The 121,782-nt window shown below is 40.2% G+C and overlaps 1 protein-coding gene across 2 annotated transcripts; it reads right to left on the minus strand.

Annotated features, from left to right (window-relative positions):
* Positions 1 to 16,519: 16,519 nt before the first annotated feature.
* CCDC170 (coiled-coil domain containing 170) lies at positions 16,520 to 108,484 on the minus strand. 2 transcript variants are annotated; one of them, XM_046668797.1, is made up of 11 exons: positions 108,046 to 108,484; positions 80,243 to 80,386; positions 78,794 to 79,050; positions 75,058 to 75,202; positions 71,784 to 71,969; positions 50,878 to 51,195; positions 42,952 to 43,152; positions 38,070 to 38,243; positions 35,447 to 35,689; positions 20,518 to 20,754; positions 16,520 to 18,819 (listed from the first exon to the last, which is right to left on the minus strand). In XM_046668797.1, exons 1-11 carry the CDS (start codon positions 108,421 to 108,423, stop codon positions 18,619 to 18,621), a joined length of 2,484 nt encoding a protein of 827 aa, XP_046524753.1. In that variant the 5' UTR covers positions 108,424 to 108,484; the 3' UTR covers positions 16,520 to 18,618. The 2 variants fall into 2 exon arrangements, with proteins under 2 accessions (XP_046524753.1, XP_046524754.1); XM_046668798.1 differs by lacking the exons at positions 35,447 to 35,689; positions 38,070 to 38,243.
* Between the last annotated feature and the right edge of the window lie 13,298 nt (positions 108,485 to 121,782).

Raw genomic sequence — 121,782 nt, forward strand, 5'->3', positions numbered from 1 at the left:
CAAAGACAAATAATGGCCAATGAGCACCTGAAAATACACTCAACATCATAAGTCATTAGAGATATGCCAATCAAAACCACAAAGAGATAGCACTTCACACCCACTAAGGTGACTATAATCAAAAAGATAGAAAAAGGTGTTGGAGAGGATGTAGAGAAATTGGAACCTTCATTCATTGCTGGTAGGAATTTATAATAGTGCAGCTGCTTTGGAAAACAGTTTGGCAGCTTCTCAAAAAGTTAAGCATCGAGTTACCATAGGACCCAGCAATTCTACAGCTAAGTGTATTAACAAGAGAAATGAAAACTTACATCCACACAAAAACTTGTACACAATGTTTATAGCAGCATTACTCATAACAAACAAAAAGTTAAAATAACCCGTACATTCACCAATGAATAAATGGGTTAAAAATGTGGTATATCCATATATTGGAATATTATTCAGTCATAAAAAGGAAGGAAGGACTGACACATCCTACAACTGATGAACCTTGAAAACATGATGCTGCATGAAAGAAGCCAGTTACGAAAGGCCACATATTATATGATTCCATTTACATGAAATGTTCAAAACAGGCAAATATATAAAGACAAAAAGTAGATTAGTGGGAGTTTCTTTTAGGGGAGACTAAAATATTCTAAAATTAGATTGTGGTGATGGTTGCACAGATTGTGAATATACTAAAAAAACATTGAACTGTACACTTTAAATGGTTGAATTGTATATTATATGAGTTATATTTCAATAAAGCTGTTTTCTAAAATAACTAGTTAAATAGAGAATGTTAGAAGCATTGGAATGTGTTGAAAAGGATACTAATAAACTGTGAACAGGAAGAGAAAAATCAATGGGATACCACTAAGCGATATTCAGAGGAAAATTCAGAGCCTTAGATACGTTCATTAGAAAACCAAAAAGACCAAAAATAAATAAGATATGCTTTCAGCTCAAGAAAGTAAAGAACAACAAAATAAACCCTCCCCCAAAAAAGGGGAAGAGAGGAATGAATAAACAGAAATGCGGAAATCTATAAATTTGAAAATAAAACTAAATGGTAAATTTAAAAATTGTTGACCAATAATACTTAAAGCTTTCTTTGAAAAGAACAGTAAAATAAGCATAATGATATTAGAAGGTGCTCTCCACATGACTTGCTTTTTCCTGTCCTCTCACTGCAACACTCTCCCCAAAGTATTGTGCTCGTGTGAAGCACCCCTCCTCCAACTCTACGAAGTTAGCCTCAGAGTAGACACTCCATCTGCTTTCACCAGCACCTCTGATGCTCAGTGGCTGAGAAAGTGCAGAGCCCAAAGGTGAGGGCAAACATGGTCAGTGGGATGGTGGGGACCACTGATGATTCCCTCACCATCGAGACACCTCTGCTGAGGTTCTGAGGGTGAGCGACAGATATCACAGCGATCTCTGGCGTTGACATCGTCATGAACCATCATCTGCTGAACCTCACAAAAGAATCTTATAAAAAGTCCATCAACGATTACGTGAAATTAATCAAAGGCAGACTCAAGGAAATGAAACCAGACAGAATAAAACCTTTACAAGCAGAGTTGTGAGCAAAGCAGGCACATAGCACATGGGGTTAATAACACTTACACCAACAATAGGTAGCACTTACCTGTACCAAGCACAGTTCCAAGTTCTTTACACACTTTAACTCATTGAATTGTGACACTATTGCAGGCAAATACTATTATTGACCCCATTTTACAAATAAGAACCTGGGGCAGAACTGTTATGTGCTAATAAATGGTGGAGCCAGGATTCGAATACAAGCCTTCTGGCTCCAGAATCTATGCTCTTAGCCACTACAAATAACCCCAGTAACTTAAAAACAGCAACAAACTTGAATCCAGATGGCAGCAGGATACCTTGACTCAACAAATAATTTCATTTATGAATAGTTCTAAAAAAGAAAAATATTTTGAAATTTGGCTAACTACTTTAGACCGATGAAATGTCGTTGTAACTGGCTGTTGCTTTTCCTCATCCACAGAATATCAAGATTTAGACAAATAACTTGATATCACCTTGAGTTCTATACGGTTGTTTTCACTTATATTTATTTTTACAGAGGCTTAAAAAAAATTTCATGCAGGTCATCCAAAATAAAACATCAATTTTTAAAAAATGGAATAAAAAGTTTATAAATATAGAGATTTTGAAAACTAAGGGAAGACTAGGTAAAAACTGGCAGGAAGACTGAAATCTACATAATACAGTTGAATTTCTAAAAATAATATGAACCGTCAATATTGGTACAAGAATAAATCAACAAATATACCAGTGAGCATGTAATAAATCAGAAAGTTACTCAAAGTCCATCTCCTAAGAAAGGCACTGGGTCTGAATAGTTTTACAGGCAAATTCTATAAAACTCTCAAGTAACAGGTGCTATAAACATAAACAAGCACCTCCGAGACCAGGGGGCAGGAAACGACAGCATATGTTGGCCCACCACTTTCCTTTGTAAATAAAGTTTTATTGGAACGCAGCCACACCCAGTCCTTTGCATACAGTCTGAGGCTGCTGTACTGCAACAAAGGCAGAATTCATGGCTGCTTTACTGGGACAAAGCCCTAAGACACTTACTATGTGACCCTTTATGGAAAAATTTCCTAGAGGAAAGAAATCCAGGTGGTCAATAAACCTCAGTGGTGGCCATGAAAACGCGCCCCCCACCCCCAGATCACCTGCTGTGGGAAGCATAATTGACAGACGTCCTGGCTGATGTATTCACACTGAGGCCGCTATTCCCATGGGCTGCTTCAAGCTGGTGACTCAGCAGGACACAGCTGCTGGGTACAGGACACCTCTGACAGCTTACTGGCTCGAGGGCTGTACATGGGCCTGAAGAAAGTGTTCTTAGAACTGTTAGACCTGCATGGCGGTCTGACAGCTTCCACCACATCCTTTGCTCTCTCCCCTTTCTCTTCACAAGCATTGTCCCTGATAAACCTCTTGCACAACTAATCTAGTCTTGGTTTCTGCTTCTCAGAGGACCTAAACTAACGTAACATGTAAAAATTGCTACCTATGACTACTCTTGCATCACAAAAATGCAAAATAAAACAACCACCCATCATTTGTCACTCAATCAGATTAGCAAAATTCTAATTTGATGCTATCGATTGCTGGGGACGTTGGAGAAACTGATTTTCTCATAATCTTCTGAAAGTAAATTGGTTCAGCCATGTAAGAAAGCAATTTGAGGAGTGCACACTTTAACCCAGAAATTCTGCATCTCCGTGAGAAATGTTTGAAATATGTACAATGAACCGTATGTAAGGTATTTCACTGCAATGTTGTTTATAATTATGAAAAATTTGGACTATCCAACAGTATGATTAAATAAGTTATGAAAGGTCTATGTTATTAAATACCATGCAGGATACCATGGGAGGGGAGATAGATGTGTATGTTCTGAAAGATTGCAAGGACATCCCATTAAGTGACAAAAGCAAGATGTTGAGTAATGCATACTATACAATACCATTTATGTTTAAAATACACCCAAAAACCTATACATCTGTGTCTCTCTATACACACACACACACTTACATATATGTATAAATTGGTATCGGTGATTATGTTTAGGTAGAGGAATGGAATTAGGAGTGGTGTAGGAAATTTTAGCTTTACCTGATTTTTTGTTAATATTCACAAGGAGAATCTATTCATATATTATTTTCAGGGAAAATATTTTTTTTTAATTCAAGTGATAGCAGTTCTTCTCTTCTTTCTCCCTATGGGCTGCTCAGCAGTATCTGGGGCCGCATAAACACCACACACAATGGCATATGTTACATAGGTAGGATCTAGAAAATCCTCGGAAGATCAAGGTTACAGAAAAATCACCTTATCTGAGCATTTGTTTCTACTAATTCAACAGATAAGCACTGCATGTTTATCAGTGAAGAATCCAGAAAACAACTACTTCCAGTAAACTTTCTAATAGATAAAAGAAGACATTCAGGATAGACAGACAGACAGATAGATAGATAGACAGACAGACAGATAGGTGGATAGATAGATAGATAGATAGATAGATAGATAGATAGATGATAGATAAACAAGAAGAAATACAAGCACATATATTCAATAATTATCTAGATGTATCAAAACATAAATTACCCTATTGTTTGTAATCTGCCGTCGGTATGACCCAGACTAAGCATCAGAAAGAAAAACTTGCTGTGTTTTCGGGGGCAGGTTTTACAAAGGGAAATGACAGGCCCTGAGGAGCTCTGAGAAACAAGCTGTCATTCTTTGGATGAGGTAAATACTTCTGTCCTTGGGACTCATAGTTAGATAAAGCATTTTGTGAAGACCAAGCCTGGAACCGAGGAACCTCGCCCAGGCCACACGCTGGTTCTTTTCCCACTTACTTCCATGGGACTCATCTAGGAAAGATGAAATAATTTATTTGTCAGCCCATCACTATCCATCTGTTCCTAATATCTCTCCAGTGAAATCTTTGAATACTGCACAAGCAGCACATCCATTCCTAATAGCAGTTAGGGCACGTGTTTTGGCTTCCTCTACAAAACCATCAATAACTCTGAGCTAAGTTCTTGTCGCCCTTAGCCATCTCTTCCATATTAGACCATGGAGCAAATTGCGGAGCAGGATTTAGCAATCACGTAAGCAACAACATTTCTTAGTGTTTGAGGTTTTATGGTTGTTGACAGCAAACTGAGCGATGACTGGCTGTTATGAATCAATTTGCATCCCAGGTGTTGGGAAGTTAGGGTTCTGTAGGAGCTTTGCGTATGGTCACTGCAGGCTGGCCATCTAGAAGTGAAGTTTGCCCACAGTCTTGTCCCTTTACCCACCCCTGTCCCATCTACAGTCAGAATATGCCTGTACCACAGGGATTCTTGAGTTCAAGTGTCCTTGGCCTAAGGTCAACCACAGTATAGAGAAAGAATACCAGCAGAAAGATATGTTAGCCCCACGCCCCCTGTACCAAGGCAAAGCTCGCTCCTGCCTCCTAGCACCAAAGTCTTAGTCTAACTGCCTGGAGATTCCAGGGGTTTGCCTGTCTCTACCAATGAGACTTGGCATTCCTCCCTCGGCTTGTGCAAACACAATTTTATTCTTGTTTGTGCATCGTTAGTTCATTTAACATAATGATGACTAACATCTGTGGAGCCCCTGCCATCTGCCTAGCACTTTCTACCCGTGTTCACGTTTAATCCTCACCCCCACCCCACGAGACAGGCATTACTTTTGGTCCCATTTTACTGCTAAGGATGAGAAAGATACTTTGCCCAAGATCACACAGCTTGAAAGTGGCAAATCAGAAGTCTGAGCTGCATCTCTCTGGTTTCAAAGCCCAAGCTCTTGAACACTGTGTAACAGAGTCCCCAAATATGACAGTGCCACAAGCTGGTCATCAAGTGGCATTCAAGATTGTTTCTGACAGATCCAATTTCACAGAAACTTTAGAATAGTTTTAAGTTAGTATACATTCATTCATACATTTATTCATTCGAGAAACATTTACTGAAGGCCTACACACCTCATCTGAGATGCAGCAAAGATTCAAGTATCAGGAAGATATTGTGTCTCAGGAGTTCACAGTCTAGCAGAGGAGGCAGACACACAAATAAGCACAATACAGCGAGATGGAAGAAAAATAATGGAAATACACTAAGTTCCCCTCTTCTCTACAGATTTTCCCTATTTCTCAGCCTTTATTTGCCTATTCTTTGATAATTTTCATAATTACATTTTTGCAGCTCCCCAAGAATGTTTATTATATTCTCTCCTTCACATAAAATTATCAGATTTGTTAAAGAACCAACAACTTAGCAATGATAAATTTGATCATGATAGCTGATATATTTATATTTGTTCTTAAGATTTTTTATTTTATGTTTACACAATGCTAAGATTAATTTAAATCTCTCAAACATTATTACCTTAAAAGAAACTGTTATGGGAGAAAATATTTGCAAAAGACATATCTGATAAAGGGCTGTTATCCAAAATATATAAAGAACTCTTAAAAGTCAACAATAAGAAAACGAACAAACCAATTAAAAAATGGGCAAAGATCTGAACAGCGATCTCACCAAAGAAGACGTAAGGATGGCAAATAAGCAAATGAAAAGATGCTCGACATCATATGTCATTAGGGAATTGTAAATTAAATCACCAATGAAATACCCCTACACACGTATTAGAATAGCCAAAATCTGGAACATTGACAATACCAAATGCTGACAAGAATTTGGTGCAACAAGAGCTCTCATACGTTGCTGATGGGAATGCAAAATGGTACAGCCCATTTGGAAGACAGTTTGGCACTTTCTTACAAAACTAAATAGACTCTTACCATATGATCCAGCAATCATGCTCCATGGTATTTATCCAAAGGAGTAGAAAACTTATGTCCACACAGAAACTTACACATCAATGTTTACAGCACCATTATTCATAATTGACAAAACTTGGAAACAACCAAGATGTCCTTCAGTAGGTGAATGGATTAATAAACTGTGGGGCTTCCAGACAATGGAATATTATTCAGAGCTAGAAAGAAACGAGCTATCAAGCCATCAAAAGACATGGAGGAATCTAAAATGCATATTACTAAGTGAAAGAAGGCAATCTGAAAAGGCTACATATTGTCTAATTCCAACTATATGACATTCTGGAAAAGACAAAACTATGGAGACAGTAAAAAAAAATTAGTGGTTTTCAAGGGTTAGGGAAGAGATGGGAATATATGCGCAGAGCACAAAGGACTTTTAGGGCAGTAAAACTACTCTGTATGGTACCATAGTGATGGATATATGTCATCATACATTTGTCAAGACTCACAGAATGTATAATACCAAGAGTGACTCCTATTGTAAACTATGGACTTTGGGTGATAATGGTGAGTCAGTGTAGGTTTACCCACCGTAACAAATGTACCACTCTGGTGGGGGATGTTGATAATGGGGGAGGCTGTGCTTGGGGGTGGGGGAGTACATAGGAAATCTCTGTATCTTTCACTCAGTTTTGCCATGAACCTAAAACTGCTCTAAAAAATAAAGTCTACCTTTAAAACACCTGTTCACCAAATTGATGTTGTTTTATTTATTCTATCTTAGTCATGGATTAAATGTATTTTTTCCCTGAAGATTTATAAACCTCTTCAACGCCAAAACCACTCAATTCATTTCATCTAAATGCAATGAATAAAAAGCAGTTCAGGAAAGGGAAGCTGAGTCATTAAGATTTGGTAGCATTTGGTACATGTACCTAAGTCGTCTCGTGTAGCAAGGGTAAGTCGCATGTCGCATCTATTCAGCAGCCACAGTGCAAACAGGCTCGTGTCCCTCCAAATACAATGATGTTCGATATAATCTAGTCCACTTCTTAGAGCTCTCCTAAAATAACCCATGTCCTTACTCTGCTCTTCCTACTAACCACATGTTTTAGAAAAACACCATTAGGGTGCAACTGGCACTGACATTTTCCAAATAAAACATTTGTTTCTGAAAATATAAATTGTCTTATTTTTCTGTTGTAAACACTGGTTTTGTTGGCAAATGGACATGCAAGTTGCAATTATTGTGGTGAGGCAGTTGGAGTGCCTGTGGGGGGTTTTTTGTGTATTTCCAAAGGCCAGCGGCCACAGTGCTGGCTTTCCCACGAGCCAGGAGTCCCGGCAACTCCCTAGGTGCCTCTGATGGACTTCTTGGCAACAGGACAGGGGCCCATGATGCAGAAATGCTACTCTGAGCTCTTTGAAAATTCTCTTTCCCCACAGCTGTCGGTTTGCCATTGGGATTATAGCACTAGTGCTGTGTTTTTATTACTACAGTTTTAGCACAAGGTTGTGTTTCACAGTATTATGCAAACATTACAGAGGGTGTTTCAGCCATCTATCGATGCATAGCAAACCGCCCCAAAAAATCAACGGCTTAAAACAACACTACTTTATTATTTCTCATGACTCTGTGGGTTGTCTGGGCAGTCCTTCTGCTCATAACTGGAGTTTCCCCATGTTGTTGCACTCAGCTGGAAAACTGGCTCAGAGTCGGGCTCAACCAGAACACTGGCATGGCTGGGCCTCTCTCTCTGTGGTCTTAGCATCTCTCTCCAAGAAGAATGGCCGGGTCTGATCTTTCTTGCATAGCATCTGTGTTGCGAGAGGGCAAGCTCCAACGTGCACGTGCTCATCAAACCTCTGCTTACATCACACCTGCTGACGTTCCCCTGTCCACAGCAAGTCACATGGCCAAGCCCAAAGTCAACGTGGAGCGGGGAAGTCTTGTGCATCTAAACGTCCATGCCACTGGCTAATACGCATGCGCAGATACAGCTCCCGCTCTCCTTTAGGATGGGGCACGACCCACCTTCAGGTCCTGGAATGGGTTCCTCTGCAGAGGAGTCAGAATAGCACAGAGGAATGGCACTGGTTAGACCACCCAGAGGCATCATCTGACACCGATCACGTCACCTCCCTTTGGCTATTTCTTCAGCTTTAAAATGAGGCTAATAACAGTGTCTGCCTCAGAGAGTTTAGGGGAAGATTAAATTAGATAAAGCTTACAAAGAGCTCAGCTGCGGTCTCTGGTACATAAATAAACGGTAACTATGATTATTAAGTGCTTTTCAGAACTTTTTTTTTGGAAGCTGCCACTTCCTTGCAACAAGTCACATACTCTGAGAGAAGCCTGCACAGGATTTTATCACCTGTGGGGGACTGTCTCAGGACTATCAGCACAGCCTCGTAGCCTGTATGTCAGCTTACTTCTAAGATATAATCCAAGAAAAGTTTTAAATAAGCTACCTGACTTAGCCAGAAAAAGAAAAAAGCAATGTAATTCTCGAAAGTATGTGACCCATGTCCCCCAAAGTCATATATTGACTATCCTGACAGTTGATATGTCAGCCCAACCTCTAGACTGAAGGTAATAAAATCAAATTGAATGGGCGAAGAATTACACTGAAATGTGCTCTTTTTAATCTTTTACTTAATTTTATGTCTTTTTTTGCTAAAAGAGGAAAAGTTCAAAAACAAATGCTGAGTCAAATGTTTAAAGAGGCATAAACACTTTGTAGATTTTTTTCATGTGTTTTACATAACTAAAGTTCCACAGATACGACAAGCCATTAAGTTTGCAAATGGTGGTGCTAGAGGAGTATTTTACGTACTTACAAATCTATCCAGTTGCTTTAAATACTATCACAAGCAAAAGGAAGCCAGGAAAGATATGAAATTACAATGATTCCTGCAAATAATCTTCACAGTTCGCTATTGCTTGTAGATGCCAAGGTCCTATAAAGAGCAAGATGTCTTAGGAAGCTTTTAGATAAAATGGGCAGCTTCAAGACCCATTAGAACGTCTCCTAAAATGTGAAAATTTCAGTCTTCCTAATAGCCCGTTTTGAGTATTCTTTCACTTATACTTACCTTGGACAAATAATGAAAGCAACAGAGACATCCTCGTACAGTAGGAAAAGCGTGAGCTCACGCTTTCAGAACTGAGTGCAAATTCCACATTCTTCCACTGGCTAGTTTAACGACCCTGGATGAGCCCCTTTTAAAATCATTTTCACTCTTTTCCCCCTAATCTGTAAAAAGGAGAATCATGATTCCTGCTTTAACGATTGTTGTGAGAGGGGCTGGCTCCGTGGCCGAGTGCTTAAGTTCGCGCGCTTCGCTGCGGGGGCCCAGGGTTCGGATCCTGGGCACGGACATGGCACCGCTCGTCAGGCTACGTTGAGGCGGCGTCCCGCATCCCACAACTAGAAGGACCTGCAACTAAGATATACAACTATGTACAGGGGGTTTGGGAAGATAAAGCAGCAAAAAAAAAAAAAAAGAATTGTTGGGAGGATTATATGAGTTATTGTAGATGAAAATGCTCAGTGCACCATTTGGCACAGAGTAGGCATTTGTTAAATGTTTATTTGTTCTGCCTTCTCAATAGGCTTTTCTTTTTTAAAACCAATTACCTTCAAACCTACATGGCATTAGAAATAAGTCCTTATTGAAAGCCTCAATCATTGGCAAATTTAAGCCTTTATCTAAAAGCTCTACATTAAGGGATTAAATTCTTTACAAACCTTAAAAGTGAAATTAACAATCGCCTTCCAAACATGGGGCAGGTGAACTAATCGTACACTTCATTTTCAATACCTCCCATCACGCTCTGAGAATGAATCAGGAGATTTTACACCTATGTGCATAATCAGGAATTTAATTAAAGCCAACTAATATTTTTTAGGAGTATAATAGTTGACCCACAAGTGCATTTGCCATCAAGACTGCTTTGTGAGCTTAATCCATCCTCTATTAACAATTACAAGGTACCAATCACCCTTTTTGTTAATTTTCCCAGGTAAGCAGCAATCAGGTCGTTAGCACACAGAGCGATCACAACACTCTTACTCACAAATGGAGAAACTGCTGTTGCAAGGACCAGAACCCACTCTCTTGATTCTAAATCCACTATACACTATGTCATATAACCAAGTTCCTTCTGTGAGCAGCCTTAAATCCTTTTTGTTAATTAAGGGGCAGAGGAAGGGGAGAGTAAAGTATAGTGAATATTGTGGATTGGCACTCAACATCTATTTCTCCCTTCTTGTAGTGCAGTATTTTTTTCAAACTGCCAGTTGCCATCCATTAGTCAGTCATGAAATCAACTTCATGGGTCAAGACCCGCATTTCTTAATGGAATGGAATAACCCACAGTAGCATAGAATTGCACAGCAGAGAGTAGAATAGAAGCCATCGGGGGTGTTACATTGTCTTGTGAATCTTTTATTTCGGGTAGACATGAATGCGACTATGTGCATGTATGAGTCAAATGAATTTTACAATAGAGTATGTCAAAAAGTTTGAAAAATATTGTTCTAGGATTCCTTTCTGTATCTCCAACTTTAAGAAGCTAAACAGTATGTTTCCTGGAATCCCTTGAGAAAAGATCCCAGTGTGATTTGGGTTTGGCCTGTCAGATGCCCAAGCGTGAGATCTGGAAGATGGCAGTGGTCACACCTCTACTGCCACAGCTATTTCTGTTGGCAAGCATTGTGGTGGACACTTTTGATCTTCTGCAGCATCCTAAGCAGATGACTCAACATGTGGTCACGAGATCCATGTGTCCTGAGAGGCAAGGAACTAGGTGTCCATTTCCTGGCCCAGATGGCAGCAGATGCAGTGACCTTCTGGAGTTAGAGGCAGGAGAGGAAGCACCCTGAAAGTGGTGGCTTCCAGATCTTGGTAGTGTCAATGAGATTCTGGCTCCACTGGCTTTCTGACTATAGAAGTAGCAGCAGCTCTCTTGGTGGTTCACTTCTGTGACGTGCCTCTGGAAACTTCTATGGAAAGTTCAACCTCAAGTCTATTTCTTCAGCCCTCACACAATTCTGTAAGTCACTTAATACCCTATAATAAATCCCTTCTTGCTTAAGCTACTAGGAGTAGTATCTATTCTGTACTCTACTCTGTTAAAACTGACAGGAAATGGAAAAATAAATAAAATAAAGACTTTTTTTGGTACTCAACATTATACTGGAACTGAGTTATGAATCTCTATAGAGAATTCTATAAAGAAGTAGAAAACCACGTACTTTGTAGTCATAGATATTTTTGGTTTGGTTTTGTTGTTTTTGGTTTTTGTGGGTCCTATACCACAATAATACCTGTTGATTGATTGATAAAACCACATGATGCTAAATACCAAGATGGCTTGGTACCTTCATAACTGGTTGCAAGGAGAATGAATGAGTCTGTCTTAGATCAGATTTCCTGGAAAGACTCTGAGATGGGAATTTGGATGTGGGGGGTTTGTTGAATTGTACACTTAGAACAAAACCTGTGAGAAAGCGGGACTGGGCGGAGGAAGCAGTTGCACTGTGACACAGTTGCAACTGCTAACAGGTCTCAGCTGATGTTACTGGGGGAGAGGGGAGTTCTGAATCTGAGGTGACCCTTCAGAGTGGTTCTGAATTGAGAGAAGAAGGCCAGGACTTTGTACCCCCACATTAACCAGTCACTGGATGCAAGCTGCCCTTGGGAAGGGTCTGTAACCCCAGATGAGGTAACTCTCTTCAGCCAAGGGCAAGTCCTTGCAGGGGACTTAACTATGGGTTGTCAGAAGCCAACAGCTCTAGGCAGCTGGAGAATGAGTGCTTCAGTCCCAAAGCGGATACCTGGGTGGTGAACCACAGCATCTGCTCAGAACCCAGAGAAGTCTTTATCATGTCCTACAGTTTCCTGAATGCCTCGTGAAGACATTCAGCCCAGTCCCTATCAGAAAACACGAAAGGGATGTTCTCCATATATAAATAACGTTCAGCATTATAGTAACAATAAAATCTATTTTCCACTTAGCAATACATCCAGTTAAGTGTGATTTTCAAATAGAGCTTTGTGAGCCTGGAGCCAGAGAGCACGAGTGTGGGCTTTGTGCCCTATCTTTTATTTCTAGATCAACAGTGGGTACAGTCTCTCCACTTTTATTTTAGTTTATTTTGTTGGCCATTACTACTTTGAGTAGTAGCATTTTTTTATGCCATCTTCTTCCCTGCTGTCCACTAGGTCAATAATTAATCACAAGTTTTCCTGAAAGATTGAGGGAGAGGCAGCTTTGTAAAAAGGAAAATTCATGGGACCAGGACACAGGAAACCTGAGGCCTATTCTCAGTTCTGTCTTCTTTCTCTCACTCTCCCTCTTTCCCTCCCTCCCTCCATTTCCTAGGAATAACAATGCCTGCCCTATTGTACAGATCCAAAAAAGTAATGCACATGAAAACATCGTGGTAAGTAAGAATTATAATACATCTGTAAGCTTTCATTATTGGTCAACTGCCCACTTTATAGTTACTTATGCAAGTCACTATGCATTGAGAACCCATCAAATCTGCATACAGTTGAAAGCCTTGGTACACAAGGAGAGGAAGAACCAACCTACCCGGATGGTCAATCTCCATCCCATTAGCGGGTTCAATCAGACATTCAACAAATGCTCATTGAGCATCAACACGGGCCAAGCACTAGACACACAGTGAACAAGTCTGCAGGAGGCAGCACGGCTGAAAGTGAGCACTGTGGGCTTCACTTCTCCAAGGCTCGATGTTTGTTCACGAAAGGAGATAGTACCACAAGGGGCTGTTGCAAATAAGTGCTTGTAGACTTATGCACAAAACACCATGGAAACTCATAGGTGGGTTACCCAGCCCAGCCTTAGGATATCAGAGACATCTCTTTGGTGAGGATGACATCCAAACTGAATCTTTAGAATAAAGTAGGAATCAGTCAAGCAAGGGGAGAAAAGATAGACAGTCCAAAAGGTTGCAGAGCCCTGGAAGTGAGAAAGCACCGGAGAAACTGCAGACGTGGTTTTCTGTAAAGTATGGTGTTCAGAGAGAATAAAGAGAGGTGGCGAGCCCTGTGTGCCATGCTGGCAAGGCTGGCTTTTCTCCAGAGAGTAGGGAGAACCAGTGAAGGGCATAAGGCAGGGGGCGATGGGGTCACATCTGTATTTTTTTTGAATGATCACTCTGACTACAATGGAGAAGGGAGGGGACAATCCCTAGTGCCAGGAACACCAAAGTAGAGCCTGAATGAGGAGGAGGTAATAGGGTATAAATGAGTAAGAGATAATTAGGGTTAATATCCCATTAATTAATGTGGAAGAGATTTGGATAGATGAGGGAGAAGGCAGGAAGTGGAGCAGACAGGATATAACAAGATTCATTGAGCACTTGTAACATCCATGTTCTATCCATCCAGGCACCTTATCTACATCAACTCACTGAATCCTTACAAGGACTCTACAGGGAAAATAATCTTATCATTCCTATTACTCCTGAAGCACTACAAGGTTCAAAGAGGTTATCGACTAGCCCAAGTCATTCAGTAGAGCCTGTATTTGAACTCCAGCCTTTTGTGCTCAAATCCTACATGTGTCCCCTCCACACGGTATTGTCGCATACATTAGTATGAAGATCTAATCTAGATCTAATCAGCCAAAGTTCTAATCTAGAGAGATAAAGGTTGACATCACCATCATGTTGATGATAATTAAAGCCACAAGAGTAGATGGAACTGGTTAGTGGTATTTAAACAGCGATGATGTTAGCTAACATGCATTGAGTATTCTCTATGTGCCAGGATGTTTTCTAAACACTTTACATTATTTAATCCTTACAGCAGTCTTTGAAGAATATACAACTATGTACCAGGGGGCTTTGGGGAGAAAAAGGAAAAAATAAAATCTAAAAAAAAAAAAAAAAGTAACAGAGATTTGCCAACAAAAATGTAAGAGCCAGTGAGCGGGGACAGAAGCCAGGTTGCCATGGATGACAGCATGAATGGGGCGTAAGACCAGAAAGACAGCCGTATAAACCACACTTTGAAGTGGTTCAACTGTGAAGAGGGAGACAGAAATAGGCTCTAAGTAGAAGTTGTTGTGGAGTAGAGGGAGTGATTCTTTAAGATGAACATATTTAAATACTGATGGAAATAAGCCACCAATGAAAGTGAGGTTGAAAACATTTCAAGAGAGGAAAATAACTGGTGGGACTAGGTTGCTGAGGATGCGAGTAGCCAGTTAGAGGAAATAAGCTGAGACAGGAGGAGGCAGGGATGAGGATGGACACATATCAGACTGTGTTCGGATCTGATATTGAAGGTATTTCCTATAATGGCTTCTATTTTCCAGCTGAAATAGGAGATGAGATTATCTGCTGACAGTGAAGAGGGAAGAAACAGGGTAAGAGCCTTGAGGGAGAGAAGAATATTTGCAATAGTCATTTTGAAAAATGGTAGTGACTCTAACAGAGAAAACAGTGAAGGATTACCAGTTATTACAGAGGGCTCACGTGAGATCAAAGGCCATGAATTTGGCATGCCACTTAGCTGCGATTTTGTGTGATTTCCTTCAGTCTCATTCAGTGAGACAAGAAAAGCAGCAGAAATATTGGTAGTTGGGATTAACTCCAAGTTGAAGACAGAAGGGCAAGGGCACAAAGAGTTCAAGGTGTTAGGAGGAGAGTGATTGAAGAAATGAACCATAATGTCTAGGCTGGCTTTAGATGGAGTGAAGATGGGTAAGACTAGCAGGGAAAAAAATACGAGGACCAAGGAAACTCAAAGAACAGCTATTTGGGAGTAAGAGATAGAGGTCTGGGATGGTAAGAGATTATGGAGATTTTAATATAAGATTTCAGAAGTGGAGAAGGTCTAGGTGATTAGAAGTTCCGGAATTTGACCATAGATGTATGTTGTGTATCAGTCCAGCTTCTCTTCCTTTGGGGAACTTTCCTTCTGTCATTACATGTGGTCCTGGTTGAACAGATCATCCTGGAGCCTCACCCTATCCCACCCTCACTACAGGGATTGGCATGGAATGCAGGCCAATGAGTTCATCCCCTGGCTACAGTGCTTGGTTCAAGGATGGGTATATGACCAAGAGGAGAAGATCAGACTCTTCTTTGAGATTTCTTCCACAGATGCTGGAGGCAGAGAGTCTCTCTTTTCTCAGCTCATGAGTTATAAAGACCATGTAGCTGCTTGTCATCTTTCCTGGCAGCATGGAGGAACCCATCTTCAGGAGAAAGTGAGACCAACATGCAAAGACAAGCAAATCAAGATAATAATTTTGAATCCCTGGATCAAGTCATGCTGAAGCTAGCCTACCCCTGAATCTTTCAAATGAGCCTTCCAAATTCTCTCTTTGGATTAAGGTGGTCTAAATTGGATTGCTATAAACTTCAATCTAGGGTGTGAGTGGTTGGAACAAAAGGAGATAAAGGTATGAGAGCTGAGATGCCCAAGAAACTAACGATATAGTGTTGCATGGGTTTGCCTTATGGGCATTAAAGTCATCCAAGATGAAGGTAGTACTCAATGAGCATGGCGAAGACACCTAAGATCCATTTGCAAGAGTCTTGTAGGAAGAGCAGACACTATGATAGTAGGCAAGCGCAATGAGGACCAGAAGAAAGTTATGTATCAGTCAGCAGGAGCCTCAAAAACTTTTATACGAAGGCAACGGAATAACAGTATGGAGGCTGCATAGGGGAAAAAGAAGCACACAGACCCCACTTGCTGATGAGAAGCTAAGTAGGATGTGCAATAATTGGATAAAGAGGGTGGAGCCTTCCCGGTCAAAGGTTATATAACCATGAAATGTTCCCCCAGTGAAAATTAGACTGCATTTCTAAGTCCTAATTATCATTACAATGTCAATAATATAGACATTTTTTAACAGCTTTTCAGCCCACCAACCCTAGACCTTGAATCACTCACTGCTGTTCATCTGTAAGATAGACTATAAGGTAAAAGTGAAATGTAGACAGATCAGGTTTAAATTTTTTCCTAATGGAGATATTTTATGCATATATTTAAATGTTTCAGGCAATGACCAGAATGATAACCTCAGTAGCAATTACCACTCAAGTGTATTTGGTAGAAGAGTTAGTATTAAATATTTCAAAACTCTATTTAGAAAATCACATCAATCTAACACATTTTATTGGGCAACATAAAATATACATGGGTATTATGGAAGAACAAAATCTAACATAAAAATGTGAAGCTGGCCTGCCAAGTCTGGAATGAATGCTGCAGAGGGAAAGCCAATAAGCAACTGGCACTTCAACAAAGAGGGAAATGGACTTATTAAGGGATTGTCAATTTGTCCAAATGTCAAATAGTTAGTTAGCGTGCATATGGACCATATACATGGACACAATTTATTTTTCTTAGCCCATATAGTCTTCCCCATCAAAATCCCTAGGGATTATATTCAAACATTTTTAATATTTCTGTGTGTATTAAAGATTATTATATATATGCTTGTCATATATTGGAAATATTATATAAACTTATATTAGGATAAATGGAATGTAATTTTGGATAATAAAGAGAAAGTGTAGTACTAACCACTATGGACCATTTCTAATCTCTTATGTCAATCTAGAGATGTAATAACTCAAAAATGGAAAAATAATATTATGACAGTGTATGTTTTTAAAGTAATGCTGTGAAAAGCATCTTTGAATGGTGTCAAAAATAAATTTATAGAGAAAAATAAACGAAGTTCATTAAAGATTGTATTTGGACAATGAAAACAGAGAGAATGCACAGAAATAATCCCCCCACCATCGGACCCCTCTTCTATGACCTGAGCAAAGCAGAGCCACTTAGCCTCCAGAGACCCAAATAGTGAAGACACTTCCTCCTCTCTGGGTGAGTGTGGGTCCAGAGCGGAAGCCACTGCATCTGTGAAGCATATGAGGGACCCTCCAGAGACTGCAGGCCTTCCTCTGGGAAAACACGAGGCTGCCTCTGCCGCCTGGTGCAGACCTAGCTTGCGTCCTCAGGCAGCGTTGTGTGGGTGTATTTGCTCAGTTGCAAAATGCAACTTCATACTGTCCTTGCTCACGAAGGACAAAGCCAGGCAAAGCTGACCCACCCCGCAGTGGAGATCCTCAGTCATTCTTCCTCTGCATGGTCTGTTACCCAAGCTGTAAGTGACACACTCGTTCATTTTCTCTTAATGTTTGGGTGCCACCTATTTTTCCCCTCTTCTTTAATCAGACACCAACGTTTTTTTTAAGGGACTATACAGAAAAATTTCGTATGGCAGAAATCAGGTAACCAGCCAAAAGAGTAACACGTTTTTCTCAGTGAAGAATCTTGTTTCCTGAAAAATGTCTGTGAAATACAAATTTAAAAGGAAGGCAGAAAATGACAGTAATTCTTAATAAAATCCTGATCCTGGAAAAGGACCCTTGCTGTGAGAGCATTTGATATATTGGTGAATGAAAGTGTGTAAGATTTCTTTGTCTCATAGGTTTCACGTTAAAGGTCTCATTTTTGAAGTACTGAGACCAGTCTTGTTGAAACATTAAAAATTACCACCAAATGTGCTCTGGTAGGAACATTTAAAACAGGTAAGTTTCTTACAGGATCTCAGAACCATGTATGTTTTATCCAAATATTTGGTGTATTGCTTTTTAAAGAAATCATATTGGTTACCCTCATAAATCTTAGTTACTTTCAGACTTCAATTCTTGATTGTATGGATGTTTTCCTTCCTTCGTGCAGTCAATTTCCACCAGAACCACAGAGATTCAGGGGAAACCGGAGGGCTGTGGAATAGTAGAGAAAGCACAGCCTTTGATGTTGAGCCAACGTGGTATACATTCTGTCACTCACCAACTGCAATCTCAGAGAGATAACACCCTCTCTGAGCCCCAAAGAGGTTGTAACATAAAAATATTAAAGCTTATCCATGTGGATATTATGAGAATTAAATTGGGTAGTAAAGCCTCTGACTCATAAAAGATGCCCTATAAAAGTTAATTCCCTACTGCCATTTCCCACTCTAGATACACGATCTACAGGAATTCTTCTGGATCCTAAAGTGCTAGCAAATGAAATAATAGTGTTTTTAGTGCCGTACATTTACCTACGACAGGCACCTTTAGGATCTCTTTTTGCCAATGATGGAGTCTGCTCTGTCATCAAAGTATACAATATTCACACACAGATCCAATTTCCAAGGTTAGGGGAATTTGTAAAATTGAGAACTGCGTGCCATCTCTTAGCTTCACCTCCCTCAAGAGATGTAGCGTTCAATGAAGAAATTTCAAGTGGTCTTTCAAGTGCCTGTCTCGCCTGGTAGTCACATCTTTGAGGCAGGCACAGGTGACAAAGTGATGCTGATGTGAATGGATCAGTCTTTCAAGACATTTGATGATTTCATAGTCAGGAAGAGCGAGGCTGGTCAGGTTCAAGCCCAGCATCTGGGAAACCACCTCTCTGAAGTCTACCAGCTGCAAAGTCAAACAGAAACACATTAATTGAGAGAGCAAAATGTATCAACTACCGCTAGGCCAAATGCAATGCAAAAACTGTGAATTTTTGTATGAGGTGGGCAAATTACTCTCACTAGCCTTAATTCTCTCATTTATAAAATACAAAGGCTAGTGTTCTAGAGTCCTTTCAAGAATGAACCTTTGACAATTTCATGTCTACTTTTCTGATAAGCCACTTAATGTGGTATTGGCTACCAAGTCAACAATCCCAGTTCAGCAACCATGAATGAGACTCTGACCTCACTAAAGCTCCATTTTCTCATTTCCGGGGTGGGAATGACCATACACCTACCTCCCAGGAATATTCAGAAATTCAGATCAAATGAAAGGATGACCGTGTGTGTGCTCTGCAAACTAGGTAATGCTTTACAAACGTTGGTGTGGTTGTGTCTATGGGTGATAAGCACTATGCACTGGAATTTTAACTGGGCAATGAACCTCTTAAACTCAAGAAAGAATAAGTGGAAAGAAAGCAGAGGACTTCAAAGTGATGATCAAATCACACAGATTGCCACCTCACAACCCATAACATTGGACTCTCTAAGGCTACTCTCTCTCCACCACAAAAGGAAAACTTGGAGGGTAGCAGGCTGGAGATAATGGATGAAATGTGCCTCATACCCCTTCAAATTCTCATAGACTGGTTGCTGTGATTCTAAGCTAAGGCAGAAGCAGATAAATTAGGGGACCTGGGCAATCCCTCACTAGAAGTACCTTTCATTTTAGAAAAGGTATGATCCAACCTGAAGACAGTTGTTGCATCCAGAAGAATTGCCTTCCGAGTCGTCCCACCACGTGTTCCTTCACTTCCCAACCTCCTTCCTATGCTGAGTCCAGGCTGGAAACCACAATGCTCTCTTCAGCCTAGTCTCCCCGATGAGAAAGCTTCCTCAAACTCTTCTGCCCTTTCGCATATGGCCAAAGCTCTGTTTCCCTCTGAGGACACTCTTAAAGTTTGGCCTTCCTCAACTCTGCCTGACACATGAGCCAAAGCAGAGGTAGCCAAAGAGGAAAAATAACCTAGGATCAGAGCCCCCTCTATGCCTTTTTGAGCTTCAGAAAAAGAGCTGATGAAAGCCAAAAGCAATGGAGGTCAGGCTGCCCAGCACATGCTCCCTTATGTCTGACCTTCTGATGGGCTCCGCAGATAAAACCCCTCCTTGCAACCAGCCAGCACTGAGGACTGTTTGATGGTTTACATCTGGGCTTGGTTGGCCATCAGGTCTGGGTGCCACTGTTTGAGATTTGGGATTGTTTCCTGCAACTGATCTCTGCTGGAGATAAGGTTTCTCTCCAGAGGCTGAAGCCCTGGTTAACGTTAGAAGATCTGGGATGATGCAACTTAGAGGCAAACAGGGGACACAATAAAAACCTCTCCAGAACCAGAACCTGGCTCTTCACAGGCTTCCCACTGCTGTGATAAGAACATCTTTTCTTTCCTACAATTCTGGCCATGAGAATGCGAATTATTTTTCTTGGTGGAATAAATTACAATGGTTCTTTTAATACCAAAAAGACACTAGGGGACAGGCAACTATGTTGATATGAAATAGAAAGCTTTGTAAATTGTTTATGAAGAAATGTATGAATAATTATCAAGCTTTTGCATTGTCCTAACTTCCCTAAATAAGGTTTCACCATGAAATTTCTACCCACCTGCTTTTCTCTCTTTTCTGCTTCTTCCAGAGACTTTTTTAGGGTCTTCATTTCACCAGTTATCGCTTCAATCATGTTCCTGGCCCTCTCTTTATCCTCTTTAGCCTCATGCTCTGTAGTATCCAGTTCTGACTTAACAGACATTAGCTTTTTCTCAGCTTTCTCCTTCATCTTCTCCAGTTTGTCTCTCGATTTATTTAAGTCTTCAATAGCTTTGGTCTGTTCCAAAGCTTTAATCTAAGACGTCAAGAGAATACTGGTCATTTCTTTCATATTCATTTAGGAAAATTGTATAAACAAGACAAGTCAGAAGTCAATGGAATTCACTTAACTTTTTTTATGAATGAAGAATAGAATCCACTCCAGTTATACAGACTTTGCTAAGCATATATGCTGGACAATCAAGTCTTAAGACAGCTAGAGTTTATAAACAGCACACTGGAGAACCACTATTTGGAAAATACATGAAATAAAATGGTAGATAGCATGATTCCGGGGTTAAGTATTAAAATAAAGTCTGCTGGCACTCACACGCAGGCTCTAATGAGCTCCACAGGTGAAAGCAACTTGCACTTTTTGCTCCTACCAATGAGTCGTCCTTGGTACAGAAAGATTAGGAAGAGCAAAATACCTCCTCTTCTAGTGGTTTGCCACAAGGAAGCCCCACCTAAAATCCCCTTGGCAAGTCATCATCGCTGCTGTGAGGAAAATTAGCAATTTTTCAAAAGAAATTTCTTCTGACTTTACCAACGAGTATGGGAGGTGGGAGGCGGCCACAGCACTCCACTGAAAACAAGAGGGAAGGAATGGTACCTCTCTCTAAGAAGCTGTCCCAGGATCTTAAAGCCAAAACAGAGCATCTTGGATTATGAGGACCATTTTCTTTAGTAGGTTAATATTTCAAATTATGCAGATCTGCTTACAAAAGGAATTTGAGTAAAAAGGAACAAAATTCTGATGTATACTACAACATGGATGAGCCTTGAAGAGATCATAAGTGAAATAAACCAGACACAAAAAGAGAAATGTTGTATAATCCCACTCATATGAGATACCTGGAATAGGTTAATTCACGGAGATACAATATAGCATAGAAGTTGCCAGGAGCTGAGGGAATGGGGAGTTAGTATTTAATGGCACGAAGTTTCCATTTAGGACAATGAAAAGTTCTAGAAATGGATAGCGATGATGGTTGCACAACATTGCAAATGTACTTAATGCCACTGAATTGTAGACTTAAAAATGGTTTAAAAGGTAAATTTTATGTTATGTATATTTTACCACAATTAAAAAAAAGAATTTGAGGTAGTTCTGCATAATTAGACACAAAATTTGTTAAACTGACCATTAAAAATAAATGTGAATGAGCTACCACTTAATCATAAGATGGCTATAATCAAAAAGACAGACAACAACAAGTGTTGGTGAGGACGTGGAGCAATCGGAATGCTCATGTACTGCTGATGGGAATGTAAAATGGTGCAGGAGCTATGAAAAGCAGCTTGCCAGTTTTCAAAATGTTAAACATAGAGTTAACATATGAACTAGCAATTCTACTGCTAGGTGTATAAATCCAAGAGAATTGAAAACTTAAGTCCACACAAAACCTACACACGAACGTTCGTAGCAGCACTAATTATAACCACCAAAAAGTGAGAACAACCCAAATATCCATTAACTGATGAGTAGATAAATAAAATGCGGGTATAGCCATACAAAAGAATATTATTCGGCAAGAAAAAGGAGTGAAGTACGGATACATGCTACAACATGGATGAACCTTGAAAACATTATGCTCAGGGGAAGAAGTGAGTCTCAAAAAAACACTTATTGTATGATTCCATTTGTGTGAAAGATCCAGAAAAGGCCAGGGGCTGGTGAAAGTGGGAAATGGGGAGTAACTGCTAACAGGTATGGGGTTTCCTTTTCATGATGAAAATGTTCTGAAATTAGACAGTGGTGATTTTTACACAACTCTGCAAATATACTAAAAACCATTGTGTTGTACACGTTAAGAGGGTGAGTTTCACAGTATGTAAATTATATCTTGATAAAGCTATTATTGGAAAGTGCACTTACAAAGAAACCTTTAAAATGCATCAAAATAAATAACTGAAATAAACGAAGAAGTACAAATGGAAGGAACAGACAAAGAACAAAGACCAGGAGAGCTCTGAATTTCGTTCTGAGCTTCCTAACAGTTCTGACAAGACCTACAGGCATATTCTCAAAGAAAAAGCATAATTTTATGTTTCAATTTTGTTGAAAATCATTTAAAAGTTAACAAAGAAAAGTGATAAAAGATACCAAAGAATGAATTTGAGTAAAATTTGTTTGCTGTCTTCTCTTTTTTCCCATCTCTTCTTTTCTAAGAAGGGAGGATGCTTTCTTGCTGCATCTGCCCGCATCCTGCTGTTCCTAGGGCAGAGTCTCGGTTAAGGAGAGAGTGTCAGAAAGGAAGAGAGCCTGAGAGACCAAACTGGTCTCCATGATAAAGAGCTGAGAGACAAGTGAGAAGAAGCAGTCTATGTTAACTAGGCCGCAGGAGCTGCTTTTTGAAGAATCTTGGAATGAGGTGATAGCAGTGTCACACAGCAAGGAAGTAAGAGAGAAAGAGAAATGGGGAAAGATGCTTAAAAATATTCCCACTCCTGATGAATGAAAGCCACCTTTGTATTTCTCTTTTCTCTTTTTTTTTCTTTTTTTGAGTAATGATAATAAAGCTAATAATCATCATTTAGTTGCTGGACTGTTGATTATTTATTGATGAAGGATTTTGAGACTGTTGTGATTTATCTAGATTACATTTGGAAGCTACTGTCAAAGGCTAAAATCTTTACCGAGGCTCCAGCTTAGAGAGCATCTTCACTGTGACCGAGTATCAGAATTATGGCGCAAGGAGCACAAGTTGAGCTGATTTAAACTCTGAAGTTTCCTCCAATACCACTGGAAAGTCAGAGGAATGGTAGAAACTATTCTAAGATCAGAATTATGATATGAGATGGGGGAAAAGTAACTTCTTGGGATATAGATGTCTAGGTGGAAAATCAGATTTATACCACCTTGTGTGACTTCACTGAATTGAGGAAGTTGGAATCAAGTACTTGAGTCAAATACCTAAACTGGAAACTTGATTTTACCTACTATAACACATACAACTTCTTAAGAAATTAAATTTCTTCCCAGGGAGAGGAGGTCAATGGCAGACATGCTTGGACAAGTTCAAAATTTTTGAACTGGTTCCATGCAAGAGAGAGGAAATCTCTTGGGAAACTGACAGCTGCTCTGAGACCTACAATCAAGAAGGGTTAAGAACAACCCTTGTAGCTTGGGAAATATGCAGGAAACAAAGTATTAACAACAGCTGGAGAAGGGACCCTGGGTCAGCTCCTTAGTCGATGAAATGGCACCAGCAGAGCAGCACTTGAGACAAAGAAAAGACACCCACGAAGTGCCGGTCTACAGGGCTGACCATGGAGATCATTCATGGATTCCCAGTTATCACATCAAAATCAAAATCAAAAATTAGATCCTAGCATATTAGAGTATTGTCTCTATGTTGGCTCCTGAGTGTGATGACCATATTGTGGTCACACGGAAGAATTCACTTGTTCTTAAGAGATACTTGGTGAGCATTTAGGAGTGAGGTGTCATGATGTCTACAGCTTACTCTCTTTCTCTCTCTCTCATTAGGCAAAATATAACAAGCAGTATAACGTTAACAATCTACATGAACAGGAAAAGAGTGTCTGTATACTCTTCTTGCAACTGTTCTATAGATTTGAAATTTTTCAAAATAAAAAGTCGGTAAAGGGAACTTTCCCATGCATGATCAATACATGCATAATGCATCTTCTCAGTAAAAATGTTTGAATATATATGTGTATTTATTTATAAATTACATAAACAACTGCTCTAAATAGGTAGGTTGTCAAATAGTTTACAAATTGGGGACATTAGATGGATGAAATCAATATCAATTTTGAAACCAAGTTATCTCCCTTTAAAACAAAGAGATTCCCTTCACGTGCCAACTCTCCCACCACGGCAGAGAAAATCTGTGGCAAAGCGGGATGTTGCTGGGATTGGAATGTTGAATTCAAAACCTTGAGTTAACAGAGAGGAGATACATTCAGCCTTTCTGCTCAGATTGGAAAAACATGCACAGTGGGCCATCTACCAAAGGCGACAGAACACAGCTTGGAAAGCTAGGAACACATAAATCAAGTCCTAATGAGAAGAATTTATAGCCAAGAATTTCCGAAAAATATGAGACTTTATCACAATCCTGAGGGCTGCCTGAATTCTTGTTGTCAGGGAGCAAGAGCAAGTAATGAAGTTCTGAGCCAAGCCACCAGGTCAGAAGTGGCAGCCAGCAGCGGGGATGAAGGCCTCAGCCTCCTAAGTCAAACCCAACAAACAAGATTCCAGGGAGCAAGACAGGGCTAAGTCGGTTTCTTAATGTTCCTAAAGGAGCTTCTCAGATCCAGCCCAGAGTTCAGTGAGAAACCGTGTCCTTAACATTCTTCCAGTGGGACAGAGCCGGTCATAAAGAAGACTGAGGTGCCACCCAGACCCCAGCGAGGACAGAGAAGATTCCAACTGTGCTTCGTTTCCGGTCAACATCATATCTAGTGTCTGCCTGTTTGAGGGAAAGAATTGCAAAATCCGGTGAACAATTCTCTCTCATGTTACAAGGGCCAAAGGCACTTAAAGAGAAGGTGATTCAATTTAACATTTGATGTGTTGAACCTCCCAGAGGAGCTAAACTCTCCAGCTGGAGGGTTTTCAAGAGGCTGCATTGAAAATCCTATCCTGCAGGAGCCAGGCACTGCACACAGGCTCTCTAAAGGAGGTGGGGCAGCAAAGTAGGAGTGTTTCCCAGTTGCCCAAATAGAGGCTGTGCCCCGTCTAAAGAGAACCATAGAGATTTAACTAGGAGGAAACAGTAGCAGAAATCAAAGGAGGATGTTTAACTTTGCAGTCTGCGCACACCTCCACTCCCCTACCACTCCACACCCGAGAATGTTCCTTCTTGCAGGTTCTGCTTGGGGCATACATTCAAAATGGGGAGAGCTCAGAACAACTCAAGATCAATGAATCTACATAATCAGAGCTGAGTCCAAGATGGTAGGTTAGGAAAAAAATATAAAGAAAGGCTGCACTGGCTGGTCTGGAGAAAGTTCTGGAGGCAAGAAGGAGCATGGGGAGCAGCTATCTTGTGTGGAAGATTATCAAGAGAGTTAGAACGAGGCTGAGATCTTTGCTGGTGGCTGAAGAAGGTGATCCCCTTGGTGTCTCCTTGAGAGACTACAATGAAGGTAATAATGGCTTTCCACTAGTTTTTGATTGTCTGACTACTGAGTTTGGGCCACGGCTCCCTACTAAGAATGGGCCGCTTGGTACAGACTAAAAGCGGATAGCTCTCCACCAAATATTCATTCTTTCTTTCTTTCTGACTGCCCAGAATAAAGACTCACTTCTCACACTGATTTCATCTGAGTGAGGCCCAGGGACTAAGTTCTGGCCAACGGAGACATAAGAAGTGTTGTAACATTCCTAGAAAGTGGTATAAAATGTGTCCCTCCAGCTTTTTCCTGCCTGATGACTGGAATAAGGCCAGCAGCCAGCTTGCACTGAGAGGTGGCATTGAAGATGAAAGCTGTTGCTAGGATGGTGAAGCAGAAAGATGGAACAAGCCAGGATTTCCAATGACCATGGAGCTATCCTACTAAGCGTAGAATGTCTACTTCCAAGCTTCTTTTTAGTGAGAAAGGAATAGACATCTCTCCCATCTAAGCCACTGTTATTATGGGGGGCGTGTTTTGATGTATTCAGCTGAAACTAATCATAACTGATGCAGGCTATGAAGCAATGGTGTTATGTCAGTTACACAAAGCATTTTCTGGAAGCCCTGGAGTTCTGCCACATGATTTCAGTGTCTGCATTTGCATTTGTGCATAAAGCTATGCTTACGCCAATTAGTAGTACTACTTTAATTATCCTAGGTTAATGAGGAAAGAGCAAAGGTAGAGTTAATACACAAATAACATGTTCGTGCCAAGCAAAGGCCAACCTGTGTCATGGTGTATGCACAAACAATGTATCCACAGTAGTAGAATGAGTCACATGGTAGAATAATCGCTCTGCCTTTACAACACAGACTATAGGTGCGCCCAACTCAACAGAGCCTGTGTTATGAGGGATTGGTACCACATATTCTTATTAATGGTGATTTGGGTAAAATAACATAATCTAGCATATTGAATTAATATTGCTAATTTTTTTAATTCTATTTTTACACTTTATTTTGATTTCTAAATTGGTTTGGATTTTATAATGGGAAAAACATAATAAGATTAAGAAATTTCTCTGTAGTGTTAGGGTTGTACATATGAAAGCAATATTACAACAAATTATTTTGACGCAACACAGGGAGGGGAATCTATGAAAGAATATTTTTCTTTCAAAAAGGGATTTCTATAATACTTAACTTTGCCTGCCAAATTAAAATTTAATAATTCATCTGGAAAGGTCTACTTTTTTCTGGTCTAGAATTAAGGGGGAAATTTACTGCATGGGTCTTAAAGAGGCAGATTTGGACATCCTAGGAGTCAAGGTCTTCAACAAGGGTTTTGCAACAGACAGAAATGCATACAAAAACTTGCCCACAAATGTTCATAACAGTCTTATTCATAACAGCCAAAAAGTGGAAACAATCCAAATATCCATCAAATGCTAAATGGATAAACAAAATGTGATATACCCACACCATGGAATATTATTCAACCAGTAAAAAGAACTGCGACAGTTAATTTTATGTGCCAAGTTGGCTGAGTCACAGTGCCCAGATATTTGCTCAATCATTATTGTGGATATGTCCATGAGGATGTTCTGGAGGTGAGATTAACGTTTAAATTAGCGAACTCTCAGTAAGGCCGATTTCCCTTCCATAATGTGGGTGAGCTTCATGCAATCAGTTGAAGGTCTGAATACAACAACAGACTGACTTCCCCTGAGCAAGAGGAAATTATGGCAGCTGACAGCCTTTGGCCTTGAACTGCAACACTGGCTCTTCCTCAGTCTCCAGCCTGCCAGCCCATCATGCAGATTTTGGACTTGCCTGCCTCCATGATTATGTGAGCCAATTCCTTAAAATGATGTCTCTATACATGTCTGTATATAATAGATCTCTCTCTCTCTACATACATATGTACATGTATATATGTAGATAGATATGTGTACATACATGTAGAAAGAATACAGCACTGACACATGATACAATATGGATGAACCTTGAAAAAATTATACAAAGTGAAAGGAATCAGAGGCAAAAGGCCACATATTGTATGATTCCATTTATATGAAATATCCGGAATAGGCAAATCCATAGAGATAGAAAGTAGATTAGTGGCTGCCAAAGGTTGGGGAAGCAGGGGATGGGCAGTGACTGCTGATGAGCATGGGAGTTTTTGGGGGTATGGAAGGGCATGATGGAAATGTTCTAGAATTAGGGAGTGGTGATGGTTGCACAACCTTGTCTAAAAACCGCTGAATCGCACACTTTAAAAAGGTGAATTTTATGGCATGCGAATTATATCTCAACTTTTTTTAAAAAAACACATGGAAATGTAGTCCAAATTATTGTTTTATGTTGACCTTCTACAAATGGTGAAATTAATTCTTAATTTAGTAAGTGTAGTGGGTTGAATAGTGTCCCCATCTCAAAAGATTTGTCCACTCAGAGCCTCAGAATGTGACTTATTTGGAATAAGGGCCTTTGCAGATGTAATTAAGGTAAGGATCTTATGAGGAGACCATCCCTGATGAGGTGGGCCCTAAATGCCATGATGGGTATTTTTATAAGGGACGGAAAAGGAGAGATACACAGAAGGGAAGGTCACGTCAAGATGGAGGCAGAGGTTGGAATTATGCAGCTGCAAGCCAAGGATGGCCAGCAGCAGCCAGAAGCCAGAAGAAAGGCACGGAATGGTTCTCCCTCAGATCCTCCAGAAGGAATTCAGACACCTGGCTTCCAGAATTGTGAGAGAAAAAGTTTCTGTTGGATTAAGCCACCCAGTTTGCAGTAACTGGTTATGGCAGCTCTGGAAAACAAATACAGGAAGGCGGTTTTTGCCAATTCCAGAAATGTTACTTTCTGAGTAGTAAAGTTAGCGCAGTGACAAGCATAGGCAACGTACAAAGATGGACGGTTGATATCATTCATCTGTCTCGGACACCAATAACTCAATGTCTCAAAGAAAAAAATAAAAAGCTATTTTGTAGTGGATATCTCTGATAAATTCACGAAGTGGGCATTTACTGTGTTAGTAAGTTAGAGAGGTCTCTCAGCTCCACTGTAAGGCAGAGTTGGCATTCTATTGAAACAGAATGAGGGGTCTGAATAGACCCTGAGTCAGTCAAGTCCAGTCTCTCCTAAACCTTTCCTATATCTTATCTGTAAAAGCGTGTGGACCTCCTTAGGCAAAATAAACCAACAAAGTAAACACACAAGCCAACTTTATTTACTTCCCCAACTCTCTTCTTTTCATCCAAATATTTCATCCAAGTATTTCACCATCTTTGTTTCCACTTCTCCTTCATCCTTCAGCCAAATGAAATTCAGCTTATTCTCAGAGACCTCTCCCCATCACCATGATCTACTACCATAGACGCCTGAGCCACAGATGTCCCAAAGTCAAGTGCAATGAACAGTCCTTCAGTCTTTATCTTACTGCTGCACTTGATGCAGTTGATCAAGCCTCATTCTGGAGAACCCCTGCTGGCCTCAAGCCTCTGTTCCTTTTTAGTCTCTTTCCTATCAATTTCACTCTCCTGCTTGAACCTCTCCAGTGGCTCCCCAGGACCCAGAGGGTAGGTCCAATCATCTTAACATGATATGCAAAGCCCTGTGTGACCTGGCTCTTGCCCACTGCCCAGCTTCTTCTCCCACCACTCCCTGACTCCCAGAGATTACCATGCTGTTAGCAGCAGCCAATCGGAGCTTCTATTCTCCCACTCATTGCACTTAATTATCACTCTCTTCTCCAATCTATTTGCCTATATTTTGAGTATTCCACCTCCACAATTTTTGTCATATCCACATCACCTGTATTAATCATTTCTTTCTTTAACTCAATCGCCTTTTTAACGTAAATGAATTTATTTTAAGGGGAATTTTATATGATTTCAATAGAATTTGCCACAAAGGTAGACAATAAAACAAACACTGAATAATGAAAACAAAACAGTATTACTAGGTACTACTGCTTGTACTCAGTCCTGAGCTTAAGGCTTATTCTTCATTTAAAAAGTAGATTAGCAAGTGTTCCAGAGGTATAAAGACATAATAACCTCTAACTAAGATTTTTCTTCTTGATAATGAAAGAATTGAAAGCAAAATTAAAGGGAATAAGTTTTCACTTCAGGATTGAACATTATATAACGCCCTGCCAGGTACCACCTAGAACCATTTTGTATACCACCAGAGGGCCGTGCCCCACACTTGAAAACATTACTTGACACCACTGATGCCAGAATTGGAAATTCTTAAACCAGACACTGTTACTAGAACCACATGTTGCAAAATAACATCACCCAGAGAGCAAGACTTTATTATAGGAATCAGGCTTGCTTGTGAAAAAGCCACTTGTAAATAATTATAATAATCCAGGAAAATGATGCAGACCTAAGGCAGACGAAGTTGAAACCAAATGGGAACATCATATTCTGTAGACACAGGACTCCATTTCCACTGCTTTCCTATTTCTTCCTTCCCTTCCTTCCTTTCTTTCTTTCTTTTTTGCTGAGGAACGTTTGCCCTGAGTTAACATCTGTTCCAATCTTCCTCTATTTTATATGTGTTGCTGCCACAGCATGGCTGACAAGTGGTGTAGGTCCACGCCCGGGATCCAAACACATGAACCTGGGCCATTGAAGCGGAATGCATGGAACTTTAACCAATCAGCCACGGGCCAGCCCCTTGTTTCCCTGTTTCTGCTATCTGCCACAGAAAGTGGGGGCTACTCTCACCTCAATGCCATTTCTGGTTGACAACCATTCAGGGTTGGCTTGGCCCCAACATCCTACTGCTACTGTCAATATGCTTAACCTGGAAGATTCCATGCCTCAGACCCAAACCCTCAATGGGCACCCACACTGCCATTCACCAGGAGCTGTCCCACTTCTAAAACTGCTGTCATTCCCTCTCATGCAGCAGATGCTGAACAGTATTCCTGGGTGTCACAGACCGGGAGCTCCTTGCTTCATCACGACTCCCTCTGCTGTTAGACTTTGTTCTGCCATGCTCCATTTCTGCCGGCCCGTCTTATTTGGGCCTCTGAGTTGCAGTAATTCTGAAGGTTTCACCAGCCCCACATTACAACTTCCAGTGATAAAATTAGTTATAATGGCAACTAATATTTATATCATGCTTTACAGTATATTTATTCACTATAGTATTATATTTTAGCTTTACAATATCTGGAAACATGCAGAGAGCTGGCTGGAACCTACAAGTCAATGTCACAGAGTACTGACAGCCCTTCATAGGGGCCAGCCAGCCTCAATCACAGGTGGAATTTCAGCTCCTTGAAGAGAAATAACAAAAGCAAGGCAGGCTCCTAGTATCAAGAGAAACAAGAGTCTCTGAGATTACGAAGGTATGAGTACAGTACAAAGAACAAAGCAGGAACCCAGTTAAGGAGAATGGGGGCTCAATCATGGAAGTAATGCAGATTTTATAACTAGTTAACAGTAAAATGAACACCAAGGTTGAGTAAATTCCGACTTTCTAAATTAAGCTTCTTAATTTCTCTTGAGGACAAGAATAACCACATTACGTAAGAAACAGTAAATTTGTTGGTAGGGACCAAATTTCCCAGCCATGGAGTGGAGCAAATTGGGGATAAGAAGCCACGGAGCTCACATTGAATCTTCCATCACTACCACGTCTTGTTTCTGAAACACACTGGTAGTCTTATTAGGAAAACCTCATTCAGGTCCTTCTTCTGAGAAGCTAATATGCATTAAGCTTCCTTAGGGTCACTCCCACTTAGTTATTGACTACTCAATATTATTCTCTTCCCCTTGACTTTGTGGAGCTCTGCACAGTTGAATGCATGAAAATCCACAATGCCATTGACCCTTCCTTTCTATCAGAGATTTCTTTGAAAAAGTTGGACTATTCCACTGACACATTCTTACAATGAAACATGTCCTTTTCTTTGTGATTGAATTTACTTCCCCACTTTGAAACCCAAGTCCACTTTGCTTATCATTCCTATTTTATGCATTGGTACCCATCAACTATGAGAGCCATTCTCATCTATCCTCCAACATGAGAAAGTCAATGAACAGAAGAGGGTCTTCCTAGGCCCAGGGGCAGTGGAGTAGCAATAATAGTAGGTGGGCACTCCAGGCAGTGCTTCTGGAGTAATCCAAGATGTCACTACAGTCCGTTGATAGCTGGAAAACCGTATTGGAAACACAAGAAGATATCTCCCTTCCTTCTCAACCAAATTGAGCCCAAACAGAGGAATTTTAAGTGGTGTAAGAGAGGTTTTATCAAAGATTAAGTGTTTGCTTCAGATATATACCTGGTGGACTGGAGAAATACTTGATCCATAGATCTGTGGTCTGCAAAGTGGAATGCACACGCAGAAAGATTTAGAGATTGCTGCCATGGAAAACTAAGGTAACTCTCCAGTAGTGTAGCCCTAAGATTTAAACGAACACCATCTTCTTCCTCTGTCACCTTTTGGTCATCTATGGCGTAGAGTTTTCCGCATATCTATGTGTATATTTTTCTAACTCCCCATTAAATCACTGCTTACAATGTCTTCTTCTGCCTTGGAAAACGGAGACCAGGTAGTTCAGACTGTCTCACTGAATACAATTTAAGAGGGGAACAAGAAAAAAAAAAGCCTCCTTAAAAGTTCAAAGAGCTTATAAGATACCAAAAACTACTGGACCAACATCCAGGAGAGGCTTGGAACTCGAAGGTGCACAAAGTCTTTGGGACCCTTCGTTCTGTGGGAGCGTTTGCTAATCTGGAAGGGGTGGCTGAGGGGTTTAGGGCATTTTGCCAGCCTCTCAGAGATGGAGCACAGGAGTCAGAACCTGGTTCCTGCCTCTGATGGGACCCCCAATAAGTCACTCCTACTGGGGACTGGGTCCCTAAAAGGCTTTGTCTCACTAGTAAGGAAAACGGGGGAAACTCTCTCCCCCATCTAGTGTGTCACTTCACTTCATATCAACAGAGAGTCTCAAAATACCTTAAGGCTTAAATTTGGATTAAGATGGGCCAGAGCTATGAGGTTAAAATGCCCTCTGGAATCTAGAAAAAGAAAATAAATATCCTCTCTGGAGGAGGAGAACATCACCCTATAAACCTCAAATTACTTCAACAAAGATAATTATGAAATCTCCAAATACTTGGAAATTCAGAGATGTACTTCTAAATAATCTGTGTATCAAAGAAAAAAACCCCAGAGAAAATTAGAAAATATTTTAAACTAAATGACAACCAACCTACTATATAACCAAACTTTTGGGATGTAGCTCAAACAATACTTAGAGGAAAATTCACAGCCATAAATACATGTATTAGAAAAGAAGGAAGACTAAACATTAATGAGCTGATAAACATCTCAGGAAGATAAAAAACAAATAGCAAAATAAAGTAGGAAAAAAGCAAATAATAAAGAGAAGAGAAAAATTTGATGAAAGAGAAAACCTATGTTTCATTTTCAAAGCTCTGTATTACACCTTGGCTATCATGGCGAAGTTCCTCCTTTTTTTTTGCTCCATCACGTGCCCCCTTATTAGCTGCCTTACCACTGGTTTCCACGTCTTTAACTTTTTCTTCCTGGCTTCTCTGGAAGTACTTAGGGGTCCTTTATCTCTCTAACAAAACAGTGCTCCTATGGCGCCATACGCAAGGAAGTCAGGGGCTGCGTGCCTCCAGCCTGGAGATAAACAGGCCACACATCCTATGGGTCAGGAACAGCCAGAGCAAGGTCCAGGCACATCAACTTTAGGATAAGCTGTGTTGTCTTTTGGAAATAAGAAACCAGTTTCCATCACCAGCACCCCAAACTGTTGGAGCAAATGGTATTTTCTAACTAACCATATTTCCTCTGGCTTAAAATGTCTTTTCATTCCTGCACTGCTCAATCTTTCTGGGATGCTTCTCTCCCCTCCTTCTTCCTGAGATAGTGTCTAGGTGGATGAAAATCCGTGGGATGTTAGCAGAGGTGATTCTGGCCCACACACTGGCCCGAATCTTTCCTGTATCTGATATCTGACTGGTGAATTTGTGAAGGTTTGTTGATCAACGTCAAGACCCGCTCATTGGCCTTGGGTAATTCAAGGCTTGGCTGGAACTGCCACTGGATCGCAGCTTAGGTGATCTGGCCAAAGCCTCTCATTCAGGATCACTTTGTCCCTCACTTGAGGAGACCACACTACCTGCGCCTACAGTGAGCTGTCCAGCATGCATCTTGAGCTATCTTCCATATCCGCCACGAGTGCAAATGGAAGTTCAGGCTCCAGGGAACCGGGATGCAAGCTAGCTCTCTGCTCAGCACCTCCCGCAGACGCTGCCAGCCAGGGCGAGAGCAGCAGCATGCTGACTTCAGGGATTCCACCCCCACCGCACCACACCCCAGCCCCACAGGTCAGTCTCAAAGTGTGAGGGGGGTCAAGGGTACTCACCTTGATATTTTCTCCCCACCCGTGGTAGTCCATCAGATGGTTTCCCTTGCTTCCCCCTTCTTTGTGTTCAAATACATCCCCTCCCCTGAGCCATGTCTGCCCTCCCCTTCTCTAGGGAAATAACCCTCAACTTAGTGGCCTGGTCCTGATGGCAGAAGGACTTTAGAGGCAAAAGAGCTAATGACTCAGAAGGGAAAATACAGTGAGAAATATTTCCTAAAATTTCCCCCACTACGCATATTCGTGCCCACTACAGTTTCGCCCACTACACATCTCGTCCCCACTACACATATTCAAGGGGTGGCTTAATTCCAGGTTCTTTTTCCCTAGTGGTCTGTTTCCAGCTCTGGAAACATTCCAAAGGTCTGGTTCAGAGCGCTCGTCGGCAAAGAGCCAGGACATTATCATCATCCGTATTCACAGTATGCATATCTGCCAGGGACGATATGTGCATATGAAGTTACATATTATCGCCAGTGGCACACATACGTGACACTTACATATTTTGATTAAATTCTTTTAAGCTTTTAATTTTTTATTGAGGTCATATTGGCTTATAGCATTGTGTAAATTTCAGGTGTACATTATTATATTTCAGTTTCTGTATAGACTGCATCATGTTCACCACCAACAGTCTAGTTTTTATCCATCACCAGACATATGTGTCCCTTTACCCCTTTTCCTTACCCCCGATTCCCTTCCCTTCTGGTAACCACCAATCTGTTCTCCTTATCTATGTGTGTGTGTGTTTGTTTATCTTCCACACGAGTGAAATCATACAGTATTTGTCTTTTTCTGCCTGAGTTGTTTCACTTAGCATAGTACCCTCAAGGTCCATCCATGTTGTTGCAAACGGCACACTTTTGTCTTTTTCATGGCTGAGTAGTATTCCAGTGTATAAACCCAGGAAGAACATTGCCCCAGTCCGCTGTCCACTTCTCTAGTTGGTGTAATGCCCCCTCCAGAGCATGTTAAACAGTTACCTGCCTGACTCTTCAGCAACTGTGACTTCGTTTCAAATATCAAAGGGACTCTAAATTGATCTAATACGCAGATTTGTGTAATTTTTGCATTCCTCCCACAACTCAAGAAAATCGAAGGAAGGGTTCATCTTTTTTTTTCCTGGTGTGTCCATCATAAAGCTGTCACTCTTTTGCATACACTTTCATGGTAATGAGCAAAAAGCAGCAAGGAAGTAAAGCTGAGGACTTGCCTTGAGCTCACTGGTGTCAGCCAGCTTGGCTTTAAGCTGAGTGTTCAGTTCTTGACACACGCTCAGCTCTTTCTGCAGCCTCTCCACCTTCTTCTGTAACTTCCTTATGGTAACATTGGCCTCGTCCCTCTCCGCGGCCAGGGCCGTCCGCACCTGCCTCTCTTTCTCCAGCTGGGCTATTTTCTGCCGGAGCAGGTTCATGTGCAATTCTTTGCTCTCCAGTCTTTCTTTCTGAGTCTTTAGCTGGTTTGATACAAACAGGGATTTTTTTCTAATAATAATTGAACAGTCAGTAAATATAAATGAATTACTCAGATAATGCTGATCTTTATCTAGACTTCAATAAGACTAATTTGGAAAGCATCAGAAAAGGTTATTGGATTCCTTTTCCTGATTGCATTTTTCATTCCTATTTTTCCAAGAATTAATTTTGTAGCTGCAAAGTATGAGACAAAAGAGCCACCGAAAATGCACAAAGCAGCAGGCTTTCAACATCTGATTCCCTCCAACAATTTGTGCAGCGTGATAAAAATGTAAAATTACTTTTCAAACTACTGAAATGGGCTTATCAAGAGAAGAATACAATAAGACAGAGAGACAAAATCCTCTTCAACAGCCCAAGGCAACTATGCTTGCACTGGTCTTTTCTGAAGGAAGACAGGGTGCAAATTATTACTGAAAACCTAGACTGACTAATTTCAGTCCTTTAGAACCAGACTGAGAGGCACCAAGTGTGAGAGTGGATATCTTTTTAAAGTAAGCTATACCAAAGAGATTTTTAAGAAAGCTTTGTTTATATGTTTAAAATCTTAGAAATCGAAGGGACTTCAAGAAGGGTCTAGTTCACTGGTGTCTTTATTATAGGACGGCCTATACCATCCACCACCCAAGCAGAGAACAAGGTTTTCAAACAGCACTTATCATTGACAATCAAACTTGATGAAGGAAATTATAGTGAGTTTTAGCAAAACATTATGGACTCTAACAAGGAAAAAATTCTTCCTGGGTTTCACATGTCACAATTAGTGAGTGGAATATTAAGTACAGAAACCTTTCATCTGTCACAAACATTGGGGATTGGAATTGTGTACAATTACAGAAGCCCTGAAGACTGTCACATTTTCCCTAATTATACTCTTTGCATTTATAAAGTGTTCGGAGGTGTGACGGACTTACCGAAATGAGGGCTTAAGTACCTTGCTTAACAGTGACAGCAATGTCCATACCCAGATCCATTTTTAAGAGGCTCTTTTAATATTTTTCTAATAAACTCCCTTCTTTGAGCTTCTCCATGTCAAATTCCACTCTATTGTAAATGTACACTGGTAAGTTCTGTACACTGGTAATTTTAATAATGACACAATGCTTAAGAAGGAATGGTGTTCAATATGGAGAAAAAATCAATTATCTGACGAGAACTTCAGAAAGAATTGTGGCTCAATTTGATGTCTCCAATGGTAATGGGGTTGTCTGCTTTCTTTTATAAAATATTCCCAAAGATACGGTAAATGGAGAAGAGGTCAAATGTGAATAGAACATCTTTTATGTGCCAAGAGTTCAAAAATGTTATTTATTAAAAATTAACAATCTCTTGAGGTAGGTATTATCCCCATCTTAAATATGAGGAAACAGAGACAGAGAGGTATGCAATTTGCCCAAGGTCACACAGCTTGGTGGAGCCAAATTGGGAACCCAGATGTGAACCATTACACAGCCTGCACACTATAATTCTACCATAGAATTTTCTCCTAGGAACTATTATAAGAACACATCTGTGTTTTCCTCTTTCTTTCCCAATACTAATAATTATATAACTAATAATTATATTTTCATCCATTCATTCATTTAGTCTAAACTGTTTCTAACTCTTCCTTTGAGCGAGGAAAAAGTAAGCTCTTCTCCTCTTTCTACTTTATAGCGCAATAGAGTTTATAAAGGCACAGCCTGCTACATGTTCCCATTTTCCTTTTCTCCCCTAGTAATAGAAACAGTGAATTTTTCAGCCAGGGAAATGGCTGGCCAGAGTGAAGGCTACAGTTTCAAGCCTCCTTTGCAACTAGGTTTAGCCATGAGAATGTATTTTGGCCAAGGAATCTAAACACATGTTCACATAGCAAATTCCAGGAGCCTTCCTCAACAGACAGCTCACGCATGCTCTTCTGCATCCCTCTTCTTCATCCCTTTCTTCTGCAACCTACTGCCTGGAACACAGATATAATGGTTCTAGGCACCATTTTGGACCATGAGGACAAAGACCACCCTAGGGATGGGAGAATAATGAGCTGAAATGAGCCTGGTTCCTTGAAAACTTTACAGAGCAGAGCTGCCATGCTCACCCTAAGCTGCCCACCTCCAGAAATTTATGTGAGAAAAGAAAAAACGAAACACTTTTGCTTGTTTAAGCTATTGTTAGTTTGGGTCTTTGTTATTCATAATCAAACACAACCTTAGGTAATGCACTTCCAGCCCTTCAGACTTGAAATAGAGACTCAGACTCTAAGTATATTCTTATAATATGTTTTCTAACCACCTCAGTAAATACAGTGGGGGCTAATTATCTTTCAATATTTAAATTTCTCAGAAATGTCTTCTTTCAACACTCGCAAGTTTTAATCTCCCCTACCTTTCTCTGTAAATTGTGGGCGATAGTCTTGTTTTCAAGGACTGCGTTGCTCTCAAGGCGGACCAGCTGCTCTACGCGAGCTAAAACTACATCCAGACGCATGTCAGAGCCAAGTTCAGCAGCCATCTGGTCCAGTTTCATCTTCTCTGAGAGCTGATCCAGAAATTTAAGATACTAAACCCAAGAACAAAAATGAAAAAAGGGGCACAAGAGTAAAGAAAACAGATGATCATACAGAGTCCTTCTCTTTCTCCCAAGCTTACTGGGAGTTCGCACTAAACCCGGTATGGAGCCTGGCACCTGACCCCAATGTCTGGTGATGACCTTCTGAACCAGCCTGCCAGTTCCATGCCCTGCTCCTTCTCCAAATTCTCTTGACTTTCCTGGTTAGTGACCTTGACGTTCAATCTAATATTATACTGCACTCTTTTTAACCCTGTCATGTCACAAATTTGGCATGCTCTACATCTGTATATTTCTGCTTTGGCTACATGCTACTTCCACCATGCTCCTTCCAGGCCAATATAGCTCCAGAGATCCACTCATCCATGTACCTTTTTGGGGCAATTTTTTCCACCTACTTTGGCCCTTGGCTTCAAAGGTGGAAAATGATGACTTAATCAGTTACCACTTTACTCTTCTTGGCTTCTACGGATCACTCCAAAATTAATGATCTCCATATAAACTTGGACAATGTTTTGGTTTTCTAAGTTAAAATGCTTTAGAAAATGTCTTGAAGAATTCTTAATGTATCTAAGTTAAAGGAACAACATTCTAAAATACAGCCATATCAAGGAAGTCAAGGTTCATATTTTAACAGGTTACACTTACAAAACTGTTCTAGAATCTTCCTCCACTTGCTTTCCGTGGCTTATCTGGCCATGCCCAGGCATAGAATAACGCTTACTAAGTGCTTGCTAGATGAGTAAATCAATCAACAAGATTTCTATACCATAATTTCATGATTTGTGTTTTATCTTTGAAATGTTCTCATTGCAATAACGCCTCACCCATCTGGCATTTTCAGGCAATTATATGTTTAAATAAGTATAATTTCCTGATGACTGAAGCATGCCAGCTTAAAAGCCCAGAACTATCTATATTTTAGTCATCAGGATGAAATTATTTCTAAGTGTATATTTTCTAATTTTGCTAAATAGCATTACATAAAATTGAATCTCTTCTTTATAAGTCACAGTCATTACAAATACCACTTATTTTACTGTGCTACAAGACAATAAGGTGCTTTTGTCTCTGATCATCATTTTGTCACTTCTTAATGTTGTGTCTGCTCTCCACTTGGAATTTTCCATTTCTAACCTGTGTGAACAAAAGTGAAATAACTGCTATTGTTTTTATTTTAAATGAAATAGAGTTGGGATCTTTCACACAAGGTACAAAAGCCTCTTTTTCTATTTCTACGTGTGGCCCATCTACTTAGCATAGAAGGATCTACAACAGGCAGGACGGAATTAAGACACGATTAAGTCAAGACCCCACAGTGGAAGCGCCTATTTTAAGGATCTTGGCAATGTCAGAAAGTCAAGGTTGCTGGAAGGATTACTGTATGTTTCGTTCATTTGAATCACAGTTTAGACTGTATATATTCTTTTTTGTGGGGAAGGGGCACCTGGATAGCATGAATATATTCTATACTATTTTGTGTAAACCTCAATGACCTATATTTAAATCTAAATTCTGTATAACTTTGCTTTGCAATTTTACATGCTTAGGATCCCTATGAAGACATGCCTTTCATAGGCAGTTATATATGAAAAATTCACCATGGACAGAATCGGTTTACATAATTTACTTTCATAACTGAGAACTATTTTGGCACAATCTCAATCAAAATTAATGAGTCATTACAACGAAGGGAGGGAAGAGACACCAGTCTATCTAAAATTCATGCCTTTGATACATTTCTCCTATAATTTAAATAATGTTTATTGACTCCTCCCTAAGCCCTGGAGAAACCCAGGGAAAAGATTTCCCCTGGGCTCAAGCAGCGTGAAGTGGTTTGAAGAAGATGAATTAAAAAATCAATGAATAAGGGATATAAGCGGCACGGCAGACACAGGCACATGTTGCATGAAGGAGAACTAAGTCTCTTAGGGAAGACTTCCAGAGGAACTGATTCTGGAGCTGAGTCCTCAAGGGTCAGTTATTACAAGGTGAAGGAGGTAAAGAGAACATTTTCTCAGAGAGTACAGCAACGCGAAGTATGAGATGCTAAGGGAGCTCTCTTTCCTTTGGCCAGGCAACTGGCCAGCTTTTTACAAATTTGAATATGAATGTTTTTGACCCAGGCATCACTCACCACACACCCTACCAGGGCCCTGCTGGTCCCAGGAGGCCTCTGAGTGAGTTTGCCACCATTGGCTGGAGAGATCGCAGGCGAGGGGGAGCCTGGAGAGGGAAACTGGCTGGGTCACAGAATGCTCAGCCCTGGAAAGAAGGAATCTGTAGCTGATGCTGAGGGTCGTAGAGAGCCCCCGACCAGTTTTAAGATGGAAAAAGATAAAATTAGACATGCATTTTATTAAGACCTCCCTGGCAGCAGTGGGAGAATCAGCTAGAAGGTTATTTCTGTAGTCCATGCAAATTATCATAGTGCTCTGAACTGAAGCACTGTTACTAAATACAGAAATGGGGGTGGCATCTGAGGCATATTAAGGAGATGGAATCTACAGTGCTTAGGAATGATTTAAAAGAGGGAAGCATTGAGGATCACTCTTGGGTTTTGGGTTGAACAACTGGAGGCAAATTATCTTGTCATCACTGAGGCAGGAAGGGGTAAATTGGGGGAGAGGTAATCATTTCCATTTTGAATATGTTTAGTGCAAGGTGTTCATGGAACATCTATCTAGATGGAACAAGGTCCAGCAGGCATAGTTCCTCCAATTTAACATCTCATGCTCAGGTGCAGTATTTCCTTTCAAACTCAAAATTTCAACCAACGCATCTTTTTCAGCTATCTGATAGAAAAATTCCCTTCACTCTCCCAAATTTCTCAATTCAACCCCTTACCTTCATTCACAAAACCAATGCTTGGTCCAGACCCTTATTATCTTCCGATCTGGACTATTCTAAGAATCCCCCACGGGACTCCCAACCTTTAATCTCTAGATGCTCAGAGCCAGTCGGCCTCCAGAGAAAACTTTCTTTTCCTCAAAAACCTTCTATGGCTTCCCATTGCCTACAGAATAAAGCTTTGAGTAATTAGCCTGTTCTATCTCGATTTTTCCCACCTGCCTCCAGAGCCACCTCATGCCTCTGGCCTCACCAAGCACCATTTCCAGTCCCCCTGTGCCTCATTCCTCTTCTAAGCAGTCCTGTCACACTTCCATTCCTTGGTCCTTCCTGCTGTTCCCTCTACCCTGAATCTCTTCCCCACCTCTTCTGCCTCACAAATTCCTACGCATTCTTCAAAGCCCCTCGCGAATGTCACCTCTGGTGTGAAGATGGCTCATTTCCTCACACACAGAAACAAGAAAGAAGTAATTACTCCTTTATCCAAGTTCCTGTCAAATGTTATACCTACCTCTATTATAGCACTAATTGTACTAATTGTGTCCTGATTCCTCTGTCTCATCCACTGGACTAGGATTTCCCACAGATGCTTCTTGTGCATCTTTGCATATCCAACCTTCAACATCGGCATGATGCTTCCTCAATTTTGTTTGAGTACAGAAGAATGAAAATGAATGAGTTTCCAGAGTACACATTTTTCAACCTAAGAGTATTTGGCAAGCCAAATTCTGCACCTGTGCTGTTGACACATTTGTCTCTCTTTCCCTTCCCCTACGGACTCCCATGCTTCACAGATACGTACCTTCCCAATCTGTTCAATAAAACCTTTCTTTGATCCTGTTTTTCACAGCTTCTGCTTCTGCCTCTTTTCTCTTTGGTCACCAGACTTCCTAGTAGTCTACTGCGAAAAGTCCCTAACTCTTCCCTTACTAGTGGCTGTTCAGCCCAATGCAAACTGGCTTCTCTTCTCCGCCACTCTACTGAATCTGCCTCTCGGAGGTCATGGATGATCTTCCCATGGTCAAATCATAACTGTGGACCCCTTCTAATCTTCTGGGTAATTGCCATTGTCATTTCTGAGTCTCTCCATACTGCAATCTCAGCTCCACGATGACGTCACATTATCTTTCTAAAACATCGTGGTGTGTAAAAATCGCTTATTATATCTCATATTCTACAGAATAAAGAATACTCAATCTTCATAATTCCAAGCCATTCCAGTCTTCTTTCCTGCCATAGCCCCACCAAGAATGTCACATTCAAGCCATATGGGAATAATCATTCTGCAGTCTCTGAAGGTAATGTTATGTACTTGCAAGCTTTTGCGCAATTTTCCCTACAGTCTTCCCCTTCTCTTCACTAAAATCTTATCCTTCAAAGATGAACTTAATGATTTCCTTCCCTGTAAAATCCTCCCCTTATCCAGAAGTTATCCTTCCTTTCACTGCTCCTATAGCACTTTATTAATCAATACATCTCTCATAACACTTATAGTCTTACAGTACAGCAAATTATTTGAATGTCTGTCTTCTTTATTGAATTATGGGCCTTTTAAGATCAAGAACTATATGCTATTCATACTTCAGTTTCCAAACCTTCAGGGACTCATATATAATAGGTGTTCAATAAATACCTGTTGAGTTTAATTGAATTTAATTGAATTAATTTCAATTAAGGAAGCTTCAAAGAATAGGAAGAGACCCCAAAAAATATCTACCATGCCTTGAAATTTACTTAGGACTCAAAACTTAACCAATCTACCAAAGTACCATACAATTAGAATGTTTTCAGGTAAAATTTTATACTGCAACAGACACTTCCACCCATGGACGTGTCCTCAGGTTATTACTTTTTGTTTCTCAAACGTCAAGTTGTCTCTCAAAACATCTCCAGAAATCAGCTCTCCCTCCAGATGTGTCAGCTGACCCTGAAGAGCTTCCAGCTTGTCTTCGGCTTTCTCGGCTCTCTGTAGAGCTTTCTGGTGAAACCCAGACTCATTTCCCAACTGTTCAACAAGCTCCGATATTTGGGCTTCAAGCTGGGAGACCATCTGGAAACAAAGCAACAGAACAAGGATAAGCTTTGTTTGAGATGCAACAAAGTGTTCAAATTTAGTGCTCAGCCCAAGCAACATGACTATTTATAACACCAACTTCCAGATTCTTTGTAAAAATTAAATAAAAACAGGTAATCGGTAGATGTATTTGCCTCTGCTTGAAATAAATCTGTATTTGCTTTCTAATAAAGCACTTTCAATTGGTATTTTTAATTTTTATGTAATTCCTTAAACGGGTTGCTCAATAATTATTACAGATGATATTTACTTATCCCTAAAACAGCCATTAATTTAGGAGTTTCAAAGCTTAGTAGGAAAGAGCTCAGACAGAAAATACCTTAAAAACCTATAAAAGTGTCATTGGCCAGAGGAACTCTCCCACCACACACAGTGGATTAAAGATTATACAGTGAGTTCATCTTTATAAGCAACCTTCAGGCTTGATCAGGAATTCAAGAGCATAAAGATATTTTTTCAAGCTTTTTGTCAATTTTCTATTGAATATTGGGTACTCATGCACTCAACTTCAGTGGTTCTGCCCCTGTGCCGAATAGTTATCCCGTAATGTTATCACTTTAGCATTTGAAAGGTCAAAATTCCTTTAACGTGGTGACTCTAAATAGGGTCAATGGCGACGTACAAGGAGGCAGGAGACTCTGATTACCCCCTCCTCTTCTATGGCATAAAATCACTGCTTCTCCAATAAAGACCCCAAGACTCTTCACAACCCCCAGAACTTGGCTTCTCTTAAACCAAGATGTAAGTTTACCAAAGACCTCAGGTACACTTTGAGAATACTCAAACTGATTCTACCAAATCGAGTTTTCATAAAATACTGAATTCAATAAAAACACCAAGTTTGAGGGGGTAAATTTGTCATTTTTATGGTTTGTTTTAGAAGAGAAAAGGAAAAATGTAATAGATATTTGCATAGTACCATTTTCACAGAAATGGAAATATCTTGATGGTTTCAGATTTACAGTCTCAGTCTAAAAAAAAAAATTCTGCTTGCCTCTCTATAAACAACCATGCTTAAAGGCAAGAAGACATTCAAGCTGTCTTCAAATATTTGGAAAGGCTGTTATATGGAAGAAGCACAGAAGTTGTTCTGAGTTGCCCACAGAGCTCAAGTCGAGGACCAAAAGGTAAAAATCACAGGAGGAATTCCACTGCGGTGTAAGGAAGGCTTTCCCCTGGTTCCCACAATTTCAAAGTAATACGTGCCCATTGTAAAAGATTCATTAAAAATGAAAAAAAGTATAAATAAGCAAAAACTAATCCCCATTATCCCACCACCCAGAGGCAACAACGATTAATATTTTTAAATAATTTATTTTTATGCATTGCTAAAATATAGTTGAGACAGTATTATATATGCACTTTTGCATCTTTGGGGTTTTTTGGGTTTTTTCCTTTTTTTTTTTTTTAACGTATGCTTTTTTGGGTGAGGAAGATTGGCCCTGAGCTAACGTCTGTTGCCAATCTTTCTCTTTTTTTTTTTCTTCCCCAAAGCCCCAGTGCATAGTTGTATATCCTAGTTATAAGTCCTTCTAATTCTTCTATGTGGGATGCTGCCACAGCATGGCTTGATGAGCAGTGTGTAGGTCTGTGCCCAGGATCCAAACCAGCAAACCCAGGGTTGCGTCACTGAAGCAGAGCGCATGAACTTAACCCCTATGCCACCAGGCCAGTCCCTGTATCTTTGTTTCTATCTTATATTTTAAGCATCAATCCATGTCAAATAATGGCTTCTCAGTCTCTGGAGATGGCCAGAAGTTGGCCAACCATTTGTTGAGAATGTTACGAGGTAGCCTGAAATGCTACAATCAGAAAGTTAGACTACTTGCTCTCTAAACTCTCTAATCTGTGTGTCCGTGGCTCTCAAGGTCCCAGGCCTATAATTCAATTCAATCTATTTTCCTCTGGCCACTTGAAATCAGATATTTGATGACAAGCTGCTCAGCAGCACATCCAAGGAATGGTATTTCCTAAGGAAATTTCGAATTTCACTATAGAATATGAGTCTCTGAGAACGCTCATTTCATGTTTCCTTCCCTTAGTACTTACTAACTAATAATGGATCTGATTTTAACCTTGGCACAATACAAAGCAACCTACAAAACAGGGGCCATCAACCAACTTCCCCGAGATACTGCCCCCTGCGGGGCTGTTTAATGATATTCTAAGATACAAAGTACGACACACGCTTCTGTGCAGCGGGAGATGTGGTTTCACCTTTGACTCCAAATAGGAAGGGCGTCTTTCTACCTGAAGAGCCTTCAACAGTTCTATCCACCTGTTGACCTAGCAAAGAGAATGAAACCAAAGAGAAAACAGACGCAGGAAACCTCAGCTGGAGAGATGGAGAATTACGCGATCACTTAGCCACAGTCAGCCTGCTGCAGAGGTTACCAGAAGGAAGCAAAGTCTTCCATGGAAATTAATCAGTAAAGACTTCATTTTGAAGATGACACCACGAGCAATGGCAGGAAGCTAGACTAAGGGAGTGATAATGACCCTGAAGGAAGAAGCAGACGTCCTGATGTAGACCAGACCATGGGACAGGGACTTTGGACTCAGAGAGTCCTGGTTTCAAGTTCCCCAGTCTATCACTTGCCAGCATGTTAGCTGAAGCAAGTAATTAACCTCTCTGAAACTTACAGACTCTGCCATGATGATTACATGAGCTACTTCAAACAATTTGAGTAGCATGATGTTTCATACCCAGTCGAAGTTCAGCATGTTGCATCCATTTTTTTTAACATGGTTCTTGCCTTCTTTTTTTTTTTTTTGAAGACTGGCTCTGCGTTAACATCTGTTGCCAATCTCCCTCTTTTCTTCTCCCCAAAGCCCCAGTACATAAATGTATATCCTAGTTGTACGTCATTCTAGTTCTTCTATGTGGGATGCCACCACAGCATGGCTTGATGAGCCAGGCTAGGTCCGTGCCCAGGATCTGAACTGGTGAAACCCTGGGCTGCCAAAGTGGAGCACATGAACTTAGCCACTCAGCCACGGGGCTGGCCCCACATTGCATCCATTTTTATCACCAGTATTACTATTTCCAGTATGTGGGTTGAGTCAATCCTAAGCTTTTGTCGTGAGAGTTAAAGGACTCCTTCCAGGAATTGTCCTATGTCATGTTTCTCAAACTATTTTCAGTCTGTAGAAACTGTTTTCAACTAGAAGTCTTTCTGTGAAGGACAAATATGGGGAAAATGTGCTTGAATCAAAGGAGGGTGGGTCCCTCCCGCATCCTCACCCTGTGTGGACCTGAAAGTGTTCCAAGGAACCTGAAGGCTCAGCAGAGCACAACTTTTAGAGCCGCCCTTATGCAGACGGCTGGACGTACAGAATCTACCCAGCCGCCCTGGCAAGATTCTGGTGTCCAGAGAGGAGCGAACAGCTGAGCATCTCCCCATATTGCACACATCACAAGACTTAGCTTCCTAAGGTTATTTAGATCTCAGTGCATATGGTACCACCAAGTTTTTTCAGAGCCAAATTTACATAAATTATTCAAATAAATTAACATTCCAATCTGACTCATTCTCAGGACATCAAATGCTGGTGCTCGGGTGAACATATGCATCCTGCCAAAACTGTAAAGGTGTGCTGTGTTTTTCACACCAAGAAGTCTAAAGAATCAATAAGCTTTTCTTTTCCTCTTTTCTTCAACATCATCTGTTAACATGTCCCCGATATTCTGTGAGACAAAATGTATCAGGGATTTCAACACTAGAGATGTAGGGAATGGCGAGCAGGTTGTGATAAAGAATACAGACCTCAATTTTTTTTTTAACAAAAACGGCACCGAAGTAAACTATACTTCAAAAACAAGCAGCTTGGTTTTTGGAAATGAAGTCATAGTGCCCTAAAAAGAATTAATTCATTTCCCAAGGACAAGTACTTGTTGATTTTGCCAGAGAGGCATTTCTTCCCTAAGATTAAACCAAATGGAAGCACGAGAGCCATAAACTGAACAAAGAGCCACTTGGGTCCCTTAAGAACCAGTGCCTTTTGGGCATAAACAACTCTTTTATGATTATGCAAGCTATCATGTTCACTTAGGAAATATATGAAGTAAGTTATCAGGAACCAGGAACGTAACATCAATCAAATTCTCCTTCCTTCTTGTCAGTATGTGTGGTCAGCACTATTGACTGACTAGCCCTCCTCCCCTTTGTGGGTGTCAACTTTTGTTATGGGTTGAATTGGCTCCACCAAAAAGAGACATGTTGAAGTCCCTTAGTACCTCAGAATGTGACTTTATTTGGAAATAGACTCTTTACAGAGACAATCAAGTTAAAATGAGGTCATTAGGGTGGACCCCAATCCAATCTGGCTGGTGTCCTTATAAAACAGGGCAATTTAGACAAAGAGACACATACGAATAGAAGGAAAATGATGTGAAGACACGGAGAGAATGCCATCCATAAGCCAAGAACTGTCTGAGGCTATCAGAAGCTCGGTGAGAGGTATGGAACAGATTCTCCCCCACCACTCTCAGAAGAAACCAGCCCTGCTGACACCATGACTTTGGACTTCCAGCCTCCAGAACTGTCAGACAATACATTACTGTTGTTTAAGCCACTTAGTTAGTGGCACTGTGTTATAGCCATCCTAGGAAATTAATATACTATAGAAGCTGGGAAAGCTATAATCTCTGTGCTCCCTCTCCCAGATGCCCTTGTAGCCAGGGGTGACCACGTAACATAATTTTGGACAATGAAACGTCAGTGGAAGTCTGCTGAAGCTCCTGGGTAAACGTCTGGTTTAGTATATTGGAGAATTCAGAACCGAGCAGAATGATGAGATCAGAAGGGGGCGTCAGGGAGTTATGGAGCACATCTCAGGTCCTTTCGGGCATCAGATTGGGTCCCCACAGCTCCCACAGGGCCGCTGGACTAAGAAACCCTCCAGTGGAGGAAATATAACCTTACTCGTGCCCTAAAGAGAACAAAAGAGCTGTCTAGATGAACGGTGGTGAGCTTCTATCAATTTGTCTTTAATTTAGGAGATGACATAGAAATCGATCATGTCATGTCCTCTCTGTACGTAATCAGTTCTCATCTGGATGATCAGCCAGTTACAAAACATCTAAAAGTATGAAAAAGATTTTTGTCTCAAAATTCTAAACTGAAATCTGAAAATGTCACAACTTTCTGTCATTGTGCAAATCGCTATTTCAAAAAACACCTGCTACATGTGTCCTCAAATTTCAAGGCTAAATAACATCTAAATATTCATTAGGAATTTTTGGGAACCCAACAGTGGAATATTCCTCTAAAAGAGTGGTTTTCAATTGGGGGCGATTTTGCCCCCCAAGGACATTTGGCAATGTCTGGAGACATCTTTCATTGTCACAAATTGGGGAGAGAAAGGGTTCTACTGGTGTCTATTAAGTAGAAGCCAGAGATGCTTCTAAACATCCTACAGTGCCCACAACAAAGGACTAGCCAGCCCCAAAGGTCAAAGGTGCCAAGGCTGAGAAATTCTGTTCTGAAATACAGTAAAGCTTCCAAAAAGGAAATCAGATTTTGCTATAAGCAGGAAAGCAAGCAACAAGTAGAAATGACCTACTGAAAAAGTGTGGGTGGTGTCCGGAATTCTACTGAGAATTGCAAACACAGGAGAGTGAAAATGACTAACAAAGGGGTAAAAAGAAAAGCAGCGTTCAGGCGGTAGGAGCTGACAAGTGAAGTGGAGAATTTGCCAGGCCCAAGCTGAACCACCATTGGCCTTCATATGGGTATTACTCAACTGTCAACTGTGTGTTTAAACCATGGCAGCTGGCAAGGGGAGGCAGCCTCCTCAACAAACAGACTCATCAATTTGTAAAGCTCCCATTCTTCAGAAACATTTCTAAGACAATATACGAAATCCATTTTCTCCTGATTTTACTTGAAGATGAGTCACCCAAGACACCAGCTATATGCTTGATTTCAGGCTTTTAAATAGTGAAAGCAGCTATTGAAAAAAATTACAGGGTAGCAGAGGCAGACAAAGGCACTGAAAAGACTCTGAATCATTCTAATTTTTATGGGGAGTGGGGGAAGGCGCATCCAGCTTAACCAATTTACATCATTTTGCTTTAGAAAATAAACATATACATCATGCTGACAATTTTATGCCGTGTTACACAAGCTGGAAGGAAAATAGTTTTAGGAAAACATTTGGAGAAGTAGAAGGAAGCAACAAAATGAAATGGCACAGAACCATTAGCTATTGAAGAGCGTCTATTACTATTCAAGGTAAATAACTTGATGGAGTTTTTCTCAGTCCTGGAAATAATTTCCTCCCCGAGTCCAGCACCTATGTGTGTACCGAATCACGAGAAAAACTAGTTACTCTCAGAGACCCACACATGGTACAGGGATGGACGTTTTATATCTACAAAGGGAATCTGATGCTCAGACAAAGGAGTCGCCAGGGTTGCTCCTACAGCACACGTGAATTTTGGAGAATTTCTAAAGGGAGTTCAAAGTGTTTTATTGTTAAAGGAAATTTAGAAATGCAACCCTGAACTTTGAGTCAGTGATCTCTCCAAGTTTCTTAGGAACAATAAAAGATGGAAAAGTGCATTTTCTCTTTTTGAGCAAAGCATGAACTCAGTAGAAGAAATAGTCTCATGGAATTATACATAGAATTTGGATATTATTTACTTTAAAACCTCATTACATAGGACTTCAGCAATTTAAATTTGATGATAATTTAAATAGAGTCGGGCTGAAGTTGACTCTGCTAAGCAAAGCTTTATAGAAAATGAGAATTATTAATAGTATAACAAGATAAAATTTAAAAAGCTTCAGTGGTTTATGTGAATTAAGCCATTTTTCTCCACTTGTTAAATGGGTCCCCTAAAAAACTGTTCTGGGCACCAACGTATTGCAAACAGGAGGAGGAGAGCGAGGACAAGAAAGGGCAGCAAGAGTTATTATTTATCATTGTCATTTGCCAGAAAGTGGATTAAGGACTTCACAACTTTTTTTTTCGTTTAATGCTTACAACAAGCCATAACCTTATGAGGCACATACTGTTACAGGTCTAGGAACCCTTCAGTGCAATTCTAAACTCCAAAAGGAGCTGAAAACTCACAGTTTTTTTCCATAACGCATTTGCTGGCAGAGCTTGACCTGGCTGGATTTGGCAGCCAACCCTGACCTGAGGTGACCTGAGGCTAGTCATAGTCCGGGTGAATCCCAGTGGTAGAGTTGCTCCCGGTTTTGCTGTAGAACCATGAATGTGGCTGATTATGGGGTGCTGCCCCAGACCCCAATGAGGGTGAATGCATAAGACTGCTTTCTCTATTATCTTTCTGTGTACGATTTTATCTTTGTAAACCCTAAAACATTCTGAGTTCAAAAACACATCGGGCCCCAAGGGTTTCAGATAACCTGGGCTGTCCCTGTACAGCAGGTGAGGAAACTAAATCTCAGAGGCTGGAATCTCAGGACCTGCCCCAGGTCACCCCTGGAGTGAGTGAGTTTGCAGTAGAGACAGGATTCAGCACGGGGTCACTCTGACTCCAGAACCCGCATCGTGGTTAGCTATCACTTGAGTGACTGTCGGGGCTTGGTAAGTATGATGTATAATTGAAAGTCATAAACCCACATTTAAATGATACTTTGAAGTAACTTAGACATCTCATTTATTGAGATGCTAAATGAATGAGTTTACTGTGCTTAAAAAACTTAGAAGCCGCCATTACCCACTCACCCTTTTCCTGCTCTCTTCCTGGCTGCCCATTTCTCGAATCCCCTCCAGGATGGCGTCCTCAGTGGACCTCGTCAGGCCCATGCTACCCTTAAGGAGGGCTGCGATTTTCTCCCTGAATGAGGAGCGCTGGCTTTGGGAGGCCGCGGCTGCATCCACACTGGCCTTCAAACTCTTCTCCAGTTCACAGGAACTTGTCTTCAACAGGCTCAGCTCCTGCTTCGAGGCCTCCCAGACCCGCTGGCCAGCAAGCAGCCTTTCTTGGAAGATCTTAACTTCCCTTTCCAAAGCTTCTTTCGCCTCCACAGCACTGAGCAAGTCCTAATATAACCACAGACAGTGAAGACAGTAACATTAGCAGCCAATTAGGGACATGTGCATTTTCTTATCACTTACTTTGCTTACTAATGACCTCAAGGAGTTAAGAGTTCAGTGCTCATTCCATTTTTAACTCTAAGTTTCCTATCCTCTCTTCATAAAGTTATTAAATTGTAAAGGTGATGTCAGGTTAATTTAGGTGTCTAAAAGAGAAAAGAGATGTTAAAAAAAAAAGAACACTGACATATAAGACTTTTCTTTGTGGACCTCTAGAAAGAGTTAATAAAAACAAATTGTTGGCTAACATGCTAGTAGATTCAGTCCAGAGGTAGCATATGCTTACAGAACTGTCTGTTCTCAAGCTTGGTACACACGGAAATTGATTTTGAGTAAACCATAAGCCCTAACTAGGAACCAAAAATTATTTGAATAAAGATGTCTCCTTAATACTATTCTAAATAATAGAGTAGGATTCTCCTAAAGACATCACTGTGTAAAGAAGAATCAGATTTTTCTTTCAATACTCGTTGACTATGTATCCTCTTGTCTCATAAAGACAAGACTGATGCCAATAAAACCTGAAGGAGATGAAACAACTAGCCATTTGGTGGGTGGGAGGACTGAAAACAGAGGGAGATAAAGTACCACACTGAGAAGAATAATTTTAACTAATATAATACGTATGATTAGGTTCATAAAAATAATGAAGGGCATTGGGAGGGTTCTCTGTGCACCTACTTCTATTTGCCAAAATCCAGAATGATCCAAAGAGTCATGAAAGGGCCATCTTTAAAATTATTATATAAAAAAAACACATGTTGACATCAAGCTCCACAAGACATGAATTCACATCAAATAAGATTAAGCAGTTGGTTAACCACTGCTATAGTATTGCAGCCTAGTTAACTGGCAAAAAATATTTGGTTTTTTATTAAAAATAGTATGTTGGGGCAAAAATATCTAAAAAGGAACAATAGCTTTGAAGAACAGATTCTAAACTGGCCAGTTGCAAACATCCATTTTGCTGTAGAACTGGCCATTAAAAGGAGTTTATCTCCACCAACATCTTGGAGACAGGAAAAATGTTGCTTGAAATGCTACTTGCTACTTTTTATAGAAAAGAGAGCATCTTATTTTTTTTTTTCTTATGGTGATTTTTTTAAATCCAGGAAGTCTCAGGCATCCATTTGAAAGAAAAGTCATGGACTGGGGAGGTAGTTAGAAGTCTGCCCTTTTCAGAGATGTAATAACTAAACCAATTATGGAACATTATTCTGTGAAATGCTTAGCTTCTCAGGGTCCTGGCAACAGCTTCATTTCCCCACTCCCTTTCCAAACTAGTCCTCTTTGCAGAGAAGCCCCACTCCTGCTGCTAATTAAATTATGGCCCTTAAAGTAAAGCTCAAGAGCACTTTATCACCAATTCAGTGTATTTTTTTATTCTTTATTTTTTTGCTGAGGAAGATTCGCCCTAAGCTAACATCTGTTGCCAGTGTTCCTCTATTTTGCATGTCAGCCGCCATCACAGCGTTGCCACTGACAGATGAGTCATGTAGGTCCACACTCAGGAAGAGAACCCAGGCCACCAAAGCAGAGCGTGCTGAACTTAACCACTAGGTCACCGGGGCTGGCTGCCAAACACGTCACAGATTTCTTTTCAGATAGTAATACAACAGCTGCTCAATTAGACTAAGCAGTGTCAGCACTGGTGATCAATTGGGTCCATATTTTACTTAGAAACTACAATTTAATGTGTGGATAGAAAATTGAGGTCCTAAATTCAATGATGCAGGGATGAAACTTAACTCTTCTCCCCTGGGTTAAAAGCCTATAGAATATAATATATTAACTTTTATATTCAAAGAAACCCCCTTAAGCTAAAGAGAGGCATTGCCATGACCAATAGAGTGATGTTTTTATCCAAGTATTTACAAAAGGTCCTCAAAATACACAAAAAACATATCAGAGGCTTGAGCACTATAGACTTAGTATCAGTTTGGAGTAAGCTAGTCAACTGGCAGCTGGTACCAGGAGACCAACACACACAATGCAATATTTCAGCCGTGAGGAATATTTTCCACCCCGTTGTCAGATGGTCAGCTCACTGCCTGAGAGACAAGGGCCAGAACAGTGCGCTCACAAATTCAAACTTCCCACATTTACATCTAATAAAAATCAGAAAATTCATTTGTGATCCCAGACTACAGAGGCACATGGCAGCAGGTCAAACTTCTTTTCCGGACACGTGTCAGCCCACTGAACTATTTCTCGTGTGAAACACAGGACTCAGGAGCCAGTGACAAGGCCTTGGGGACGGCCGCTCCCCCAGCACTGTGATTCAGGGGCCCTGAGCTGACCTGCTGGAAACAGATGTCCTTAGTCCACAAATGCAATTACCTGTAGTGCTATCAGGAGGAAGCGGCTGGAGTGGAGTCGGGTTGCGTGGCTACCTCAAGGACACACTGAAGTAATGAGACATCGGTAGCATTGGCCAGGACCTGGGGACTGCTGTCAGACCACACTGACACACAGAACAAGAAACCAGGAGCTCCCTCCGAGAAAAATCAGGGCTGACCTCCACGGAGGAAACTGCATTTGCAGATTTGGATAGACCCTTATAGAGACAGTGATGGGACTCACTTAAAACAAATGTTCTTAATTAACAAATCTTTAGATTCAGTCTTACTAATGCAACAAATGAATAATGACCCCTTCACAATTACTTTTAACAAAAACGTTTGTAAATAATATGATTAAGGCATTCAATTTAGCTTCCCAATTAAATGTGTCTGCGTTAAATAATGAAGCCATTCAAAGGTTTGTGTTTTTGAAACACAACTGATTTCTGTTATGATGCTGCTAACTGTGATACGGATCAGGATGTGCATGAGCTCAACTTGCCTCTCAAAACTACAATTGATTGCCCTCAGAGCAGAGAACTTCTGGCTTGAGCTTAATTCATTCAACTCTAGACAACTTTTGTAAAATTAAAAATCAGTTGGTTACTTCTACCTACCGCAAATAAGATTAACAAATAAACTCAGAAATTCCCCCAAATAGACACTCTCATACATTGCTGGATGAAGTGTGAATAGGTGCAATTTTGGCATAAGGATCTAACAAAATTTGAGATGCACATATCCTTTGACCCTGCAATTCCAGTCCTAAGAATGTATCTGTGGGATCGGTTACCAAACACGGACAATGAGGTATATGTGAAGTTAGTCAATTACAATGTAGCAAAAGATTAGGTACTGCATGAATATTCATTGACAGGTGGCTGGTTACACAAACAGGAGACATCCGTACCATAGGACACTATGTAGTCTTAGAAAGAAGTGAGGAAGCTTTTCATATCCTGATATGGACAACTCTCCAAGATATAGTTAGTAAAAAACAATTAAGGTGCCTAACCATGTGTCTAGCACCATTTGTACCTACATGAAAAGAATCTCAGGCCAGCCCAGTGGCTAGTGGTTAAGTCTGTGCTCTTCTGCTTCAATGGCCCAGGGTTCACAGGTTCAGATCCTGGGCGTGGACCTACACACTGCTCATCAAGCTCATCAAGCCCTACCGTGGCAGCATATCACATATAAAATAGAGGACGATTGGCACAGATGTTAGCTCAGGGACAATCTTCCTCAAGCAAAAAGAGGAAGATTGGCAACAGATGGTAACGCAGGGCCAATCTTCCTTACCAAAAAGAAAAAAAAGAGGATCTCTAGAAATATGCACAAGCAAATGCCAATTTTGATCATCTCTGCTGAAGGGAATTGCAGCTGGTAGGCAGAAATGGAAGGAAGATGTGACAGAACAGTGACAACTATGACAACACCTAGGGAACTTTGTCCATTTAAAATTCTGAATCAATAGTGTTATGAACACATACACACACACACACGCTAAGCTTAGGCTGCATTGGTAGACGTAAAGTATCTAAAACAAGGGAGGTGATGTCCTGCTGCTTTTCCCTCAAACTAGACCAAACCTGGAGTTTTGAGTTTGAGATTCAAACTCTAACATAGATAAAACCCGTCCATAGTGGTGCTTTTCAAAAGGCAACTTACAGACTAGTGCCACTCTTGACACTCTTCCCAGTCCTGACAACGTAATTTGAGAAATTAAGAACAAGAGTTTAGTAATCTCTATAGCAATTTGACATCGATTTTTTCGTACCATAAGAATTTAATAATCTTATATTGTTATATAAGATGTTTATTCATGACTTAGGTGAAATGTAAGTAGCTTAGCAAGTAGCTTCAGGTTTTACCAAGTACTTTTCTGTGGATAAGGGCATTGACATCAATTTTTTAACAAGATATGGACCCATTCCGGTTTCGTTGAACTCACAAGTTAAAGGGCACGTGACATGAGCCTCATTTCTGTTGTGCAAGTAGGAACACATTACTACATGTGATATTTTAAGGTGGGTTGCCAACTATAATCCAAAAGTGAAAAGTATGTTTGGGGCTGCCCCCAGGCCGAGTGGTTAAGTTCACTCTTTCTGCTTCGGCGGCCCAGGGTTTCACTGGTTCGGATCCTGGTCAAGGACATGGCACTGCTCACCAGGCCATACTGAGGTGGCATCCTACATGCCACAACTAGAAGGACCCACAACTAAAAATATACAACTATGTACCAGGGGGCTTTGGGGAGAAAAAGGAAAAGATAAAATCTTAAAAGAAAAAAGTATGTAAGATCCAGAATCCATTTCTTTCATCAAAAGTTAATTTAAATTTCCATCAAAAGATCACTTAAATTTAACAATACCTTTACGCAATAAAGTGATAAAACTGTCTATAGATGGAGAACTGAAGATGGATTTTTGAAAGCACAACGTTTGTTTAATTTTGGATACAAGTTGCAAATAAATATCTTGAGCTAGCTGAAATTGCCCTAAAACCTCTTCTATTGTCAACAAGCCTCTGTGAGACTGGCTGTCTACTGTAAGTGCTTTAAAAGCGAAACATAGAAACAGTTTTAACATACATTATCTCCTGCATGTAACATTGTCATCAATACAACCAAAATGACGTAAGTTAAGAAGCAAGAAGCTTGGGGCTGGCCCAGTGGCGCAGCAGTTAAGTGCACACGTTCTGCTTCAGTGGCCCAGGGTTCGCCGATTTGGATCCCCGGTGTGGACATAGCACCACTTGGCAAGCCATGCTGTGGTAGGCATCCCACATATAAAGTAGAGGAAGATGGGCACGGATGTTAGCTCAGGGACAGTCTTCCTCAGCAAAAAGAGGAGGATTGGCAGCAGATGTTAGCTCATGGCTAATCTTCCTCAAAAAAAAAAAAAGAAGAAGAAGCAAGAAGCTAGCTCATTGTCACAATAAAACTTTAAATATTGGCATAAGTGGTATTTGTTCCAAGTGACCACATATGACTTTAATAAAAGGATTTCAGTAATAACTTTTTGTTCAAATGCAATTTCAGAATGACAAAATACTATCAGTTTAATAGTATTCTCTATATTAAGCCCACACACGTATTTTCAAAGAAGAATGTGTACAGTTTATGTAATTCTTTTCTTTTCCCCATGTTTATTCTGATTATATTTATTGAAATTGAATTTTATGCCTCTAGCTTCTAATATTTAACAGTTAGACTTGTGCCTCATATATCTTTTTAAATAATTTTCTCTATTAATTCATTTTTAATGACTTTACAAAAGTATCAGTCAGCAATGAATTGGAAATAAAGAAACACTGACCCTTCCCACAGATAGTTGGGAAAAAAACAGACTAGAGTACATTCAGAGTTTAGGAAGGAGAATGGCGGAAGTCTTGAAATCATATTCTTAGAGGAAATATGAAACGAACTAGAACATTTAACCTGAAAATGTCTTCAAATAATAGAAAGACAATCATGTAGAAGGAGAGTTAGGTCGGTTCTGCTTGGACCCACGATCGAAGGGAGTGAAAGCTGTAGAGGAACATTTTACTTCAAAATGTGGAAGACCTTCACAAATCTGAGCTGTCCCCATGACATCATCAACCTTGGAAAATAATAAGAATTTGGCTTATGTTAGAAATTCTCATTTCTGACAAACTCCCTACAAGTTAAGGTTAATTTAGCTGCCCACGAGGCCAGCGTGTTCCTGGGCTTCACTGAGCGCTGCAGATGCTCTGCCCTGGACTGGCCAGACTGTGCCGGGAGGACCATGGACAGTTCCCATCTGGAAATTTTAAGAGAGACGTTGTCAAAATGGAATGGGTTCGGCATCACATGCTAGGGCTAAAGCCATAATAAAAAGATTGATGTAATCACGTTATTTTAAATATTGTTCTCATTTATTTTAAATGTGTCAAATGAACCTAAAGACAAACCATTGAAGACTTATAGTTACCGAACAGAATGTAAATATTACAAGCTGTAACAATGTAAATACAATGATATAATAAAAATTGGGAGGAAAAAGAGGGGAGTAAAAGAGTAGGAGGTAGGGGCCAGCCTGGTGGCATAGTGGTTAAGTTCACGTGCTCCACTTTGGCGGCCCAGGGATCGCAGATTCAAATCCTGGGCACGGACTGAGGCACTGCTCATCAAGCCATGCTGTGGTAGGCGTCACACATACAAAATAGAGGAAGATGGGCACAGATGTTAGCTGAGGGCCAATCTTCCTCACACACACACACAAAAAGGCAGGAGGCATTAAATTCCTCATATTTCATAGCAGAAAGTCTAAAAGCACTATCTCATATTGGTGAATCAGGAATAGAAATGTATAACTTTAGAGTCAATGGTAATTATCAAAAGTCAATGCAAGAGTGTAAAAGTAAGGCTAGAAGGGGAAGGAGAGAAGGTTTTAAATTTTCTTCAGAGTCTTATGAACAGTTTTAACTTTTTATAATATGAGCAGATATTATTTTAGTGTTTATTTTCATTTTAATTCCTCACCCAAAGGCTAGAACTCACCAAACCTCACAATTGATAAGAAATAAGGTTCAAGTAAGAAAAGTTTGAAAGATCTGGGCTGTTCAGATAGAAGAAGAGACTTAGAAATTCATGATAAATAGTCTTCAGATACGTGAAGAGTAGCCATAAGAAGAGGGATTGCCGTTTATTCTGTACAGTTTCATTAAGATAGAACCAGGATGAGGACGTGAACTATAGGATGCTGATCTTGACTTGCTACGGTGAGGAACTGTCAAACAGTTAGACTGCCCAGAGGAGGCGGACCTCCTTGAACAGTAGTGAGTTCCCTGCTTCTGGAGGAGTTCAAGGAAAGGCTGGACACTAGCCATGCAGGGACATTAGAAAGATGATTCTTATTTCACACAGAGAGTTAGATGATTTAGATTCTAAAAGACCTTAAGGTCACTTCCAATGTTATGATGCTGGGATTGTAAAGTGATCTTTTATTATTTTAGTAATTTATCCTAGCTAATAATTTCTCACTTCCAGGAGCTATTTCCATATGCCTGTAATCCTAAAATAAGCATATGTTTATTTTAATCCCTAGATAAAAGAAAATACAAATAAGAGAGGGAAACAAAAACACTGAACATCAATTATGCACTAGGCTTATCCTGACGACTTCATGTAGATTATATCGTTCAATCCTAATAGTGATTGTAAGAGATAGAGCCTTACATTATTTTCCTATTTTACAGAGAAGAAACTGAGATAAGTCAGACGCCTGGGGTCACACGGACAAACGGTTCTGGAGCCCAGAGAGAAGCCCCAGAGCCTGGCCTCTTAGCCACTCTGTTCATCATGTCTCTTATGCTCTCCTCTCCTACACACATGACTGCAGAAAAACAAACCAGAAGGGGTATCTTTCCAAACCAGGCCTGCCTGAATCCAAAACAAGTATTCTTTCCTAGCTTCAATTCTAGTTATTGGAAGTAAACAAAATGTGAACCATATGAGGAAAAGAAGCTGTTTGAAATCCAATATGTAAGCTGAGTTTTGGATCCACTGATTGGAACGTGTATAGTCTGTGGGAAACATGTATGTGGCCTGTGTAGGTAAAGTGACTACTTTCCTCAATATTGGATTATTTCAAGACAACTAAGGGAAAAGGTATCAATCTTTGATAGTTTTTAAAACATACTTTAATATTGCCTACTAAAGATTTTCAAATAATGTATTTTCCATATGTATAATAAATCACCTGGATTTTTATTTGGGAAATTTTCATAAAGTAACTTAATAGAATCATTAAGGAAATCAGAAAATCTGAGTTTGGTAGAGTGAGCATCCCAGCCCTGCAGAAGCTTCCACGTCTGCAGTCATTCTGGACTCCACTAATAAAGCAAGTTTCCTACCTCAAAAACAGAGCTTTAGAAAGCATTATGAAGACTCTTCTCGAGCCCATTAATGTGTCAGCAAAACCACTTGACAGTATTTTTCACTAGTAAATCTTTGGAGTCATACTCCTATGAATGAGCACTTTATTAAAGAACTCAACTTTTTATTGCCCATATTTTTTTTTACGATTTTTATTATTTTGGCAGGAACTTCATCCCAAAGTGAATGTGTTTCCAAAGTCTGAACAACACTGCATCAGTCATTTACAAGTAAAAACGCTTATATAAGAAAAGGAATAAATCCTGGTTTTTTAATGTGCTCTTACAACACATTTTCATTTCCTACTGCTAATCTCCAGAAATCCATTTTTATAGGTAAATATTAAGTTCTTCATAATTTTCAAGGTTTGATAATTTAATAACTACTATTTGTAATTGAATTAAAGTTATTCCTTCACTGAGGAAATTTGCATGGCTACTTACTGTTGTTGTTTTACTGATAAATAGTATTTGGTATCAGACTTGTATGTAGGATGTAGATGTGAATATATATGTAAGGGGATTACTGATGAAAGCACAATAATGTAACGACCAGGGTTCAAATCCTAGCATTGACACTTAATAGCTGTGTGAACTTCAGCAGAGTACATAAGCTCTCTGAGCACTTAGCACAATGACTGAGCAAAGTACATAACCTCTTTGAGTGCTTTAGCACAATGACTATGCTAATGGTAAGTGATCGACTACTGAAGACTATTAAACTAATCATTGTTGACAGTATTAACGTAAAAAGTCTGAGAGCCTTAAACTTTACTTAGAAGGTTTATTGATGGGTCAAATATTGAAAGTGCAAATCTGAAGTAATTTTATGTATAATATAAGACAAAGCAAATTAGTAAATATTATTATTAGGATTCAAAAGATACTAATATAAAATGAAAGATGTTAAGAAAAATCTAGAATATTACTTTTAATTAAAAATATCAGTACTAATTACTAAAAATGTATTTCCAGCTCTATCCACTGAAAGAAATGATATTCCAATAGCAATGAGCACACCTAAAGCCTAAATCTTGCTTTCTAAGCAGCATTTCCCAGTAAAAAGAGCCAAAGGTCCTTTGAGAATAAGCTTATTTAGTTCTGTGGCCTGGAAATTTTAAGTGAGGCTAAGATATCGTATTCTATCAGAAAGCAAGGAAGTGTTGAAAGACTAAAGGAATCAGATGACATGGTCACAGAGACCATCTTGAAAGGACTCCTACTAGAGAAACTTGGTGGATCTGAAGCACCAAAAAAAGAATAATTGATTGTAACACAATAAGCAAATAAAAATCCGTGTGTCCCTAGAACTGAAAAGAAAAAAATAAAAATCTTGTCTTTATGGAAGAATGCCAGCTAATGAGTAGAAGGAATGATAAAATTAGAGTGTTACCATGTTGCCATGCCTGGTGTAAATTAATCCAGACAAGAATCAACAAATGATACCACTGCTAGGTAAGGTCAAGGGGGAAAGAAATAACCTGCCAGAGGAGTTCAACAAAGATGGCAGCATAGGCAGACTCTGAACTCACCTCCTCCCTCAGACACAACAAATTTACAACTACTGCTGGAACAATTACCCCTGAAAGAGAACTGAAAACTGGACAAAAAGAACCCCACAACAAGGGACAGTGCTGACTGAGGTGGAAGAGGCAGAAATTCCTTTGTGTAGAGAAAAAAAGCCACTTTCACAAGCTACGACACTTCACTCCTGGCCAGGAGCAAACCTAAGGTATGCAGCCTTCCCTGGAGGAGCAGGGAACCTGAGTGGAGGAGTGTTAACAGCTTTTGGACTCAGCATAACCAAGATGAGTGTCATAATATCTGGCTTCGCTGGCTATTAACCACAAGAGGGAATAACCCCAGAAAAGCTATTGGACATAAGGGGGGGGGGGGAGCCCACTCTTAAAAGGGCCCATGCACAAATTCACCTGTTTCAGAAGTAACCTAAAATAACCAGAAAGAAAGATGCACAGTTCTTTGGTGAAAAGAGACTCACCTGATAGGTTCTGGGTGCATCTCAGTGAGAGGTGAGACCTCTCCAGGGATTGAGACATTGGCAGTAGCCATTTATGTGACTTAGTGCAAGTGTGCTGACACAGATGCCATTGGAATTCTTCCCTTGGATTTTAGTGCAGGGGTCTGCCCCCTACCCCCCGACTAGAGCACTGATTTAATCCAGCTCAGCCAGGGAAGGCCCCACCCAAGAGCAAGTCCTCAGGCAACTTTTGGCCCACATAGACAGAGTGGCTGGAACCTCTGCAGCTGGGCATGTGAATCCACCTCTGGGGGCAGGGCATGTGCAAGGAGCAAGTACAGTGTGTAGCATTCAGTGGGGTGTGTGGGGCCTCTGCAGTGGGGCAACTGGGTCTGCTTTAGTGGGTCAGGGCATGCACATGGGGTGGGACTATGCTGACAGGATGTGCGGCCCTGCGGGTGGTGGGGCTTGTCAGCTGCAGCAGACTTGTGCTTCTCAAATAGCTCCATAGGGGATTGGCTCCACCTTCCAAAGCTTGAAATAGTTGGGTGCTCCTATGCATCGAGCCAGCCCCACTTAGCTGCAATCTTGAAAGAACTGACAACAGCTTTGCAGGCCAGAGGCCTACAGCAATTGTAAGCCCCTGAACCTAGCAATCAGCCACTCTGGGAGCCTACTCACTTAACAGAAAAATTGCAACAGGAATGTGCTATTAGACCTTGCTTGTGCTGGGGCTTCCTATACCCAATAAAGTGGCCAAAGGGTCCATAGCAGCCACACACAGCTGAGCATTAAAACAAGCCAGCCAGGGTAACAGCCTAGCCTCTCTGGGCACCTGTAGCAAGAGCAACCCAGCCACAACAGAAGGACACACATAGTCCACACAAGGGACATACCTGGAACATTTGGAACTGGTTATAAGAGGGAAGCACACTGCTGGGCCTCATAAGGCCACTTCTCCAAGATCAGGAGATGTAGCTGATACACCCACATAATACATAGATATAAGCACAAAGAAAGGAATACATTCCAAGTAGGTGAATAGGACAAAACGCCAGAAAAAGAACTAAAAAAAAACAGAAATAAACATTCTATCTGAGAAAGAGTTCAAACAAAAAGTCATAAGGGTTCTCACTGATCTTGGGAGAGGAATAGATGAACATAGTGAGATCATCAACAAAGACATGGAAAATATAAAAAAGAACCAGTCAGAAATGAAGAATGCAATATTGGAAATGAAAACTTCACTGGAGGGACTTAATAGCAGAGTCAATGATACAGAGGAACAGATCAGTGAGCTGGATGAAAGACTAGAGGAAATCACCCAAGCTGATCAAATAAAATAAAAAAGAATTTAAAAGACTGAGGACAGTCTAAGGGACCTCTGGGACAACATCAAGCACTCTAACCTCCGTATTATAGGTGTCCCAGAAGGAGAAGAGAGAGATAAAGAGGCAAAGAATTTATTTGAAGAAATAATAGCTGAAAACTTTCCTAACCTAAAGGAGGAAACAGACATCCAGGTACAGGAAGCACAGAGAGCACCAAAGAAGATAAACCCAAAGAGGCCCACACCAAAACACATTTTAATTAAAGTGTCAAGAATTAAATATAAAGAGAGAACCCTGAAAGCTACAAGAGGAAAGCAACAAGTTATATGCAAGGGAAACCCCATAAGGCTATCAGCTGACTTCTCAGCTTACAGGCTAGAAGAGAGTGGCATGATATTTAAAGTGCAGAAAGGAAAAAACCTACCACTGAGAATATTCTATCCAGCAAGGTTATCATTCAGAATGGAAGAAGAGGTAGAGTTTCCCAAACAAGCAAAAAACCAAAGAAGTTTATCACCAAGAAACCAGTTTTATAAGAAATGCTAAAGGGGCTTATTTAAGTGGGAAAGAGAAGACCACAAAAAGGAATAAGAAAATTACTTTTTATAAAGCAATAAAAGGACTAGTAAAGGCAAATATACAATACAGGTAGCAGATCAACGACCTACGAAGATAATATGAAAGTCAAAAGATGAAAGTACTAAAATTATCTATTTCCAGGATAGGAGGGTAATGGATACACACACACAAAAAAAAAAAAGGTTAGATATGATATAAAAAACATAAACTGTGGGATAATGGGAGTAAAAGAGTAGAGCTTTTAGCAAGAGGCCAAACTAAAGAGATCATCAACTTAATATAGATTGATATATAAATAAGTTATTATATATGAACCTCATGGTAATCACAAACCAGAAGCTATAATAAACACATAAAAAATTAAGAGAAAGGAATCAAACATAATACAAAATTAAGAGAAAGGAATCAAACATAATGCTAAAGAAAACCATCAAGCCAGAAGGGAAGAGAGCAAGAGAAGAAGAAAGGAACAGAGAAGAACTTCTAGAACACCCAGAAAAAAAGTAACGAGATGGTAATAAGTACATAAGTACACACTTATCAATAGCTACTTTAATTGTCAATGGTCTACATGTTCCAATAAAAAGGCATAGGGAGGCCAATTGGATAAAAAATAAAAAGACCCATATAAGTGCTGCCTAAGAGAGACACACTTCAGACATAAAGACACTCACAAACTGAAAGTGAAGCGATGGGAAAAGATACTCCATGCAAATGGCAATGAAAAGAAAGCTGGCGTAGCAATACTTATATCAGATAAAATAGACTTTAAAACAAACTCTGTAACAAAAGACAAAGAAGCACACTACATAATGATAAAGGGAACAATCCAACAAGAGGATTTAACACTTGTAAATATCTATGCACCCGACATAGGATCACCTAAATATACAAAGCAATTATTAACAGACATAAAAGGAGAAATAGACAGTAACACAATAATAGTAGAGGACTTTAACACCCCATTTATACCAACAGATAGGTCATCCAAACAGAAGATCAACAAGGAAATATTGGCCTTAAATTACACATTAGACCACATGGACTTAGTAGATATATACAGAATATTCCATCACAAAAGTTCAGAATACATATTCTTTTCAAACGCACATAGAACATTCTCCAGGATAGAAAACATATTAGGCCACAAAACAAATCTCAATAGATTTAAGAAGATTTTAATAATACCAAGCATCTTTTCTGACCATAAGGGTATGAAACTAGAAATCAACTACAGGAAGAGAATCAGAAAAGCCACAGATATGTGGATATTAAACAAAATGCTACTGAACAATTCGGTCAATGAAGAAATCAAAGGAGAAATCAAAAAAAATACCTGGAGACAAATGAAAATGAAAATATGACAGCCACACAACTGTAAGAGGAGGCAGGGACAGCCTGGCCTGCACAAACACTTTTGGAGTTGCAGCCCAGCCCGTGGGAGCACCCACCATGCCACAGCAGCCCCACCAGTGGGAATGCTCTACACCAAGTGGTGGCAGCTGAGCTCCTGTGAAGGCACCCACCCACAAATGCAGCACAGGTGAGAATGCTCCTTGCCCATTTGGAAGGCGCCCTCACCTGTGGAACACAGGAGCCCATGGGATCCACCAAGTGGTGGCTAAGCCCCTACATAGGAGCCCCTCCTGCTTAGTGTGCAGCAGCTCAGCCAGTCCCCTACCAAGCACAGAGGCCCTACCTAAAATGCCTGACCTACCCACCAAGTGCAGAGGCCCTGCCCACATGAGTGTCATCTGCAGAACAGCTGGGGCCAGCCCAGGTGAACACAGAGTAGCCCTACCTGCACAACTCCAGCAGATGGGGTGAGATCAGGAAACAGCTCCTGTGTCCCCACCAGAGGTGGCAGGTGGAATCTACAACCTGATACTACCACAAATGCACCTACAAAGGACCAATTCATCAAACAATGTGAAGAACTACAGTAATATGTCTGACCAGAAGGAAAATGACAAGTCTCCAGAAACCAGTCCTGAAGTCACAGAAATTTACAATCTAAATGACAGAGAATTCGAAATAGTTGTCATAAAGAAATCAATGAGTTACAAGAAAACTCAAAAATACAGTTCAATGAGTTCAGGAATAAAATTAATGAGCAGAAGGAATATTTCACCAAAGAGACTGAAACTCTAAAAAGAAAACAAACAGAAATTCTGGATATGAAGAACACAATTAATGAGATAAAAAGTAATCTAGAAACTGTAAAAAATAGAGCTGATGTTATGGAGGATAGGATTAGTGAATTAGAAGACAGAAATATGGCAATGCTTCAGGTAGAGGAGAGAGAACTAGATTATAAAGAAAGGAAGAAATTCTCCAAGAAATATCCAACTCAATTAGGAAAATCAATATAAGGATTGCAGGTATTTCAGAGGGAGAAGAGAGGGAGAAAGGAGCAGAGAATTTATTCAATGAAATAATAGCTGAGAACTTCCCAAACCTGGGGAAAGAAATAGACTTACAAGTACATGAAGCCAATAGAACTCCTAATTACATCGATGCAAAAAGACCTTCTGCAAGGTATATAATAGTAAAACTGGCAAAAATCAATGACAAAGAAAAAATATTAAGAGCAGCAAGGCAGAAGAAAATAACCTACAAAGGAGCCCCTATCAGGCTCTCAGTGGATTTCTCAGCAGAAACCTTAAAAGCTAGGAAAGAATGGAATGATATATTCAAAATACTGCAAGACAAAAACTTTCAGCCAAGAATACTCTATCCAGTGAAATTCTCTTTCAGATACAATGGAGAAATAATAGCTTTCCCAGATAAACAAAGCTGAGGGAGTTCATCACCACTAGACCTCCTGTACAAGATATGATGAAGGCAGCCCTCCTACCTGAAACAAAAGGCAAAGGTTTACAGAGCTTAGAGCCAGAAGATAAATAGACAGACAAAATCAGAAAATTGAAGCTTTCCATCATAATAGGTTATCAAACACTTACTAATAACATAGGCGATAAAGGGAAAGAAAGCATCAAAATAACTATACACACTTCAATTTAGTCACAAACTCACAAGAGAAAAAAGAAGAATTTGTTACAACGATAACTCAGAAGGGGAAGAGGAAAGGGATGCAATCTGCTTAGGCTAATGGAGATAAGAGGCTATCAGAAAATGGACTACCTCAGCTATGAGATCTTTTATACAAACTTCATGGTAAACACTAAACAAAGAGTCAGAATACAGCCACAAATCCTAAATAAAGAGAAAACCATCACAGAAAACCATAAAACTGAAATGGCTGTCAGAAATACAAGGGAAGAGAAAAAGGAAAATATAGAACAACTGGAAAATAAGAGATAAAATGGCAGTTTTAAGCCCTCAAATATCAATAATCACTCTAAATGTCAATGGATTGAATTCTCCAATCAAAAGACACAGAGTGGCTGGATGGATCAAAAAACAAGACCCAACAATATTCTGCCTCCAGGAAACACATCTCAGCTCTAAAGACAAACAGAGACTCAGAGTGAAAGGATGGAAGATGATACTCCAAGCAAATGGCAAGCAAAAGAAACCAGGTACAAGCCATACTTATATCAGACAAAGCAGACTTCAAGATAAAAAAGAAAATGAGAGACAAACAGAGGCAGTATATAATGATAAAAGGGACATTACACCAAGAGAAAATAACACTTATTAATATATGCACCTAACACAGGAGCACCAAAGTATATAAAGCAACTATTAACAGACCTAAAGGGAGAAATTCACAGCAACACAATAATAGTACAGGACCTCAATACCCCACTTACGTCAATGGATAGATAACCCAGACACAAATTCAACAAGGAAACAGTGGCCTTAAATGAAACAATAGACCAGATGGACTTAATGGATACACATAGAACATTCCATCCAACAACGGCAGAATACACATTCTTCTCGAGTACACATGGAACATTCTTAAAGGTAGACAATATGCTGGGAAACAAGGAAAGCCTTAATAAATTTAAGAATATTGAAATCATATTAAGCATCTTTTCCAACCACAATGCTATGAAACTAGAAATCAAGTACAAGAAAAAAATCCAGGAAAGCCACAAATATATGGAAACTAAACAACCATTAGATTAATGAAGAAATCAAAGGATAAATTTAAAAATACCTGTGGGGAAAATGAAAATTCAGCATACAAACTCTTGTGGGATGCAGCAAAAGTGGTTATAAGAGGGAAATTTAGAGAAATACAGGCCCACCTCAACAAACAAGAAAAATATGAAATAATTAATCTTAAGCTATACCTAACAGAACTAGAAAAAGAAGTCAAACAAAGCCCAAAGTCAGCAGAAGGAGGGAAATAATAAAAATTAGAGCAGAAATAAATGAAATAGAGGATTTAAAAAAAAAACAGTAGAAAAGATCAATGAAACTAAGAACTTATTCTTTGAGAAGATAAACAAAATCGACAAACTCTTAGCCAGACTCACTAAGAAAAAAGAGAGAAGGCTCAAATAAATAAAGTCAGAAATGAAAGAGGAGAAATTACAATAGATACCACAGAAACACAACAGATTATAAGAGAATACTATGAAAAACTACACGGCAACAAATTGGATAACCTAGAAGAAATGGAGAAATTCTTACACTCATACAACCTCCCAAAACTGAATCAAGAAGAAATAGAGAATCTGAATAGACCAATCACAAGACATTGAGACAGTAATCAAAAACCTCCCCCAAAACAAAAGTCAAAGACCAGAAGGCTTCTCTAGAGAATTCCATCAAACATTCAAAGATTTAATATCTATCCTTCTCAAACTATTCCAAAAAATTGAAGGAGTCAGAACACTTCCTAACTCATTCTATGAGGCCAATATCATCCTGATACCAAAACCAGACAAGGACAACACAAAGAAGGAAAATTACAGGCCAATATAGCTGATGAACTTAGACGCAAAAATCCTGAACAGAATATCGGCAAACCGAATACAGCAATACATTAAAAGGATCATACACGATGATCAAATGGGATTTATTCCAGGGACACGGGGATGCCTCAACATCCGCAAATCAATCAATGAGATACACCACGTTAACAAAAGGAAGAATACAAACCACGTGTTCATCTCGATAGATGCAGAGAAAGCATTTGACAAGATCCAACATCCATTAATGATAAAAACTCTGAATAAAATGGGCATAGAAGGAAAGTAACTCAACTTGATAAAGGTCATATATGACAAACCCACAGCCAACATCATATTCAATGGTGAAAAACTGAAAGCCATCCCTCTGAGAACAGGAACCAGACAAGGGTGCCCACTCTTACCACTCCTGTTCAACATAGTACTGGAGGTTTTGGCCAGAGCAATTAGGCCAAAGAAATAGAAAGAGAAATAAAAGCTATCCAAATTGGAAAGGAAAAAGTGAAACTCTTGCTGCTTGTGGATGGCATGATTCTACATATAGAAAACCCCAAAGAATCCATCATAAAACTATTAGATATAATCAACAACCATAGCAAAGTTGCAGGGTAAAAAAATCACCTTACAAAAATCAACAGCATTTCTATACACTAACAATGAACAAACATAAAGAGAAGTCAAGAATATAATCCCATTAACAACTGCAACAAAAAGAATAAAACATTTAGGAATAAATTCAACCAAGGAGGTGAAAAATCTATACACTGAAAACTAGAAAACATCATTGAAAGAAATTGAAGAAGACATAAACAAATGGAAAGATATTCCATGCTCATGGATTGGAAGAATAAACATAGTTAAAATGTCCATACTACCTAAAGCAATCTACAGATTCAATGCAATTCCAACCAGAATCCCAATGACATTCTTCACAGAAATAGAAAAAAGAATCCTAAAATTTATATGGAACAACAAAATACCCCAAATAACCAAAGCAATCCTGAGAAAAAAAGAACAAAGCTGGAGGCATCACAATCCCTGACTTCAAAATATGCTACAAAGCTATAGTAACCAAAACAGCATGATACTGACACCAAAAAAGACACATAAATTGATGGAATGGAATTGAAAGCCCTGAAATAAAACCACACATCTACAGACAGCCAATCTTTAACAAAGAGGGTGAGAATATACAATGGAGAAAGGAAAGTCTCTTCAACTTGGGAAAACAGGACAGCCACATGTAAAAGAATGAAAATAGACCATTCTCTTACGCCATTCACAAAAATAAACTCAAAATGGATCAAAGACTTAAAGGCAAGATCTGAAACCATAAGACTTCTAGAAGAAAATATAGGCAGTACACTCTTTGACATCAGTTTTAAAAGGATCTTTTTGGACACCATGTCTTCTTGGACAAGGGAAACAACAGAAAGAATAAACAAGTGGGACTTCATCAGACTAAAGAGCTTCTACAAGGCAAGGGAAAACAAGATCAAAATGAAAAGACAACCCACTAATTGGGAAAAAATATTTGCAAATCATATATCCAACAAAGGGTTAATCTCCAAAATATACAAAGAACTCACACAACTCAACAACAAAAAATCAAACAATCTTATCAAAAAATGGGCAAGGGATATGAACAGACATTTCTCCAAAGAAGGTATATGGATGGCCAATAGGCACATGAAAAGATGCTCATCATCACTGATGGAAATGCAAACCAAAACTACACTAAGACATCATCTTACACCGTTAGAATGGCTATAATAACCAAGACAAAAAAATAACAAATGTTGGAGAGGATGTGGAGAAAAGGGGACCCTCATACACTGCTGGTGGGAATGCAAACTGGTGCAGGCACTATGGAAAACAGTATGAAGATTTCTCAAAAAATTAAAAATAGAACTACCATACGACCCAGCCATTCCACTACTGGCTATCTATACAAAGAACTTGAAATCAGCAATTCGAAGAGACTCACGTACCCCTATGTTCATTGCAGCATTATTCACAATAGCCAAGACATGGAAGCAACCTAAGTGCGCATCAACTAATGACTGGATAAAGATGTGTGTGTATATATACATACACACACAATGGAATACTACTCAGCCATAAAAAATGACAAAATCGTCCCATTCACAACAACATGGATGGCCCTTGAGGGTATTATGTTAAGCAAAATAAGCCAGATAGAGAAAGACAAACCCTGTATGACTCCACTCATATGTGGAAGATAAACAAACACATGGACAAAGAGAACAGATTAGTGGTTACCAGTGGGAAGGCAGGTGGGGGGTGGGCACAAAGATGAAGGGGTGCACTGATAAGATGACTGACAAATGATAATGTACAACTGAAATTTCACAATGCTGTAAACTATCATAACCCCAATAAAAAAAAAATGGGCAGAGGATCTGAACAGACGTTTTTCCAAAGAAGATACACAGATGGCCAACAAGTATATGAAAAGATGTTCAACATCACTAATTACTAGGGAAAGCAAATCAAAATTACAAAGAGATATCACCTTACACCTGTCAGAAGGGCTACAATTAACAAGACAAGAAATAACAAGTGTTGGAGGAGGATGTGGAGAAAAGAGAACCCTCAAACACTGCTGGTGGGAAGGCAAACTGGTGCAGCCACTATGGAAAACAGTATAGAGATTTCTCAAAAAATTAAAAATAGAAATACCATATGATCCAGCTATCCCACCACTGGGTTTTAGCCAAAGAACATGAAATCAACAATTGAAAGAGATTTATTCACCCCTATGTTCATTGCAGCATTATTCACGATAGCCAAGACGTGGAAGCAACCCAAGTGCCCATCAACCGATGAATGGATAAAGACGATGTGGTATGTAAACACAATGGAGTACTACTCAGCTATTTAAAAAAAGACAAAATCGTCCCATTTGCAACAACATGGATGGGCCTTGAGGGTATTATGTTAAGCAAAATAAGCCAGACAGAGAAAGGCAAACACTGTATGATTTCACTCATATGTGGAAGATAAATACACACATGGACAAAGAGAACAGATTAGTGGTTACCAGAAGGGAAGGGGATTGGGGGTCCACAAAAGGGGTAGAGTGGCACATATGCACAGTGACAGATAAAAACTAGACTAATGGTGGTGAGCACGATGCAGTCTATACAGAAACTGATATATAATAATGTACACCTGGAAATACACAATGTTATAAACCAATATGACCTTTATAAAATAATTGAAAAAAGAAATCCTTAAAGTTGAACAAAAGTAAGACATATTCTTTACAAACTGTTTACTTTTAAGTGTTTTGTATTTCTTTTTTTCTAATTAGAAAAACTATGTGTCAGGTGGCCTCTTGAAGTCACTGAACCCCAGGCTGCCCCCAGCCCTCCTGCGGAGAGCAGCCTTTTGAAACTGTGGTCAGTGATGCTGGTGTGCTCACCCACATCTCCTTTTCAATTTCTGCTCCATAAACATGATCACATATGCACACACACTTCGCATACTGTACCTGGTTCAGCTTATCTTTCTCTTCAATACAGGAGGCCGCTTTTTTCTGCTCTCTGTTTACTTCTGAAACCAGCCTCAGGATCGTTTCTCTGCTAGCTTTTGCCTCCATCTCATGGACATTTATAGTCTCTTCAAGAGTAACAATTTGTCCTTTCATGAATGCATTTTCCTTGCACAGCTCTCTAAGCTGAAGAGAAAGCAATTACAGCCATCTCATAAAAATCAACAATTTCGCCCCACTTTCTCTAAGCAACTCTGATCTATATACCTCATTGACTGCATTTGCATATGAAAACAATGAAAGCACCATCCCACCATCCACTCAAAAGATCACATTTTCAAAGGCAGTTTCTAAACACTGTCGTTATGTGCAAACCTGGCAGCCGAATTAAAACTAATCAAAAGGTAGCCAGCCACAAAGTAACAATGATGAGAGTTCAACCAAAAGCTTTCCAACAGAACAAGCATCAGCAGGCTCTGGCTGCTAAATAATCAAGAAGCAATGTTCTACAGAGGTTACGGCAGGTGAGGGAGCGAGGGAGTTCTATTCACGCCACGTCGGCCAGCACCAGCTGTGAGCAAGGTGCTACCTGGCTGAGGTGGGTGGCAGAAAGACAGAGAAGAAGACAAGACTCTCTTTAAAAAAAAAAAAAAATCCCAGGGCCACCCAGTCGTGTAGTGGTTAATTTCACATGCTAGGCTTTGGCGGCCTGGGGTCCCCAGGTTCGGATCCCAGGCACGGTCCTACAGACAACTTGCTCATCAAGCCATGCTGTGGCAGCATCCTACATACAACAGAAGAAGATTGGCACAGATGTTAACTCAGGGCCAATCTTCCTCACCAGAAAAAAAAAACCTCTGTAATTAATATAAGCAAAGAAAAATCCTGGATAACATGCTCAAGCAGTGGTTATCATTGGGGTTAGCAGGGCTTTCGCTCTCTATGCTATGCATTTGAATTGTCAAGCGGGAGCATTAGTAAGATATGTAAGATTTACAAGGAGGGAAAACAAACCAGGCTCCTTAGCAGCAGGGAACCAGCCATGCAGACAAGTTCACTCTGTAAGGCCAGGGGACACTATAGGAAGACCTGAATTTCCCCATTTCTGTTAAGACTCTCTGTAAAAGTGACAAACCGTTCATCTTCATGGTGCCAACAGGGTGCCCTGCTCCAACTTAGGGCTGTTCCCTCTCTCCTGAACACTTTTCCTCTTATATGTGTGCTCACTCCCCAACATCCTTCATGAGTCCCCCCCTCAAAGGGCACTCTTCAGCCGGTCTGCCTAAGCTGGCGTCCCAGCCTCCTACCGGATTTGCTCTCTGTCCCCGTAGCCTGATTTGTTTTTCTTTGTTGCACCTTTCACCATGGGGGATAATATTAGATATTTGTTTCTTTCCTCTCCGTCTTTACCCCACGATAACGAAAGCTCCAGCAGGGCACAGACTTAGTCTCGTCTCACTCCCTGCTGTATCCTCGGCACCCAGACAGTGCCAAGCATGCAGTCATCACTCGCGAAGTATTTGAGAAGTGAATGAATGTCAAACAAGTTCTTAGGAATGCCTCTTTTCCACCAAGTTTCCTTGGGAGTGTGAACCCTTGTGTTTATGATGGCTATGAAAGTGAAGAAATGGCTTTGAAATTAAAGGAGTGGCTTTGGTCCACTTCTCAGGGGAACGCTTAGTGAGTGCTGATCAAGACAGCAGCCTTCTTGCTCTTGGCCAGTGATTTTCTTTTAAGACAGGTTCCTGTTCAAGCCATGGGGATGCTAAAGCTCTAGGGTCCTAATATGTGTTTTCAAATGCAAGTTCTATTATCATTCAGATATGATGAGGCCAATAGATCAGGAGACAGTTGCCACTGCAAAGATAGTCTGTTACTCACAGTTCCCAAGAGGAGGGGTACCCATGCCATGCAGGACCACACGGGGAGCACCAGGGTCAGTAGGAGACAGAAGGAGCAAGGGGAAATTGTGTATTCCACAGGAAGGAATGGGTGAGGCAGCGTAAGCAGGCTTGGGATTGGCTAGTTCGAATAATTTCAACAGGCTCTGTAGTGTAGGAGCTGTCCCTAGGTGTCTGGTACCTGGCCCTGGGGTGATCAGGGCAGGTGGCTAGTGGCCCAGAGTGTGAGAGCCTGATAGAAGAAGTGATTGGGGTGTGGGTTCTGGGTTAGTTGGTTTGCTCCAAGGAGAGTCATTTCTAGGAATTGGCTGACCCTGGGAGCGGCCGTCCCTCCTGGGTCAGCAAGGCCCCAGATGTCAAAGGTTAGAAATACAGAAAATAAAAAGGGATGATTAATATAGTATCAACACGCAGATTAGCATCTGCAGATCGTCCCTGATGTGGGAAAGCATGTCGTAAAGGAAGGAGCTTCTGAATTCCCTGTTCTTTTCCCCACCACTTGGCTTTAAAGGCAAGCCCCCAAACTATACTGTCGACTTTGACAGCCAGGCTCCTGGTCACATATTAGCAACAAGGAGGAGGAGAAGACGCATCTGGCACCCTCAAGGGTATCAGACAGATCTAGGCCTCAGCTACCAAAACCCATCGGTGAAGTCAACACTTCCAGAAGTAAGATGAAACCATTTTGCAGCTTTCAGAGAGTTCCTGGGAAACTTCCTAATAAACAACTGAGAAGTGGCCTTTAAGAACGACTGCATGGAAACCCATCAGGAAGCAAGGATACAAAAGGTGTGTGGATGACAAAGATGTGGTGAGCGCTCAAACACTTTCAGGTGCCCTGATGCGTCACTATGGGCCACGTGAATTATTCAGTTGATATAACTAATTTCCATCTTAATGGCAACCTACCATTAAAGCAGGATTTTCATTATTTGGTTCCAATGTAAAATTAAAAAGTACTTTAGAATTAATCTTAACCTTATATTCAATAAGTATCCCCAATATGACACACAGTTGGTTTTGTTTTTGGTTGGGTATGTGTGTATTTCTGTGTATAACCAAAACAAACAAACAAAAATCTTCCTAAAATACATCATTAAAATGAATAATTAATTATATTGACAAGCTAAATATATTTTAGACGAAACAATTAATCTAGAGGATAATTAATCCCAAATAACGCTAGAAAGGATCTTGGAATTGAGGCTCAGAGAGGTGATATGGTTTGTCCCAGGTCATACAGTATATTAATGCTACATTTGGGCCAAAGTCCCATTCTCCTGCCACCCCTAGACTCAACCGCAGCTCTTGCTTTCATGGCACATGTCAGAAGGACACTGAAGTTGTGGGCTCTTTAACTCGCATACAAACACCTTCAGAACGACGTCTTCTTCTGACGCCGCTCCATTTTCCTTGTTTGGATCTAAGCAGTCATGAAGTTGCGCTAGAAATTCCTCACGTTTCCTGCAATTCGTTGAGATTTGATTCATATTCTTCTCATTTTCCTTTAAACACTTTCTATCAAGCAAATAAGAAATGAGTCAAGTTTTAACACCATAGAAGATTAACATTCACCAAACGAAGTTCAGAACTCAAGCTCTCGGCGAGGAATAACTAATCATCATTTTCAACACAACACAGCTTCCCAGACACAGAGCACATCATTGTCGCGCAAGCCCTGTAAGAGATGGAAAAACCTGGAAGCAATTCTGGGCACTGACACTTCACAGAAATGTAGCAACATCTTCATGGCATCTTAGATCTAGTAACAGCGAGGGAGACAGACTCTTTGCCGCCTGTCCCCGATCTTCCAGGATCTGCCGAAGTGGCAGGAAAGTCTCTAGATCACACATGGATCCATATAGTCATGGGTCTCTGTTGGGCCCCATAAAGGCGGACAGTGCTACTACATTAGTTTTAGGAGACCATGCTTCCTTTTATTTTCCAATGCTATACAGTGATCGATAAGGGTTAGTTAGGCATTCCCTGGTTCATGGTCAAGCATAACTATAAAAAAAAATACATCAAGAGCACGAGTTGTTCCCACCTCTGGAAAAGAGGTGTTCAATCACCAGCAAAGCTCATTATAGTCTGCATACACCCAGAGTTTTCAAAGAGTGTTGGAATGGCCCAATCAAGGAAAATCACTTATTTATGCCCCGCTCTGAATATTTTATTTCAAATCTCCGATAGGTTTGCTAAAATAGCAGGGTCTATTTCTAATGCTTTTAGATCATCAAAAAATGGACATATTTTAAAGGCAAATTAGAATCATTTTGGTAATTTGGTATCATTTTTTCAGTACCCTAGATAATAAACGTGATTATTGCTTTCCCTTTTTAACATGTTGAGTGTTTACTGCAAATTCTTTCACTCTATTCAAAGATTAACAAAGCATATAATTGCATATACTCAAAAACATATCATATTTCTATTTAGAAAAATGTATAACAATAAAAGACCAACATCAATATATCTTTAAGCTCTTATTTTCAGCATATGAAAGGTAATATTTGTTCTCTGACTCATGGACGACACAGCAAATGCTATAGTTCTGATTAACATATATAATTCCAATCCCAAGATTTCAATCTTACTTCTCCATTCCAAGGTTCTTTAAACTCTTTCCACTTCTATTTTCATTTCACTTAGACCCAACAAATTTCCAGGAATCTATCCTAAAACATAATCACATAAATGTGAAAATATGAATATACCTGGATATTCATTACAGATTGGTTTATCATTTTTTGCATAAGTAACCTAAGTCCTTATAGGAAATAGCAAAGGGAACAAGTGAATTATGATATTTCAAGCAATAGGATATCATGGGCCATTAAAATGATATAGTGAATGACTTTTCAAAATATCTACAACATATTATTCAGTAAAATCATTCATTACATGATGTCATTTGTGTGCAATATTCTTAAAATCTGTTCAACAAAATGTTAACTCAAGCTTTTATGGAATCACCAGGTTTTGAGTAATTTTAATTTCTTTTTGGCACTTTTCCATATTTTTTAAATTATTTTACGAGTATGTATGATTTTTATTATTCATTTACTTAATAAATATTTATTGGGCACTTACTATGCACCAGGCCCTATCAAAGGTATTAAAGATATAGTAATAAACAAAGCAGATAAACATCCCTGCCTTCACAGAGCCTACATTCTAGTTGGGAAGAAGGACAATATCAAAATCTTATTGTATGTAAAATGTGTAGCATGTTATAAAAGGGCTGGAGAGAAAAAACTAAGCAGGAAAGAGGGAAGGAAATATTTGTGGTGAGCGAGTAAACTTTTAGCTGTAGTTACTCATGGAAACTCTGACTGAGAAAGTGACTTTTCAGTGAAGACGTTACAGAAGCAGAGAGGCAGCCATGTAATAACTGGGGGACGAGCTTTCCAGGCAAAGGAAGAGCAAGTGCAAAAGTCCTGAGGTAGGATCACACCTGGTATGTTCAAGGGGCAGCAAAGGAGCCAGTGAGCTGGAATGGAAAAAAGAAGAGAGGTGATGGAAGCAAACCAGGTCAGGATGAGCCATTTAGGTCACAGAAACCACTCTTTATTCCGAGTCAGATGGGAAGTCATTGGAAGGCCCTGAGCAGAGGGCTGATATGATCGAATTTGTGTTTTAACAGCATCACTTTGGCTGCAGGGGGCAGAGGCAGAAGAGGAAAAACACTTACGAGGCTGTTGGAATAATCTGGCTTGGACCAGGTTAGTGGCCATGAGGGTGGCAATGGGAAGCAGTCAAAATTTACATTTATTTTGAAGGTAGACGCGATGGACTTTGGTGAAGGATCAGACATGGAGTGTGACAGAGAAACAGAGCTAAGGATAATTACCACGATGTTTCACCTGGTCAACTAGAAGAATGAAACTACCATTAAATGAGATGTGGAAACATCGGGAGCTGTTTGGGATAGGTCAAGTTTGAGATGCCTGTTGGACGTCCACGTGGAGATGTCTGGTAGGTAGTAAGATGCGTGGGTCTTGCGTTCTGGGAAGAGATCCAGGCTAGATTTAGAAATGTGGGAGTCACTAGCATTTAGACCAGACTGAAAGTCATACGACTAGATGAGATCACCGAGAGAGTGAAGTTAGACAGAAACGAGGAGCGGTTCAAGGACCGAGCCCCGGGGCACTCCAACATTTGGAAGTCAAGGAGAAGGGGAGGAAACAGCAAGAGACGATGACAGCAGCTGGAAAGGTAAGATAAAAAGCAGGCTTGTGTAGTGTCTGGGAAGCCAAGAGCAGAAAGTGGTTCAGGGAGAGACCAACTGCGAGTGATATATTGAAAGGTCAAGTAAAATAACGACTGATCACTTAATTTGCAGTGTGCGGTCACCAGTCACTTTAACGAGTGGTTTCAGTGGAGCAGATCCAAGAGAGGAGAGAGGAGAGAAATTGAGACAGCGACTATATATAAATATTTTAGGGAGTTTTGCTGTAAGTGGAAGGAAAGAAAAAAGACAGGAGCTGGAAGCATGAGCTTTTTTTTTTTTTTTTGAGATGGAATAAGTAAAATAAATATCAAGTATCTTATTAATAAAGTTATCTAAGTTATACATAGAATTATAAAAGCACATTTTAGGAACCACTAGTTCCAATTTTGTCTCAATAATCACCTTTGGCCAGAACTAAGTGTGGAAAACCTCAATTTCATGAATTCTCTGCAAAAACTGGCAATAAAACCTAACGAAGAGTGTTCGAGGTGGTCTGGGCTTCTGGGGTATTTTTATAACTAGCTTCTGAATAAACACCTCCCTCTGGGCCCCCCCACCACCTCCAGGTAAACGTCCACTTAGAGGAAATCTTCCATATTGTACAAATAAGCATTTGCAGCTCTAATCAGTAGGACATAAATATGCTTAGGACGAGGCCTTGTTTGGACTCTTGGTGACATTTAGAAATGAGCTTGGGAAAAATCTTCAAGACCCCAAAGATATTTGAGGACAATACATATATATATATATAATTTTCGAATTGAGTTTCAGGGCCAAATAATGCAAAATGCCAGTACCTTCAAGGGTAAACTCTGCTGTCAGAAGCTAGTATTTTAACACTAACTCAACTAAGCCATATCCTGAAATATCCTTACTGTAATTTTTCATCGAGTTCTGCCACTGTCTTCTTTAACTCCCGGTTCTCCTTGATTGCAGTGTGAGCCGTGATTTCTGTCCTAATTTTAGAGGAGGAGAGTGCTGCTGAGTCTTCTTCTAGCTCCTGAACTCTGTCTCTCAGAGAGGTGAGGAGAGACGATTTCCTGGCATTGTTTTCTTTGTAGTTTTCCACTTCAGCTTTCAACTCTTGACAGGAAACTTCTTTCGAAAGCATCTTGGATCGGAGATCTCGAAGCTACCATGGAAATGAGGTAAAAAAGAGGAAAAGGATTTCAATGGTATAAGTTTGAAGGACCTTTAAGAAACCCATACTTCAAAATTTCACTCTTTTATTCATATTTTAATCCAACTTTACTTTCTTGTTTTCGTATTTGTATCTGTATTACCAGATGGGAAGTTAGGCCTAATTAGTGAGCTTCACGTTCTTTTTCAAAACCAGTTGAGCAACGTCTTATGGTGGTTTAGTCTCACTCAAGAGATAATTGTGGTGTACTTTGCAAAAAGCAATAAAATATTTTGCAGTAATAACTCTCTTTCTAAATCTGTATTGCTACTATCGCTGCTGCCAATGAAATGGGGAACCTATAAGTCACGCTATTTAGGATTTCACGGCCACAACAGTTTGCCAAGCAAATACAGACTTTTCACCATATCACCACATTCCTCCCACATGCCTTGTGGACTTTTATGAATTCTGTGGCATCAAAGTGTTGAATAATGTTTGTGCCCTGTTAAGGTAAGATGTCAGGTCCACCTTATAAGAAAACTTGATGAATGCAGGTATTTCTTTGGAATTGTGCGTATGCATGCATATGTTTATTCACACACATCTTATGGACTCATTGTTCAATGGGGTCCTGGCAGCCCAGTGAGACCACTAGTTACCTCACAGGCAAGTCTGGGGTTCCTCAGGGCCACCAGGCTGTGGGCAAAATGGGGATAGGCAGACCGTCTCAGAAATGCCACTATAGACCTGATCCAGCCAGAGGTTGGCTGGATCCCAATCATCTTCCTAGAATTTCCCCCAGCCAGTCAGAACTACCAGCAGAAAAGGATTCAGAATTCCAGCCTAAGAGCTCCGGATTACAAACAATCCGTATTAAAGGAACATATTCTGAGAGATGCTAAGAGTCCTCGAAAGCCCTTGCAGAAAAAAAACAAAGTCCTCAGGTGCCTCCAGACCCCTCAAGGCTGTGGAGCTCCTCTGAGATCTAGAATCCAGCCCAGGCAGCATGGCAAATGCATAACCTTTCAGGAATTCTCTAGAACTAAGGGGTAGGTGCACAATAAGAGAATAAGTTTAAACTTTGCCGAAAGGTTGAAATCTGCATCCTGCCGTGCTATTTGTAATCACCTCTACGCTCTGCTTCGCTCTATAAAGAAGCTAAAAAGGCCCATTTCTGAGTTACAAAGATGCATAATCTTACCTCAGACTGAGCACATTCGAATTTGACCAAAGTTGCTGCAAGGTCACTTCGAGCATTTTCAGCCACATTCCGATAGTGGTTTAATTGCTCCCGAGTGACGGGGACTTCCAAAAGATGATCGTAAGTTCCCTGATAGGGTTCCCACTAAAGACAAAATATAGAGAAGAGTCATAAACAGTCCTTTCTGTGCAGCTGTGCAAAGCAAGATGAAATACAGAAGCATTCCCTCAGCCCAAATGTGTCAAAAATGCTACCCAGAGAAATGTTGTGTTCAGATCACTTCATCCTCACGCTCAAAGTTCTGAGGCGGGAGACAGCCCAGGCACAAACAACATGCTCCCCCAGGATGGCAGTGAGGGTGGCGTTGACAAACTGGCCTGTGCCACTTCAGAGTTTCCTTCCACCCAATCCAAATGCCATTTGAGCTCTGACCAGAACCAACAGAGTTAACAAAGGCATGGCAGAAGAGACACAATGTGACACCACACCGAACTAGGAGGCGGTTTTTATTGTTCTTCTGTTTCCAGACTACAAAGATGATCAACTCACCTCGTCTGTGGAATAAAGTGTTTCATTTGTTTATGCAAGAGATCATGTGAGTTAAATGCAAAAGGTTGCCTCCTTCCTAATTATTCCTGGTGCCATTTATTCTGCAACTCATAACCTATCTTGGGATCATGAAGGTGACTCAGAGGAATGCCTGAGACCACTGGTAGTGTGATGGGACGTGAAGAGTCCTTGCCCCTTCTAGAAAGGAACAGCTCCCAAGGCCACTGATGGCTGCCAGTAACAAAACATGGATCCCAGCGTGCCCAAATTATCCCAATTTTTCAAGACAAGTCATATATCCAGACTTTTCAAGGTAAAACGTCCCAGTTTTTGCACCTTGGTTCAAACGCTTAATAAAGAAATCCTGTACGAGCCAAATAAACTCATCTGCAGAGCAGATTTGACGGGTGTGGCCTGTGGGTCACAGTTGACAACATCTAGTTGTGTTTCTGTCCTGCTTCCTTCAAGAATTATTCCTGAGCTTGGACAGGTCCTATGCCCACCTCCAAGAATTTTCCAGGGCCTGTGGTCTTTGTGAAAGACGTACCAGAAAGCCACTCATTTTTGAAGGAATATAAAAGAGGTCACATAAAGGAAGTTTTCCTGGAATTATCTAAGTGGACTCAGAGGACACCCCAGTAAAACGTGTTTATGACCGCCCAGCTACTCAAGTGCCAAAGACTACTGTTTGGAAAACTCATGAATGTAAAAGTCATCTTAAAGTCCTTCACTTTACAACAAGCGTTGTCATGACGAGCGTGTTTCAATCCACGAAATGCCAAACCAAACCGTCAGTGCACTTAGTAACAGCCTGTGTTTGCCAATCAAAACACACATCCAAGAAGATGGTAGGTGTGTACGCCTGGGGAAAAAGCATAAAACGTTTAACTGCATCTAATAAGAGAACCACATCCTGTTCAGCCTCCCCCAATATTCAGAAGGACCTTCTCCACCCTAACCACACAGCAAGATTGTCTAAAATAGGCCACGTGAGGACCTCGGTCACTTACGAGGTTGGAACTATAGGATCCATGGCACGCGACTGTATAAAATTCGTTAGGAAAATAAGTTCCTCGGTAGCTATGATTCTTTCTTTCAATGACTAACATCCTTTTTTAGGAATGACGTTAGTAGTCATCCCGTAATTTTATGCCTCCTCCTCGTGAAGAAATATTGTGTCCAGTGGATGTAATATTAAGAGTCACACAAGACACTTCAGAGATGGCCCTGCATTTTAGGAGGTTACAATCTAGGGCAGAACACCAAAAGCGTTAGCATCTTCAAACGCTCATGGGGGAAAGAAACAGCCCATTAGGATATCATCTCCTCTCACACTGGACCAGCGCCTACGTTCGGAAGACTCCTTTGATTACTGAGTTTAGAAGACAGTTGCTAGGTCTAAACCACCTTTAGAGTCCAGCAGACTGGAGATTCTTCATCAACGATTTACCGAAACCCTACTCTGGGTCTGAGCTTGCAGTCTAGTAAGCAAAAGAGCATCTATCAAACAAGCACACTCATGATTGCATGATTACAAACTGAAATAAGGCAAGGAAAGAAAGACATTGACAGACAACAAAGGAAACTGACCTAAGATTAGGGAAATGGGAAGGAAAGATTTCCCTAAAGAAGTAATTAAATAGGAATTAAAGAGGCAATAGGTATTGAAGCATTCAAATAGCCAAAAGTCCGAGCAAAGGCCCTGTGGCCTGAGTCTGCCCTGTGTGGTCAAGGATCTAAGAAAAGCCAGTGAGGCTGAGGGACAAGAGCAGTGGAGGCAGCACTCGAAAAACAGCTCTGAGCTCATTAATATAGTTTAGTACCTGGTAGGGCTTCTTTTTCAGAGTATTCCTGGCTTTTCTTACTTGTGCATTTTACCATATGAAATTCAAATCAACTCATCAAATTCCAAAAAATCCTGTTGGTATTTTTATTGGGACCACATTAATGTTATAAATAAACTTCAGGAGAATTGACATCTTTTAAATGTTGAGTCTTCCAACTAAAATCATTTTTTCCATTTGTTCAGGAATTCTTTTTTTTTTTTTATTTGAGGATGATTAGCTCTGAGCTAACATCTGCCACCAATCCTCCTCTGTTTTTGCTGAGGAAGATTGGCACTGAGCTCACATCCGTGCCCATCTTCCTCTCTTTTATATGTGGGACGCCTGCCCCAGCATGGCTTGATAAGTGGTGCATAGGTCTGCACCTGGGATCCGAACCAGCAAACCCTGTGCTGCCAAAGTGGAATGTGCAAACTTAACTGCCATGCCACAGGGCTGGCCCATGTTCAGGAATTCCTGTGTGTCTGTTAGTAGCTGTGGTGGTTAATTTAATGCGTCAACTTGAGTGGACTGGATATTTGGTTAAACAATATTCTGAGTATGTCTGGGAGGGTGCTTCTGGATGAGATTAACGTGTGAATGGGTAGACTAAGGAAAACGGATTGCCCTCCTCGGTGTGGGTGGGCCTCATCCAATCCGTTGAAGGCCTAGATTCTTCATCGCCCAGTAGCACTCACATTCTGGCTTTACGAATGCTGGTGCTGTGTTCGGCGGTGCAAAGATTCAGAACTTTCACAGCTGCATTGTGAAGTGTACCACGTAGCATCATGATGTGCGCTGATTCATCTGACTTCATCCTTCCTGCTCCGAATTCAACCTTTTCTGAAAATTGAGACCATGATCCCTGATTTCTTTTTGTTTGTATCTGACTACATCTACCTGTGTTCCATTTTTTTGCTTTCGACCTTTCTGCATCCCTTTTTTCAGATGTCTCCTATGGAAATAAAGTTGAGTGTGGCTTTGTGATCAGTTCTAAAATTCTTTTCCTTTTAGTGGATGGCTTTACTAGGTTTTCACTTGTTACGATGACAAGTAAGTTTGATCTTAGTTCTGGTGCATTATGTTACGCTTTACTGCTCTTCAAAATCTTTCACTACGGAGGCTGTTTGCTTTCCTCTGTTTTGTGTGTGTTACATCTGATAATCAGGAAGGTTTGTATTTTTGTTCTAGTTTTAAGTTGATAACTGTAACTTTAAATAAAACCTTTTTTTCCGATTTTTTTTTGTGTGAGGAAGATTGGCTCTGAGCTAATTGGCAACATCTGTTGCCAATCTTCCTCTTTTTGCTTCAGGAAGATTGTCGCTGAGCTGACAGCTGTGTCAATCTTCCTCCGTTTTATGTGGGATGCCACCAGAGCATGGCTTGATGAGCAGGGCTAGATCCACGCCTGGGATCTGAGCCTGTGAACCCCAGGCCATGGAAGCGGAGCACATGAACTTAACCACTATGCCACCAGGCCAGCCCCTAAAACCTTAGTACCTTTCATCTCTCTATTTATTTAGGTGATATCTACTAATTTGCTGCCATAGCATATCTCCTCTTCCTTACCCCTTTCTCCTTCTCTTCCAACTTCTAATTTATGATCTTTATATTACCCTTCTAAGTACTTCTCTTGCTAGTGTAGCAGTAAGTTATTAGATGAGAGAGATCAAAATGCGCATGCTCCCTCTCACCTCCCCTCCTCATGTATGCTAACTAGTTTTCTTTTCAAGGAACTCTAATTATGCACGTGCTTAATCTCTTTTGCATGTATTCTATTTCATTCATTTCCTCCGATTCCTTTTCAATTCTTTGTTTCCATTTCATTTTTCCTGTTCTTCTCATTTCTTCTCTTCGTCTGCCTGTCTCCCTGTGTACCTTCCAGCCTTGCTATTGTAGCTGGGACAGTTTCACTTTTTCTGTCTCTTTCTGTCCTGAGCTCTCCCAGGTCACATTTCATCTCCTCTTCTTGCCTTGCAGTAGCTTTCTTGAGGTCCTATAGCTCTCCTTTCTGAACATGCTTCAGATACGTCAGCTTCACTCAACTATTTTATTCATGATGAAATATGTGGTCACAATTTTTTCTTGCATCATCGCAAGTTTCGGAAGACATTCTTCCTCTGTCCTATTTTTCCTATTTCTTCCCCCTGGCTTTTTTGTTGTTGTTGTAGCCTTAAATAATTCCTGTGCTATCTCTTTTTGGATTGCTGATTAGAAGGACAAGCTGGGGAAGAGGTTTGCATGCAAATAGGAGTAGAAAAGTTGGGTCATTCAGGTTCCAGCCAAGCAAGAGCTTCCCTAAAACTCATGGTTTTGTGTATAACTTCATTTGACCTAGAGATCATTCTAGCCAATGGAGAGACAACTGGGGGGCTTAGCACAATGCAGACTCTCCACGGCCCCCCTGCCCCACAGCTTCCTACAAATCTGGCTTGCAGAGTGATTTTTATTTAGCCTTCCCTCATTTTGGAATCCAAGTGGGTTCACAGAAGCTCCCACTGCCAGTTCACACACTTCCATCTTCTCTTGCAAACAAGAGATTTCAGCTTATCTCCTCTAAGTTTGCCACTTGTCTTTTTTTTTTTCAGCGAGGAGATTGAACCTGAGCTAACATCTGTTGCCAATCTTCCTCTTTTTTTTTTCTTCTCCCCAAAGCCCCAGTACATAGTTGTATATCATAGTTGTAAGTCCTTCTAGTTCCTCTATATAGGATGCTGCCACAGCATCACTTGATGAGCAGTGTGTAGGTTCGCACCCGGGATCCAAACTGGCAAACCCCAGGCTGCTGAAGCAGAGCATGTGAACTAACCACTCTGCCGCGGAGCAGGCCCATGCCACTCATCTTTGAAAAATGAGCTTTCCCAGCGCTTTCTGCCATTTGCAACTGTGATGCCCCCTACACACACCTCCGCTAACCTCCACTGCTTTGGGAAGGCCCTCCACTTATTTTGTGTTTTAGAATTTCAGCCATTTCTTAACTGCACCAAAAATGGAGTTTGCTTCTCATTTTCTTTGTTGCTTGTGGCTAATTTCAAGGAATAGGAAAGAGCAATGCTAACTATACATCATTATTTTAAAACTAGAAGTACCTAGATAGATAGATTTTTAAACTAAATAGCCCTTTGGTGGCTTAAAGGCATTTTAAAAAATGCCCTTTTTACAATTCACATTTTGAAAAAAAATCTGATTGAAACAATGTGATACTCAGCAGGAAATCAATAGCAGGATCAATAGAAACCCTAGGAATTGTCCTTAATCTCTAGTCCTCAGAAGAATTTAGTATACGAAAAAAGAGGCATGACAAATAGTGGGCAAAGAAAATATCGGTCAATAAATAGTGAAGCTAATTACTAAAGAAAAAAAGGAGAAAGACTAGCGCTGTACTACACATTATAACCAGAAATACACATGGCCAAAAAACACATGGAAAAGACGCTCATTTTTTTCAAAAAGTCTTCAACTTTTTCTATAAAGCTTAAACAATCTTCACTCTAAAAAAACTAATTTTACCCCATTCAAAATGGCAAGACTTAAAACTCATCCATTTGTCCTCACCTGAGGACAGTCTAAGATATTAGGTATCTCTCAGCTACCCCATGAAGCAATTTCATATTAATTTTAGAAAGCCAACTACATATGATTTGATTCTGCTACTGATATTATTATGATAATGATTGAAATTGCTTCGCAGGGTGGCTCATAGTCTTTTTAGAATAAAGGATGGTTTCAAAGCTCAATGGCATAAAGAAGAGAGAAGCTTATTCATAATTTAGTACACAATGTGCCCAATTATCTGACCTAGGGACAATGCCTTGGGCCAGTCTTGCTACTATGGTATGGTTGTCTCATTATCCCATGGACAAAAAAAAATGAAAAGAAAATGACTGCCTATCTCTGACACAAAAAAAGCTCCTAAATCCATTCCTCTCTCTCTATCCCATAACCAATCTCCCCTTTGTTCCAGCATATTCCATACTGCAGTGCACAATTGTGTTAGCAAGTCTCTTCCATTACAGAATGCTTCCTTCAGCCTCTCTCTCCCTCTCTCTTCTAGCTTCCCATACTGCCCCAGTGAGCAATCTTCCTGCTCTCTAATTTCCTCCCACCAAGTAAAGTGGTGGTTCCCTAATTTGCAGTGCATAAATTCAGTCTTGCAAGTTATGTTTCTCCAGCCTATCAATGCTCCCGTCAATTTTTGACAATCAGTCCTTCTCCCGCCTTTGAAGGACCTTCCTAGCCAGCCTGTTTTCTTTCTTCTGATATCTGCATTTGCTTTCAAGGGCTCACTAACACCTGCAGGGGAGAGCGTGAGGGGTGTGGGATCCGGGAAATAAATCTGAGCATCTACATCTTCGTGGCTGTCGGAAAAGCTTTGGAAGAGGACATTTCTGCATTAAATCAAGTTTTGTGAAATAGCTGATCTATTATTTTCACATGATTTTCTCATCCCTTTTCTCTCGGATGTCACTCTTCTTCACTTAAAAACGCTTCCCATTCAATATCCCCATTGAAAGGAACACAGTATTCCAAAATATTCTTAATACTCTGGCTCTGCTAAAAGAATTTGAGACATCTTTGCGTCGGGTGGGGAGCAGCTGCAGTGAGAAAAATTTAAGTGCCAACCTTTCGGGAGTTTGCTTCAAGTACCAATCCTGGTGTGATTCTAAAATACACATATATTATTAGATATATAATTACATATAATTAATATGCATAATTCATATATAACACAACTAATTTAATATTATTGTATGTATCATATATTATACATATTAATATATCTCATATATTAATATGTTATGTGATTATACATATATAATCACAGCTAATATTTACCGAACCAGGAACTAGTCCCATTTAGTCTTCTCAACACCCCTCTGAGTAGAGAGGGTTCGTTCTTATCCCCTTATCTGAAAACGAGGCAGTTAAGGCCCAAAAAGGAAATTCTATTGCCAAATAGCAAACAGCTAGTAACAGATCTGGAAGCCACGATTGCTTTTCTAAGCTTTCCCCCTTTTAAAATAACTTTAAAGCATGGTGAATGAACAGGCATGTAGAACACCCCTGCCACTGTGGGGGCGCTTTGGCAGGTCCCCTGTGACCCCCAATTCTGCTTCCAACTCTACGTGAATGGTCACGTTCGCAGGGTCCATCAGCACAGGCACCGGTGAACCATCGCACCTCGCTACAGTCTCATCCCTGAGACGGGACTCTAGAAAGCAGTTCAAAGAACCCAACTAAATCTACTTGGAGCCACACGGATAGATCTCATAAACGTGCTATTTTTACAATAAAGTAAATTAGAGAACAAAACTAACAGTATGATACCATTTATTTTTTAAATACATATTAAACAAAATAAGATACTTTCTATAGGCATGAGTATGAATCAAAAAGATGTTTTATTTAATGATCTGAAGCATACCCACCAAATTTAATTACCCCTGGAGTGACTATAATTTTAGTATTAAAATTAATTTCCCAGTTAATTAAGTAAAAGACAACTGAAAGCATGTTGAAAGAGTCCAATTTACTACTTCTTAATTTTCACATTCTAATCTTCCTATATTTCAGACTTGAGAAATTGAATGCCATGCTTGTGAATTCCTTACTGGTTGCAGAGGCAGCAGGAAACCCCAAACCTGAACCTCAGCGTGCACAAAGAAAGCAGAAGCAGAAAGAGGAGTCGCTGATACTCCAGCAATATTGGAATGCGTTTGTTGAACAACTATAGAGTTTTGACTACATTTGGAACAGGAAGTTCATCACTAAACTAAATGGGATATAACTAATATTATAGCCAAAATAGTGTCTTCAAGTATAAAACAAGAATTCAATGATTTTTCATGCTTTTCTTCACTGTAAGAAGATCTCCAATTAACAAAGGGCAGGGCAGAGAGAGAAAATGACCTAAATAACTTCTGTGTGACATCCAATCCTTGCTTTCTCTTCCAAGGTGGCCCTTAGCTTTGCCCAAAGAAAACTCATGAAAAATGATGCTGCTCTGTCATTTCTAGGAGCATTTCTTCTGTGAGAAGGAAGCCGTGATGTCCAGCATACACACTCTTAATGGCAACAAAGTCTCCACAGAGGACCATTGTGGAAAAAAAGAGAAGACAGTGGCAAACATTAGCAACACGTGATCTCTCCAGGTTTCACTTTAGAAAAAAAAATCAAACCATTTTTAACCTTCCTGTAAGAATCCTTGCAAAGAGACAAAGCAAGATCCACGATTAAGGTTTTAGAACTAATTTTTCTCTCTTTAGAGTCCAGAATAAATCAGATCAAAGGCAGATTTCAAACCTTAAACCACAGTGCTTAGCAACTCTCATTACTTATCATGAGGAGGATGAGAATGTCGTCCGCAGGCTCTGAAGACAGACTAAAGTGAGTAGACGCCTCCCTTTTGAAAGATAGAACTCATAATCCCCTTTATAACTAGAGCTCACCCTCTCTCCTCTCCACGTCCTGCATCATATCCTCTCCACAGGCTCCAATAAAAAGCATGCAGGCCAGCCCCGTGGCGTAGAGGTTAAGTTCACATGCTCCACTCCAGCAGCCCAGGGTTCACCAGTTTGGATCCCAGGCACAGACCTACACACCACTCATCAAGCCATGCTGTGGCGGCATCCCACATACAAAATAGAGGAAGATGGGCAGAGATGATAGCTCAGGGCCAATCTTCCTCAGCAAAAAGAGGAGGATTGACAGCAGATGTTAGCTCAGGGCTAATCTTCCTCAAAAAAAAAAAAAATAGCACAGCAGGGGGCAACTGGGGAAGACAAAGAAGGATCAGTGAACCACGAAGAAAATCAACTAGTAGATGGTGTATTCACCTTAATAATAATCCTCTCACTTTTCTCATATTTACAGTTTAAAAGTTTTCCTAATGCATTTCTCCTCTGTCTAATTTTCTGGAGATCTTAACCAACCAGAACTCCCACTGACCACACTGCCATCTTCCAGGTGTGTCTCACAGCAACCTATGCTTTTCCTTCACAGCCCTTAACACAAAGGTAAGGAAAAATTAAATGTGTAATTAAGCATTTCATGTCTCCATCCCTCAGAAGACTGTGATGTTTACTAAGTCATACCTAGCACCTACACAGGACCCCACAATGCAAATGCTCAGTAATTATTTGTAGAATAAGTGAAGGGATGGCCGGATGCTCTTTTTACTAACATCCTTGTCCTCTCATTTGATTCACTGCACGCTGTCATCCCATTCTCATCTGCTACACCAAATGCCACCAGCCCCTGGAGCTGGCTGACTCCTACTGAGCCACTGGCCCCAGCAATGGGCTGGGTTAAGGAGCCCACAGACAGTGCCACCGCACTGCATCTCAGCCTGTCCCACTCCAGCAGCATTAACAAAGCAGAAACCGCAACTATGTCACATAAACATAAGCCCCGACAGGAGAAAAGTTGCCTTCCTTTTGACCCTGTGGGTGTTCTGGAACACACTTCCGAGTAACTGGATAGCTACTCCTACACCAGGGCAGGGTCATAAACTCAAGGCAAGTCCCCTCCCGCTCATGTTTCCTGTAATCCTGACAGTTTACCAAAGGTCTAGATTTCAGAGAATGACTTCAACTTCCATCCTAAGTTTCAGGTTTATTTCTTATCCAATGTCAAAACAAGAGAAACAAAAGAGGAAGTAAGCAAACAGCAGTAAAGAACAATTAAAAGAAGGAACGAAAAAAAGGAAGCGAGTATCATATGATGTGCACTTGCTAGAAGTGAACCACAGTTGACTCGGCTCTTCCAGCAGATCAGTGAGTGACACCAGCCACTGGGGCCACAAGGTAAAGCAAACAGGTTGCTCAGTAACAGCACACCTGGCCACTACAGGAAATCAGGACAAGTTTCAAAACCCACAGAACAATCCAACGGCATGATGCCAAGCCTTTGTTCATTAAAATCACATCTGTAGCAGGTTCAAAACAATGGAGTCCAAGGAAACATCTATCTCGAGTTCTGGATTTTCAAAGATAATTTTTTTTTTGGCAAGGAAGATTGGCCGTGAGATAATATCTGTTGCCAATCTTCCCCCTTTTGCTTGATGAAGATTGCCACTGAGCTAACATCTGTGCCAATCTTGCTTTATTTTACGTGAGATGCTGCCACAGTGTGGCTTGATGAGCAGCACTAAGCCCACGCCCAGCATCCGAACCTGCAAACCCTGGGCCACTGAAGTGGAGCACGCAAACTCAACCACTAAGCCACCGGGCCAGCCCCTCCAGGGTAATTTTTTTTTTTTTTTGAGGAAGATTAGCCCTGAACTAATATCTGCCGCCAATCCTCCTCTTTTTGCTGAGGAAGACCGACCCTGAGCTAACATCCATGCCCGTCTTCCTCTACTTTATATGTGGGACACCTGCCACAGCATGGCTTGACAAGTGGTGCCATGTCCACACCCAGGATCCGAACCGGCGAACCCCTGGTTGCCAAAGCAGAACGTGCACACTTAACTGCAGCGCCACCGGGCTAGCTCCCTCAAGGATAATTTTGAAGGAGAGCATAGAATGAATGAATGCATGTTCTTCAGCCAATCCTCTGAATATAGTTTGACAACGTTAATTTAGTTATTATCAGAAACACATTTATGAGGCCTCTTGTCCAGGTATTGATTGCATTCTTCATCGTCTGGATCCAGCTTCCTGCTAAGACCAGAGACATGTGTCCTATATCTATATATGTCTATATAGCCAACTATATCTATATATGTCTATATAGCCGTATCTATCTAACTCCAACTTTCAGCCCATTGTTCACCAAAATGTTGTTATGCGGCACATGGCTATACAATTAAATTATTGGTGGGAATGTAAATTGGTGCTTCTTTTTGTGCAATATGTACAAATTCCTTAAAATTCTTATTCACTTTGACCCAGATGTTTCTCTTCCAGGAATTTATCCTAAGGAACGAATCAGAAATTCTAACAGATTTATAATAGTGACAGATAAGAAAAGGAACTAAATCTCCCAAAACAGGATAATAGACTAAATTACAGCTTTATGATGGAATATTGTGAATCTCAACATTTTTAAAGAATACTTAGGAAAATATTAATATTTAGTGAAGATAGGACACAAAATTAGAGTTATAGTGTGACCCCAATTGTGTTTTTTTTAAAAGCACAAAATATACGTGTACAGTCATACACCACAAAATGACGTTTCAGTCAACAAAGGACCACATATACGATGGTGGTCCCACAAGATCAGTACCATACAGCGTAGGTGTGTAGCAGGCTGTACCATCTAGGTTTGTGTAAGTGCACTCTATGATGTTCGCACAACGACACATTTCTCAGAACGTATCCCCATGGTTGTGACACATGACTGTAATAGTTTCACGACATTAAGGGTCACTGCTTCATCAGTCCCTTCTCAGTATTTCTACATCACTTTGAAGCTGCCTGCATTTTAATATTTATCAAATAATAATAACAACCATAATATTAGTTCTCTTTTGAGGACTTGATATAAACAGACACAACGTAAGCACTGTGCTAACATCGTTGCACTCGATCCTTACAGCAATTCTTACAAAGGGCGAGGGGCTCACACTTGCCCAAGGAACCGCAGATAGTGAGTGACAGAACCTGACTTCAAGCCCACCGGTCTCTGTGATTTTTAGTCCATGCTTTACCCAGGAGTCTGCATGTTTTGTTTATGCAACCTATCAGTATGAATTTATGGAATAATTTGGAATATTCATTTACATGTAAATTATATATATACATATTAGGCACATTACCAAATATACACAAAATATAAATTAAGATGAGATTAAAATAAATAAAAATTCAAATATTTTCTCCCTGAGCGTCTCATAAACCTTTTTGCGCATTCCCTGTAGCCACAAGCGCACTTTGGGGAGCACGGCCCTTACTTTCCACACTAGTTTTCATGTCTCCCACTAAAATGTAAGCACCATGAGGGCAGGCCCTGGGTCTTTTCTTCAGCACTGTATCCCCAGTGTCTACAACAATGCCTGGCACTTTGTAGGCACTCATGAAATACATGTTGAATATTAATAAATGAATGAATGATTCAGGTACAAGGTTGTGGGTTTGAGGGCAGAACCTAGAAATCAATTATATTTATATGCCTAGCACCAAGCACATTTCCTAGCACATGAAGGACCCCCTATAAATGTCTGTTGAGTAGATATAGAGCCAGTGTTTGCTAAATGGATGGGTGGATGGATGGATGATGGATGGATGGATGGGCAGATGGACAAATGGATGAGTAGCTGGACAAACAGAATGGAAAATCTTCTTCCCTCTGTTCACATCTCTAGAGTTATCATATCAAAGATAAAAATAACTGGCTGAACTTATTTACTTAATTATAATAAAAACTTACTATTACTAAACAACGGTCCCATTGGAACAAGTATAAGTGGAATTTCACTCACCTCTTGTAAAAATACAAAATAATAAATAAGCCTCATATTTTCAAAATTAGCCCTGGCTGTGATCAACCTAGAACAGAGATATGAGCTTCAGAAGAAGCCAGAAAGGAGAGGAGATAGTCAACCAAGATACATTGCAGAAATAGGGCCATGAATTCCTCATCCACTTCTTGTTAGATAAGGATAAAAGTTTAAAACATCTATGAAATACTTACCTTGAAGGAACCAAAATTACAACCCTTAATCCTTGTCAGGGTGAAGCTCCCTTCCTACCTAACTTGTAATTTTTCTGTGTCTTGTTATGAAAATATCTTGGCTAATAAATTTGCAATTGTTTCTTTAACACATCCAGTCTTTAGAAGCTTATTGTCACTTCCTGTGTAACAGTTAATCTTGATCTCAGGGTTTTACATGCTAGACGGATGTTCTGGGAAATTACAATAATCCACATTCTGTAACTTCAGTATCTTTATTCTACAACCTTGCTGACACATGTCATTTACATTCACTTGTTAATTGGAAAACATTAAGATGTTTTGTCTTGCTTTTCCCTCAGTTATGACTGTGATAAATAATTCATCTCTGAAACTAGCATAAATGTAGAATTTTTCTTTGAAGCTCTTTAAACAACTATGAACCTCTCTTTGCTTATTTCCATTCTTGGGGAGGATAGTCTTACCTCGCCAGAATGTAAACATCATGAGAAAATTATTATTAATAATAAATTATATATTATTTATATATATAAATTATGTATATATGTTATAGTCACCAGTAAGTAACTACTTATTATGCTAGGTCTGTAGTAAGCATGATTCAAATGCAATGTGGTTTAATCCTGAGAGCACCATGTGAAGCTGTTACTACAATCTACATTGTATAAAGAGGAAATTGAGGTTCCAAGATGATAAGGAATTTATTTGATCAAATCTCACAGCTGCATTTTCTGGCTCCTGTCCTCTCTCCTCCGCTCCCCTCCTCTTCCACCTCCTCTCCTCTCCTATCTCAACTCTCTCTGGCTCACTCTATCCAGCCAGTTCCAGAGCCTCAATCAACAACCATGAAATTAGGTTCTTGTGTTATTTGCTTTCATGGCGCCCAATACTTATCTTTCACATTATCATCGCTTGTAACTTACTTATTTGTATGATTATTTACTAATATCTACTTTCCCCATTAGATTATAAAGTCTGTAGAAGCAAGAAAATTCCTATTTTGTTCACCACTGTGACTGGGGATCAGTAAATATTATAGAATGAATGAAGGAGTGAATGAAATGGCACAGCCAGAATTCAAACCAAATCTAACTCCAAATCCTATACTCTTGGTCACTATATTATTGTCCTATATACATCTGTTTAAACGTCGAAACAATCATTTCCCCTAAATTGAATTATTTTCTGACCTTCAATATTGCTGTCTGCACATCTGGCTGTTGTAATAATGAGTTGCATCTCCATAAGTAAAGTTCAAAGAATTTAACTTGAATCGATTCATTTCCAACCACTGTTTGGAAGACGCCCTGTACTTTCTACAAGTTCATGAACATTGTACAGGTTGGCTCTAGTTAATTTAGAAGCTTATATTTTAGTTTAATATAAAGTTCTTCGAAGTTATTTTAAAAATCTGTTCTTGTGAGAAAGATAACTTCTTAGGCTGGATGCAAAGAAAGTCACAGGCAAATTAATTAACTTCACGTCCTATTTTAAGTGACTAGCAGTTTTTTAGAATTTATATTGGATATATCTCCATGGGAGGTATCGGGTATACTGTCAAGACTAATAAGGAATGCAGATTTGGGAACATTGTCACATATGGAAGAGCGTCTGTGAGAGGAATGGGGGAAACAAGAATCTCTGTTGACAACTAGATGGGACATTTTATTCATCATCATCCTATATATATCTGTTCACATGTTAAAGACACTAGAACTCTTTCCAAATGGGATTTTTCCCCTCCATCTATTATAAAACACTTGATAAATTAGTTTAAAGTGAAACTTTTTCCAAGATGTAATACTTTAGCTCCTGTGCACAGCACTGTGCTTCAAACTCCAACAAGTTGTTTCTTCAAATTGACTCAGAATATTACCCTTAGAGTGAACTTGAAATACAGTTTCTCTCATCTTCCCAAAGAGCAGTTCTCTAGCACCATGAAATTGTCATAAGGAGACTTAATTCTTGTTGGACTTCATTTCAATATTCATCAGTTTCATGTCAGCCTATAGAAGGAGCGAGCAATTTTAAGGTAAATTTTTCTATTATCTGTCTCTGATACGAACTCTTCTATTACTCATCAATGCTTTCTGTACATCGTTTCTACACATCGTTTCATCTCCCTAGCTTTGTAAACTCGAATAAACCCAAATATTTTAATTTTGCTTTTAAGTAAATGCCAGCCTGCCCATTTTCCTCCATGAACAGGGGATAAGCATTCTTCTTTACCCAAATGGCATGGTTTTAAAATCATGAACCAGAAATGGCCTTAAAATACATTGTTAATGACTATCAGAAAGAAACATTTAACAGCCAATATAGCCAAAACCATAATCATTGTTTTTGGCAGCCATTCCCTAAAATTCTCATTGTTGATTCTAAATAAATCTATCCAGTAAGTCAACTCACTCCATTACTCGGAGGTATATTGTGCAAGTAAATGTTGCTGGTGGGTCGATGGGGATATAGCTCAGGCCCCTGCTTAGAGGATCCGCAGGAGCTCACAGGAGCTATAGTGCTCCGGATTTCCAGAACTCGGCTTTCTGAAACAGAATTCTTTAAAGTTTCAAAAGCATTGTTTTGCATATAAACAGCAAAGCCTCGAAGACTCCCAGCACAACAATTATTCCTTCAAATTGTAGAGAAGAGAACAATCCGTGCTGGAGAATCATTTTCCCACCCAAAAGGCTCTAAGACATGGAAAAAAGACAAGTGGAGGGGAGACGAGATCAGCGCTGAGATGTTGCCCGCCCTCTTAGGAACTGACACCTGAGATGAGGGGTGGGAGGCGGGGGAGTAATAAAAACTCCGGCTTCCCAGGATGTCACCAGTGGAGATGCATGCTTCTTTGAAAAGCCCTTCAGGCAGCACAGCTTCTGGGAGCAGAATGAATGACAATGACTGAGTGATGTGCCCATTGGGCCTGAGGGCAGCTCCACCTTCAGCACCCACTTCCCTAGGAAAGCAAAAAGGTAGACACAAATAAGGCAAAAGACTTAAAGGTCTTGGGATAGGAATAAGAAGCATGAAGCCCAGCTGGACCTTGAGGAGCCAGGGCAAAGCCAAGGACTTCAGCAGAGACTGATGTCCAAGTCCATGAGGGAAATCGGAACCAAGGAGAGCCGAGGATCGTGCTCAGCCAGAATGCTCCTTCCCTGGTGCCAAGATACTCCTAACCACACCCCATCCCCACCTGCAGGAACTTAATTCACGTAAGGGAGAGAAGGAGTGAGGAAATTGGAATAAGTTTCCTTAAATTGACCAGATGGTGTTTTTCTTCTAAAGAGAGGAAAGACTGTCTCCTGAGCTGAGTTGTTATAAAAAGTTTCATTTTTGCCCACTAAGTTACTAGCTTCTAAACCTACATAGGTAGTCTCTGTACTTCAGGCACTCACCAAAGGGAGCTATCCATCTTCCACTAAATACCTAAAAAACCTGGCATGGGAGCAAGGAAGTAATAGAAACTGGCTAACTATGTACTTCAGGTTCCATAAGTTAAAGTGGCAGAAAGTTTATTGCTCTAGAGAAGTAATTTCTCTAAGGTAGAGTGTCATATACTTCAGCCTTTAGAGATAAATGTTATGAGAAACGTTCATATGAAGAAAGTTTCTGCAATTAAACACACTGTCCACTGTGTTCCATCATAATAACACCTTATATTGGTTGGAAGGCCTTTGTCCTAAACGGGGAGTGAGTGCTGGCTGTGAGCTCTGAGTGTGTGTGTGGTTAGGCTACCTTTAGCAAAAAGTGACTATTAGCTTGGGCCGCTGTAACAAAATACCACAGACTCTGGGGCTTCACCGACAGACATTTATTTCTCCCGGTTCTGGAGGCGGAAGTCCAAGATCAAGGCGCTGGCTGATTTGGTTCTGGAGAGGATTTTCTTCCTGGCTTGCAGATGGCTGCCTTCTTGCTGTGTTTTCATACGGCAGAGAGAGCTCTGGTCTCTTCCTCTTCTTATAAGGACACTAACCACATCCTGGGAGCCCCACCTTCACCACCTCATCTGGTTACCTCCCACAGGCTCCATCTGCAAATACCATCACACGGGGCTTAGGGATTCAACCTACGAACATGGGAGGGATGCAAACATTCAGTCCACCTCAGACTGCAAGCTGAACTGCAGAGTGGGAACGGTAAATCTAGCGGATAAGCACGTGTGGGGGCATGGCGAATTAAGGCAGCCAGTCCACGTTCTGTTCATCAGTTAATCACCCTGATTTCTTCCTACTGCCTAATCCATATCCATATCTGCCAATTCCAAGCATGGAACCTTCCAGAGGTCTCTGGGAAGAACAGGTCTACCTCCACTGCTTCCTTCTCCTATGTCATTTATTCATCATCAAGATGTCACTGCCTTTTTGTATTTTCCAGAATGGTTAAAAAAAAAAAAATCTGGTCTTATTCTAAGCAGTGTTGGGAATGATTCTTTTTTCTGTTTTTCCTTCTTTTAATGGGGTTTAGAGAAGCAGAGAACATAAACACACGTACTCAGCCCACCTTGTTGTTAGTGCTGTTGGGTCGATTCTGACACCTAGCACCCCTGTGAACAGCAGAGTGGACCCCTGCCCGGTCATTTTGGACCATCTTTTCACCTTCTGCTGCTATGTCAGTCAATGCTCCACTGCTGTTCATAGGGTTGTCATACGGGTGGCCAGGTCCTTCTTCCTAGTCTGTCTAGTCTGTAAGCTCCACTGAAATGTGTCTACCACAGGTGACCCTGCTGGTATTTGAAATTTCGGTGGCATAGCTTTCAGCGTCACAGCAACACCCAGCCACTACAGTATGTCAACCAACAGACGGGTGATGTGGTTCCCTGACCAGGAGATGAACCTGGGCCAGGGCTGTGAGAGCACCAAATCTTCACCACTAGACTATCAAGGCTGGCCTTCAATCTTGAGTGAAAAGCCCAAATCAGGTATTAACACTCCCATTTTCACAAACAGGACACTGAAGCCTAGAAGGGTTAAGCAACATTCACAAGGTCTCACATTTAGCAAATTGAGGGGCTAACTTACACCACGTCTTCTAACTTGCTGTTTTCTATGTTTCTGTTATAAGCCTCTTCAAATTATTTTCAAAGTTATGATTAGTTTGTTAATATTTCTTAGAAAATTTGAAGTGGAAATGAACCTTATAACATAAAGAAACCAGAACTAGAGAGGTTAAGTGATGAGCTCAAGATAACAAAGTCAGTTTATTTCAAAGTCAATAATACCCAGGTCACTTGACTCTTGGGTTAATATTCATTTTAGGCCAAAAAATATTTGCTCAATGAATAAATGACTTCCTGACTAGGTGCCTATAACAGGAAGAATTCACTCCCTTCGTGTCCTTTCAGTGTCCCTGTCTGCTCCCCCTCAACCATCACATGGTAAAATTCAAGGTTAATTTAAAAATTCCTCCTCACTCTCTACTGGGAAAATCTCTTATTTATTCATAATTTCACAAACCATCTATATGCTGATGAGCCCTGAATATATGATGATCCCCAGCTAAAACCTCTCTTTGGGGCTCAGGATCTACATATCTAACTGCCTACTGCGTGTAACGTGGACACCATACAGACACCTTGCACCCAACACATATAAAACTGAACTCGTGCTCTTTTCCCCAACCGGTTCCTTCTCCATCTCCCTGAATGGTACCAAACATCCACCCAGCTCCTCAAGCCAGAAGCCTGAGCTTCACAATCTCTCGCTCCCTTCTCCCAGTGCCAACACATCCATCTTGTTGATTCTCACATCTAAATAACTATTCACTCCCAGTCTTGTCCACCATCCAAGTCGAGATTACCACAATAGCCTCCAGTCTCCCCCACATCACACTTATTCCCCACCCTCACCCTCCACCAAATCTCTAGTCCATTTGTAGCCAGAGAGATTTTTTTTAATGTAGAACTGCTCAATATATCCCAAGGCTCGAAATTCTCCAATGGCTTTCCCCTTGCTCTCAGGACAAATTCCAAACTCTTCTAAAGTCCTACATGGTCTGACCCCTGCCTGCCTCACTAACTTCCTCTCTCTCTACTGTTCTCACCTCCCTGTCCACTCCAGCCACACTGGCCTTCTAGACTTGCCTAAATGCACCTCACCTCTTCCCATCCCACAGCCTTCACCCACACTTTGTGTCTTCGAGAAAGCTTATCCAACACAAGCAACACCAACCCTTTGCCTAGCTAACTCCTACTCATCTTCCCAAGCTGAGCTTAAATTTTACTTCCTGGGAGAAGACTGCCCTGATCACCGAGTTCAGAGAGCACTTTTTACTCCTTACCTGACTTGACTTTCCTTTAACATTTGACACACGAAGCATACTCTCCTTGAACGCTCCTTTTTCATCTCCCATACCACCGCCCTCTTAAGCATCTCTACTTTCTCTGACTTATCTGGCCCTCCCTTCTCAGTCTCTCCTGCAGCTCATCCTCCTTCACCCACTCCTTAACTTGGTATTCTCTAAGGTTCTGTCCTCAACCCTCTTTCTTCCATCACTTGAGACACCCTCACTGACTTACTTCATGCCCTCCTGAGATTTCAACCACTTCCAGTATCTGATGACTCCCAAATCTGCATCTTGAGCAGAGATTCACATTTCCAACTGTCTACTGAACATCACCTGGATGTCCTCCGGGTGCGTCAAAGTCAACATCATCTCCCTACCACTACCACCATTGCCCCCAGTAACCTTGGCAAAACTTCCCCTCCCCCATCCGTTCCCCTGGTCTTCTAGAGCATCCTGTGGAATTGTTTGCTTGTCTTTCCCTCTAGATCCTTATCTGAGGCCATTATCTTTACTCCAGCCATGCCTGCCTCCTTCCTTTTTTAAGCTTTTATTTATTACCATTTATTAGTTGCTTAGCTACACTGTAAGCTCAATCGTTAGAAACAGTGCCTTCTACTTTTTAATCCACGTATTGCCAGAAACTTATATTTTCATTTCAATCTTATCGAAAAGTTGCAAGAATAATCCAATGAACTCAAGTATATGCTTCACTTAGATTTTCACCAATTGTGAGAACATTTTACCCCATTTGATCCAGTGCATGTGATAATGATGATTGCTGAATCATTTGTGAGTAATTTGCAGACATCACGGCCGTGAACCCCTAAATCTTTCAGCGAGTATCTCCTAAGAACAAGGACATTCCTTTGCACACAACTGTCAAAATCAAGAAATTTAACAACTATACCATTTTATTCACCATTTATGTTGTAATGTTCCATAGCGCAGATATAAATATGTTGCATGTAGTTGTCAGGTATCTTTAGTCTGTTCATCTGAAACAGGTTTTCAGCCTTTCCTTTTCTTTCATCATATCAATAATGAGATAAACTGACATAAGGTTCCTCACATGATGCACTGAGAAGAGCACAACATCTCTCCTATAGATTTGCCAAAAGCGCCAAAAATGATTAACCTGAACCTATGATGAGGAAACATTAGACATACCCAAATTGAGGGACACTCTACAAATTGTTCTCCTTTTAAACACATTGCCCTCATTTCCATCTGAGAGCCTGCAGTTGCCTTGTTATTTCTGAGACACCCCCTCCAAGCATCGTTCACAACTCAGCACAGATGTCACCTCCTTGGAGAGTCCTCTCTGCCCCCCGAATCCGGACAAGACCCCACCCTTCCCCCAGTCCATCTCTACCCCGTTACCCGGATTCCTTGTTTTTCAAAGTATTTACCATTCTCTGAAATTCCCTTGTTGATCTATTGGTTTACTTTTGTTATCTCTTTCCCCGACTAGAATAAACTTTTATGAGAGTGGGACCTTATCGAAGACAGTGCCTGCTTGAGAATAGACACTCCTTTTATAGTTGCTGGAGGAAAGAATTTCCATATCTTCAGTGCCTAACAGAGTGCCAAAGACTCAATGGATGTTCGCCAGATGGGTGAGTAATTCAACGTATGATTCACTAAGCAAATATTTCTGGTTCAGATCTCCTCCTAAGTTGTCATTTTTGCTTACTCCAAACATTCACAAGATTTCAACATCAAGACTTCCTTTTTGGTATTCTCCACAACTACCCATTTCTTTTACCCCGAAGTAGAAGAGACTCAGGGAAATGTGCTAATTATAGTCAGGTCTTAAAATTATTCCTCTTTGCACTGATGTTGAGGTTAGACTATGATGGCCTGAACGTGCTGAAAAGTGCATTTCTGTACAAAGCTAACAGGGAAGATTCAAGACAGAAATCATAAGATAAATTAAGTCAATGAAAAGCAAGTCATTTCAGTTACTCAGAAGTATAATTCGTATATTTATTTTTATTAGCAATATTTAAAATAGTTTATTCACGCACTATCCAAACACATAGCTATAGAAGCCCTAATCAATAGTTACGTTGCTATCAGTAAGAGAAAGAATATGGTGCTACTGGTCCACCTCAGCAATGACTTTGAACTCCTCTCCCGTAGATCAAAGCCACCAGAGCACCAATTTCAAAGGGAAACAAATTGGAAGCGAAACAAAGAAAAAAAGAAACCTTGGGTAAAGAACACAGCATAAATAATTCCTGGTCCAGCAAATATTACTCCCTTTTTCAATTAAACTTTTTTTTAAGTTGTCCTTGAACACAGAAAAAGTAAGTCTTTATAATTAGTCCACTTAATTCAAGTACAAACCCAGAAGCACTCACTATTGTTTCAAATATACTACATATTATATTTGGTAACATTAAGTAAATACACACACAATCTTTTAGAAACGCGCAAAGGAAAATTTGCTCTCTGTTTGGTGTCCAAAATGTTTTTCTCTCCTACCTGACCTTTGAACGCTTTCTCTCATGCCGCATTCTAAAGCCCGTGGTCAAAGAATAATTAGATAACAAGAGAAACTGAGTGTTGCAGTTAAAATAAACAGAACTGAATAGACAGAGGAATTAACTGGTTATCATTTATTTTTTAAACTTTTATTCTGCAATACTTTTAGACTTAAAGAAAAGTTGCGAACAGAGAGTTTCTTAATATACTTAATATACTTAATATACTTCACCCAGTTTCCCCTCATGTTAATAACTTGCATAACTGAGGCACATTTAATAAACAGGAAATTAACACGGTACAATACTATTAACTAAGCTACAAACCTTATTCAAATCTCACCAATTTTTCCACTAATGTCCTTTTTCTGGCCCAGGAGCCCACATTTCATCCACTTGTTATGTCTCCAAAGTCTCCAATCACGACCTTGACCCTTTTGAAGAACACCACTCCTTTATTTTGTAGAAAATCCTTCAAGGTGGTCTGTCTAATGTTTTCTCATGACCAGATGGTCGTCATTTCTTTTTGATAGTGTAAATCCTTTTTTTATTTAAAACAAGGGGAAAACTTCTAATTACTTATCTAGTTCAATCCCTACCAACAGAGTACACTTTGTAGAATTTTGTCCAATTGATTGTTTCATAGTCTAAATGTATTTATTCTCTTGGACAAGGGGGACAAGTCAGCCTGTTAACTTCCACTGCCATATTCCAAATATTTTATATACTTTTCTTCTTCTTCACAATGACTTAGCCTAGTTTGTATTTGTAGCTTTTTAATAGCTCCCCTACCACACTGTTGTCTGGTTGATCTCTCAGATGCTAACAGAGGTATGTTAAGAAAGTTCTAATCTGGTTTGGCTTTGTCTATATCTGCTTATAGACTTTTGCTTCTGCCAACTTTTGTTTTGTGTATTTGGAAGCCGTGTCTTGGTGGCATGTTACTGCACAAACATCTAGAATTGTTACAACTTCCCAATGAATGAAAAGCCTTATTATTATGTGATGATGACATAATCTGTATATTATAGTGACTTTCTTTACCTTTAGTAATACTTTTTTGCCTTAAAAGTATTTTGTATAACATTATCATATCTAATTAGCTTTCTTATGCTTATTATTTGCCTGGTAAATAATACACACTTTGTTTTTCAATTTTTACATGCTTTGCTTTCAACTTTTCCATACTTTTTTTATTTAGATGTGTCTTTCACAAATAGCATATGCCTGGGTTTAAAAAAATCAATCTGACAATTTTGTTAGTTAACTGAGTATTTAGTCATTTATATTCACTGTAATTACTGATATATCTGTATTTGTTTCCATCATCACTTTTTCTTTTTTATCTGCTTTTTTTCTGTCCTTTATTGCCTTTTGGGGCAGACAGGTTTTTTCTTTATATCTAGAATAAGGAGCCTTCTGACTTATATTTGTATGAAGACATATGATTGAAGTCAGATCTTAAAACTGAGTTTGATTAAAAAGAGGGGGGAATAAAGAAAAGAATAAACCAGAAGAGGTTTTAAAAAGTGGAAATGGATAGCACCTCATACTAATTAGGATGGTTACTACAAAAAAGAAAGAAAGAGAGAGAGAAGAAGGGAGGGAGGGAGGAAGGGAGAGATGGAGGAAGGAAGGAAGGAAGAGAAAGAAAGAAAGGAAAAATACAAGTGTGGACAAGGATGTGGAGAAATTGGAACCTTTCTGCATTGCTAATGGGCAGGTAAAATGGTGCAGCCACAATAGAAAACAGTATGGCAGTTCCTCAAAGAATTAAAACTCAAATTATCATATCATCCATCAATTCCAATCCTGCGTGTGTACCCAGAAGAACTGAAAGCAAAGTCTTGAAGACATACTTGTATACTCATGATCACAGCAGCATTATTCACAACAGCCAAAAGGTGGAAACAACCCAAGTGTCCATGAACAGATGAATGGACAAACAAAACACAGTATAGACATACTGTAAAATGAAAGATTATTCAGCCATAAAAAGGGAAGAAATTCTGACATGTGCTACAACATGGGTGAACCTTGAGGACACTATGCTAAGTGAAACAAGCCAGACACAAAAGGACAAATATCGTATGATTCCACTTATATGAGGCACCTCGAGTAGTCAAATTCAGAATCAGAAAGTAGAAGGGTGGTTGCCAGGGGCTGGGAGAGGGGCGAATGGGGAGTCGTTGTTTAATGAGTACAGAGTTTCAGTTTCGCAAGATGAAAAGAGTTCTAGAGATAGATGGTGGCAACGGACGCACAATAATGTGAGTGTACTTAAGGCCACTGAAGTGTATGCTTAAATAGGATTAAAATGATAAATTCGATGTTATGTGTACTTTTCCACAACTTTTTAAAAAGTGGAAATAGTGGGGAAATAAAGGGAAAACCAATTTTACTTCTTTCTTAATTATACATGACCAGCTCTGAGCCCTTTGCTGTGAGGAGCTACAGGTGTTGCTAGAGCATGTTGCTGTTTGTACTTGCTGCTCTTAACAACCTGTCAGGCAGTTACTCCATGTAACCCTTGCTTTACAGAGAGGAAAGAAACTTGCTCGACTTCCTAACAATGGCATACACTGAAGCCATGACTTCAGTGCAGCTCTTCTAGGAATGTGAAAACACTGACATAGCAAAGGGGCTGACAAGCCACCATATGTTTGTGGCCTCTGAGAGCAAATCCGAGCCCTTCTCACCAAAGGACTGCTCTAGCTTTTTACTGACTCATGATATTATTTTATAATTTGGTAACACTTTTCAGCCTCCATACCTTATTTTAAGCCCATGGCTAAGTTACACTGCTCTGCTTAAAGCTGTATTTGTAAATATCCCCAAAGCCTGTCTCTGTCCTCCAGGCTGGAGCTGTTACACTTCAATTCACATAATATTGCTCTTAGTATTTGTCACATTTTCTAGCCTAGTAAAGTGCTGATGATTTGATTAGAGGTAAACCCAGCTTAAAACGCAGCATTAAATTTGGCTCAAGGGTCATATCGATGAAACAGTCATCTCTGTCTGTTTCTCTTGATTGTGAACTCTTAGTTCTTTATTGAGAGTAAGGACTGTATCAGATTCATTTTTGTATCCTCAGTCCCTCACACAGATTCTCAGTAACGATTTTAAGGTGGTGGCTGAGGTCTCGATGGAGGTGTCCGTGATGGCCACAGTTGTGGGTAGTAGGGGTGTTGACGCCAAGGAAAATCCAAAAGCTACAAAAAATAATGACAGGCAATATTACTAAGCTCTTATTCTGTTATTGTATTGGCCACTTTACATACGTTAACTGTGAAATCCCAAAACTACACTATGTGATACGTATTCTGATCTCATGTGTCTGATACAGAAATTAAAGTCTGACATTAAGTAATTTTTTTGCCCAGGTTATCACAGATAATGAGTGCTATAATCAGGATTGTTTGAACCCAAAGCTAATACCTCAGTCCCTGCAGGTTTTTACTTCTTCATACAGTTGCGTGCTATCCCAGCTTTGCATTTTAATCTGTTTTTCAGTGCATCGTGGTGTGGAAGGAAAAACACTAAACTTTCAAAAGAGACACATTTAAGTTCCTGCTCCATCATTTTCTAAGTGAGCAAGCCATTTTGTCATCTATACAATAGGAAATTCCTGCCCTGCCTACCTGAGTTGTAAAATGATCTCAGATGAAGTATTTAGTAAACTGAAAAATTAATTATAATAAATGCTGGCCTTTCTGTGTCTACTTTTATTCTCAAAAAAATTTAGGTCTTTCAGGTCAATTAAATTCTTGGTGGAAATTTTCCTGTATGTGGGTAGTAAAATTTATCCTAAAAATCTCAATATTAATCAATGAGATTACTCAATATGATCACTTATTTATTCCTAAAACACTTATTTTTCCACCTTTACAGTGGAAAACTCTGGAAGATTCCAACAACTAGGACCATCAACAATAATGGGACAAAATGACACCATGCACCTGCTAGTGATGCACTGAGGCGCATCACTTACATAGTATTCCTACCAAAATCTCACCGTGAAAACAATCAGAGAAACCGATTCTACAATACAAATGCCCTACATTCAATAAACATGTCAGTATCTTTGAAGACAAAACAAGTCTGAAGAACTGTTCCATTTTTAAAGAAACTAAAGACACATAACAACTAAATACAATGTAATCCTGAAACGACAAAAATGTTTTGGTAGTAAATTGGGACGATTGGCGACATTTTAGTAGACAGTGTACATTAGATGATATTGTTGCAACAATGTTAAATACCCTGAATTTGATCACTGCATTTTGGTTAGAGAACGCCCTTGTCCTTAGGAGATACACACTAGGCTATTTAGTGATGAAGGACCATGATGTCCTTAATTTACTTTCAATTGGTTCTCAAAAAATATATAAATAATACATATGCTGAGTGAAATAAGGCAGAAGGAGAAAGTCAAATACCGTATGATCTCACTCATAAGTAGAAGATAAAAACAACGCCAAACAAACACATAGCGATGGAGACTGGATTGGTGGTTACCATAGGGGAAGGGGGGAGGGCAAAAGAGGTGATTAGGCTCACATGTGAGGGGATGGACTATAATCAGTTTTTGGGTGGTGAACATGATGTAATCTACACAGAATTCGAAATATGTTACAATGTACATCTGAAAGCTACATATTGTTATAACCCAGTGTTACTGCAATTTAAAAAATTAAAAATAAAAAAAATTTTTTAAAACATCATATCATAGGAATGATTGAATAAATTACGATAAATTCAAAGGATGTAAAATCCAAATATTAAAGAAATAAATTTGAAGAAAATAGAGAAATGTTCTTTATTCAACATCAATTAGAAGTAGTATTTACAAGCTGTATATGTAGTTGGAGGCAAATTTTATACTAAAATGCACTCAACATGTATACTCACAGAAAAAATTTTGGAAGGAAATACAATAAAATGTTAATCCCTATCAAAAAATATATATACAAAGAATATAAAAATATTACATACTTTTTTGTACGGACTAACATGCTTAATTCCGAGCAGACACCATATTGGGATAAAATATGAAAATGTCAGATGGAAGAAAAATTAGCTTTCTTTGTAGAAGAAGGGACTAGTTTTCCACAAATATACAAGTAATCAGAGAAATCTAAATATAGGTCAGATGTAAGGCGACAATCAACGCTGCTGAATATTGGAATTCCTCTAGCGTATTGGAGACCCCATCCAAGGTCTTGAATCTAAGAGCGTCCCCCAGGGATAGATATATAGATATATATATACACACACACATATATATACACATGTATATGGCTAGTATGGCTGGGCTGAATACACCATTCTCCCGTCTCTGGCAACTACCCTTAACATTCTCTATGCCTAATAGGACCTTAAAGCCAGGTCCAGAAAGGGATGCTTAAGCCAGGCTGAGCCAGCCAGAACTTTCTGTGTGTGTATGTGTGTTTTACAGAATATCCGATGCTTGAAGTCCCCAATGCCTAAATGCCTCCCGGGAGTAAACGAGTAAATGGCTACAGCGACAACTGAATTACCAATGTTTTCAGGGTGATTAGCCACGAAAAGGCCAGCGATTTTACTCAGGACAGGCGTTAATCCTACCACGCCAGACTTTGAAGAAATTGCTCCGAATCACGTTTTAGAAGCTCAGTAAAGTGAAATGAAGGAATTAATTGCTCTTGAGAGAGGGGAGGGGGTCGAGGAGGCTCTACAGCAGCCAGACACACTGCGTTTAGAGTTTAAGCCGTTTAAACGGTCAGAGAAGCAAACTGGCACAGCCGAAAGTTCAGACGCACTTCACACATTCGCGGCCTGCCCACAACTTTCTGAAACTGAGCGGCCCTGACAGCTCCGGTCGGCTTCCCAGGCGGGGCCGCATCCACCGTGATCTAGCCCCGCGCTCAACAGGAAAAGTTTGCAACCCAGGAGCGTCTTTGCGCATCCCGGGCCGCCCATCCCTGGGTGTTAGGAGACGCCACCGGGGCCACCCCCGCGCGCGGCCCGCGGGCCGGGACCGTACCTCGGGCGCGGGCGACGAGGCACCGAAGGCGGCGTCGCTGGTCCGGTCCAGGCTCCTGGAGCCCGAGGAGCCGCCGCGGCTCATGCCGGAGCCCCAGGCGCGCTCGGACCCGCAGCGGCGGGGAGCGAGGCTGCGGCGGGGGACCCGGCGGGCGCGCGCGGGCCGTCTCCTCGGGCAACCGGTTTCCAGGGCGGGGAGGCGGCCAAGCCCGGACGCTGGCGGCGCCCGCGGGACCCGGCGGCCCGGCCGCGCTGCGCACCAGCAGGGCGGACCCCGCTGCTCCGAAACGGGCCCCGGGACGCGGGGCGGACCCCGATCCTCCCGGGGGCTCCTCTCGGGCGAGGCGCAGCGGCTGAGCGGCGGCGGCGGCGGCCCCATCTGGCCAGGCCAAGGCTGGGCTGCGCCGCGGACGCGCCAAAGCGACTAGGGGACAGCGGGGTTGGGGGTGGTCTTCCCCGTGGGGCTCCACCGCGAGCGCAAGTCCAGGTCTTGTCCTTAAGTCAGGGACAGGTGACAGCGAGTGGTCAATGTCAACGGTGCTGGCACGCGTGAGGTGTGGGAGCGTGCTGACACCAAGGTGAACAAGCATTTATTCAGCACCTCCTGTGTGCAAACGCTTCTGCTTCTTCCAGCTCCAGGGCCGGCTTCCCGGGCACGCAACCTGTGCAGCTGCTCGGGTCCCGGACTCAGAAGAGTCCCGAGCTCGGCTTAATGCTCTACTGCTCCAGTGTCGAAATTCTTAATGATTTTTGAAAGAAGGGCCCTACATTTTCATTTTGTACTGGGCTCCAGAAATTATGTAGCCCGTCCTGGCGAGCGTTCTTTCATTTAAACTTCCCAATGACCCTGCAGGGAAATATACGTAGTGATAATACTGGTGTTAGTAACAGCCACAGCGTCTGGTTATGGAACACGCACGTGTGTTCTGAGAAGAGCTGTTCTAAGTGCTTTCGATGTATGATCTCGTTAAATCAAAGAAGATTATGAAGTGGATATTAGAATATTCCATTTTTAAGATGAGGAAACAATCATAGAGAAACGAAATAAACTGTCCAAGAGTATACAGCAGGTCGGGGGCAGAATGAGAATCAGACCCCAGACCACAAGACTAAAGCACAGAGAAGGCCACTAACCTGCCCAAGGTCCCACTATTTGCAGGAGAACCTAAAACTGGAACCCACATTGACCTGACTTGAAGGTCCTTGCTAGACCTGTGTGCTGTTCTGAAATTGAACAAAATTAGAAATGTGGTAGCTTTTCTCGGATTTCATCTGATCATCCTACATGCATCCTTCTTGTCTGTGAAGATTTCTTGGCCTTGACAATGGCTTTTGATTTTACAGTAACATTGCCCCATCTCCAATCCAGAGCCACCTCAATGCTTTCACTTGAAGCAACATTAATAATAATAATAATGATGATGATAATAATAGTCCTTAATGGAAACAAAGGCTTTCAGAAATCTCCTATTAATAGTATACTTTGTAGTAAACAGGTTTGTGAGCTGCAACTTTTACTTGCAGGAGAGTCGCTACACACTTGAAACATCACTCAGTGAAATGATGCTGCCAGAGGAAACCCAAAAGTGGATGAAATTTCAAGGCACCTGGAAGAGAACCAATCCGAGAAAGGCCCTTCTCTATTACGTCCACATCCAACTGTCCGAATTCAATTTCATCAGGTCTAATTCTGGTCGTCCTGGTCACCCTTGAAGCTCTTCTTCACGACAACGGAAGATAGAAATTCACAACGGTCTTGAAAAGTCAGCGTTGGTGATGGAGGTGTTAGTTAACTAGAGGGGAGGAATGCTTTCACAATGTACACGTATATCAAATCATCACTACGTACACTTTAAATATCTTCCAAATTTATTTGTCAATTATACCTCAATAAACACACAATAAAACATTATTTTAATCAGTGTCAAACAGATTTTTCTCTATGTGAAAGCAATGTACTTTTTGTGGTAAGTGGGAGCAGAAAAAGTGCTTGGTTTGGCGTCCGCCCAGTTGCCTTCGAACTTTCTGGGATGTCAAGACACAAAGTGAGTGACTCTTCAAGGTTGCATCTGTTGACGGGTCCTTTGAGCGTTGAGAGGGAGGGCTTTGAGTCCGGATGTAGGTCTGAGCTGGACCCTGGAAGGGACTGCAATGGGACCAGCCAGCCCTAAGGTGGTGGAACCTGCAGGCTGGCAGTGGGGGAACTCTAGATGTGATGACAGTTTACGCACAGGAGGGAAGTACAAACACACAAAGCAGCCCAGATTTCTCTCAACACTGCACGTGTGGGCAATATATTATGATCTGTAATCCCTCAGTACGGACTTCTGTTTTTCTTTACAGTGACATAGAGATGGGAAGCTTCCAGCTGTGTGACCCAGTAAGTCTCATATAACTGCTTCTTTATAGAAGAGGGATGGTCCTAGTTAGATGCCAGGCTGAGTTTGGACCACGGTATATAGGAACTCTTCCGCTGACCACGCCTTTGAAGACCAACACTGAGCATGCTGCACCCAAAAGAAGACAGCAGGGCAACAGTAGGTGGGATACATAGAGGAGACAGCGGGGAGGCAAGGAGGCTGCAGGAGCGCTGTCACCGGCCAGGTGAGAGCTGGGACTAGCAGGAATGGGGGTGGTGATGGCGACGGCGGAAGATCGGAGGTGGAATCAACAGTCTGAGCTGACCAGCCGGGCTAGAAGGCTAGTGAGGCCTGCCAAGCAGCAAGGAGATGAAGCGGAGGAGGGAGGAGGAGAGTTCCATTTGGGACAAATTTAGTCTGAGATGCTGATAGGGGAAAGCAAACAAATATTTTGCCATTTGGGAACAGGAAGTCCTGGGCACATCCAACTTAAACCAGAATTTCCAGCTCCTGTTGTAACGTTAAATTTTATCCTGAAATATATTGATACACCTGGCAGGCTGAGATACGTGTTAAATAAACAGGATATCTGAGACAAGATAAAAATGCCTCATAATTCACTCTGGAAGGAGATAAAGAACTCTCTCCTCTGGCATTTGGATTTTATTCTGGAACTTTCTTGTGGGGTCAAACATTTATTACTCTGGTTTCCTCCTTGTGTTTGCTTACTTGTTTGTTTTGCAAATGTACATGTTTCTCATAGGAACATTTGTAACTCGATAACCACTTTGGGGACTTTTGCCTTATATTTAAAAGCTTGTCCCTGAAACCACTATTGTGACATTTTAGTTGTCTAAAGATTGTTTTAAAAGAGTATGCTTGATTGAAATATCATCCTAAATAACCGAATGAAATGTTGCCAAAGGCTGCAAACAACTTTAGTCATCTAACGGAAGATTCCTTGATGAGATAGAAACCTCTGGAAGCTACTGCTACCAGAAGTGACAGCATTTAAAAGTCTTCAAAGCCATTCTCAGCTCTTTCTTAGGCTTGTTCCAGTTGGCTTGCTGATCTACGATCTCTCTAATAAATGAGTCCTTCTTCTGCAATGATTTGAGTTTTATCAATTCATTCATCAGGGATTCTAAAGCAAATCCCCTGTCCCTTACTTGTTCTATCATGACAGTTCGGCTAGTTGTTAAATAATTTATGAATGTCATTTCCAAAAATCTTCATGAATTTTTGTATCATTTATTTTTAAAGTCCATTTTCTTTCTTTTCCCCACACATATGACTGTTTCCAGTGTATGTCATACCTAAAATAAATGTGACTCATTTTATAACATCACTACAGTCTAAGCTTGGAGAACCTCTGAGCTCCCTTGATGGAACATACCAACAGAAAAAGCCTTCAGTTTCATCATTAAAGTAAATTATGGATTGTTCCTTTTAAAAGCAAAATCCTTATCAAAAATCTAAAGTACTTTAAAAATACTTTACCTGGGTAAATATAAGGTTTTGAAAAACATCCATGATAAATATGTATTTTCTGGACCTACTTGACTTTTATCTGACCTTAAATTCAACACGTTTTAATTCAGTTTTAATCTATATTTTCTCAACTAGCCAAAAAAGATGTCTTGTACCTAGTACCATCTCTCATGGCCTTACTGAAGCAACCATTCAGTCGTAAAATTGCAAGTTTATAATAGTTTAACATGTTAGGACAAATTTGGAGGGAGTCATTGGGCAATCAATGTTAACATTTTTCTATTCTAAAAGGAGAAAGCATTTTCTTGCAGACTGCCAGAAGAACCACCTCACCGTAAGTCTCTTAAAAGGAAAAGTGTCAACCAGTCAGGAGTCTGGGATGAAGCGAGAGCCCAAAAGACATTCCTTGACTCCTTTCTCCTCCTCATCCCCTTGCAGCCAAGTCTTTTCCTAAAGTCTTTCCCTTTGCAGTTCCCCTGGAGGAGCTGGCAGTCAAGATTCTTAAGGATGTGGATTAGTGACAAGTGATCCTAGGACAAGGATGTTGAGGAAGATAGAACAGGGTGTGGGAACAAGCCACTCAAGCATGTGGCCAAGCCTGGAAACTGTCCCACCCTGTACCTGCCTCCCCCCAAATCCCCCCCCCCCGACCCCCCTGCCCTGCGCTGTCCCCACTCCCCAGCCTCACATCAACTAGTCATTAGCAGGTGGGCAAATCTTCAGAGAAAGAGGCAGCCTCTTATAGCCAGCACTCGCTGGAGCTCCTGGGAGGAGGGGTATCTCCACTAAGCAAAGGGATTCCAGAAAGAAAAACACTTTCGACTACACAATTCAATCTCAGAAATGACTCTTCAGTCTATTTCTCCTTTTGCCATGCTCACTATCATTGCCTTAGAATAGATTTTAAGGAGTTTTTTTTTTTAATCTGGTTTCACACCAGTCTGCTTCTAATCCATTTTCAAACCAACACAAGAATTATTTTCCTAAAACCCAAATCTGATCAGATTCTTGCCCTGTTCTCAAACCTTCAGGGAAATCCCACTATTTATAGGAAAAGAGAGAGAGTCTTAACATATATGGTTCTTTTTTGCGTAATTTTCATAGGTTATTATTTTTCCTCTTCAAATCACCTCCTCTGAGGCGAGTTTTATCATCTTCTTATTACAGATGTGAAAACGAAAGTTCAGAGAAGGAGCTTGCTAGTGTTCACACAGCATAAACGGCAGTACAGGTATTCCAAGTGAGTTCTCTTGGCCTCCAGGTTCTCTACTCTTTGTTATCAACATTATCTAACAGTCGGTACTTCCCAAAGTTGAACCCATCCACTCTGCCTGCTGTGTTTCCCTTATGCAACGTATGCTACAGTCCAGGCTGCCATGTACAATTGATCAGGTTGTGCACTGTGCAAAGGCACAACATTTAAGGCACATCATCCACAGTAGAGACGTTTTTGCTATTTTGAAATTTCTTTGTATTTTTCTTACACTTTTGTTGACTTTAAAGATGGGCAGTTTGTACATTTCTTATAACATTTTTTTCAACTGATAGACATGAAGTATCTTTTCTAAATGGTTAGATATATACCAGCTGCTTTGAACTATGAAGGAGGAACAAGTTTGATAATTGAATAATACCTAAAACCATTTGGGTTTGTAAATAAGAAACTGGTTTTCTGATGCACTATTCAGTGCTTATCTTTAAGTTTTAAAAATACAATCAATCTTCATTACTTGCGAATTCACCTACTCACTGAAATTTACTTACAGCTCCAAAATCAATACTCATGGAGCTTTCGAAGTCATTCACAGATTTGCACAGTGGTGAAAAGTTCGAGTCTTCCCACATGCACATTCCCAGCTGACACCAAGGAAGGTGATGCTTTGTTTCAGTTGCATTCTGTAAACAGGTATCCTTTTCATCATCTGTATAGTGCCACTTTTTTCTTTTTTTCATCTTTGTGCTTTTATTTATTTTTTTATTTATTTTTTATTTTTTGGTGATTTCACTGTAATGTTGTCTAGTATCCCAAGGGCACTAAGGCTGTGATGTGCCTTCAGGCATGAGATATAGCACTGTTGGCCATGAGTTCAAGGTGAATGAATCAAAAATGTATATTAAACAAAGTGTCTTTAAATGGAAACACACGTCAAACAAGGTTACATATTGATCGGTTAATGAAAACGCTGTGACCACAGGCTCCCGCGAACCTAACCCTGTACTTCCCGCAGGAGCAATAATTCAGTGTTTGAAGTGACTTTACAGAATATAACTCCTATGAATAACTAAGAATCTAGTATATTCCACTGGAATTAGTTGCTGAGCAAATTTGACATTCACATTGTCAGCTTGTACAATTTGCTGTTTACTTCTTGTACAGAATCAAATCTAAGTTTCCAGTTTAAATCTACAAGTATTTTCATTATGACAACATTGCCATCAAATAATTAATATTTAATAATGGGATAATTAAGTGAGATAAACCAAATGTACATCCAGTCTTTTCAGGTAGGTGAACATGTAATATGAATTTTTAAAATTATATATTGTTAAAAACTATCACCTGAAGGAAAGATGGATTTTCCAAAACACTCCACAGGTAAAAAGTTTTGAAAATTTACCACACATGACAAAATGATGAAAAATCAATCTGTGAATCCTTGTTATTTTTTCTGCCTCATAGTATTTTTTATTCTATCTATATTTTAAAACTTTCAGGGATGAAACAATGAAATTAAGAATAAAAATGAGTTCAAAGATTTGCAGCACACGTTCTAAAAAGCAGGCAAAATGTTACTTGAAAAAAAATGATAACTTTTAAATGCCTTTGCTCTGTATTAATTTGGTATAATTTTAGAAATAAAATTAATGTTATCAGCAAAAAGATACAGAAATCAAAATTCATTGTGCATAATACCCTTGAAAGCATCTAAAAGATTATGAAATTCTTTGAAGAAAAGTGAAGCAATGATGCTTACAAAAATATTTTTGGTTGTTATAAGCAATATGATCTTTAAAAGAGAGGTTTACGATATTGAAAGATTATCACTGCTGTACGACTTCAGTAGACACATTACTGAGAAATTAGAACTCATCCACGTAATTGGCAGATTTTCCCCCAGACAAAAGCCAGCCCTCCTTCTTGGTAGCTGGAAATAATAGACCACGCAGTGAAAATGTTGTGGGGTCAAGCATTTCCCTGCTTTAACAAATTGGCAATCAGCAAATTGAAATCAGCTTATAAATGAGATGTAGTTCTTTTTATATTATGAAAAAAAAGGCACCAGTACAGTATAAACATGTGTGAGAGATCTTGTCCTTTTTTAAAAATACTAAAAGTTGGGACCAGCCCCATGGCATGGTGGTTGGATTTGCGCACTCTGGGTCAGTGGCCCAGGTTCATGGGATTGGATCCCAGGCACAGAACTACACCACTTAACCATGCTGTGGTGGCGTCCCACATAAAATAGAGGAAGACTGGCACAAATGTTAGCTCAGGGCCAAACTTCCTCAGCAAAAACAAACAAACAAAACCTAAAAGTCCTTGGATTTATCCCTATTCTTGGAGGCCCTCAAACAGTGGACAGGCCTTGGAGCTTGGCTGCCTGGGATGATATCCCGGAGTTGCCATCTCCTGGCCTTGTGATCTTGGGCAAATGTCTCCACCTCCTTGGGCCTAGTCCCTTATCTGTACTATAGAGGTAATAATAGCACTTAAACCATGGGGTTGTTGCAAGGATTACTTGAGTTAAGACACGTAAAGTGCCGCATACAGAACTTGGGACAAAACACAAAATAAGTGTCAGCTATTAGCATCATTATTTTAAAATACGGAGTAGAAAATTCCCCCACAAGACACTGCAAAAAAGGACTAGAAAATCAACATGCTTACTCATTCTAAATTACTCAGAACTTTGGAAGATCATAGGCTTAAAAACTTTTTTTAACTACTCAGTATGTAAGAATAAATTCTTAAAGCATTTTTTTCCTTTTGGAAATTAAGAATTTTAGAAAGGGGTTGTAGGTAGCAAGCAGGAGCAGTGAAGAGATACCTCACCTCCAAAAACTTGGAAATTAATTGGCCTTCTACGATTTATCCAAAGCAGAGATGGGCAGAACACCTTCTAAAGACAGTATTTCCTCTTCGGGTGATGAACATGACGTAATCGACACAGAAATCGAAGTGTAACAATGTACACCTGAAATTTATATAATGTTATAAACCAAGGTTACTGCACTTTAAAAAAAAAAGACTTTACAGCAAAAAAAAAAAAAAAAAGACACTATTTCCCCACCCAAGACAGGACTGTAACTTGACTGAATATATTAACGTATATAAGGAGAGAATATGGTAATCACAAAAGGGGCCAGCGCACTATGGAAGTTCAAGGGGAAGATATTGCACCTCAAACGCTCATTTCTTGTCCATTTGATAGCTTGATTTCTCATCTAAAATAATAAATAGGCTTTCAGGTTTTTAAAGATCAAGATCCCACCCTCAAAGCCACAAGCCTGTGACCACGAATTCTTCCCTAAGGACCTCATCTTCCCTCGGGATTCTCATCTATTCACAGGCTGTGTCGGGGCGTGCTCAAGGTTACAGGATCCTAATGTCACAGTTATGTTTTGTCAGAATTACTGTAAGACAGTGATGAAAACATGACTGCGGTTTTTCGGGTTCTTTGTGCTCCCTTACGTTGGCGCTCATGAAGGACCAACGTTAAGAATTCCCGCAAAAAAAAATAGGATAATTTGCCAAACATTTCGTTAAAATCAACTTTCCAAAGCAAATGGGGTTTCTAAATTAAGCAAAACTCCAGCTTCTTCTGGATCTTTCAGATGTCTTTATTATTTTGGAAAATCTTCTGGCTTTGGGTGGGGGAGTGTGGGATTTTCCTGACCCCATTTTAGACGCGCTTTGGGTTTCTTTTAAAATTCTGCCAACTTTCTTTCAAAAAACAACAAATAATTCTTGTTAATAAAAAGTTTGTAGAGGTTGAGAGTGAAGACTGTTGCTCATATCCACTGCTGTGGCTTCTCAGTATCGATACTAACTTCCTGCTGAGGTTTTCACAAAAGTATTCAAAAACATTTTCATGATTTTTCTGACTCAGCCCAGGCTATATTTTATTACCAATTGAGGTTTAGCCAACCCTATCCATACATATAAATTGATCCTCATCTACTCTTCTCAACATCATAAAAATAGTCTAATTTTTGGAAAGAGATTTTATCTTCTGCTGATTCACAGATTTGACCTCAATTAAAATACCCTCTTTATAAGCTTGCATTGCTAGTCATAAATTTCCTTGGTCTGTAAAATTTCCTCTAATAAAAGAGAAAAAGAAGGAAGCAAGATACAGGAAGCTACGCATTCAGTTAATCACTTTTTTAAAAAAAATGAAAGCCTCAGACTCCCCAGGACAGATGTCTCTTGTGATGGTTCCTAAAAGTTTCATCATTGATACAAAATACCGATTTATGGAGTGTAAACTGCCTTTATTTCATTTGCTAGATCAGCCGCAATTACTTAAGACCTTCTCAATACTCGTGATCAGAATGCACAGTGAGTTCAAAAGAGTAAAAGATATTTAAGTCTAATCTCAAGGACTTTCAGATTAAGGAGGAACAATGAGATGCAGAAAATAGAAAAACGATAAAACACAACCACAAAAGAGTTAGTCACAGAACAACATTGCAAACGTGGTAAGTCAGAGCTGGAGTTGTAAAAGTATCTGATGATGGGTTGGGAAAGGCTTCACTGGGGAGATGAATCTTACCGGAACTCTGAAAGATACAACAAGAAAAAGTAAGAATTTTCCTAGCTCCTACCACACCATGCTTCAGGGGTAGCCATTTTATAACATGTGAACAAAACTCTGAATCCGTTCTTAGACATTTCGGTTTTCACACGTAGTTGTTACCACATAAAATTGGGGATCTCTTGCCAGAGGTGCATTAAAAAAGCCAATTATCACAACATCAGCTTTTGGGAAAGGAACGTAGCTTTATTTTGTGAGACTAATCCTCAAGAAGACGGGAGGCAAGTGCCCTCAGATCTGCCTCCACCATCCAGGGCTTGGGGCACAGTTTATGGGATGAAGGGCTGGGCAGTCTGAAGTGTGGAAATTCATGACTGGAGGTGAGGAGAGGTGCGGTAATTGATGATCTGCGCAAGCATGGTCAAGCTTCATGCCTCTTCACAGGATTCGTGTTCCCAAAATGGTGGCCTTACCATGATCTGAGGGTGAAGTTTTTAGCTCCTTAATGTCAAAAAGGTCAGTTATGGAGCATTTGCACACGCCCAGTTGATCGGTTGGTGGTCTCAACCCACCTAAAGTGGACAAGGGATCTCAGTTCCTGACAGACAACTCTTAATTACTCTGTTGATAAGATGGTGTTGGTTGAACTGGTCCTGGAGGGCTTGTGGTTTCATAGTCACAAAAACTCAAACATAAAAGCCGCCTGACTTGCCCCAAGGCAAAAACGTAGATCCAGTTCCCAGGGTTATGTTTTCCAATTTTTGCATCACAATCGTATATGTGGCAGAGACTGGTTAGCTGTTCACTAAATCTGTTGGGTGTGGCCCTGAATTCTGGCCTTTGGTGTGTGGGCAGAAGTGAAGTACGTCACTTCCGGGTTTGGCCCATGAAAACTTCCTGTGTAATTCTGTGTGCTCTCTCTTCCCCTGTCTTCTGGCTACGTCCTGCTTCCAGGAGGACATCTAAAGCCACGTTTCGGGGTGGTAGAATGGGGAGAGGACTCGGAAGCCTTTGAGTTCAAGCCCCAATACAGCTACTTACAAGCTGTGTGGACCTCGTGAACATCTATCTGTTGCCCCACAGATCAAGTCAGAGTAATAACAGCCACCTCGTAGTGCTCTTGTGATGATATGACACAGTATGTAAATTCTTTTATAAACAACAAAGTGCTTTGCAAAATGTATGATAGAGCACTATTATTATTATGAGAGGCAATGTAAGTGGTGGTAAACACTATGGGTTTGAGCCCTTTTGACCTCGTTCAAATACAGGTTCTGCCACTTGCTACCACTGGCAAGTTTCTTATTCTCTCAGAGTCTGTTACCCCGTGTGTAGAATGGAGCAAGTATAGTACCACACCCAGACATGAAGACCTCAGAGGAAGAAGAGGGTTAACCCCTTCCATAAGCCTCTTTTTAAGAGCAGGGAAATCTCTTTCAGAAGCCCTCCAGGGACTTTGCCTCACCTTGGCCAGAGCTGCATCCTACCCCTAAAGCAATCATTGGAAAAGGGAGTGGTACCAACATGGGGAAGGATGCTTGAACAAGATGGTGGCTGTGCCAGGGAAAGTGACTTTTGTATAGTCATTCAACAGTGTCAGCTTCAGTTTCTGCCCTTGGAGTCCTGCTGCTGAGGCAGGCTCCTCCATATGGTAAGATTCTATTCTATTATTCCATAGTAAGATTCTTCTATTCCATGAAGAATTTCTGTCTATGGTGTCTACAGTCTATGTTGTGGAATATTTTTGATCAATTCTTTTTACTGAAAATAAATTATATCCTTTGCTTCTTACTTACCAATATATTTCATTATATTCTCATGATTTGTCTTATAGAAACCATTTAAAATTTCCGAAATGGCTAAGCTTGCAAAAGCTCTTTGTCATAGGTACCACCGATCTGCCCAGTGTGAAGGTAAGATTCATCATCTTATGGATGGTAATCATAAGGGAAATTAAGCAGTCTTTCAATGGATTAAAGAGAGATTAGCAGAGGGAAAAAGTAGAGTTTTCCATAAAGAAAAAAAATGACATTAAAGTAGGAAGAAGGAGGTAGAATTTTCCACAAAGGTGAAATACCAACTTTGTGGATGAAGAGTGAATAGGATTGCCCTGTGTTGGTGCATGGCAGAAAATACAATTAGATTACAAAATCATAGAGCTAAAAGCAAGTTTACTGCTTACATAGAAGGACATTAAGTAGCAGAATGATTGAATGCCTAGCTAAAAATCACATAGTTAATCAGTAACAGAGCTGGGCCTGGAATTCAGATTCCTTGCCCAAGGTACCAACTCTTTGAACAAGAAGCCACCTCATTAATGGAAGGTGGCTGATGGGTTTCTCTAAAAGCATCAGTATTAGGGTTTAAGTTCAAATCACATTCCCTTTGGGAACCGATGAGAAGTGAAATAGAAATATAGAATTAAGACGTATTTCTACAGGTTAATATAAAATTCTGTCTCATTTAATTTTAAATAACTTATCAGTAATGCTATCAATGACCCCACAGGAATTGGAATCATTTATATGAACAGAATTTTGGATTTCACCAAGACAGCAAAACAATTTTTATATCATTTCTTTGGTTGGAAGAATGAGCCAGTTCGTTCTTGTCAAATCACTTCCATCTGTTCACAAAGATAATTTCCCTTCAAAATAACTACCCACTGGTTTTCAGCTGGTTGGTGGCCTGAAACATGAGAGGCGTCCTTTTCATTACTGGATTTGCTGACGTTCAGCCCTCTACACTAATGTTCTGGAAAAGACTTCCTTTCTCAGTGTGGCGTTCAGCCTATTGTAAAATTCCATGTACCCAATGATACGAAATGTAATGATACAGAGAAATAATCCCCACTCCCACCCCCTCTCATTATAGATCACTATTTTAAAACATATAAGTGGTATTTAGCTCTTTTTCCCTTCTTCTCCTGAGGCTCCACTTATTAATAACTCTTAACATGGCTTATCATCCACATAATCTCATGGTTCAAATTTCCATTGAGAGTATGTTTACTCATTTTTAAAAGGAATTTAATTACATGGTTACAGATGATGCTAAAGGCATAGTAACTTCAAATGCAAAGCCATAACTTGCGTTTTGGAGTCCAGCAAATCAGGGTTTAAATTCTGCCTCTGTCATTGACTCACTGAGCAGTCTTGGGCCCAGGAACTTGAGATCACTTGGTCTCGGTGTTCGCATATACATAATGGAATAAAAATATTTACCTCCCAAATTTTTATGAGGGTATCATACCACATTACAAATAAAGTGCTTAATGTTGGGCCTGGAACATAGTTCTTCATAAATGTATCTATTCTGATTATACTGTAGCTATATATGTTTATAGATTATACTGTATCTGTATATTAAATGTATCTAGATATGTTTGATATTCACTGATTGTCAATAATTATCATAAAAATTGAGAATATATGTGAAAGAAATTGGGGTTGAATTTTGCTTCTTGTCATATTTTAAACAGCTCCTTCAGATTTCTCATTTTTAGGACCTCTAAAATATTTTGATAAAAGTCCTAAATAGGAAAAACATTCCAACTCCTTTTTCATCCCTTTTCATTTTAAAAAACCTCCAAATGAGAAGGTTAAGGACGACTGAATTCATGTACGCATGTGAAATCTTTTATTTCTTTTAAGGGTGCTTTAAAGGCCCCGAAGTGGACAAGAAAGGATTAGTATTAAGCGACGTTTGAGATGGGAAGAAAAAAATACAGTATAATGTGTCTCCTCTTTGCCTCAGAAAAATAAAAATAAACCTTGGGATGCCTTCCACCAACTTTGTGAAAAGGAAAGATGGGAAATTGGAGGAAAAGGAGGAAAATAAGGGCAGGTGTTCTTAACTGCTTTTATACCATGAACTCTTTCTCTAAATGAAATGCTTAAATGCCTTCGATAAATAATACAAAAGGGAAAATTACATTGAAATAGTTATCAAAACATTAAAAAGATGAATATGTAATAAAGGCACATATGTTATTCATTATTAGCACATTAAGTAACAAGGTCTACCAATGGGTCCAATATGGTAATTTTGACATAGTGAGGAAACTATAGTTCAAGACAGCTGAAACGATTGTGACGCAGGATGAGAAGATCTGATTTCCACAGGTGT

The sequence above is a fragment of the Equus quagga genome, chromosome 8, assembly GCF_021613505.1.
Source record: "Equus quagga isolate Etosha38 chromosome 8, UCLA_HA_Equagga_1.0, whole genome shotgun sequence".
NCBI lineage: Eukaryota > Metazoa > Chordata > Mammalia > Perissodactyla > Equidae > Equus > Equus quagga.

What these genes read in the sequence shown, in the direction of transcription:
- CCDC170 (XM_046668797.1), bottom strand. Translation starts at nt 108,423, where the DNA reads ATGGGGCCGCCGCCGCCGCCGCTCAGCCGCTGCGCCTCGCCCGAGAGG. An exon ending in AGAAAGATAAGCTGAACCAG is followed by an intron (nt 51,196 to 71,783) that starts GTACAGTATGCG and finishes TGGTTATATTAG; the next exon opens with GACTTGCTCAGTGCTGTGGA. An exon ending in AGGAAGAGAGCAGGAAAAGG is followed by an intron (nt 43,153 to 50,877) that starts GTGAGTGGGTAA and finishes CTTTGTTTCCAG; the next exon opens with ATGGTCTCCCAGCTTGAAGC.